The sequence below is a fragment of the Somniosus microcephalus genome, unplaced genomic scaffold, assembly GCF_052327205.1.
Source record: "Somniosus microcephalus isolate GS21.2 unplaced genomic scaffold, FLI_Smic_1.0 unresolved_chr9, whole genome shotgun sequence".
Classification (NCBI taxonomy): Eukaryota; Metazoa; Chordata; class Chondrichthyes; order Squaliformes; family Somniosidae; genus Somniosus; species Somniosus microcephalus.
In genome coordinates, this window is record NW_028225187.1 from 42,730,083 (window position 1) to 42,873,318 (window position 143,236).

The 143,236-nt window shown below is 47.6% G+C and overlaps 1 protein-coding gene, 1 long non-coding RNA gene and 18 other non-coding genes across 23 annotated transcripts; 19 read left to right on the plus strand and 1 right to left on the minus strand.

The window, feature by feature from the left end:
- Window positions 1-2,529: 2,529 nt before the first annotated feature.
- trnal-aag (transfer RNA leucine (anticodon AAG)) lies at window positions 2,530-2,611 on the plus strand. Its single transcript has one exon. It is a non-coding gene; the product is annotated as a tRNA-Leu (tRNA).
- Window positions 2,612-8,582: 5,971 nt separating this feature from the next.
- trnal-aag (transfer RNA leucine (anticodon AAG)) lies at window positions 8,583-8,664 on the plus strand. Its single transcript has one exon. It is a non-coding gene; the product is annotated as a tRNA-Leu (tRNA).
- Window positions 8,665-18,588: 9,924 nt separating this feature from the next.
- On the plus strand, window positions 18,589-18,670 carry trnal-aag (transfer RNA leucine (anticodon AAG)). The gene has a single exon. It is a non-coding gene; the product is annotated as a tRNA-Leu (tRNA).
- A 3,957-nt stretch (window positions 18,671-22,627) lies between these two features.
- trnal-aag (transfer RNA leucine (anticodon AAG)) lies at window positions 22,628-22,709 on the plus strand. Its single transcript has one exon. It is a non-coding gene; the product is annotated as a tRNA-Leu (tRNA).
- Window positions 22,710-24,638: 1,929 nt separating this feature from the next.
- Window positions 24,639-24,720, plus strand: trnal-aag (transfer RNA leucine (anticodon AAG)). Its single transcript has one exon. It is a non-coding gene; the product is annotated as a tRNA-Leu (tRNA).
- Window positions 24,721-26,639: 1,919 nt separating this feature from the next.
- On the plus strand, window positions 26,640-26,721 carry trnal-aag (transfer RNA leucine (anticodon AAG)). Its single transcript has one exon. It is a non-coding gene; the product is annotated as a tRNA-Leu (tRNA).
- A 9,925-nt stretch (window positions 26,722-36,646) lies between these two features.
- On the plus strand, window positions 36,647-36,728 carry trnal-aag (transfer RNA leucine (anticodon AAG)). Its single transcript has one exon. It is a non-coding gene; the product is annotated as a tRNA-Leu (tRNA).
- Window positions 36,729-40,685: 3,957 nt separating this feature from the next.
- Window positions 40,686-40,767, plus strand: trnal-aag (transfer RNA leucine (anticodon AAG)). Its single transcript has one exon. It is a non-coding gene; the product is annotated as a tRNA-Leu (tRNA).
- A 1,929-nt stretch (window positions 40,768-42,696) lies between these two features.
- Window positions 42,697-42,778, plus strand: trnal-aag (transfer RNA leucine (anticodon AAG)). Its single transcript has one exon. It is a non-coding gene; the product is annotated as a tRNA-Leu (tRNA).
- A 1,919-nt stretch (window positions 42,779-44,697) lies between these two features.
- trnal-aag (transfer RNA leucine (anticodon AAG)) lies at window positions 44,698-44,779 on the plus strand. Its single transcript has one exon. It is a non-coding gene; the product is annotated as a tRNA-Leu (tRNA).
- Window positions 44,780-46,696: 1,917 nt separating this feature from the next.
- Window positions 46,697-46,778, plus strand: trnal-aag (transfer RNA leucine (anticodon AAG)). Its single transcript has one exon. It is a non-coding gene; the product is annotated as a tRNA-Leu (tRNA).
- Window positions 46,779-48,722: 1,944 nt separating this feature from the next.
- Window positions 48,723-48,804, plus strand: trnal-aag (transfer RNA leucine (anticodon AAG)). Its single transcript has one exon. It is a non-coding gene; the product is annotated as a tRNA-Leu (tRNA).
- Window positions 48,805-50,752: 1,948 nt separating this feature from the next.
- Window positions 50,753-50,834, plus strand: trnal-aag (transfer RNA leucine (anticodon AAG)). Its single transcript has one exon. It is a non-coding gene; the product is annotated as a tRNA-Leu (tRNA).
- A 3,963-nt stretch (window positions 50,835-54,797) lies between these two features.
- Window positions 54,798-54,879, plus strand: trnal-aag (transfer RNA leucine (anticodon AAG)). The gene has a single exon. It is a non-coding gene; the product is annotated as a tRNA-Leu (tRNA).
- Window positions 54,880-56,823: 1,944 nt separating this feature from the next.
- Window positions 56,824-56,905, plus strand: trnal-aag (transfer RNA leucine (anticodon AAG)). Its single transcript has one exon. It is a non-coding gene; the product is annotated as a tRNA-Leu (tRNA).
- Window positions 56,906-58,852: 1,947 nt separating this feature from the next.
- trnal-aag (transfer RNA leucine (anticodon AAG)) lies at window positions 58,853-58,934 on the plus strand. Its single transcript has one exon. It is a non-coding gene; the product is annotated as a tRNA-Leu (tRNA).
- Window positions 58,935-60,878: 1,944 nt separating this feature from the next.
- On the plus strand, window positions 60,879-60,960 carry trnal-aag (transfer RNA leucine (anticodon AAG)). Its single transcript has one exon. It is a non-coding gene; the product is annotated as a tRNA-Leu (tRNA).
- A 1,954-nt stretch (window positions 60,961-62,914) lies between these two features.
- Window positions 62,915-62,996, plus strand: trnal-aag (transfer RNA leucine (anticodon AAG)). The gene has a single exon. It is a non-coding gene; the product is annotated as a tRNA-Leu (tRNA).
- An 18,426-nt stretch (window positions 62,997-81,422) lies between these two features.
- On the plus strand, window positions 81,423-105,059 carry LOC147085186 (uncharacterized). Of its 4 annotated transcripts, XM_085979762.1 has the most exons (4): window positions 81,423-81,782; window positions 81,860-82,024; window positions 101,227-101,345; window positions 103,617-105,059. In XM_085979762.1, the coding sequence occupies exon 4, from the start codon at window positions 103,724-103,726 to the stop codon at window positions 104,924-104,926; it is 1,203 nt and encodes a 400-aa protein (XP_085835888.1). In that variant the 5' UTR covers window positions 81,423-81,782; window positions 81,860-82,024; window positions 101,227-101,345; window positions 103,617-103,723; the 3' UTR covers window positions 104,927-105,059. The 4 variants fall into 4 exon arrangements, with proteins under 4 accessions (XP_085835888.1, XP_085835886.1, XP_085835890.1 ...); XM_085979760.1 differs by lacking the exon at window positions 101,227-101,345; XM_085979764.1 differs by lacking the exons at window positions 81,423-81,782; window positions 81,860-82,024; window positions 101,227-101,345 and adding an exon at window positions 100,497-100,654.
- A 17,230-nt stretch (window positions 105,060-122,289) lies between these two features.
- On the minus strand, window positions 122,290-133,239 carry LOC147085187 (uncharacterized). Its single transcript, XR_015075906.1, has 2 exons — window positions 131,370-133,239; window positions 122,290-123,208 (listed from the first exon to the last, which is right to left on the minus strand). It is a non-coding gene; the product is annotated as an uncharacterized LOC147085187 (long non-coding RNA).
- Between the last annotated feature and the right edge of the window lie 9,997 nt (window positions 133,240-143,236).

The following is a 143,236-nucleotide window of genomic DNA, read 5'->3' on the forward strand; positions in this document are numbered from 1 at the left end:
GTTTTCAACACAGGCTGGATGCTGAAATTTGTCTCGCTAACACACAGCACTGTGGGGCATCGGAACCTAAGCACCAGCCGGGATTGTTTGTTAACGGACAGCAGAGTGTAGCAGCGGAAGCGTGCTGGTCCCATAACCCAGAGGTCGATTGATCGTAAGCCTTCTTCTGCTAGTTGCATTCTTATATACACCAACAATAAAATGCTCTATTGCTACCCCAATCAAACGCACTTAATTTTATCACACTTTACTTACACCAACTTCCTGCTTGCAACACACAACAGGGATAAATTTTGAATGAAATTTACAATGGGTGTGTTGCAGCAAACTTTTATTTATTAGTGTTGCCTTGTGAACACGTAGCTGCTTCTGATATAGTGGGTTGCATCAGAAGTGAGTTTGCCGTCCACGAATTTAATTTCCTTTTGTTTCCCCTGCTATTTACAAGACCAGGCACATTTCAATCACCAGTCACTAGTTTCAGATTCCTTAGCGCACTGACGTGGTAGCGTGGCCGAGCGGTCTAAGGCGCTGGACTAAGGCTCCAGTCTCTTCGGGGGCGTGGGTTCGAATCGCACCGCTGCCAGATATTGCGACATTTATAAATTTCGTCGCTTCACCACCAGCAGTAAACCAGGCAGGCATGCCGGTTTTGGGTCACCTTTTCCTTCAGTTGCTATTGACAGGCTGATCCGAATCGCAGAATTTCCGCTGCTCCATAATTGGCCCGAACCCCGCACCGAACACTACAAACACCGTCACCCAACCAACTGAATTCAGACCGTTCACTCACTCGTCCCCACAGCTGCTGCCTCTCACTTATTCAGATGTGCACCACGTTTACTCTTTCTTCCATTTCTTGCAATCTATCGACCGCGCCCCCCATCGCTGTCACTCTCGCACCCACCATCTCTCCGTCCTTTCCCCGTTCGCCCTTCCAATCTTGCCGGTTCAACAGCACCTCCCATTTGTTCCTGTGCTGCAATCCAATTAATTTAACACCAGTATCTTTTTGTCAATCGAACCTATCCAGACAGCGAAAGTTACATTAAGACATGGTTAAGAGAAGATCCATTCTGCAAAAGAAAAGGGTGGGGAGGGGATCTGGACTCTGACTTCAGGATGAGAGTCAGATGTGTTTTTCATACCATTAGTCTGGGGAAGTTGTGATTAGGAGGGCAAATTTTTCCTATTGTTCTCTTCTCTTAAATTATGATAAATTTCAGGCTCAGTGCGTCAGGTTTTGTTATCGCAATTTATGCTTTACTTACAGCAACTTCCTTCTTGCAAAAAACACAAGAACCTGCAACACAACTTTCAAAACACTTTATTCGCACCAACATAAGCTGCAAATGCTGCAAACTTGGAGCAGCCTTGGCCTTACCCTTTCTCTCAACGCATTCCTGCAGCGCCGGGTCGCCAGCACCAGATGGTGCTCTTGGCCTTTACACAACAGGCAATACCTTCACACAAAACGGAACCCCGTTACACAACACGGAGAACCTTTACACAACAGGAAACACATTACTCAATAGCGGACATCTTTACAAAACAGACAAAATCTCTAAACAACAGGGAAAATCTATAATCAGCAGCGATCATCTTTACACAGGAGAGAACAATTTTATATAACAGGGAACATCTTTACACTACAGGGAATTTCTTTGCACAGCAGAACGCACCATCATGCAAGTCTCTCGCTTCATCTCAGTCTCCGTTTCCCGGGCTGTCTACCTCCCTCTCTGTTTCTCTCGCAGTCTCGGTTTTCCCTCAGTCTCTGTCTCTGCCTCGTGTTAATCGCTCTGTCTGTCTCTCTCTCTCTTTGGTTTCTTCAGTGTCTTTCTCTGTCCCTCCATTTGTGTGGCCAGAAACACCCTTTCCGGATTCCTGTGTGTCATTTTGTGTGTGTCCCATTGTCGGTGTCGTAATACAGAGTGTCCTTGTGACATCGTGCAGCCATGTCAGCCTGCAAACACGGGTGCTGCGGGGTCCGGGTCTCTGGGCGGTTTCAGGGCCATGCTATAGTTTTCAACACAGGCTGGATGCTGAAATTTGTCTCGCTAACACACAGCACTGTGGGGCATCGGAACCTAAGCACCAGCCGGGATTGTTTGTTAACCGACAGCAGAGTGTAGCAGCGGAAGCGTGCTGGTCCCATAACCCAGAGGTCGATTGATCGTAAGCCTTCTTCTGCTAGTTGCATTCTTATATACACCAACAATAAAATGCTCTATTGCTACCCCAATCAAACGCACTTAATTTTATCACACTTTACTTACACCAACTTCCTGCTTGCAACACACAACAGGGATAAATTTTGAATGAAATTTACAATAGGTGTGTTGCAGCAAACTTTTATTTATTAGCGTTGCCTTGTGAACACGTAGCTGCTTCTGATATAGTGGGTTGCATCAGAAGTGAGTTTGCCGTCCACGAATTTAATTTCCTTTTGTTTCCCCTGCTATTTACAAGACCAGGCCACATTTCAATCACCAGTCACTAGTTTCAGATTCCTTAGCGCACTGACGTGGTAGCGTGGCCGAGCGGTCTAAGGCGCTGGATTAAGGCTCCAGTCTCTTCGGGGGCGTGGGTTCGAATCCCACCGCTGCCAGATATTGCGACATTTATAAATTTCGTCGCTTCACCACCAGCAGTAAACCAGGCAGGCATGCTGGTTTTGGGTCACCTTTTCCTTCAGTTGCTATTGACAGGCTGATCCGAATCGCAGAATTTCCTCTGCTCCATAATTGGCCTGAACCCCGCACCGAACACTACAAACACCATCACCAAACCAACTGAATTCAGACCGTTCACTCACTCGTCCCCACACCTGCTGCCTCTCACTTATTCAGATGTACACCACGTTTACTCTTTCTTCCATTTCTTGCAATCTATCGACCGCGCCCCCCATTGCTGTCACTCTCGCACCCACCATCTCTCCGTCGTTTCCCCGTTCGCCCTTCCAATCTTGCCGGTTGAACAGCACCTCCCATTTGTTCCTGTGCTGCAATCCAATTAATTTAACACCAGTATCTTTTTGTCAATCGAACCTATCCAGACAGCGAAAGTTACATTAAGACATGGTTAAGAGAAGATCCATTCTGCAAAAGGAAAGGGTGGGGAGGGGATCTGGACTCTGACTTCAGGATGAGAGTCAGATGTGTTTTTCATACCATTAGTCTGGGGAAGTTGTGATTAGGAGGGCAAATTTTTCCTATTGTTCTCTTCTCTTAAATTATGATAAATTTCAGGCTCAGTGCGTCAGGTTTTGTTATCACAATTTCTGCTTTACTTACAGCAACTTCCTTCTTGCAAAAAACACAAGAACCTGCAACACAACTTTCAAAACACTTTATTCGCACCAACATAAGCTGCAAATGCTGCAAACTTGGAGCAGCCTTGGCCTTACCCTTTCTCTCAACGCATTCCTGCAGCGCCGTGTCGCCAGCACCAGATGGTGCTCTTGGCCTTTACACAACAGGCAATACCTTCACACAAAACGGAACCCCGTTACACAACACGGAGATCCTTTACACAACAGCAAACACATTACTCAATAGCGGACATCTTTACAAAGCAGACAAAATCTCTAAACAACAGGGAAAATCTATAATCAGCAGCGATCATCTTTACACAGGAGGGAACAATTTTATATAACAGGGAACATCTTTACACTACAGGGAATTTCTTTGCACAGCAGAACGCACCTTCATGCAAGTCTCTCTCTTCATCTCAGTCTCCGTTTCCCTGGCTGTCTACCTCCCTCTCTGTTTCTCTCGCAGTCTCGGTTTTCCCTCAGTCTCTGTCTCTGCCTCGTGTTAATCGCTCTGTCTGTCTCTCTCTCTCTTTGGTTTCCTCAGTGTCTTTCTCTGTCCCTCCATTTGTGTGGCCAGAAACACCCTTTCCGGATTCCTGTGTGTCATTTTGTGTGTGTCCCATTGTCGGTGTCGTAATACAGAGTGTCCTTGTGACATCGTGCAGCCATGTCAGCCTGCAAACACGGGTGCTGCGGGGTCCGGGTCTCTGGGCGGTTTCAGGGCCATGCTATAGTTTTCAACACAGGCTGGATGCTGAAATTTGTCTCGCTAACACACAGCACTGTGGGGCATCGGAACCTAAGCACCAGCCGGGATTGTTTGTTAACCGACAGCAGAGTGTAGCAGCGGAAGCGTGCTGGTCCCATAACCCAGAGGTCGATTGATCGTAAGCCTTCTTCTGCTAGTTGCATTCTTATATACACCAACAATAAAATGCTCTATTGCTACCCCAATCAAACGCACTTAATTTTATCACACTTTACTTACACCAACTTCCTGCTTGCAACACACAACAGGGATAAATTTTGAATGAAATTTACAATGGGTGTGTTGCAGCAAACTTTTATTTATTAGCGTTGCCTTGTGAACACGTAGCTGCTTCTGATAGAGTGGGTTGCATCAGAAGTGAGTTTGCCGTCCACGAATTTAATTTCCTTTTGTTTCCCCTGCTATTTACAAGACCAGGCCACATTTCAATCACCAGTCACTAGTTTCAGATTCCTTAGCGCACTGATGTGGTAGCGTGGCCGAGCGGTCTAAGGCGCTGGATTAAGGCTCCAGTCTCTTCCGGGGGCGTGGGTTCGAATCGCACCGCTGCCAGATATTGCGACATTTATAAATTTCGTCGCTTCACCACCAGCAGTAAACCAGGCAGGCATGCCGGTTTTGGGTCACCTTTTCCTTCAGTTGCTATTGACAGGCTGATCCGAATCGCAGAATTTCCTCTGCTCCATAATTGGCCCGAACCCCGCACCGAACACTACAAACACCGTCACCCAACCAACTGGATTCAGACCGTTCACTCACTCGTCCCCACACCTGCTGCCTCTCACTTATTCAGATGTACACCACGTTTACTCTTTCTTCCATTTCTTGCAATCTATCGACCGCGCCCCCCATTGCTGTCACTCTCGCACCCACCATCTCTCCGTCGTTTCCCCGTTCGCCCTTCCAATCTTGCCGGTTCAACAGCACCTCCCATTTGTTCCTGTGCTGCAATCCAATTAATTTAACAGCAGTATCTTTTTGTCAATCGAACCTATCCAGACAGCGAAAGTTACATTAAGACATGGTTAAGAGAAGATCCATTCTGCAAAAGAAAAGGGTGGGGAGGGGATCTGGACTCTGACTTCAGGATGAGAGTCAGATGTGTTTTTCATACCATTAGTCTGGGGAAGTTGTGATTAGGAGGGCAAATGTTTCCTATTGTTCTCTTCTCTTAAATTATGATAAATTTCAGGCTCAGTGCGTCAGGTTTTGTTATCACAATTTATGCTTTACTTACAGCAACTTCCTTCTTGCAAAAAACACAAGAACCTGCAACACAACTTTCAAAACACTTTATTCGCACCAACATAAGCTGCAAATGCTGCAAACTTGGAGCAGCCTTGGCCTTACCCTTTCTCTCAACGCATTCCTGCAGCGCCGTGTCGTCAGCACCAGATGGTGCTCTTGGCCTTTACACAACAGGCAATACCTTCACACAAAACGGAACCCCGTTACACAACACGGAGAAGCTTTACACAACAGGAAACACATTACTCAATAGCGGACATCTTTACAAAACAGACAAAATCTCTAAACAACAGGGAAAATCTATAATCAGCAGCGATCATCTTTACACAGGAGGGAACAATTTTATATAACAGGGAACATCTTTACACTACAGGGAATTTCTTTGCACAGCAGAACGCACCTTCATGCAAGTCTCTCGCTTCATCTCAGTCTCCGTTTCCCTGGCTGTCTACCTCCCTCTCTGTTTCTCTCGCAGTCTCGGTTTTCCCTCAGTCTCTGTCTCTGCCTCGTGTTAATCGCTCTGTCTGTCTCTCTCTCTCTTTGGTTTCCTCAGTGTCTTTCTCTGTCCCTCCATTTGTGTGGCCAGAAACACCCTTTCCGGATTCCTGTGTGTCATTTTGTGTGTGTCCCATTGTCGGTGTCGTAATACAGAGTGTCCTTGTGACATCGTGCAGCCATGTCAGCCTGCAAACACGGGTGCTGCGGGGTCCGGGTCTCTGGGCGGTTTCAGGGCCATGCTATAGTTTTCAACTCAGGCTGGATGCTGAAATTTGTCTCGCTAACACACAGCACTGTGGGGCATCGGAACCTAAGCACCAGCCGGGATTGTTTGCTAACCGACAGCAGAGTGTAGCAGCGGAAGCGTGCTGGTCCCATAACCCAGAGGTCGATTGATCGTAAGCCTTCTTCTGCTAGTTGCATTCTTATACACACCAACAATAAAATGCTCTATTGCTACCCCAATCAAACGCACGTAATTTTATCACACTTTACTTACACCAACTTCCTGCTTGCAACACACAACAGGGATAAATTTTGAATGAAATTTACAATGGGTGTGTTGCAGCAAACTTTTATTTATTAGTGTTGCCTTGTGAACACGTAGCTGCTTCTGATATAGTGGGTTGCATCAGAAGTGAGTTTGCCGTCCACGAATTTAATTTCCTTTTGTTTCCCCTGCTATTTACAAGACCAGGCCACATTTCAATCACCAGTCACTAGTTTCAGATTCCTTAGCGCACTGACGTGGTAGCGTGGCCGAGCGGTCTAAGGCGCTGGATTAAGGCTCCAGTCTCTTCCGGGGCGTGGGTTCGAATCGCACCGCTGCCAGATATTGCGACATTTATAAATTTCGTCGCTTCACCACCAGCAGTAAACCAGGCAGGCATGCCGGTTTTGGGTCACCTTTTCCTTCAGTTGCTATTGACAGGCTGATCCGAATCGCAGAATTTCCTCTGCTCCATAATTGGCCCGAACCCCGCACCGAACACTACAAACACCGTCACCCAACCAACTGAATTCAGACCGTTCACTCACTCGTCCCCACACCTGCTGCCTCTCACTTATTCAGATGTACACCACGTTTACTCTTTCTTCCATTTCTTGCAATCTATCGACCGCGCCCCCCATTGCTGTCACTCTCGCACCCACCATCTCTCCGTCCTTTCCCCGTTCGCCCTTCCAATCTTGCCGGTTGAACAGCACCTCCCATTTGTTCCTGTGCTGCAATCCAATTAATTTAACACCAGTATCTTTTTGTCAATCGAACCTATCCAGACAGCGAAAGTTACATTAAGACATGGTTAAGAGAAGATCCATTCTGCAAAAGAAAAGGGTGGGGAGGGGATCTGGACTCTGACTTCAGGATGAGAGTCAGATGTGTTTTTCATACCATTAGTCTGGGGAAGTTGTGATTAGGAGGGCAAATTTTTCCTATTGTTCTCTTCTCTTAAATTATGATAAATTTCAGGCTCAGTGCGTCAGGTTTGTTATCACAATTTATGCTTTACACAAGAACCTGCAACACAACTTTCAAAACACTTTATTCGCACCAACATAAGCTGCAAATGCTGCAAACTTGGAGCAGCCTTGGCCTTACCCTTTCTCTCAACGCATTCCTGCAGCGCCGTGTCGCCAGCACCAGATGGTGCTCTTCGCCTTTACACAACAGGCAATACCTTCACACAAAACGGAAGCCCGTTACACAACACGGAGAACCTTTACACAACAGGAAACACATTACTCAATAGCGGACATCTTTACAAAGCAGACAAAATCTCTAAACAACAGGGAAAATCTATAATCAGCAGCGATCATCTTTACACAGGAGGGACCAATTTTATATAACAGGGAACATCTTTACACTACAGGGAATTTCTTTGCACAGCAGAACGCACCTTCATGCAAGTCTCTCTCTTCATCTCAGTCTCCGTTTCCCTGGCTGTCTACCTCCCTCTCTGTTTCTCTCGCAGTCTCGGTTTTCCCTCAGTCTCTGTCACTGCCTCGTGTTAATCGCTCTGTCTGTCTGTCTCTCTCTCTCTCTTTGGTTTCTTCAGTGTCTTTCTCTGTCCCTCCATTTGTGTGGCCAGAAACACCCTTTCCGGATTCCTGTGTGTCATTTTGTGTGTGTCCCATTGTCGGTGTCGTAATACAGAGTGTCCTTGTGACATCGTGCAGCCATGTCAGCCTGCAAACACGGGTGCTGCGGTGTCCGGGTCTCTGGGCGGTTTCAGGGCCATGCTATAGTTTTCAACACAGGCTGGATGCTGAAATTTGTCTCGCTAACACACAGCACTGTGGGGCATCGGAACCTAAGCACCAGCCGGGATTGTTTGTTAACCGACAGCAGAGTGTAGCAGCGGAAGCGTGCTGGTCCCATAACCCAGAGGTCGATTGATCGTAAGCCTTCTTCTGCTAGTTGCATTCTTATATACACCAACAATAAAATGCTCTATTGCTACCCCAATCAAACGCACTTAATTTTATCACACTTTACTTACACCAACTTCCTGCTTGCAACACACAACAGGGATAAATTTTGAATGAAATTTACAATGGGTGTGTTGCAGCAAACTTTTATTTATTAGTGTTGCCTTGTGAACACGTAGCTGCTTCTGATATAGTGGGTTGCATCAGAAGTGAGTTTGCCGTCCACGAATTTAATTTCCTTTTGTTTCCCCTGCTATTTACAAGACCAGGCCACATTTCAATCACCAGTCACTAGTTTCAGATTCCTTAATGCACTGACGTGGTAGCGTGGCCGAGCGGTCTAAGGCGCTGGATTAAGGCTCCAGTCTCTTCGGGGGCGTGGGTTCGAATCCCACCGCTGCCAGATATTGCGACATTTATAAATTTCGTCGCTTCACCACCAGCAGTAAACCAGGCAGGCATGCCGGTTTTGGGTCACCTTTTCCTTCAGTTGCTATTGACAGGCTGATCCGAATCGCAGAATTTCCTCTGCTCCATAATTGGCCCGAACCCCGCACCGAACACTGCAAACACCGTCACCCAACCAACTGAATTCAGACCGTTCACTCACTCGTCCCCACACCTGCTGCCTCTCACTTATTCAGATGTGCACCACGTTTACTCTTTCTTCCATTTCTTGCAATCTATCGACCGCGCCCCCCATTGCTGTCATCTCTCCGTCGTTTCCCCGTTCGCCCTTCCAATCTTGCCGGTTCAACAGCACCTCCCATTTGTTCCTGTGCTGCAATCCAATTAATTTAACACCAGTATCTTTTTGTCAACCGAACCTATCCAGACAGCGAAAGTTACATTAAGACATGGTTAAGAGAAGATCCATTCTGCAAAAGAAAAGGGTGGGGAGGGGATCTGGACTCTGACTTCAGGATGAGAGTCAGATGTGTTTTTCATACCATTAGTCTGGGGAAGTTGTGATTAGGAGGGCAAATTTTTCCTATTGTTCTCTTCTCTTAAATTATGATAAATTTCAGGCTCAGTGCGTCAGGTTTTGTTATCACAATTTATGCTTTACTTACAGCAACTTCCTTCTTGCAAAAAACACAAGAACCTGCAACACAACTTTCAAAACACTTTATTCGCACCAACATAAGCTGCAAATGCTGCAAACTTGGAGCAGCCTTGGCCTTACCCTTTCTCTCAACGCATTCCTGCAGCGCCGTGTCGCCAGCACCAGATGGGGCTCTTGGCCTTTACACAACAGGCAATACCTTCACACAAAACGGAAGCCCGTTACACAACACGGAGAACCTTTACACAACAGGAAACACATTACTCAATAGCGGGCATCTTTACAAAGCAGACAAAATCTCTAAACAACAGGGAAAATCTATAATCAGCAGCGATCATCTTTACACAGGAGGGAACAATTTTAGAAACAGGGAACTACAGGGAATTTCTTTGCACAGCAGAACGCACCTTCATGCAAGTCTCTCTCTTCATCTCAGTCTCCGTTTCCCTGGCTGTCTACCTCCCTCTCTGTTTCTCTCGCAGTCTCGGTTTTCCCTCAGTCTCTGTCTCTGCCTCGTGTTAATCGCTCTGTCTGTCTCTCTCTCTCTTTGGTTTCTTCAGTGTCTTTCTCTGTCCCTCCATTTGTGTGGCCAGAAACACCCTTTCCGGATTCCTGTGTGTCATTTTGTGTGTGTCCCATTGTCGGTGTGGTAATACAGAGTGTCCTTGTGACATCGTGCAGCCATGTCAGCCTGCAAACACGGGTGCTGCGGGGTCCGGGTCTCTGGGCGGTTTCAGGGCCATGCTATAGCTTTCAACACAGGCTGGATGCTGAAATTTGTCTCGCTAACACACAGCACTGTGGGGCATCGGAACCTAAGCACCAGCCGGGATTGTTTGCTAACCGACAGCAGAGTGTAGCAGCGGAAGCGTGCTGGTCCCATAACCCAGAGGTCGATTGATCGTGAAGCCTTCTTCTGCTAGTTGCATTCTTATATACACCAACAATAAAATGCTCTATTGCTACCCCAATCCAACGCACTTAATTTTATCACACTTTACTTACACCAACTTCCTGCTTGCAACACACAACAGGGATAAATTTTGAATGAAATTTACAATGGGTGTGTTGCAGCAAACTTTTATTTATTAGTGTTGCCTTGTGAACACGTAGCTGCTTCTGATATAGTGGGTTGCATCAGAAGTGAGTTTGCCGTCCACGAATTTAATTTCCGTTTGTTTCCCCTGCTATTTACAAGACCAGGCCACATTTCAATCACCAGTCACTAGTTTCAGATTCCTTAGCGCACTGACGTGATAGCGTGGCCGAGCGGTCTAAGGCGCTGGACTAAGGCTCCAGTCTCTTCGGGGGCGTGGGTTCGAATCCCACCGCTGCCAGATATTGCGACATTTATAAATTTCGTCGCTTCACCACCAGCAGTAAACCAGGCAGGCATGCCGGTTTTGGGTCACCTTTTCCTTCAGTTGCTATTGACAGGCTGATCCGAATCGCAGAATTTCCTGTGCTCCATAAATTGGCCTGAACCCCGCACCGAACACTACAAACACCTTCACCAAACCAACTGAATTCAGACCGTTCACTCACTCGTCCCCACACCTGCTGCCTCTCACTTATTCAGATGTGCACCACGTTTACTCTTTCTTCCATTTCTTGCAATCTATCGACCGCGCCCCCCCATTGCTGTCATCTCTCCGTCGTTTCCCCGTTCGCCCTTCCAATCTTGCCGGTTCAACAGCACCTCCCATTTGTTCCTGTGCTGCAATCCAATTAATTTAACACCAGTATCTTTTTGTCAACCGAACCTATCCAGACAGCGAAAGTTACATTAAGACATGGTTAAGAGAAGATCCATTCTGCAAAAGAAAAGGGTGGGGAGGGGATCTGGACTCTGACTTCAGGATGAGAGTCAGATGTGTTTTTCATACCATTAGTCTGGGGAAGTTGTGATTAGGAGGGCAAATTTTTCCTATTGTTCTCTTCTCTTAAATTATGATAAATTTCAGGCTCAGTGCGTCAGGTTTTGTTATCACAATTTATGCTTTACTTACAGCAACTTCCTTCTTGCAAAAAACACAAGAACCTGCAACACAACTTTCAAAACACTTTATTCGCACCAACATAAGCTGCAAATGCTGCAAACTTGGAGCAGCCTTGGCCTTACCCTTTCTCTCAACGCATTCCTGCAGCGCCGTGTCGTCAGCACCAGATGGTGCTCTTGGCCTTTACACAACAGGCAATACCTTCACACAAAACGGAACCCCGTTACACAACACGGAGAACCTTTACACAACAGCAAACACATTACTCAATAGCGGACATCTTTACAAAGCAGACAAAATCTCTAAACAACAGGGAAAATCTATAATCAGCAGCGATCATCTTTACACAGGAGGGAACAATTTTAGAAACAGGGAACTACAGGGAATTTCTTTGCACAGCAGAACGCACCTTCATGCAAGTCTCTCTCTTCATCTCAGTCTCCGTTTCCCTGGCTGTCTACCTCCCTCTCTGTTTCCCTCGCAGTCTCGGTTTTCCCTCAGTCTCTGTCTCTGCCTCGTGTTAATCGCTCTGTCTGTCTCTCTCTCTCTTTGGTTTCTTCAGTGTCTTTCTCTGTCCCTCCATTTGTGTGGCCAGAAACACCCTTTCCGGATTCCTGTGTGTCATTTTGTGTGTGTCCCATTGTCGGTGTGGTAATACAGAGTGTCCTTGTGACATCGTGCAGCCATGTCAGCCTGCAAACACGGGTGCTGCGGGGTCCGGGTCTCTGGGCGGTTTCAGGGCCATGCTATAGTTTTCAACACAGGCTGGATGCTGAAATTTGTCTCGCTAACACACAGCACTGTGGGGCATCGGAACCTAAGCACCAGCCGGGATTGTTTGCTAACCGACAGCAGAGTGTAGCAGCGGAAGCGTGCTTGTCCCATAACCCAGAGGTCGATTGATCGTGAAGCCTTCTTCTGCTAGTTGCATTCTTATATACACCAACAATAAAATGCTCTATTGCTACCCCAATCCAACGCACTTAATTTTATCACACTTTACTTACACCAACTTCCTGCTTGCAACACACAACAGGGATAAATTTTGAATGAAATTTACAATGGGTGTGTTGCAGCAAACTTTTATTTATTAGTGTTGCCTTGTGAACACGTAGCTGCTTCTGATATAGTGGGTTGCATCAGAAGTGAGTTTGCCGTCCACGAATTTAATTTCCTTTCGTTTCCCCTGCTATTTACAAGAGCAGGCCACATTTCAATCACCAGTCACTAGTTTCAGATTCCTTAGCGCACTGACGTGGTAGCGTGGCCGAGCGGTCTAAGGCGCTGGATTAAGGCTCCAGTCTCTTCGGGGGTGTGGGTTCGAATCCCACCGCTGCCAGATATTGCGACATTTATAAATTTCGTCGCTTCACCACCAGCAGTAAACCAGGCAGGCATGCCGGTTTTGGGTCACCTTTTCCTTCAGTTGCTATTGACAGGCTGATCCGAATCGCAGAATTTCCTCTGCTCCATAAATTGGCCTGAACCCCGCACCGAACACTACAAACACCTTCACCAAACCAACTGAATTCAGACCGTTCACTCACTCGTCCCCACACCTGCTGCCTCTCACTTATTCAGATGTGCACCACGTTTACTCTTTCTTCCATTTCTTGCAATCTATCGACCGCGCCCCCCATTGCTGTCATCTCTCCGTCGTTTCCCCGTTCGCCCTTCCAATCTTGCCGGTTCAACAGCACCTCCCATTTGTTCCTGTGCTGCAATCCAATTAATTTAACACCAGTATCTTTTTGTCAACCGAACCTATCCAGACAGCGAAAGTTACATTAAGACATGGTTAAGAGAAGATCCATTCTGCAAAAGAAAAGGGTGGGGAGGGGATCTGGACTCTGACTTCAGGATGAGAGTCAGATGTGTTTTTCATACCATTAGTCTGGGGAAGTTGTGATTAGGAGGGCAAATTTTTCCTATTGTTCTCTTCTCTTAAATTATGATAAATTTCAGGCTCAGTGCGTCAGGTTTTGTTATCACAATTTATGCTTTACTTACAGCAACTTCCTTCTTGCAAAAAACACAAGAACCTGCAACACAACTTTCAAAACACTTTATTCGCACCAACATAAGCTGCAAATGCTGCAAACTTGGAGCAGCCTTGGCCTTACCCTTTCTCTCAACGCATTCCTGCAGCGCCGTGTCGCCAGCACCAGATGGGGCTCTTGGCCTTTACACAACAGGCAATACCTTCACACAAAACGGAAGCCCGTTACACAACACGGAGAACCTTTACACAACAGGAAACACATTACTCAATAGCGGGCATCTTTACAAAGCAGACAAAATCTCTAAACAACAGGGAAAATCTATAATCAGCAGCGATCATCTTTACACAGGAGGGAACAATTTTAGAAACAGGGAACTACAGGGAATTTCTTTGCACAGCAGAACGCACCTTCATGCAAGTCTCTCTCTTCATCTCAGTCTCCGTTTCCCTGGCTGTCTACCTCCCTCTCTGTTTCTCTCGCAGTCTCGGTTTTCCCTCAGTCTCTGTCTCTGCCTCGTGTTAATCGCTCTGTCTGTCTCTCTCTCTCTTTGGTTTCTTCAGTGTCTTTCTCTGTCCCTCCATTTGTGTGGCCAGAAACACCCTTTCCGGATTCCTGTGTGTCATTTTGTGTGTGTCCCATTGTCGGTGTGGTAATACAGAGTGTCCTTGTGACATCGTGCAGCCATGTCAGCCTGCAAACACGGGTGCTGCGGGGTCCGGGTCTCTGGGCGGTTTCAGGGCCATGCTATAGCTTTCAACACAGGCTGGATGCTGAAATTTGTCTCGCTAACACACAGCACTGTGGGGCATCGGAACCTAAGCACCAGCCGGGATTGTTTGCTAACCGACAGCAGAGTGTAGCAGCGGAAGCGTGCTGGTCCCATAACCCAGAGGTCGATTGATCGTGAAGCCTTCTTCTGCTAGTTGCATTCTTATATACACCAACAATAAAATGCTCTATTGCTACCCCAATCCAACGCACTTAATTTTATCACACTTTACTTACACCAACTTCCTGCTTGCAACACACAACAGGGATAAATTTTGAATGAAATTTACAATGGGTGTGTTGCAGCAAACTTTTATTTATTAGTGTTGCCTTGTGAACACGTAGCTGCTTCTGATATAGTGGGTTGCATCAGAAGTGAGTTTGCCGTCCACGAATTTAATTTCCGTTTGTTTCCCCTGCTATTTACAAGACCAGGCCACATTTCAATCACCAGTCACTAGTTTCAGATTCCTTAGCGCACTGACGTGATAGCGTGGCCGAGCGGTCTAAGGCGCTGGACTAAGGCTCCAGTCTCTTCGGGGGCGTGGGTTCGAATCCCACCGCTGCCAGATATTGCGACATTTATAAATTTCGTCGCTTCACCACCAGCAGTAAACCAGGCAGGCATGCCGGTTTTGGGTCACCTTTTCCTTCAGTTGCTATTGACAGGCTGATCCGAATCGCAGAATTTCCTGTGCTCCATAAATTGGCCTGAACCCCGCACCGAACACTACAAACACCTTCACCAAACCAACTGAATTCAGACCGTTCACTCACTCGTCCCCACACCTGCTGCCTCTCACTTATTCAGATGTGCACCACGTTTACTCTTTCTTCCATTTCTTGCAATCTATCGACCGCGCCCCCCCATTGCTGTCATCTCTCCGTCGTTTCCCCGTTCGCCCTTCCAATCTTGCCGGTTCAACAGCACCTCCCATTTGTTCCTGTGCTGCAATCCAATTAATTTAACACCAGTATCTTTTTGTCAACCGAACCTATCCAGACAGCGAAAGTTACATTAAGACATGGTTAAGAGAAGATCCATTCTGCAAAAGAAAAGGGTGGGGAGGGGATCTGGACTCTGACTTCAGGATGAGAGTCAGATGTGTTTTTCATACCATTAGTCTGGGGAAGTTGTGATTAGGAGGGCAAATTTTTCCTATTGTTCTCTTCTCTTAAATTATGATAAATTTCAGGCTCAGTGCGTCAGGTTTTGTTATCACAATTTATGCTTTACTTACAGCAACTTCCTTCTTGCAAAAAACACAAGAACCTGCAACACAACTTTCAAAACACTTTATTCGCACCAACATAAGCTGCAAATGCTGCAAACTTGGAGCAGCCTTGGCCTTACCCTTTCTCTCAACGCATTCCTGCAGCGCCGTGTCGTCAGCACCAGATGGTGCTCTTGGCCTTTACACAACAGGCAATACCTTCACACAAAACGGAACCCCGTTACACAACACGGAGAACCTTTACACAACAGCAAACACATTACTCAATAGCGGACATCTTTACAAAGCAGACAAAATCTCTAAACAACAGGGAAAATCTATAATCAGCAGCGATCATCTTTACACAGGAGGGAACAATTTTAGAAACAGGGAACTACAGGGAATTTCTTTGCACAGCAGAACGCACCTTCATGCAAGTCTCTCTCTTCATCTCAGTCTCCGTTTCCCTGGCTGTCTACCTCCCTCTCTGTTTCCCTCGCAGTCTCGGTTTTCCCTCAGTCTCTGTCTCTGCCTCGTGTTAATCGCTCTGTCTGTCTCTCTCTCTCTTTGGTTTCTTCAGTGTCTTTCTCTGTCCCTCCATTTGTGTGGCCAGAAACACCCTTTCCGGATTCCTGTGTGTCATTTTGTGTGTGTCCCATTGTCGGTGTGGTAATACAGAGTGTCCTTGTGACATCGTGCAGCCATGTCAGCCTGCAAACACGGGTGCTGCGGGGTCCGGGTCTCTGGGCGGTTTCAGGGCCATGCTATAGTTTTCAACACAGGCTGGATGCTGAAATTTGTCTCGCTAACACACAGCACTGTGGGGCATCGGAACCTAAGCACCAGCCGGGATTGTTTGCTAACCGACAGCAGAGTGTAGCAGCGGAAGCGTGCTTGTCCCATAACCCAGAGGTCGATTGATCGTGAAGCCTTCTTCTGCTAGTTGCATTCTTATATACACCAACAATAAAATGCTCTATTGCTACCCCAATCCAACGCACTTAATTTTATCACACTTTACTTACACCAACTTCCTGCTTGCAACACACAACAGGGATAAATTTTGAATGAAATTTACAATGGGTGTGTTGCAGCAAACTTTTATTTATTAGTGTTGCCTTGTGAACACGTAGCTGCTTCTGATATAGTGGGTTGCATCAGAAGTGAGTTTGCCGTCCACGAATTTAATTTCCTTTCGTTTCCCCTGCTATTTACAAGAGCAGGCCACATTTCAATCACCAGTCACTAGTTTCAGATTCCTTAGCGCACTGACGTGGTAGCGTGGCCGAGCGGTCTAAGGCGCTGGATTAAGGCTCCAGTCTCTTCGGGGGTGTGGGTTCGAATCCCACCGCTGCCAGATATTGCGACATTTATAAATTTCGTCGCTTCACCACCAGCAGTAAACCAGGCAGGCATGCCGGTTTTGGGTCACCTTTTCCTTCAGTTGCTATTGACAGGCTGATCCGAATCGCAGAATTTCCTCTGCTCCATAAATTGGCCTGAACCCCGCACCGAACACTACAAACACCTTCACCAAACCAACTGAATTCAGACCGTTCACTCACTCGTCCCCACACCTGCTGCCTCTCACTTATTCAGATGTGCACCACGTTTACTCTTTCTTCCATTTCTTGCAATCTATCGACCGCGCCCCCCATTGCTGTCATCTCTCCGTCGTTTCCCCGTTCGCCCTTCCAATCTTGCCGGTTCAACAGCACCTCCCATTTGTTCCTGTGCTGCAATCCAATTAATTTAACAGCAGTATCTTTTTGTCAATCGAACCTATCCAGACAGCGAAAGTTACATTAAGACATGGTTAAGAGAAGATCCATTCTGCAAAAGAAAAGGGTGGGGAGGGGATCTGGACTCTGACTTCAGGATGAGAGTCAGATGTGTTTTTCATACCATTAGTCTGGGGAAGTTGTGATTAGGAGGGCAAATTTTTCCTATTGTTCTCTTCTCTTAAATTATGATAAATTTCAGGCTCAGTGCGTCAGGTTTTGTTATCACAATTTATGCTTTACTTACAGCAACTTCCTTCTTGCAAAAAACACAAGAACCTGCAACACAACTTTCAAAACATTTTATTCGCACCAACATAAGCTGCAAATGCTGCAAACTTGGAGCAGCCTTGGCCTTACCCTTTCTCTCAACGCATTCCTGCAGCGCCGTGTCGTCAGCACCAGATGGTGCTCTTGGCCTTTACACAACAGGCAATACCTTCACACAAAACGGAACCCCGTTACACAACACGGAGAACCTTTACACAACAGCAAACACATTACTCAATAGCGGACATCTTTACAAAGCAGACAAAATCTCTAAACAACAGGGAAAATCTATAATCAGCAGCGATCATCTTTACACAGGAGGGAACAATTTTAGAAACAGGGAACTACAGGGAATTTCTTTGCACAGCAGAACGCACCTTCATGCAAGTCTCTCTCTTCATCTCAGTCTCCGTTTCCCTGGCTGTCTACCTCCCTCTCTGTTTCCCTCGCAGTCTCGGTTTTCCCTCAGTCTCTGTCTCTGCCTCGTGTTAATCGCTCTGTCTGTCTCTCTCTCTCTTTGGTTTCTTCAGTGTCTTTCTCTGTCCCTCCATTTGTGTGGCCAGAAACACCCTTTCCGGATTCCTGTGTGTCATTTTGTGTGTGTCCCATTGTCGGTGTGGTAATACAGAGTGTCCTTGTGACATCGTGCAGCCATGTCAGCCTGCAAACACGGGTGCTGCGGGGTCCGGGTCTCTGGGCGGTTTCAGGGCCATGCTATAGTTTTCAACACAGGCTGGATGCTGAAATTTGTCTCGCTAACACACAGCACTGTGGGGCATCGGAACCTAAGCACCAGCCGGGATTGTTTGCTAACCGACAGCAGAGTGTAGCAGCGGAAGCGTGCTTGTCCCATAACCCAGAGGTCGATTGATCGTGAAGCCTTCTTCTGCTAGTTGCATTCTTATATACACCAACAATAAAATGCTCTATTGCTACCCCAATCCAACGCACTTAATTTTATCACACTTTACTTACACCAACTTCCTGCTTGCAACACACAACAGGGATAAATTTTGAATGAAATTTACAATGGGTGTGTTGCAGCAAACTTTTATTTATTAGTGTTGCCTTGTGAACACGTAGCTGCTTCTGATATAGTGGGTTGCATCAGAAGTGAGTTTGCCGTCCACGAATTTAATTTCCTTTCGTTTCCCCTGCTATTTACAAGACCAGGCCACATTTCAATCACCAGTCACTAGTTTCAGATTCCTTAGCGCACTGACGTGGTAGCGTGGCCGAGCGGTCTAAGGCGCTGGATTAAGGCTCCAGTCTCTTCGGGGGCGTGGGTTCGAATCCCACCGCTGCCAGATATTGCGACATTTATAAATTTCGTCGCTTCACCACCAGCAGTAAACCAGGCAGGCATGCCGGTTTTGGGTCACCTTTTCCTTCAGTTGCTATTGACAGGCTGATCCGAATCGCAGAATTTCCTCTGCTCCATAATTGGCCTGAACCCCGCACCGAACACTACAAACACCGTCACCCAACCAACTGAATTCAGACCGTTCACTCACTCGTCCCCACACCTGCTGCCTCTCACTTATTCAGATGTACACCACGTTTACTCTTTCTTCCATTTCTTGCAATCTATCGACCGCGCCCCCCATTGCTGTCATCTCTCCGTCGTTTCCCCGTTCGCCCTTCCAATCTTGCCGGTTCAACAGCACCTCCCATTTGTTCCTGTGCTGCAATCCAATTAATTTAACACCAGTATCTTTTTGTCAATCGAACCTATCCAGACAGCGAAAGTTACATTAAGACATGGTTAAGAGAAGATCCATTCTGCAAAAGAAAAGGGTGGGGAGGGGATCTGGACTCTGACTTCAGGATGAGAGTCAGATGTGTTTTTCATACCATTAGTCTGGGGAAGTTGTGATTAGGAGGGCAAATGTTTCCTATTGTTCTCTTCTCTTAAATTATGATAAATTTCAGGCTCAGTGCGTCAGGTTTTGTTATCACAATTTATGCTTTACTTACAGCAACTTCCTTCTTGCAAAAAACACAAGAACCTGCAACACAACTTTCAAAACACTTTATTCGCACCAACATAAGCTGCAAATGCTGCAAACTTGGAGCAGCCTTGGCCTTACCCTTTCTCTCAACGCATTCCTGCAGCGCCGTGTCGTCAGCACCAGATGGTGCTCTTGGCCTTTACACAACAGGCAATACCTTCACACAAAACGGAACCCCGTTACACAACACGGAGAACCTTTACACAACAGCAAACACATTACTCAATAGCGGACATCTTTACAAAGCAGACAAAATCTCTAAACAACAGGGAAAATCTATAATCAGCAGCGATCATCTTTACACAGGAGGGAACAATTTATATAACAGGGAACATCTTTACACTACAGGGAATTTCTTTGCACAGCAGAACGCACCTTCATGCAAGTCTCTCTCTTCATCTCAGTCTCCGTTTCCCTGGCTGTCTACCTCCCTCTCTGTTTCTCTCGCAGTCTCGGTTTTCCCTCAGTCTCTGTCTCTGCCTCGTGTTAATCGCTCTGTCTGTCTCTCTCTCTCTTTGGTTTCTTCAGTGTCTTTCTCTGTCCCTCCATTTGTGTGGCCAGAAACACCCTTTCCGGACTCCTGTGTGTCATTTTGTGTGTGTCCCATTGTCGGTGTCGTAATACAGAGTGTCCTTGTGACATCGTGCAGCCATGTCAGCCTGCAAACACGGGTGCTGCGGGGTCCGGGTCTCTGGGCGGTTTCAGGGCCATGCTATAGTTTTCAACACAGGCTGGATGCTGAAATTTGTCTCGCTAACACACAGCACTGTGGGGCATCGGAACCTAAGCACCAGCCGGGATTGTTTGTTAACCGACAGCAGAGTGTAGCAGCGGAAGCGTGCTGGTCCCATAACCCAGAGGTCGATTGATCGTAAGCCTTCTTCTGCTAGTTGCATTCTTATATACACCAACAATAAAATGCTCTATTGCTACCCCAATCAAACGCACTTAATTTTATCACACTTTACTTACACCAACTTCCTGCTTGCAACACACAACAGGGATAAATTTTGAATGAAATTTACAATGGGTGTGTTGCAGCAAACTTTTATTTATTAGCGTTGCCTTGTGAACACGTAGCTGCTTCTGATATAGTGGGTTGCATCAGAAGTGAGTTTGCCGTCCACGAATTTAATTTCCTTTTGTTTCCCCTGCTATTTACAAGACCAGGCCACATTTCAATCACCAGTCACTAGTTTCAGATTCCTTAGCGCACTGATGTGGTAGCGTGGCCGAGCGGTCTAAGGCGCTGGATTAAGGCTCCAGTCTCTTCCGGGGGCGTGGGTTCGAATCGCACCGCTGCCAGATATTGCGACATTTATAAATTTCGTCGCTTCACCACCAGCAGTAAACCAGGCAGGCATGCCGGTTTTGGGTCACCTTTTCCTTCAGTTGCTATTGACAGGCTGATCCGAATCGCAGAATTTCCTCTGCTCCATAATTGGCCCGAACCCCGCACCGAACACTACAAACACCGTCACCCAACCAACTGGATTCAGACCGTTCACTCACTCGTCCCCACACCTGCTGCCTCTCACTTATTCAGATGTACACCACGTTTACTCTTTCTTCCATTTCTTGCAATCTATCGACCGCGCCCCCCATTGCTGTCACTCTCGCACCCACCATCTCTCCGTCGTTTCCCCGTTCGCCCTTCCAATCTTGCCGGTTCAACAGCACCTCCCATTTGTTCCTGTGCTGCAATCCAATTAATTTAACAGCAGTATCTTTTTGTCAATCGAACCTATCCAGACAGCGAAAGTTACATTAAGACATGGTTAAGAGAAGATCCATTCTGCAAAAGAAAAGGGTGGGGAGGGGATCTGGACTCTGACTTCAGGATGAGAGTCAGATGTGTTTTTCATACCATTAGTCTGGGGAAGTTGTGATTAGGAGGGCAAATGTTTCCTATTGTTCTCTTCTCTTAAATTATGATAAATTTCAGGCTCAGTGCGTCAGGTTTTGTTATCACAATTTATGCTTTACTTACAGCAACTTCCTTCTTGCAAAAAACACAAGAACCTGCAACACAACTTTCAAAACACTTTATTCGCACCAACATAAGCTGCAAATGCTGCAAACTTGGAGCAGCCTTGGCCTTACCCTTTCTCTCAACGCATTCCTGCAGCGCCGTGTCGTCAGCACCAGATGGTGCTCTTGGCCTTTACACAACAGGCAATACCTTCACACAAAACGGAACCCCGTTACACAACACGGAGAAGCTTTACACAACAGGAAACACATTACTCAATAGCGGACATCTTTACAAAACAGACAAAATCTCTAAACAACAGGGAAAATCTATAATCAGCAGCGATCATCTTTACACAGGAGGGAACAATTTTATATAACAGGGAACATCTTTACACTACAGGGAATTTCTTTGCACAGCAGAACGCACCTTCATGCAAGTCTCTCGCTTCATCTCAGTCTCCGTTTCCCTGGCTGTCTACCTCCCTCTCTGTTTCTCTCGCAGTCTCGGTTTTCCCTCAGTCTCTGTCTCTGCCTCGTGTTAATCGCTCTGTCTGTCTGTCTCTCTCTCTCTTTGGTTTCTTCAGTGTCTTTCTCTGTCCCTCCATTTGTGTGGCCAGAAACACCCTTTCCGGGTTCCTGTGTGTCATTTTGTGTGTGTCCCATTGTCGGTGTGGTAATACAGAGTGTCCTTGTGACATCGTGCAGCCATGTCAGCCTGCAAACACGGGTGCTGCGGGGTCCGGGTCTCTGGGCGGTTTCAGGGCCATGCTATAGTTTTCAACACAGGCTGGATGCTGAAATTTGTCTCGCTAACACACAGCACTGTGGGGCATCGGAACCTAAGCACCAGCCGGGATTGTTTGCTAACCGACAGCAGAGTGTAGCAGCGGAAGCGTGCTGGTCCCATAACCCAGAGGTCGATTGATCGTAAGCCTTCTTCTGCTAGTTGCATTCTTATATACACCAACAATAAAATGCTCTATTGCTACCCCAATCAAACGCACTTAATTTTATCACACTTTACTTACACCAACTTCCTGCTTCCAACACACAACAGGGATAAATTTTGAATGAAATTTACAATGGGTGTGTTGCAGCAAACTTTTATTTATTAGCGTTGCCTTGTGAACACGTAGCTGCTTCTGATATAGTGGGTTGCATCAGAAGTGAGTTTGCCGTCCACGAATTTAATTTCCGTTTGTTTCCCCTGCTATTTACAAGACCAGGCCACATTTCAATCACCAGTCACTAGTTTCAGATTCCTTAGCGCACTGACGTGGTAGCGTGGCCGAGCGGTCTAAGGCGCTGGATTAAGGCTCCAGTCTCTTCGGGGGCGTGGGTTCGAATCCCACCGCTGCCAGATATTGCGACATTTATAAATTTCGTCGCTTCACCACCAGCAGTAAACCAGGCAGGCATGCCGGTTTTGGGTCACCTTTTCCTTCAGTTGCTATTGACAGGCTGATCCGAATCGCAGAATTTCCTCTGCTCCATAAATTGGCCTGAACCCCGCACCGAACACTACAAACACCTTCACCAAACCAACTGAATTCAGACCGTTCACTCACTCGTCCCCACACCTGCTGCCTCTCACTTATTCAGATGTGCACCACGTTTACTCTTTCTTCCATTTCTTGCAATCTATCGACCGCGCCCCCCATTGCTGTCATCTCTCCGTCGTTTCCCCGTTCGCCCTTCCAATCTTGCCGGTTCAACAGCACCTCCCATTTGTTCCTGTGCTGCAATCCAATTAATTTAACACCAGTATCTTTTTGTCAACCGAACCTATCCAGACAGCGAAAGTTACATTAAGACATGGTTAAGAGAAGATCCATTCTGCAAAAGAAAAGGGTGGGGAGGGGATCTGGACTCTGACTTCAGGATGAGAGTCAGATGTGTTTTTCATACCATTAGTCTGGGGAAGTTGTGATTAGGAGGGCAAATTTTTCCTATTGTTCTCTTCTCTTAAATTATGATAAATTTCAGGCTCAGTGCGTCAGGTTTTGTTATCACAATTTATGCTTTACTTACAGCAACTTCCTTCTTGCAAAAAACACAAGAACCTGCAACACAACTTTCAAAACACTTTATTCGCACCAACATAAGCTGCAAATGCTGCAAACTTGGAGCAGCCTTGGCCTTCCCCTTTCTCTCAACGCATTCCTGCAGCGCCGGGTCGCCAGCACCAGATGCTGCTCTTGGCCTTTACACAACAGGCAATACCTTCACACAAAACGGAAGCCCGTTACACAACACGGAGAACCTTTACACAACAGCAAACACATTACTCAATAGCGGACATCTTTACAAAGCAGACAAAATCTCTAAACAACAGGGAAAATCTGTAATCAGCAGCGATCATCTTTACACAGGAGGGAACAATTTTCTATAACAGGGAACATCTTTACACTACAGGGAATTTCTTTGCACAGCAGAACGCACCTTCATGCAAGTCTCTCTCTTCATCTCAGTCTCCGTTTCCCTGGCTGTCTACCTCCCTCTCTGTTTCTCTCGCAGTCTCGGTTTTCCCTCAGTCTCTGTCTCTGCCTCGTGTTAATCGCTCTGTCTGTCTCTCTCTCTCTTTGGTTTCTTCAGTGTCTTTCTCTGTCCCTCCATTTGTGTGGCCAGAAACACCCTTTCCGGGTTCCTGTGTGTCATTTTGTGTGTGTCCCATTGTCGGTGTGGTAATACAGAGTGTCCTTGTGACATCGTGCAGCCATGTCAGCCTGCAAACACGGGTGCTGCGGGGTCCGGGTCTCTGGGCGGTTTCAGGGCCATGCTATAGTTTTCAACACAGGCTGGATGCTGAAATTTGTCTCGCTAACACACAGCACTGTGGGGCATCGGAACCTAAGCACCAGCCGGGATTGTTTGCTAACCGACAGCAGAGTGTAGCAGCGGAAGCGTGCTGGTCCCATAACCCAGAGGTCGATTGATCGTAAGCCTTCTTCTGCTAGTTGCATTCTTATATACACCAACAATAAAATGCTCTATTGCTACCCCAATCAAACGCACTTAATTTTATCACACTTTACTTACACCAACTTCCTGCTTCCAACACACAACAGGGATAAATTTTGAATGAAATTTACAATGGGTGTGTTGCAGCAAACTTTTATTTATTAGCGTTGCCTTGTGAACACGTAGCTGCTTCTGATATAGTGGGTTGCATCAGAAGTGAGTTTGCCGTCCACGAATTTAATTTCCGTTTGTTTCCCCTGCTATTTACAAGACCAGGCCACATTTCAATCACCAGTCACTAGTTTCAGATTCCTTAGCGCACTGACGTGGTAGCGTGGCCGAGCGGTCTAAGGCGCTGGATTAAGGCTCCAGTCTCTTCGGGGGCGTGGGTTCGAATCCCACCGCTGCCAGATATTGCGACATTTATAAATTTCGTCGCTTCACCACCAGCAGTAAACCAGGCAGGCATGCCGGTTTTGGGTCACCTTTTCCTTCAGTTGCTATTGACAGGCTGATCCGAATCGCAGAATTTCCTCTGCTCCATAAATTGGCCTGAACCCCGCACCGAACACTACAAACACCTTCACCAAACCAACTGAATTCAGACCGTTCACTCACTCGTCCCCACACCTGCTGCCTCTCACTTATTCAGATGTGCACCACGTTTACTCTTTCTTCCATTTCTTGCAATCTATCGACCGCGCCCCCCATTGCTGTCATCTCTCCGTCGTTTCCCCGTTCGCCCTTCCAATCTTGCCGGTTCAACAGCACCTCCCATTTGTTCCTGTGCTGCAATCCAATTAATTTAACACCAGTATCTTTTTGTCAACCGAACCTATCCAGACAGCGAAAGTTACATTAAGACATGGTTAAGAGAAGATCCATTCTGCAAAAGAAAAGGGTGGGGAGGGGATCTGGACTCTGACTTCAGGATGAGAGTCAGATGTGTTTTTCATACCATTAGTCTGGGGAAGTTGTGATTAGGAGGGCAAATTTTTCCTATTGTTCTCTTCTCTTAAATTATGATAAATTTCAGGCTCAGTGCGTCAGGTTTTGTTATCACAATTTATGCTTTACTTACAGCAACTTCCTTCTTGCAAAAAACACAAGAACCTGCAACACAACTTTCAAAACACTTTATTCGCACCAACATAAGCTGCAAATGCTGCAAACTTGGAGCAGCCTTGGCCTTACCCTTTCTCTCAACGCATTCCTGCAGCGCCGTGTCGTCAGCACCAGATGGTGCTCTTGGCCTTTACACAACAGGCAATACCTTCACACAAAACGGAACCCCGTTACACAACACGGAGAACCTTTACACAACAGCAAACACATTACTCAATAGCGGACATCTTTACAAAGCAGACAAAATCTCTAAACAACAGGGAAAATCTATAATCAGCAGCGATCATCTTTACACAGGAGGGAACAATTTTAGAAACAGGGAACTACAGGGAATTTCTTTGCACAGCAGAACGCACCTTCATGCAAGTCTCTCTCTTCATCTCAGTCTCCGTTTCCCTGGCTGTCTACCTCCCTCTCTGTTTCCCTCGCAGTCTCGGTTTTCCCTCAGTCTCTGTCTCTGCCTCGTGTTAATCGCTCTGTCTGTCTCTCTCTCTCTTTGGTTTCTTCAGTGTCTTTCTCTGTCCCTCCATTTGTGTGGCCAGAAACACCCTTTCCGGATTCCTGTGTGTCATTTTGTGTGTGTCCCATTGTCGGTGTCGTAATACAGAGTGTCCTTGTGACATCGTGCAGCCATGTCAGCCTGCAAACACGGGTGCTGCGGGGTCCGGGTCTCTGGGCGGTTTCAGGGCCATGCTATAGTTTTCAACACAGGCTGGATGCTGAAATTTGTCTCGCTAACACACAGCACTGTGGGGCATCGGAACCTAAGCACCAGCCGGGATTGTTTGCTAACCGACAGCAGAGTGTAGCAGCGGAAGCGTGCTTGTCCCATAACCCAGAGGTCGATTGATCGTGAAGCCTTCTTCTGCTAGTTGCATTCTTATATACACCAACAATAAAATGCTCTATTGCTACCCCAATCCAACGCACTTAATTTTATCACACTTTACTTACACCAACTTCCTGCTTGCAACACACAACAGGGATAAATTTTGAATGAAATTTACAATGGGTGTGTTGCAGCAAACTTTTATTTATTAGTGTTGCCTTGTGAACACGTAGCTGCTTCTGATATAGTGGGTTGCATCAGAAGTGAGTTTGCCGTCCACGAATTTAATTTCCGTTTGTTTCCCCTGCTATTTACAAGACCAGGCCACATTTCAATCACCAGTCACTAGTTTCAGATTGCTTAGCGCACTGACGTGGTAGCGTGGCCGAGCGGTCTAAGGCGCTGGATTAAGGCTCCAGTCTCTTCGGGGGCGTGGGTTCGAATCCCACCGCTGCCAGATATTGCGACATTTATAAATTTCGTCGCTTCACCACCAGCAGTAAACCAGGCAGGCATGCCGGTTTTGGGTCACCTTTTCCTTCAGTTGCTATTGACAGGCGAGATCCGAATCGCAGAATTTCCTCTGCTCCATAATTGGCCCGAACCCCGCACCGAACACTGCAAACACCGTCACCCAACCAACTGGATTCAGACCGTTCACTCACTCGTCCCCACACCTGCTGCCTCTCACTTATTCAGATGTACACCACGTTTACTCTTTCTTCCATTTCTTGCAATCTATCGACCGCGCCCCCCATTGCTGTCATCTCTCCGTCGTTTCCCCGTTCGCCCTTCCAATCTTGCCGGTTCAACAGCACCTCCCATTTGTTCCTGTGCTGCAATCCAATTAATTTAACACCAGTATCTTTTTGTCAACCGAACCTATCCAGACAGCGAAAGTTACATTAAGACATGGTTAAGAGAAGATCCATTCTGCAAAAGAAAAGGGTGGGGAGGGGATCTGGACTCTGACTTCAGGATGAGAGTCAGATGTGTTTTTCATACCATTAGTCTGGGGAAGTTGTGATTAGGAGGGCAAATTTTTCCTATTGTTCTCTTCTCTTAAATTATGATAAATTTCAGGCTCAGTGCGTCAGGTTTTGTTATCACAATTTATGCTTTACTTACAGCAACTTCCTTCTTGCAAAAAACACAAGAACCTGCAACACAACTTTCAAAACACTTTATTCGCACCAACATAAGCTGCAAATGCTGCAAACTTGGAGCAGCCTTGGCCTTACCCTTTCTCTCAACGCATTCCTGCAGCGCCGTGTCGTCAGCACCAGATGGTGCTCTTGGCCTTTACACAACAGGCAATACCTTCACACAAAACGGAACCCCGATACACAACACGGAGAACCTTTACACAACAGCAAACACATTACTCAATAGCGGGCATCTTTACAAAGCAGACAAAATCTCTAAACAACAGGGAAAATCTATAATCAGCAGCGATCATCTTTACACAGGAGGGAACAATTTTAGAAACAGGGAACTACAGGGAATTTCTTTGCACAGCAGAACGCACCTTCATGCAAGTCTCTCTCTTCATCTCAGTCTCCGTTTCCCTGGCTGTCTACCTCCCTCTCTGTTTCTCTCGCAGTCTCGGTTTTCCCTCAGTCTCTGTCTCTGCCTCGTGTTAATCGCTCTGTCTGTCTCTCTCTCTCTTTGGTTTCTTCAGTGTCTTTCTCTGTCCCTCCATTTGTGTGGCCAGAAACACCCTTTCCGGATTCCTGTGTGTCATTTTGTGTGTGTCCCATTGTCGGTGTGGTAATACAGAGTGTCCTTGTGACATCGTGCAGCCATGTCAGCCTGCAAACACGGGTGCTGCGGGGTCCGGGTCTCTGGGCGGTTTCAGGGCCATGCTATAGCTTTCAACACAGGCTGGATGCTGAAATTTGTCTCGCTAACACACAGCACTGTGGGGCATCGGAACCTAAGCACCAGCCGGGATTGTTTGCTAACCGACAGCAGAGTGTAGCAGCGGAAGCGTGCTGGTCCCATAACCCAGAGGTCGATTGATCGTGAAGCCTTCTTCTGCTAGTTGCATTCTTATATACACCAACAATAAAATGCTCTATTGCTACCCCAATCCAACGCACTTAATTTTATCACACTTTACTTACACCAACTTCCTGCTTGCAACACACAACAGGGATAAATTTTGAATGAAATTTACAATGGGTGTGTTGCAGCAAACTTTTATTTATTAGTGTTGCCTTGTGAACACGTAGCTGCTTCTGATATAGTGGGTTGCATCAGAAGTGAGTTTGCCGTCCACGAATTTAATTTCCGTTTGTTTCCCCTGCTATTTACAAGACCAGGCCACATTTCAATCACCAGTCACTAGTTTCAGATTCCTTAGCGCACTGACGTGATAGCGTGGCCGAGCGGTCTAAGGCGCTGGACTAAGGCTCCAGTCTCTTCGGGGGCGTGGGTTCGAATCCCACCGCTGCCAGATATTGCGACATTTATAAATTTCGTCGCTTCACCACCAGCAGTAAACCAGGCAGGCATGCCGGTTTTGGGTCACCTTTTCCTTCAGTTGCTATTGACAGGCTGATCCGAATCGCAGAATTTCCTGTGCTCCATAAATTGGCCTGAACCCCGCACCGAACACTACAAACACCTTCACCAAACCAACTGAATTCAGACCGTTCACTCACTCGTCCCCACACCTGCTGCCTCTCACTTATTCAGATGTGCACCACGTTTACTCTTTCTTCCATTTCTTGCAATCTATCGACCGCGCCCCCCCATTGCTGTCATCTCTCCGTCGTTTCCCCGTTCGCCCTTCCAATCTTGCCGGTTCAACAGCACCTCCCATTTGTTCCTGTGCTGCAATCCAATTAATTTAACACCAGTATCTTTTTGTCAACCGAACCTATCCAGACAGCGAAAGTTACATTAAGACATGGTTAAGAGAAGATCCATTCTGCAAAAGAAAAGGGTGGGGAGGGGATCTGGACTCTGACTTCAGGATGAGAGTCAGATGTGTTTTTCATACCATTAGTCTGGGGAAGTTGTGATTAGGAGGGCAAATTTTTCCTATTGTTCTCTTCTCTTAAATTATGATAAATTTCAGGCTCAGTGCGTCAGGTTTTGTTATCACAATTTATGCTTTACTTACAGCAACTTCCTTCTTGCAAAAAACACAAGAACCTGCAACACAACTTTCAAAACACTTTATTCGCACCAACATAAGCTGCAAATGCTGCAAACTTGGAGCAGCCTTGGCCTTACCCTTTCTCTCAACGCATTCCTGCAGCGCCGTGTCGTCAGCACCAGATGGTGCTCTTGGCCTTTACACAACAGGCAATACCTTCACACAAAACGGAACCCCGTTACACAACACGGAGAACCTTTACACAACAGCAAACACATTACTCAATAGCGGACATCTTTACAAAGCAGACAAAATCTCTAAACAACAGGGAAAATCTATAATCAGCAGCGATCATCTTTACACAGGAGGGAACAATTTTAGAAACAGGGAACTACAGGGAATTTCTTTGCACAGCAGAACGCACCTTCATGCAAGTCTCTCTCTTCATCTCAGTCTCCGTTTCCCTGGCTGTCTACCTCCCTCTCTGTTTCCCTCGCAGTCTCGGTTTTCCCTCAGTCTCTGTCTCTGCCTCGTGTTAATCGCTCTGTCTGTCTCTCTCTCTCTTTGGTTTCTTCAGTGTCTTTCTCTGTCCCTCCATTTGTGTGGCCAGAAACACCCTTTCCGGATTCCTGTGTGTCATTTTGTGTGTGTCCCATTGTCGGTGTGGTAATACAGAGTGTCCTTGTGACATCGTGCAGCCATGTCAGCCTGCAAACACGGGTGCTGCGGGGTCCGGGTCTCTGGGCGGTTTCAGGGCCATGCTATAGTTTTCAACACAGGCTGGATGCTGAAATTTGTCTCGCTAACACACAGCACTGTGGGGCATCGGAACCTAAGCACCAGCCGGGATTGTTTGCTAACCGACAGCAGAGTGTAGCAGCGGAAGCGTGCTTGTCCCATAACCCAGAGGTCGATTGATCGTGAAGCCTTCTTCTGCTAGTTGCATTCTTATATACACCAACAATAAAATGCTCTATTGCTACCCCAATCCAACGCACTTAATTTTATCACACTTTACTTACACCAACTTCCTGCTTGCAACACACAACAGGGATAAATTTTGAATGAAATTTACAATGGGTGTGTTGCAGCAAACTTTTATTTATTAGTGTTGCCTTGTGAACACGTAGCTGCTTCTGATATAGTGGGTTGCATCAGAAGTGAGTTTGCCGTCCACGAATTTAATTTCCTTTCGTTTCCCCTGCTATTTACAAGAGCAGGCCACATTTCAATCACCAGTCACTAGTTTCAGATTCCTTAGCGCACTGACGTGGTAGCGTGGCCGAGCGGTCTAAGGCGCTGGATTAAGGCTCCAGTCTCTTCGGGGGTGTGGGTTCGAATCCCACCGCTGCCAGATATTGCGACATTTATAAATTTCGTCGCTTCACCACCAGCAGTAAACCAGGCAGGCATGCCGGTTTTGGGTCACCTTTTCCTTCAGTTGCTATTGACAGGCTGATCCGAATCGCAGAATTTCCTCTGCTCCATAAATTGGCCTGAACCCCGCACCGAACACTACAAACACCTTCACCAAACCAACTGAATTCAGACCGTTCACTCACTCGTCCCCACACCTGCTGCCTCTCACTTATTCAGATGTGCACCACGTTTACTCTTTCTTCCATTTCTTGCAATCTATCGACCGCGCCCCCCATTGCTGTCATCTCTCCGTCGTTTCCCCGTTCGCCCTTCCAATCTTGCCGGTTCAACAGCACCTCCCATTTGTTCCTGTGCTGCAATCCAATTAATTTAACACCAGTATCTTTTTGTCAACCGAACCTATCCAGACAGCGAAAGTTACATTAAGACATGGTTAAGAGAAGATCCATTCTGCAAAAGAAAAGGGTGGGGAGGGGATCTGGACTCTGACTTCAGGATGAGAGTCAGATGTGTTTTTCATACCATTAGTCTGGGGAAGTTGTGATTAGGAGGGCAAATTTTTCCTATTGTTCTCTTCTCTTAAATTATGATAAATTTCAGGCTCAGTGCGTCAGGTTTTGTTATCACAATTTATGCTTTACTTACAGCAACTTCCTTCTTGCAAAAAACACAAGAACCTGCAACACAACTTTCAAAACACTTTATTCGCACCAACATAAGCTGCAAATGCTGCAAACTTGGAGCAGCCTTGGCCTTACCCTTTCTCTCAACGCATTCCTGCAGCGCCGTGTCGCCAGCACCAGATGGGGCTCTTGGCCTTTACACAACAGGCAATACCTTCACACAAAACGGAAGCCCGTTACACAACACGGAGAACCTTTACACAACAGGAAACACATTACTCAATAGCGGGCATCTTTACAAAGCAGACAAAATCTCTAAACAACAGGGAAAATCTATAATCAGCAGCGATCATCTTTACACAGGAGGGAACAATTTTAGAAACAGGGAACTACAGGGAATTTCTTTGCACAGCAGAACGCACCTTCATGCAAGTCTCTCTCTTCATCTCAGTCTCCGTTTCCCTGGCTGTCTACCTCCCTCTCTGTTTCTCTCGCAGTCTCGGTTTTCCCTCAGTCTCTGTCTCTGCCTCGTGTTAATCGCTCTGTCTGTCTCTCTCTCTCTTTGGTTTCTTCAGTGTCTTTCTCTGTCCCTCCATTTGTGTGGCCAGAAACACCCTTTCCGGATTCCTGTGTGTCATTTTGTGTGTGTCCCATTGTCGGTGTGGTAATACAGAGTGTCCTTGTGACATCGTGCAGCCATGTCAGCCTGCAAACACGGGTGCTGCGGGGTCCGGGTCTCTGGGCGGTTTCAGGGCCATGCTATAGCTTTCAACACAGGCTGGATGCTGAAATTTGTCTCGCTAACACACAGCACTGTGGGGCATCGGAACCTAAGCACCAGCCGGGATTGTTTGCTAACCGACAGCAGAGTGTAGCAGCGGAAGCGTGCTGGTCCCATAACCCAGAGGTCGATTGATCGTGAAGCCTTCTTCTGCTAGTTGCATTCTTATATACACCAACAATAAAATGCTCTATTGCTACCCCAATCCAACGCACTTAATTTTATCACACTTTACTTACACCAACTTCCTGCTTGCAACACACAACAGGGATAAATTTTGAATGAAATTTACAATGGGTGTGTTGCAGCAAACTTTTATTTATTAGTGTTGCCTTGTGAACACGTAGCTGCTTCTGATATAGTGGGTTGCATCAGAAGTGAGTTTGCCGTCCACGAATTTAATTTCCGTTTGTTTCCCCTGCTATTTACAAGACCAGGCCACATTTCAATCACCAGTCACTAGTTTCAGATTCCTTAGCGCACTGACGTGATAGCGTGGCCGAGCGGTCTAAGGCGCTGGACTAAGGCTCCAGTCTCTTCGGGGGCGTGGGTTCGAATCCCACCGCTGCCAGATATTGCGACATTTATAAATTTCGTCGCTTCACCACCAGCAGTAAACCAGGCAGGCATGCCGGTTTTGGGTCACCTTTTCCTTCAGTTGCTATTGACAGGCTGATCCGAATCGCAGAATTTCCTGTGCTCCATAAATTGGCCTGAACCCCGCACCGAACACTACAAACACCTTCACCAAACCAACTGAATTCAGACCGTTCACTCACTCGTCCCCACACCTGCTGCCTCTCACTTATTCAGATGTGCACCACGTTTACTCTTTCTTCCATTTCTTGCAATCTATCGACCGCGCCCCCCCATTGCTGTCATCTCTCCGTCGTTTCCCCGTTCGCCCTTCCAATCTTGCCGGTTCAACAGCACCTCCCATTTGTTCCTGTGCTGCAATCCAATTAATTTAACACCAGTATCTTTTTGTCAACCGAACCTATCCAGACAGCGAAAGTTACATTAAGACATGGTTAAGAGAAGATCCATTCTGCAAAAGAAAAGGGTGGGGAGGGGATCTGGACTCTGACTTCAGGATGAGAGTCAGATGTGTTTTTCATACCATTAGTCTGGGGAAGTTGTGATTAGGAGGGCAAATTTTTCCTATTGTTCTCTTCTCTTAAATTATGATAAATTTCAGGCTCAGTGCGTCAGGTTTTGTTATCACAATTTATGCTTTACTTACAGCAACTTCCTTCTTGCAAAAAACACAAGAACCTGCAACACAACTTTCAAAACACTTTATTCGCACCAACATAAGCTGCAAATGCTGCAAACTTGGAGCAGCCTTGGCCTTACCCTTTCTCTCAACGCATTCCTGCAGCGCCGTGTCGTCAGCACCAGATGGTGCTCTTGGCCTTTACACAACAGGCAATACCTTCACACAAAACGGAACCCCGTTACACAACACGGAGAACCTTTACACAACAGCAAACACATTACTCAATAGCGGACATCTTTACAAAGCAGACAAAATCTCTAAACAACAGGGAAAATCTATAATCAGCAGCGATCATCTTTACACAGGAGGGAACAATTTTAGAAACAGGGAACTACAGGGAATTTCTTTGCACAGCAGAACGCACCTTCATGCAAGTCTCTCTCTTCATCTCAGTCTCCGTTTCCCTGGCTGTCTACCTCCCTCTCTGTTTCCCTCGCAGTCTCGGTTTTCCCTCAGTCTCTGTCTCTGCCTCGTGTTAATCGCTCTGTCTGTCTCTCTCTCTCTTTGGTTTCTTCAGTGTCTTTCTCTGTCCCTCCATTTGTGTGGCCAGAAACACCCTTTCCGGATTCCTGTGTGTCATTTTGTGTGTGTCCCATTGTCGGTGTGGTAATACAGAGTGTCCTTGTGACATCGTGCAGCCATGTCAGCCTGCAAACACGGGTGCTGCGGGGTCCGGGTCTCTGGGCGGTTTCAGGGCCATGCTATAGTTTTCAACACAGGCTGGATGCTGAAATTTGTCTCGCTAACACACAGCACTGTGGGGCATCGGAACCTAAGCACCAGCCGGGATTGTTTGCTAACCGACAGCAGAGTGTAGCAGCGGAAGCGTGCTTGTCCCATAACCCAGAGGTCGATTGATCGTGAAGCCTTCTTCTGCTAGTTGCATTCTTATATACACCAACAATAAAATGCTCTATTGCTACCCCAATCCAACGCACTTAATTTTATCACACTTTACTTACACCAACTTCCTGCTTGCAACACACAACAGGGATAAATTTTGAATGAAATTTACAATGGGTGTGTTGCAGCAAACTTTTATTTATTAGTGTTGCCTTGTGAACACGTAGCTGCTTCTGATATAGTGGGTTGCATCAGAAGTGAGTTTGCCGTCCACGAATTTAATTTCCTTTCGTTTCCCCTGCTATTTACAAGAGCAGGCCACATTTCAATCACCAGTCACTAGTTTCAGATTCCTTAGCGCACTGACGTGGTAGCGTGGCCGAGCGGTCTAAGGCGCTGGATTAAGGCTCCAGTCTCTTCGGGGGTGTGGGTTCGAATCCCACCGCTGCCAGATATTGCGACATTTATAAATTTCGTCGCTTCACCACCAGCAGTAAACCAGGCAGGCATGCCGGTTTTGGGTCACCTTTTCCTTCAGTTGCTATTGACAGGCTGATCCGAATCGCAGAATTTCCTCTGCTCCATAAATTGGCCTGAACCCCGCACCGAACACTACAAACACCTTCACCAAACCAACTGAATTCAGACCGTTCACTCACTCGTCCCCACACCTGCTGCCTCTCACTTATTCAGATGTGCACCACGTTTACTCTTTCTTCCATTTCTTGCAATCTATCGACCGCGCCCCCCATTGCTGTCATCTCTCCGTCGTTTCCCCGTTCGCCCTTCCAATCTTGCCGGTTCAACAGCACCTCCCATTTGTTCCTGTGCTGCAATCCAATTAATTTAACAGCAGTATCTTTTTGTCAATCGAACCTATCCAGACAGCGAAAGTTACATTAAGACATGGTTAAGAGAAGATCCATTCTGCAAAAGAAAAGGGTGGGGAGGGGATCTGGACTCTGACTTCAGGATGAGAGTCAGATGTGTTTTTCATACCATTAGTCTGGGGAAGTTGTGATTAGGAGGGCAAATTTTTCCTATTGTTCTCTTCTCTTAAATTATGATAAATTTCAGGCTCAGTGCGTCAGGTTTTGTTATCACAATTTATGCTTTACTTACAGCAACTTCCTTCTTGCAAAAAACACAAGAACCTGCAACACAACTTTCAAAACATTTTATTCGCACCAACATAAGCTGCAAATGCTGCAAACTTGGAGCAGCCTTGGCCTTACCCTTTCTCTCAACGCATTCCTGCAGCGCCGTGTCGTCAGCACCAGATGGTGCTCTTGGCCTTTACACAACAGGCAATACCTTCACACAAAACGGAACCCCGTTACACAACACGGAGAACCTTTACACAACAGCAAACACATTACTCAATAGCGGACATCTTTACAAAGCAGACAAAATCTCTAAACAACAGGGAAAATCTATAATCAGCAGCGATCATCTTTACACAGGAGGGAACAATTTTAGAAACAGGGAACTACAGGGAATTTCTTTGCACAGCAGAACGCACCTTCATGCAAGTCTCTCTCTTCATCTCAGTCTCCGTTTCCCTGGCTGTCTACCTCCCTCTCTGTTTCCCTCGCAGTCTCGGTTTTCCCTCAGTCTCTGTCTCTGCCTCGTGTTAATCGCTCTGTCTGTCTCTCTCTCTCTTTGGTTTCTTCAGTGTCTTTCTCTGTCCCTCCATTTGTGTGGCCAGAAACACCCTTTCCGGATTCCTGTGTGTCATTTTGTGTGTGTCCCATTGTCGGTGTGGTAATACAGAGTGTCCTTGTGACATCGTGCAGCCATGTCAGCCTGCAAACACGGGTGCTGCGGGGTCCGGGTCTCTGGGCGGTTTCAGGGCCATGCTATAGTTTTCAACACAGGCTGGATGCTGAAATTTGTCTCGCTAACACACAGCACTGTGGGGCATCGGAACCTAAGCACCAGCCGGGATTGTTTGCTAACCGACAGCAGAGTGTAGCAGCGGAAGCGTGCTTGTCCCATAACCCAGAGGTCGATTGATCGTGAAGCCTTCTTCTGCTAGTTGCATTCTTATATACACCAACAATAAAATGCTCTATTGCTACCCCAATCCAACGCACTTAATTTTATCACACTTTACTTACACCAACTTCCTGCTTGCAACACACAACAGGGATAAATTTTGAATGAAATTTACAATGGGTGTGTTGCAGCAAACTTTTATTTATTAGTGTTGCCTTGTGAACACGTAGCTGCTTCTGATATAGTGGGTTGCATCAGAAGTGAGTTTGCCGTCCACGAATTTAATTTCCTTTCGTTTCCCCTGCTATTTACAAGACCAGGCCACATTTCAATCACCAGTCACTAGTTTCAGATTCCTTAGCGCACTGACGTGGTAGCGTGGCCGAGCGGTCTAAGGCGCTGGATTAAGGCTCCAGTCTCTTCGGGGGCGTGGGTTCGAATCCCACCGCTGCCAGATATTGCGACATTTATAAATTTCGTCGCTTCACCACCAGCAGTAAACCAGGCAGGCATGCCGGTTTTGGGTCACCTTTTCCTTCAGTTGCTATTGACAGGCTGATCCGAATCGCAGAATTTCCTCTGCTCCATAATTGGCCTGAACCCCGCACCGAACACTACAAACACCGTCACCCAACCAACTGAATTCAGACCGTTCACTCACTCGTCCCCACACCTGCTGCCTCTCACTTATTCAGATGTACACCACGTTTACTCTTTCTTCCATTTCTTGCAATCTATCGACCGCGCCCCCCATTGCTGTCATCTCTCCGTCGTTTCCCCGTTCGCCCTTCCAATCTTGCCGGTTCAACAGCACCTCCCATTTGTTCCTGTGCTGCAATCCAATTAATTTAACACCAGTATCTTTTTGTCAATCGAACCTATCCAGACAGCGAAAGTTACATTAAGACATGGTTAAGAGAAGATCCATTCTGCAAAAGAAAAGGGTGGGGAGGGGATCTGGACTCTGACTTCAGGATGAGAGTCAGATGTGTTTTTCATACCATTAGTCTGGGGAAGTTGTGATTAGGAGGGCAAATGTTTCCTATTGTTCTCTTCTCTTAAATTATGATAAATTTCAGGCTCAGTGCGTCAGGTTTTGTTATCACAATTTATGCTTTACTTACAGCAACTTCCTTCTTGCAAAAAACACAAGAACCTGCAACACAACTTTCAAAACACTTTATTCGCACCAACATAAGCTGCAAATGCTGCAAACTTGGAGCAGCCTTGGCCTTACCCTTTCTCTCAACGCATTCCTGCAGCGCCGTGTCGTCAGCACCAGATGGTGCTCTTGGCCTTTACACAACAGGCAATACCTTCACACAAAACGGAACCCCGTTACACAACACGGAGAACCTTTACACAACAGCAAACACATTACTCAATAGCGGACATCTTTACAAAGCAGACAAAATCTCTAAACAACAGGGAAAATCTATAATCAGCAGCGATCATCTTTACACAGGAGGGAACAATTTATATAACAGGGAACATCTTTACACTACAGGGAATTTCTTTGCACAGCAGAACGCACCTTCATGCAAGTCTCTCTCTTCATCTCAGTCTCCGTTTCCCTGGCTGTCTACCTCCCTCTCTGTTTCTCTCGCAGTCTCGGTTTTCCCTCAGTCTCTGTCTCTGCCTCGTGTTAATCGCTCTGTCTGTCTCTCTCTCTCTTTGGTTTCTTCAGTGTCTTTCTCTGTCCCTCCATTTGTGTGGCCAGAAACACCCTTTCCGGACTCCTGTGTGTCATTTTGTGTGTGTCCCATTGTCGGTGTCGTAATACAGAGTGTCCTTGTGACATCGTGCAGCCATGTCAGCCTGCAAACACGGGTGCTGCGGGGTCCGGGTCTCTGGGCGGTTTCAGGGCCATGCTATAGTTTTCAACACAGGCTGGATGCTGAAATTTGTCTCGCTAACACACAGCACTGTGGGGCATCGGAACCTAAGCACCAGCCGGGATTGTTTGTTAACCGACAGCAGAGTGTAGCAGCGGAAGCGTGCTGGTCCCATAACCCAGAGGTCGATTGATCGTAAGCCTTCTTCTGCTAGTTGCATTCTTATATACACCAACAATAAAATGCTCTATTGCTACCCCAATCAAACGCACTTAATTTTATCACACTTTACTTACACCAACTTCCTGCTTGCAACACACAACAGGGATAAATTTTGAATGAAATTTACAATGGGTGTGTTGCAGCAAACTTTTATTTATTAGCGTTGCCTTGTGAACACGTAGCTGCTTCTGATATAGTGGGTTGCATCAGAAGTGAGTTTGCCGTCCACGAATTTAATTTCCTTTTGTTTCCCCTGCTATTTACAAGACCAGGCCACATTTCAATCACCAGTCACTAGTTTCAGATTCCTTAGCGCACTGATGTGGTAGCGTGGCCGAGCGGTCTAAGGCGCTGGATTAAGGCTCCAGTCTCTTCCGGGGGCGTGGGTTCGAATCGCACCGCTGCCAGATATTGCGACATTTATAAATTTCGTCGCTTCACCACCAGCAGTAAACCAGGCAGGCATGCCGGTTTTGGGTCACCTTTTCCTTCAGTTGCTATTGACAGGCTGATCCGAATCGCAGAATTTCCTCTGCTCCATAATTGGCCCGAACCCCGCACCGAACACTACAAACACCGTCACCCAACCAACTGGATTCAGACCGTTCACTCACTCGTCCCCACACCTGCTGCCTCTCACTTATTCAGATGTACACCACGTTTACTCTTTCTTCCATTTCTTGCAATCTATCGACCGCGCCCCCCATTGCTGTCACTCTCGCACCCACCATCTCTCCGTCGTTTCCCCGTTCGCCCTTCCAATCTTGCCGGTTCAACAGCACCTCCCATTTGTTCCTGTGCTGCAATCCAATTAATTTAACAGCAGTATCTTTTTGTCAATCGAACCTATCCAGACAGCGAAAGTTACATTAAGACATGGTTAAGAGAAGATCCATTCTGCAAAAGAAAAGGGTGGGGAGGGGATCTGGACTCTGACTTCAGGATGAGAGTCAGATGTGTTTTTCATACCATTAGTCTGGGGAAGTTGTGATTAGGAGGGCAAATGTTTCCTATTGTTCTCTTCTCTTAAATTATGATAAATTTCAGGCTCAGTGCGTCAGGTTTTGTTATCACAATTTATGCTTTACTTACAGCAACTTCCTTCTTGCAAAAAACACAAGAACCTGCAACACAACTTTCAAAACACTTTATTCGCACCAACATAAGCTGCAAATGCTGCAAACTTGGAGCAGCCTTGGCCTTACCCTTTCTCTCAACGCATTCCTGCAGCGCCGTGTCGTCAGCACCAGATGGTGCTCTTGGCCTTTACACAACAGGCAATACCTTCACACAAAACGGAACCCCGTTACACAACACGGAGAAGCTTTACACAACAGGAAACACATTACTCAATAGCGGACATCTTTACAAAACAGACAAAATCTCTAAACAACAGGGAAAATCTATAATCAGCAGCGATCATCTTTACACAGGAGGGAACAATTTTATATAACAGGGAACATCTTTACACTACAGGGAATTTCTTTGCACAGCAGAACGCACCTTCATGCAAGTCTCTCGCTTCATCTCAGTCTCCGTTTCCCTGGCTGTCTACCTCCCTCTCTGTTTCTCTCGCAGTCTCGGTTTTCCCTCAGTCTCTGTCTCTGCCTCGTGTTAATCGCTCTGTCTGTCTGTCTCTCTCTCTCTTTGGTTTCTTCAGTGTCTTTCTCTGTCCCTCCATTTGTGTGGCCAGAAACACCCTTTCCGGGTTCCTGTGTGTCATTTTGTGTGTGTCCCATTGTCGGTGTGGTAATACAGAGTGTCCTTGTGACATCGTGCAGCCATGTCAGCCTGCAAACACGGGTGCTGCGGGGTCCGGGTCTCTGGGCGGTTTCAGGGCCATGCTATAGTTTTCAACACAGGCTGGATGCTGAAATTTGTCTCGCTAACACACAGCACTGTGGGGCATCGGAACCTAAGCACCAGCCGGGATTGTTTGCTAACCGACAGCAGAGTGTAGCAGCGGAAGCGTGCTGGTCCCATAACCCAGAGGTCGATTGATCGTAAGCCTTCTTCTGCTAGTTGCATTCTTATATACACCAACAATAAAATGCTCTATTGCTACCCCAATCAAACGCACTTAATTTTATCACACTTTACTTACACCAACTTCCTGCTTCCAACACACAACAGGGATAAATTTTGAATGAAATTTACAATGGGTGTGTTGCAGCAAACTTTTATTTATTAGCGTTGCCTTGTGAACACGTAGCTGCTTCTGATATAGTGGGTTGCATCAGAAGTGAGTTTGCCGTCCACGAATTTAATTTCCGTTTGTTTCCCCTGCTATTTACAAGACCAGGCCACATTTCAATCACCAGTCACTAGTTTCAGATTCCTTAGCGCACTGACGTGGTAGCGTGGCCGAGCGGTCTAAGGCGCTGGATTAAGGCTCCAGTCTCTTCGGGGGCGTGGGTTCGAATCCCACCGCTGCCAGATATTGCGACATTTATAAATTTCGTCGCTTCACCACCAGCAGTAAACCAGGCAGGCATGCCGGTTTTGGGTCACCTTTTCCTTCAGTTGCTATTGACAGGCTGATCCGAATCGCAGAATTTCCTCTGCTCCATAAATTGGCCTGAACCCCGCACCGAACACTACAAACACCTTCACCAAACCAACTGAATTCAGACCGTTCACTCACTCGTCCCCACACCTGCTGCCTCTCACTTATTCAGATGTGCACCACGTTTACTCTTTCTTCCATTTCTTGCAATCTATCGACCGCGCCCCCCATTGCTGTCATCTCTCCGTCGTTTCCCCGTTCGCCCTTCCAATCTTGCCGGTTCAACAGCACCTCCCATTTGTTCCTGTGCTGCAATCCAATTAATTTAACACCAGTATCTTTTTGTCAACCGAACCTATCCAGACAGCGAAAGTTACATTAAGACATGGTTAAGAGAAGATCCATTCTGCAAAAGAAAAGGGTGGGGAGGGGATCTGGACTCTGACTTCAGGATGAGAGTCAGATGTGTTTTTCATACCATTAGTCTGGGGAAGTTGTGATTAGGAGGGCAAATTTTTCCTATTGTTCTCTTCTCTTAAATTATGATAAATTTCAGGCTCAGTGCGTCAGGTTTTGTTATCACAATTTATGCTTTACTTACAGCAACTTCCTTCTTGCAAAAAACACAAGAACCTGCAACACAACTTTCAAAACACTTTATTCGCACCAACATAAGCTGCAAATGCTGCAAACTTGGAGCAGCCTTGGCCTTCCCCTTTCTCTCAACGCATTCCTGCAGCGCCGGGTCGCCAGCACCAGATGCTGCTCTTGGCCTTTACACAACAGGCAATACCTTCACACAAAACGGAAGCCCGTTACACAACACGGAGAACCTTTACACAACAGCAAACACATTACTCAATAGCGGACATCTTTACAAAGCAGACAAAATCTCTAAACAACAGGGAAAATCTGTAATCAGCAGCGATCATCTTTACACAGGAGGGAACAATTTTCTATAACAGGGAACATCTTTACACTACAGGGAATTTCTTTGCACAGCAGAACGCACCTTCATGCAAGTCTCTCTCTTCATCTCAGTCTCCGTTTCCCTGGCTGTCTACCTCCCTCTCTGTTTCTCTCGCAGTCTCGGTTTTCCCTCAGTCTCTGTCTCTGCCTCGTGTTAATCGCTCTGTCTGTCTCTCTCTCTCTTTGGTTTCTTCAGTGTCTTTCTCTGTCCCTCCATTTGTGTGGCCAGAAACACCCTTTCCGGGTTCCTGTGTGTCATTTTGTGTGTGTCCCATTGTCGGTGTGGTAATACAGAGTGTCCTTGTGACATCGTGCAGCCATGTCAGCCTGCAAACACGGGTGCTGCGGGGTCCGGGTCTCTGGGCGGTTTCAGGGCCATGCTATAGTTTTCAACACAGGCTGGATGCTGAAATTTGTCTCGCTAACACACAGCACTGTGGGGCATCGGAACCTAAGCACCAGCCGGGATTGTTTGCTAACCGACAGCAGAGTGTAGCAGCGGAAGCGTGCTGGTCCCATAACCCAGAGGTCGATTGATCGTAAGCCTTCTTCTGCTAGTTGCATTCTTATATACACCAACAATAAAATGCTCTATTGCTACCCCAATCAAACGCACTTAATTTTATCACACTTTACTTACACCAACTTCCTGCTTCCAACACACAACAGGGATAAATTTTGAATGAAATTTACAATGGGTGTGTTGCAGCAAACTTTTATTTATTAGCGTTGCCTTGTGAACACGTAGCTGCTTCTGATATAGTGGGTTGCATCAGAAGTGAGTTTGCCGTCCACGAATTTAATTTCCGTTTGTTTCCCCTGCTATTTACAAGACCAGGCCACATTTCAATCACCAGTCACTAGTTTCAGATTCCTTAGCGCACTGACGTGGTAGCGTGGCCGAGCGGTCTAAGGCGCTGGATTAAGGCTCCAGTCTCTTCGGGGGCGTGGGTTCGAATCCCACCGCTGCCAGATATTGCGACATTTATAAATTTCGTCGCTTCACCACCAGCAGTAAACCAGGCAGGCATGCCGGTTTTGGGTCACCTTTTCCTTCAGTTGCTATTGACAGGCTGATCCGAATCGCAGAATTTCCTCTGCTCCATAAATTGGCCTGAACCCCGCACCGAACACTACAAACACCTTCACCAAACCAACTGAATTCAGACCGTTCACTCACTCGTCCCCACACCTGCTGCCTCTCACTTATTCAGATGTGCACCACGTTTACTCTTTCTTCCATTTCTTGCAATCTATCGACCGCGCCCCCCATTGCTGTCATCTCTCCGTCGTTTCCCCGTTCGCCCTTCCAATCTTGCCGGTTCAACAGCACCTCCCATTTGTTCCTGTGCTGCAATCCAATTAATTTAACACCAGTATCTTTTTGTCAACCGAACCTATCCAGACAGCGAAAGTTACATTAAGACATGGTTAAGAGAAGATCCATTCTGCAAAAGAAAAGGGTGGGGAGGGGATCTGGACTCTGACTTCAGGATGAGAGTCAGATGTGTTTTTCATACCATTAGTCTGGGGAAGTTGTGATTAGGAGGGCAAATTTTTCCTATTGTTCTCTTCTCTTAAATTATGATAAATTTCAGGCTCAGTGCGTCAGGTTTTGTTATCACAATTTATGCTTTACTTACAGCAACTTCCTTCTTGCAAAAAACACAAGAACCTGCAACACAACTTTCAAAACACTTTATTCGCACCAACATAAGCTGCAAATGCTGCAAACTTGGAGCAGCCTTGGCCTTACCCTTTCTCTCAACGCATTCCTGCAGCGCCGTGTCGTCAGCACCAGATGGTGCTCTTGGCCTTTACACAACAGGCAATACCTTCACACAAAACGGAACCCCGTTACACAACACGGAGAACCTTTACACAACAGCAAACACATTACTCAATAGCGGACATCTTTACAAAGCAGACAAAATCTCTAAACAACAGGGAAAATCTATAATCAGCAGCGATCATCTTTACACAGGAGGGAACAATTTTAGAAACAGGGAACTACAGGGAATTTCTTTGCACAGCAGAACGCACCTTCATGCAAGTCTCTCTCTTCATCTCAGTCTCCGTTTCCCTGGCTGTCTACCTCCCTCTCTGTTTCCCTCGCAGTCTCGGTTTTCCCTCAGTCTCTGTCTCTGCCTCGTGTTAATCGCTCTGTCTGTCTCTCTCTCTCTTTGGTTTCTTCAGTGTCTTTCTCTGTCCCTCCATTTGTGTGGCCAGAAACACCCTTTCCGGATTCCTGTGTGTCATTTTGTGTGTGTCCCATTGTCGGTGTCGTAATACAGAGTGTCCTTGTGACATCGTGCAGCCATGTCAGCCTGCAAACACGGGTGCTGCGGGGTCCGGGTCTCTGGGCGGTTTCAGGGCCATGCTATAGTTTTCAACACAGGCTGGATGCTGAAATTTGTCTCGCTAACACACAGCACTGTGGGGCATCGGAACCTAAGCACCAGCCGGGATTGTTTGCTAACCGACAGCAGAGTGTAGCAGCGGAAGCGTGCTTGTCCCATAACCCAGAGGTCGATTGATCGTGAAGCCTTCTTCTGCTAGTTGCATTCTTATATACACCAACAATAAAATGCTCTATTGCTACCCCAATCCAACGCACTTAATTTTATCACACTTTACTTACACCAACTTCCTGCTTGCAACACACAACAGGGATAAATTTTGAATGAAATTTACAATGGGTGTGTTGCAGCAAACTTTTATTTATTAGTGTTGCCTTGTGAACACGTAGCTGCTTCTGATATAGTGGGTTGCATCAGAAGTGAGTTTGCCGTCCACGAATTTAATTTCCGTTTGTTTCCCCTGCTATTTACAAGACCAGGCCACATTTCAATCACCAGTCACTAGTTTCAGATTGCTTAGCGCACTGACGTGGTAGCGTGGCCGAGCGGTCTAAGGCGCTGGATTAAGGCTCCAGTCTCTTCGGGGGCGTGGGTTCGAATCCCACCGCTGCCAGATATTGCGACATTTATAAATTTCGTCGCTTCACCACCAGCAGTAAACCAGGCAGGCATGCCGGTTTTGGGTCACCTTTTCCTTCAGTTGCTATTGACAGGCGAGATCCGAATCGCAGAATTTCCTCTGCTCCATAATTGGCCCGAACCCCGCACCGAACACTGCAAACACCGTCACCCAACCAACTGGATTCAGACCGTTCACTCACTCGTCCCCACACCTGCTGCCTCTCACTTATTCAGATGTACACCACGTTTACTCTTTCTTCCATTTCTTGCAATCTATCGACCGCGCCCCCCATTGCTGTCATCTCTCCGTCGTTTCCCCGTTCGCCCTTCCAATCTTGCCGGTTCAACAGCACCTCCCATTTGTTCCTGTGCTGCAATCCAATTAATTTAACACCAGTATCTTTTTGTCAACCGAACCTATCCAGACAGCGAAAGTTACATTAAGACATGGTTAAGAGAAGATCCATTCTGCAAAAGAAAAGGGTGGGGAGGGGATCTGGACTCTGACTTCAGGATGAGAGTCAGATGTGTTTTTCATACCATTAGTCTGGGGAAGTTGTGATTAGGAGGGCAAATTTTTCCTATTGTTCTCTTCTCTTAAATTATGATAAATTTCAGGCTCAGTGCGTCAGGTTTTGTTATCACAATTTATGCTTTACTTACAGCAACTTCCTTCTTGCAAAAAACACAAGAACCTGCAACACAACTTTCAAAACACTTTATTCGCACCAACATAAGCTGCAAATGCTGCAAACTTGGAGCAGCCTTGGCCTTACCCTTTCTCTCAACGCATTCCTGCAGCGCCGTGTCGTCAGCACCAGATGGTGCTCTTGGCCTTTACACAACAGGCAATACCTTCACACAAAACGGAACCCCGATACACAACACGGAGAACCTTTACACAACAGCAAACACATTACTCAATAGCGGACATCTTTACAAAGCAGACAAAATCTCTAAACAACAGGGAAAATCTATAATCAGCAGCGATCATCTTTACACAGGAGGGAACAATTTTAGAAACAGGGAACTACAGGGAATTTCTTTGCACAGCAGAACGCACCTTCATGCAAGTCTCTCGCTTCATCTCAGTCTCCGTTTCCCGGGCTGTCTACCTCCCTCTCTGTTTCTCTCGCAGTCTCGGTTTTCCCTCAGTCTCTGTCTCTGCCTCGTGTTAATCGCTCTGTCTGTCTCTCTCTCTCTTTGGTTTCTTCAGTGTCTTTCTCTGTCCCTCCATTTGTGTGGCCAGAAACACCCTTTCCGGATTCCTGTGTGTCATTTTGTGTGTGTCCCATTGTCGGTGTCGTAATACAGAGTGTCCTTGTGACATCGTGCAGCCATGTCAGCCTGCAAACACGGGTGCTGCGGGGTCCGGGTCTCTGGGCGGTTTCAGGGCCATGCTATAGTTTTCAACACAGGCTGGATGCTGAAATTTGTCTCGCTAACACACAGCACTGTGGGGCATCGGAACCTAAGCACCAGCCGGGATTGTTTGCTAACCGACAGCAGAGTGTAGCAGCGGAAGCGTGCTGGTCCCATAACCCAGAGGTCGATTGATCGTAAGCCTTCTTCTGCTAGTTGCATTCTTATATACACCAACAATAAAATGCTCTATTGCTACCCCAATCCAACGCACTTAATTTTATCACACTTTACTTACACCAACTTCCTGCTTGCAACACACAACAGGGATAAATTTTGAATGAAATTTACAACGGGTGTGTTGCAGCAAACTTTTATTTATTAGCGTTGCCTTGTGAACACGTAGCTGCTTCTGATATAGTGGGTTGCATCAGAAGTGAGTTTGCCGTCCACGAATTTAATTTCCTTTCGTTTCCCCTGCTATTTACAAGACCAGGCCACATTTCAATCACAGTCACTAGTTTCAGATTCCTTAGCGCACTGACGTGGTAGCGTGGCCGAGCGGTCTAAGGCGCTGGATTAAGGCTCCAGTCTCTTCGGGGGCGTGGGTTCGAATCCCACCGCTGCCAGATATTGCGGCATTTATAAATTTCGTCGCTTCACCACCAGCAGTAAACCAGGCAGGCATGCCGGTTTTGGGTCACCTTTTCCTTCACTTGCTATTGACAGGCTGATCCGAATCGCAGAATTTCCTCTGCTCCATAATTGGCCCGAACCCCGCACCGAACACTGCAAACACCATCACCCAACCAACTGAATTCAGACCGTTCACTCACTCGTCCCCACACCTGCTGCCTCTCACTTATTCAGATGTGCACCACGTTTACTCTTTCTTCCATTTCTTGCAATCTATCGACCGCGCCCCCCCATTGCTGTCACTCTCGCACCCACCATCTCTCCGTCGTTTCCCCGTTCGCCCTTCCAAACTTGCCGGTTCAACAGCACCTCCCATTTGTTCCTGTGCTGCAATCCAATTAATTTAACACCAGTATCTTTTTGTCAACCGAACCTATCCAGACAGCGAAAGTTACATTAAGACATGGTTAAGAGAAGATCCATTCTGCAAACGAAAAGGGTGGGGAGGGGATCTGGACTCTGACTTCAGGATGAGAGTCAGATGTGTTTTTCATACCATTAGTCTGGGGAAGTTGTGATTAGGAGGGCAAATTTTTCCTATTGTTCTCTTCTCTTAAATTATGATAAATTTCAGGCTCAGTGCGTCAGGTTTTGTTATCACAATTTATGCTTTACTTACAGCAACTTTCTTCTTGCAAAAAACACAAGAACCTGCAACACAACTTTCAAAACACTTTATTCGCACCAACATAAGCTGCAAATGCTGCAAACTTGGAGCAGCCTTGGCCTTACCCTTTCTCTCAACGCATTCCTGCAGCGCCGGGTCGCCAGCACCAGATGGTGCTCTTGGCCTTTACACAACAGGCAATACCTTCACACAAAACGGAACCCCGTTACACAACACGGAGAACCTTTACACAACAGGAAACACATTACTCAATAGCGGACATCTTTACAAAACAGACAAAATCTCTAAACAACAGGGAAAATCTATAATCAGCAGCGATCATCTTTACACAGGAGGGAACAATTTTATATAACAGGGAACATCTTTACACTACAGGGAATTTCTTTGCACAGCAGAACGCACCTTCATGCAAGTCTCTCGCTTCATCTCAGTCTCCGTTTCCCGGGCTGTCTACCTCCCTCTCTGTTTCTCTCGCAGTCTCGGTTTTCCCTCAGTCTCTGTCTCTGCCTCGTGTTAATCGCTCTGTCTGTCTCTCTCTCTCTTTGGTTTCTTCAGTGTCTTTCTCTGTCCCTCCATTTGTGTGGCCAGAAACACCCTTTCCGGATTCCTGTGTGTCATTTTGTGTGTGTCCCATTGTCGGTGTGGTAATACAGAGTGTCCTTGTGACATCGTGCAGCCATGTCAGCCTGCAAACACGGGTGCTGCGGGGTCCGGGTCTCTGGGCGGTTTCAGGGCCATGCTATAGTTTTCAACACAGGCTGGATGCTGAAATTTGTCTCGCTAACACACAGCACTGTGGGGCATCGGAACCTAAGCACCAGCCGGGATTGTTTGCTAACCGACAGCAGAGTGTAGCAGCGGAAGCGTGCTGGTCCCATAACCCAGAGGTCGATTGATCGTAAGCCTTCTTCTGCTAGTTGCATTCTTATATACACCAACAATAAAATGCTCTATTGCTACCCCAATCCAACGCACTTAATTTTATCACACTTTACTTACACCAACTTCCTGCTTGCAACACACAACAGGGATAAATTTTGAATGAAATTTACAACGGGTGTGTTGCAGCAAACTTTTATTTATTAGCGTTGCCTTGTGAACACGTAGCTGCTTCTGATATAGTGGGTTGCATCAGAAGTGAGTTTGCCGTCCACGAATTTAATTTCCTTTCGTTTCCCCTGCTATTTACAAGACCAGGCCACATTTCAATCACCAGTCACTAGTTTCAGATTCCTTAGCGCACTGACGTGGTAGCGTGGCCGAGCGGTCTAAGGCGCTGGATTAAGGCTCCAGTCTCTTCGGGGGCGTGGGTTCGAATCCCACCGCTGCCAGATATTGCGACATTTATAAATTTCGTCGCTTCACCACCAGCAGTAAACCAGGCAGGCATGCCGGTTTTGGGTCACCTTTTCCTTCACTTGCTATTGACAGGCTGATCCGAATCGCAGAATTTCCTCTGCTCCATAATTGGCCCGAACCCCGCACCGAACACTACAAACACCGTCACCCAACCAACTGAATTCAGCCCGTTCACTCACTCGTCCCCACACCTGCTGCCTCTCACTTATTCAGATGTACACCACGTTTACTCTTTCTTCCATTTCTTGCAATCTATCGACCGCCCCCCCCCCCCCATTGCTGTCACTCTCGCACCCACCATCTCTCCGTCGTTTCCCCGTTCGCCCTTCCAAACTTGCCGGTTGAACAGCACCTCCCATTTGTTCCTGTGCTGCAATCCAATTAATTTAACACCAGTATCTTTTTGTCAATCGAACCTATCCAGACAGCGAAAGTTACATTAAGACATGGTTAAGAGAAGGTCCATTCTGCAAACGAAAAGGGTGGGGAGGGGATCTGGACTCTGACTTCAGGATGAGAGTCAGATGTGTTTTTCATACCATTAGTCTGGGGAAGTTGTGATTAGGAGGGCAAATTTTTCCTATTGTTCTCTTCTCTTAAATTATGATAAATTTCAGGCTCAGTGCGTCAGGTTTTGTTATCACAATTTATGCTTTACTTACAGCAACTTTCTTCTTGCAAAAAACACAAGAACCTGCAACACAACTTTCAAAACACTTTATTCGCACCAACATAAGCTGCAAATGCTGCAAACTTGGAGCAGCCTTGGCCTTACCCTTTCTCTCAACGCATTCCTGCAGCGCCGGGTCGCCAGCACCAGATGGTGCTCTTGGCCTTTACACAACAGGCAATACCTTCACACAAAACGGAACCCCGTTACACAACACGGAGAACCTTTACACAACAGGAAACACATTACTCAATAGCGGACATCTTTACAAAACAGACAAAATCTCTAAACAACAGGGAAAATCTATAATCAGCAGCGATCATCTTTACACAGGAGGGAACAATTTTATATAACAGGGAACATCTTTACACTACAGGGAATTTCTTTGCACAGCAGAACGCACCTTCATGCAAGTCTCTCGCTTCATCTCAGTCTCCGTTTCCCGGGCTGTCTACCTCCCTCTCTGTTTCTCTCGCAGTCTCGGTTTTCCCTCAGTCTCTGTCTCTGCCTCGTGTTAATCGCTCTGTCTGTCTCTCTCTCTCTTTGGTTTCTTCAGTGTCTTTCTCTGTCCCTCCATTTGTGTGGCCAGAAACACCCTTTCCGGATTCCTGTGTGTCATTTTGTGTGTGTCCCATTGTCGGTGTGGTAATACAGAGTGTCCTTGTGACATCGTGCAGCCATGTCAGCCTGCAAACACGGGTGCTGCGGGGTCCGGGTCTCTGGGCGGTTTCAGGGCCATGCTATAGTTTTCAACACAGGCTGGATGCTGAAATTTGTCTCGCTAACACACAGCACTGTGGGGCATCGGAACCTAAGCACCAGCCGGGATTGTTTGCTAACCGACAGCAGAGTGTAGCAGCGGAAGCGTGCTGGTCCCATAACCCAGAGGTCGATTGATCGTAAGCCTTCTTCTGCTAGTTGCATTCTTATATACACCAACAATAAAATGCTCTATTGCTACCCCAATCCAACGCACTTAATTTTATCACACTTTACTTACACCAACTTCCTGCTTGCAACACACAACAGGGATAAATTTTGAATGAAATTTACAACGGGTGTGTTGCAGCAAACTTTTATTTATTAGCGTTGCCTTGTGAACACGTAGCTGCTTCTGATATAGTGGGTTGCATCAGAAGTGAGTTTGCCGTCCACGAATTTAATTTCCTTTCGTTTCCCCTGCTATTTACAAGACCAGGCCACATTTCAATCACCAGTCACTAGTTTCAGATTCCTTAGCGCACTGACGTGGTAGCGTGGCCGAGCGGTCTAAGGCGCTGGATTAAGGCTCCAGTCTCTTCGGGGGCGTGGGTTCGAATCCCACCGCTGCCAGATATTGCGGCATTTATAAATTTCGTCGCTTCACCACCAGCAGTAAACCAGGCAGGCATGCCGGTTTTGGGTCACCTTTTCCTTCACTTGCTATTGACAGGCTGATCCGAATCGCAGAATTTCCTCTGCTCCATAATTGGCCCGAACCCCGCACCGAACACTACAAACACCGTCACCCAACCAACTGAATTCAGCCCGTTCACTCACTCGTCCCCACACCTGCTGCCTCTCACTTATTCAGATGTACACCACGTTTACTCTTTCTTCCATTTCTTGCAATCTATCGACCGCCCCCCCCCCCCATTGCTGTCACTCTCGCACCCACCATCTCTCCGTCGTTTCCCCGTTCGCCCTTCCAAACTTGCCGGTTGAACAGCACCTCCCATTTGTTCCTGTGCTGCAATCCAATTAATTTAACACCAGTATCTTTTTGTCAATCGAACCTATCCAGACAGCGAAAGTTACATTAAGACATGGTTAAGAGAAGGTCCATTCTGCAAACGAAAAGGGTGGGGAGGGGATCTGGACTCTGACTTCAGGATGAGAGTCAGATGTGTTTTTCATACCATTAGTCTGGGGAAGTTGTGATTAGGAGGGCAAATTTTTCCTATTGTTCTCTTCTCTTAAATTATGATAAATTTCAGGCTCAGTGCGTCAGGTTTTGTTATCACAATTTATGCTTTACTTACAGCAACTTTCTTCTTGCAAAAAACACAAGAACCTGCAACACAACTTTCAAAACACTTTATTCGCACCAACATAAGCTGCAAATGCTGCAAACTTGGAGCAGCCTTGGCCTTACCCTTTCTCTCAACGCATTCCTGCAGCGCCGGGTCGCCAGCACCAGATGGTGCTCTTGGCCTTTACACAACAGGCAATACCTTCACACAAAACGGAACCCCGTTACACAACACGGAGAACCTTTACACAACAGGAAACACATTACTCAATAGCGGACATCTTTACAAAACAGACAAAATCTCTAAACAACAGGGAAAATCTATAATCAGCAGCGATCATCTTTACACAGGAGGGAACAATTTTATATAACAGGGAACATCTTTACACTACAGGGAATTTCTTTGCACAGCAGAACGCACCTTCATGCAAGTCTCTCGCTTCATCTCAGTCTCCGTTTCCCGGGCTGTCTACCTCCCTCTCTGTTTCTCTCGCAGTCTCGGTTTTCCCTCAGTCTCTGTCTCTGCCTCGTGTTAATCGCTCTGTCTGTCTCTCTCTCTCTTTGGTTTCTTCAGTGTCTTTCTCTGTCCCTCCATTTGTGTGGCCAGAAACACCCTTTCCGGATTCCTGTGTGTCATTTTGTGTGTGTCCCATTGTCGGTGTCGTAATACAGAGTGTCCTTGTGACATCGTGCAGCCATGTCAGCCTGCAAACACGGGTGCTGCGGGGTCCGGGTCTCTGGGCGGTTTCAGGGCCATGCTATAGTTTTCAACACAGGCTGGATGCTGAAATTTGTCTCGCTAACACACAGCACTGTGGGGCATCGGAACCTAAGCACCAGCCGGGATTGTTTGCTAACCGACAGCAGAGTGTAGCAGCGGAAGCGTGCTGGTCCCATAACCCAGAGGTCGATTGATCGTAAGCCTTCTTCTGCTAGTTGCATTCTTATATACACCAACAATAAAATGCTCTATTGCTACCCCAATCCAACGCACTTAATTTTATCACACTTTACTTACACCAACTTCCTGCTTGCAACACACAACAGGGATAAATTTTGAATGAAATTTACAACGGGTGTGTTGCAGCAAACTTTTATTTATTAGCGTTGCCTTGTGAACACGTAGCTGCTTCTGATATAGTGGGTTGCATCAGAAGTGAGTTTGCCGTCCACGAATTTAATTTCCTTTCGTTTCCCCTGCTATTTACAAGACCAGGCCACATTTCAATCACCAGTCACTAGTTTCAGATTCCTTAGCGCACTGACGTGGTAGCGTGGCCGAGCGGTCTAAGGCGCTGGATTAAGGCTCCAGTCTCTTCGGGGGCGTGGGCTCGAATCCCACCGCTGCCAGATATTGCGACATTTATAAATTTCGTCGCTTCACCACCAGCAGTAAACCAGGCAGGCATGCCGGTTTTGGGTCACCTTTTCCTTCAGTTGCTATTGACAGGCTGATCCGAATCGCAGAATTTCCTCTGCTCCATAATTGGCCCGAACCCCGCACCGAACACTACAAACACCGTCACCCAACCAACTGAATTCAGACCGTTCACTCACTCGTCCCCACACCTGCTGCCTCTCACTTATTCAGATGTACACCACGTTTACTCTTTCTTCCATTTCTTGCAATCTATCGACCGCGCCCCCCATTGCTGTCACTCTCGCACCCACCATCTCTCCGTCCTTTCCCCGTTCGCCCTTCCAATCTTGCCGGTTGAACAGCACCTTCCTGTGCTGCAATCCAATTAATTTAACACCAGTATCTTTTTGTCAATCGAACCTATCCAGACAGCGAAAGTTACATTAAGACATGGTTAAGAGAAGATCCATTCTGCAAAAGAAAAGGGTGGGGAGGGGATCTGGACTCTGACTTCAGGATGAGAGTCAGATGTGTTTTTCATACCATTAGTCTGGGGAAGTTGTGATTAGGAGGGCAAATTTTTCCTATTGTTCTCTTCTCTTAAATTATGATAAATTTCAGGCTCAGTGCGTCAGGTTTTGTTATCACAATTTATGCTTTACTTACAGCAACTTCCTTCTTGCAAAAAACACAAGAACCTGCAACACAACTTTCAAAACACTTTATTCGCACCAACATAAGCTGCAAATGCTGCAAACTTGGAGCAGCCTTGGCCTTACCCTTTCTCTCAACGCATTCCTGCAGCGCCGTGTCGCCAGCACCAGATGGTGCTCTTGGCCTTTACACAACAGGCAATACCTTCACACAAAACGGAAGCCCGTTACACAACACGGAGAACCTTTACACAACAGCAAACACATTACTCAATAGCGGACATCTTTACAAAGCAGACAAAATCTCTAAACAACAGGGAAAATCTATAATCAGCAGCGATCATCTTTACACAGGAGGGAACAATTTTATATAACAGGGAACATCTTTACACTACAGGGAATTTCTTTGCACAGCAGAACGCACCTTCATGCAAGTCTCTCTCTTCATCTCAGTCTCCGTTTCCCTGGCTGTCTACCTCCCTCTCTGTTTCTCTCGCAGTCTCGGTTTTCCCTCAGTCTCTGTCTCTGCCTCGTGTTAATCGCTCTGTCTGTCTCTCTCTCTCTTTGGTTTCTTCAGTGTCTTTCTCTGTCCCTCCATTTGTGTGGCCAGAAACACCCTTTCCGGATTCCTGTGTGTCATTTTGTGTGTGTCCCATTGTCGGTGTCGTAATACAGAGTGTCCTTGTGACATCGTGCAGCCATGTCAGCCTGCAAACACGGGTGCTGCGGGGTCCGGGTCTCTGGGCGGTTTCAGGGCCATGCTATAGTTTTCAACACAGGCTGGATGCTGAAATTTGTCTCGCTAACACACAGCACTGTGGGGCATCGGAACCTAAGCACCAGCCGGGATTGTTTGCTAACCGACAGCAGAGTGTAGCAGCGGAAGCGTGCTGGTCCCATAACCCAGAGGTCGATTGATCGTAAGCCTTCTTCTGCTAGTTGCATTCTTATATACACCAACAATAAAATGCTCTATTGCTACCCCAATCCAACGCACTTAATTTTATCACACTTTACTTACACCAACTTCCTGCTTGCAACACACAAGAGGGATAAATTTTGAATGAAATTTACAATGGGTGTGCTGCAGCAAACTTTTATTTATTAGTGTTGCCTTGTGAACACGTAGCTGCTTCTGATATAGTGGGTTGCATCAGAAGTGAGTTTGCCGTCCACGAATTTAATTTCCTTTCGTTTCCCCTGCTATTTACAAGACCAGGCCACATTTCAATCACCAGTCACTAGTTTCAGATTCCTTAGCGCACTGACGTGGTAGCGTGGCCGAGCGGTCTAAGGCGCTGGATTAAGGCTCCAGTCTCTTCGGGGGCGTGGGTTCGAATCCCACCGCTGCCAGATATTGCGGCATTTATAAATTTCGTCGCTTCACCACCAGCAGTAAACCAGGCAGGCATGCCGGTTTTGGGTCACCTTTTCCTTCACTTGCTATTGACAGGCTGATCCGAATCGCAGAATTTCCTCTGCTCCATAATTGGCCCGAACCCCGCACCGAACACTGCAAACACCATCACCCAACCAACTGAATTCAGACCGTTCACTCACTCGTCCCCACACCTGCTGCCTCTCACTTATTCAGATGTGCACCACGTTTACTCTTTCTTCCATTTCTTGCAATCTATCGACCGCGCCCCCCCATTGCTGTCACTCTCGCACCCACCATCTCTCCGTCGTTTCCCCGTTCGCCCTTCCAAACTTGCCGGTTCAACAGCACCTCCCATTTGTTCCTGTGCTGCAATCCAATTAATTTAACACCAGTATCTTTTTGTCAACCGAACCTATCCAGACAGCGAAAGTTACATTAAGACATGGTTAAGAGAAGATCCATTCTGCAAACGAAAAGGGTGGGGAGGGGATCTGGACTCTGACTTCAGGATGAGAGTCAGATGTGTTTTTCATACCATTAGTCTGGGGAAGTTGTGATTAGGAGGGCAAATTTTTCCTATTGTTCTCTTCTCTTAAATTATGATAAATTTCAGGCTCAGTGCGTCAGGTTTTGTTATCACAATTTATGCTTTACTTACAGCAACTTTCTTCTTGCAAAAAACACAAGAACCTGCAACACAACTTTCAAAACACTTTATTCGCACCAACATAAGCTGCAAATGCTGCAAACTTGGAGCAGCCTTGGCCTTACCCTTTCTCTCAACGCATTCCTGCAGCGCCGGGTCGCCAGCACCAGATGGTGCTCTTGGCCTTTACACAACAGGCAATACCTTCACACAAAACGGAACCCCGTTACACAACACGGAGAACCTTTACACAACAGGAAACACATTACTCAATAGCGGACATCTTTACAAAACAGACAAAATCTCTAAACAACAGGGAAAATCTATAATCAGCAGCGATCATCTTTACACAGGAGGGAACAATTTTATATAACAGGGAACATCTTTACACTACAGGGAATTTCTTTGCACAGCAGAACGCACCTTCATGCAAGTCTCTCGCTTCATCTCAGTCTCCGTTTCCCGGGCTGTCTACCTCCCTCTCTGTTTCTCTCGCAGTCTCGGTTTTCCCTCAGTCTCTGTCTCTGCCTCGTGTTAATCGCTCTGTCTGTCTCTCTCTCTCTTTGGTTTCTTCAGTGTCTTTCTCTGTCCCTCCATTTGTGTGGCCAGAAACACCCTTTCCGGATTCCTGTGTGTCATTTTGTGTGTGTCCCATTGTCGGTGTCGTAATACAGAGTGTCCTTGTGACATCGTGCAGCCATGTCAGCCTGCAAACACGGGTGCTGCGGGGTCCGGGTCTCTGGGCGGTTTCAGGGCCATGCTATAGTTTTCAACACAGGCTGGATGCTGAAATTTGTCTCGCTAACACACAGCACTGTGGGGCATCGGAACCTAAGCACCAGCCGGGATTGTTTGCTAACCGACAGCAGAGTGTAGCAGCGGAAGCGTGCTGGTCCCATAACCCAGAGGTCGATTGATCGTAAGCCTTCTTCTGCTAGTTGCATTCTTATATACACCAACAATAAAATGCTCTATTGCTACCCCAATCCAACGCACTTAATTTTATCACACTTTACTTACACCAACTTCCTGCTTGCAACACACAACAGGGATAAATTTTGAATGAAATTTACAACGGGTGTGTTGCAGCAAACTTTTATTTATTAGCGTTGCCTTGTGAACACGTAGCTGCTTCTGATATAGTGGGTTGCATCAGAAGTGAGTTTGCCGTCCACGAATTTAATTTCCTTTCGTTTCCCCTGCTATTTACAAGACCAGGCCACATTTCAATCACCAGTCACTAGTTTCAGATTCCTTAGCGCACTGACGTGGTAGCGTGGCCGAGCGGTCTAAGGCGCTGGATTAAGGCTCCAGTCTCTTCGGGGGCGTGGGTTCGAATCCCACCGCTGCCAGATATTGCGGCATTTATAAATTTCGTCGCTTCACCACCAGCAGTAAACCAGGCAGGCATGCCGGTTTTGGGTCACCTTTTCCTTCACTTGCTATTGACAGGCTGATCCGAATCGCAGAATTTCCTCTGCTCCATAATTGGCCCGAACCCCGCACCGAACACTACAAACACCGTCACCCAACCAACTGAATTCAGCCCGTTCACTCACTCGTCCCCACACCTGCTGCCTCTCACTTATTCAGATGTACACCACGTTTACTCTTTCTTCCATTTCTTGCAATCTATCGACCGCCCCCCCCCCCCCATTGCTGTCACTCTCGCACCCACCATCTCTCCGTCGTTTCCCCGTTCGCCCTTCCAAACTTGCCGGTTGAACAGCACCTCCCATTTGTTCCTGTGCTGCAATCCAATTAATTTAACACCAGTATCTTTTTGTCAATCGAACCTATCCAGACAGCGAAAGTTACATTAAGACATGGTTAAGAGAAGGTCCATTCTGCAAACGAAAAGGGTGGGGAGGGGATCTGGACTCTGACTTCAGGATGAGAGTCAGATGTGTTTTTCATACCATTAGTCTGGGGAAGTTGTGATTAGGAGGGCAAATTTTTCCTATTGTTCTCTTCTCTTAAATTATGATAAATTTCAGGCTCAGTGCGTCAGGTTTTGTTATCACAATTTATGCTTTACTTACAGCAACTTTCTTCTTGCAAAAAACACAAGAACCTGCAACACAACTTTCAAAACACTTTATTCGCACCAACATAAGCTGCAAATGCTGCAAACTTGGAGCAGCCTTGGCCTTACCCTTTCTCTCAACGCATTCCTGCAGCGCCGGGTCGCCAGCACCAGATGGTGCTCTTGGCCTTTACACAACAGGCAATACCTTCACACAAAACGGAACCCCGTTACACAACACGGAGAACCTTTACACAACAGGAAACACATTACTCAATAGCGGACATCTTTACAAAACAGACAAAATCTCTAAACAACAGGGAAAATCTATAATCAGCAGCGATCATCTTTACACAGGAGGGAACAATTTTATATAACAGGGAACATCTTTACACTACAGGGAATTTCTTTGCACAGCAGAACGCACCTTCATGCAAGTCTCTCGCTTCATCTCAGTCTCCGTTTCCCGGGCTGTCTACCTCCCTCTCTGTTTCTCTCGCAGTCTCGGTTTTCCCTCAGTCTCTGTCTCTGCCTCGTGTTAATCGCTCTGTCTGTCTCTCTCTCTCTTTGGTTTCTTCAGTGTCTTTCTCTGTCCCTCCATTTGTGTGGCCAGAAACACCCTTTCCGGATTCCTGTGTGTCATTTTGTGTGTGTCCCATTGTCGGTGTCGTAATACAGAGTGTCCTTGTGACATCGTGCAGCCATGTCAGCCTGCAAACACGGGTGCTGCGGGGTCCGGGTCTCTGGGCGGTTTCAGGGCCATGCTATAGTTTTCAACACAGGCTGGATGCTGAAATTTGTCTCGCTAACACACAGCACTGTGGGGCATCGGAACCTAAGCACCAGCCGGGATTGTTTGCTAACCGACAGCAGAGTGTAGCAGCGGAAGCGTGCTGGTCCCATAACCCAGAGGTCGATTGATCGTAAGCCTTCTTCTGCTAGTTGCATTCTTATATACACCAACAATAAAATGCTCTATTGCTACCCCAATCCAACGCACTTAATTTTATCACACTTTACTTACACCAACTTCCTGCTTGCAACACACAACAGGGATAAATTTTGAATGAAATTTACAACGGGTGTGTTGCAGCAAACTTTTATTTATTAGCGTTGCCTTGTGAACACGTAGCTGCTTCTGATATAGTGGGTTGCATCAGAAGTGAGTTTGCCGTCCACGAATTTAATTTCCTTTCGTTTCCCCTGCTATTTACAAGACCAGGCCACATTTCAATCACAGTCACTAGTTTCAGATTCCTTAGCGCACTGACGTGGTAGCGTGGCCGAGCGGTCTAAGGCGCTGGATTAAGGCTCCAGTCTCTTCGGGGGCGTGGGTTCGAATCCCACCGCTGCCAGATATTGCGGCATTTATAAATTTCGTCGCTTCACCACCAGCAGTAAACCAGGCAGGCATGCCGGTTTTGGGTCACCTTTTCCTTCACTTGCTATTGACAGGCTGATCCGAATCGCAGAATTTCCTCTGCTCCATAATTGGCCCGAACCCCGCACCGAACACTGCAAACACCATCACCCAACCAACTGAATTCAGACCGTTCACTCACTCGTCCCCACACCTGCTGCCTCTCACTTATTCAGATGTGCACCACGTTTACTCTTTCTTCCATTTCTTGCAATCTATCGACCGCGCCCCCCCATTGCTGTCACTCTCGCACCCACCATCTCTCCGTCGTTTCCCCGTTCGCCCTTCCAAACTTGCCGGTTCAACAGCACCTCCCATTTGTTCCTGTGCTGCAATCCAATTAATTTAACACCAGTATCTTTTTGTCAACCGAACCTATCCAGACAGCGAAAGTTACATTAAGACATGGTTAAGAGAAGATCCATTCTGCAAACGAAAAGGGTGGGGAGGGGATCTGGACTCTGACTTCAGGATGAGAGTCAGATGTGTTTTTCATACCATTAGTCTGGGGAAGTTGTGATTAGGAGGGCAAATTTTTCCTATTGTTCTCTTCTCTTAAATTATGATAAATTTCAGGCTCAGTGCGTCAGGTTTTGTTATCACAATTTATGCTTTACTTACAGCAACTTTCTTCTTGCAAAAAACACAAGAACCTGCAACACAACTTTCAAAACACTTTATTCGCACCAACATAAGCTGCAAATGCTGCAAACTTGGAGCAGCCTTGGCCTTACCCTTTCTCTCAACGCATTCCTGCAGCGCCGGGTCGCCAGCACCAGATGGTGCTCTTGGCCTTTACACAACAGGCAATACCTTCACACAAAACGGAACCCCGTTACACAACACGGAGAACCTTTACACAACAGGAAACACATTACTCAATAGCGGACATCTTTACAAAACAGACAAAATCTCTAAACAACAGGGAAAATCTATAATCAGCAGCGATCATCTTTACACAGGAGGGAACAATTTTATATAACAGGGAACATCTTTACACTACAGGGAATTTCTTTGCACAGCAGAACGCACCTTCATGCAAGTCTCTCGCTTCATCTCAGTCTCCGTTTCCCGGGCTGTCTACCTCCCTCTCTGTTTCTCTCGCAGTCTCGGTTTTCCCTCAGTCTCTGTCTCTGCCTCGTGTTAATCGCTCTGTCTGTCTCTCTCTCTCTTTGGTTTCTTCAGTGTCTTTCTCTGTCCCTCCATTTGTGTGGCCAGAAACACCCTTTCCGGATTCCTGTGTGTCATTTTGTGTGTGTCCCATTGTCGGTGTCGTAATACAGAGTGTCCTTGTGACATCGTGCAGCCATGTCAGCCTGCAAACACGGGTGCTGCGGGGTCCGGGTCTCTGGGCGGTTTCAGGGCCATGCTATAGTTTTCAACACAGGCTGGATGCTGAAATTTGTCTCGCTAACACACAGCACTGTGGGGCATCGGAACCTAAGCACCAGCCGGGATTGTTTGCTAACCGACAGCAGAGTGTAGCAGCGGAAGCGTGCTGGTCCCATAACCCAGAGGTCGATTGATCGTAAGCCTTCTTCTGCTAGTTGCATTCTTATATACACCAACAATAAAATGCTCTATTGCTACCCCAATCCAACGCACTTAATTTTATCACACTTTACTTACACCAACTTCCTGCTTGCAACACACAACAGGGATAAATTTTGAATGAAATTTACAACGGGTGTGTTGCAGCAAACTTTTATTTATTAGCGTTGCCTTGTGAACACGTAGCTGCTTCTGATATAGTGGGTTGCATCAGAAGTGAGTTTGCCGTCCACGAATTTAATTTCCTTTCGTTTCCCCTGCTATTTACAAGACCAGGCCACATTTCAATCACCAGTCACTAGTTTCAGATTCCTTAGCGCACTGACGTGGTAGCGTGGCCGAGCGGTCTAAGGCGCTGGATTAAGGCTCCAGTCTCTTCGGGGGCGTGGGTTCGAATCCCACCGCTGCCAGATATTGCGGCATTTATAAATTTCGTCGCTTCACCACCAGCAGTAAACCAGGCAGGCATGCCGGTTTTGGGTCACCTTTTCCTTCACTTGCTATTGACAGGCTGATCCGAATCGCAGAATTTCCTCTGCTCCATAATTGGCCCGAACCCCGCACCGAACACTACAAACACCGTCACCCAACCAACTGAATTCAGCCCGTTCACTCACTCGTCCCCACACCTGCTGCCTCTCACTTATTCAGATGTACACCACGTTTACTCTTTCTTCCATTTCTTGCAATCTATCGACCGCCCCCCCCCCCCCCCCCCCATTGCTGTCACTCTCGCACCCACCATCTCTCCGTCGTTTCCCCGTTCGCCCTTCCAAACTTGCCGGTTGAACAGCACCTCCCATTTGTTCCTGTGCTGCAATCCAATTAATTTAACACCAGTATCTTTTTGTCAATCGAACCTATCCAGACAGCGAAAGTTACATTAAGACATGGTTAAGAGAAGGTCCATTCTGCAAACGAAAAGGGTGGGGAGGGGATCTGGACTCTGACTTCAGGATGAGAGTCAGATGTGTTTTTCATACCATTAGTCTGGGGAAGTTGTGATTAGGAGGGCAAATTTTTCCTATTGTTCTCTTCTCTTAAATTATGATAAATTTCAGGCTCAGTGCGTCAGGTTTTGTTATCACAATTTATGCTTTACTTACAGCAACTTTCTTCTTGCAAAAAACACAAGAACCTGCAACACAACTTTCAAAACACTTTATTCGCACCAACATAAGCTGCAAATGCTGCAAACTTGGAGCAGCCTTGGCCTTACCCTTTCTCTCAACGCATTCCTGCAGCGCCGGGTCGCCAGCACCAGATGGTGCTCTTGGCCTTTACACAACAGGCAATACCTTCACACAAAACGGAACCCCGTTACACAACACGGAGAACCTTTACACAACAGGAAACACATTACTCAATAGCGGACATCTTTACAAAACAGACAAAATCTCTAAACAACAGGGAAAATCTATAATCAGCAGCGATCATCTTTACACAGGAGGGAACAATTTTATATAACAGGGAACATCTTTACACTACAGGGAATTTCTTTGCACAGCAGAACGCACCTTCATGCAAGTCTCTCGCTTCATCTCAGTCTCCGTTTCCCGGGCTGTCTACCTCCCTCTCTGTTTCTCTCGCAGTCTCGGTTTTCCCTCAGTCTCTGTCTCTGCCTCGTGTTAATCGCTCTGTCTGTCTCTCTCTCTCTTTGGTTTCTTCAGTGTCTTTCTCTGTCCCTCCATTTGTGTGGCCAGAAACACCCTTTCCGGATTCCTGTGTGTCATTTTGTGTGTGTCCCATTGTCGGTGTCGTAATACAGAGTGTCCTTGTGACATCGTGCAGCCATGTCAGCCTGCAAACACGGGTGCTGCGGGGTCCGGGTCTCTGGGCGGTTTCAGGGCCATGCTATAGTTTTCAACACAGGCTGGATGCTGAAATTTGTCTCGCTAACACACAGCACTGTGGGGCATCGGAACCTAAGCACCAGCCGGGATTGTTTGCTAACCGACAGCAGAGTGTAGCAGCGGAAGCGTGCTGGTCCCATAACCCAGAGGTCGATTGATCGTAAGCCTTCTTCTGCTAGTTGCATTCTTATATACACCAACAATAAAATGCTCTATTGCTACCCCAATCCAACGCACTTAATTTTATCACACTTTACTTACACCAACTTCCTGCTTGCAACACACAACAGGGATAAATTTTGAATGAAATTTACAACGGGTGTGTTGCAGCAAACTTTTATTTATTAGCGTTGCCTTGTGAACACGTAGCTGCTTCTGATATAGTGGGTTGCATCAGAAGTGAGTTTGCCGTCCACGAATTTAATTTCCTTTCGTTTCCCCTGCTATTTACAAGACCAGGCCACATTTCAATCACCAGTCACTAGTTTCAGATTCCTTAGCGCACTGACGTGGTAGCGTGGCCGAGCGGTCTAAGGCGCTGGATTAAGGCTCCAGTCTCTTCGGGGGCGTGGGTTCGAATCCCACCGCTGCCAGATATTGCGACATTTATAAATTTCGTCGCTTCACCACCAGCAGTAAACCAGGCAGGCATGCCGGTTTTGGGTCACCTTTTCCTTCAGTTGCTATTGACAGGCTGATCCGAATCGCAGAATTTCCTCTGCTCCATAATTGGCCCGAACCCCGCACCGAACACTACAAACACCGTCACCCAACCAACTGAATTCAGACCGTTCACTCACTCGTCCCCACACCTGCTGCCTCTCACTTATTCAGATGTGCACCACGTTTACTCTTTCTTCCATTTCTTGCAATCTATCGACCGCGCCCCCCGTTGCTGTCACTCTCGCACCCACCATCTCTCCGTCGTTTCCCCGTTCGCCCTTCCAAACTTGCCGGTTCAACAGCACCTCCCATTTGTTCCTGTGCTGCAATCCAATTAATTTAACACCAGTATCTTTTTGTCAATCGAACCTATCCAGACAGCGAAAGTTACATTAAGACATGGTTAAGAGAAGATCCATTCTGCAAACGAAAAGGGTGAGGAGGGGATCTGGACTCTGACTTCAGGATGAGAGTCAGATGTGTTTTTCATACCATTAGTCTGGGGAAGTTGTGATTAGGAGGGCAAATTTTTCCTATTGTTCTCTTCTCTTAAATTATGATAAATTTCAGGCTCAGTGCGTCAGGTTTTGTTATCACAATTTATGCTTTACTTACAGCAACTTCCTTCTTGCAAAAAACACAAGAACCTGCAACACAACTTTCAAAACACTTTATTCGCACCAACATAAGCTGCAAATGCTGCAAACTTGGCCTTACCCTTTCTCTCAACGCATTCCTGCAGCGCCGGGTCGCCAGCACCAGATGGTGCTCTTGGCCTTTACACAACAGGCAATACCTTCACACAAAACGGAACCCCGTTACACAACACGGAGAACCTTTACACAACAGGAAACACATTACTCAATAGCGGGCATCTTTACAAAGCAGACAAAATCTCTAAACAACAGGGAAAATCTGTAATCAGCAGCGATCATCTTTACACAGGAGGGAACAATTTTATATAACAGGGAACATCTTTACACTACAGGGAATTTCTTTGCACAGCAGAACGCACCTTCATGCAAGTCTCTCTCTTCATCTCAGTCTCCGTTTCCCTGGCTGTCTACCTCCCTCTCTGTTTCTCTCGCAGTCTCGGTTTTCCCTCAGTCTCTGTCTCTGCCTCGTGTTAATCGCTCTGTCTGTCTCTCTCTCTCTCTCTTTGGTTTCTTCAGTGTCTTTCTCTGTCCCTCCATTTGTGTGGCCAGAAACACCCTTTCCGGATTCCTGTGTGTCATTTTGTGTGTGTCCCATTGTCGGTGTCGTAATACAGAGTGTCCTTGTGACATCGTGCAGCCATGTCAGCCTGCAAACACGCCTTGGGAGTTTTTGATTGGACAGTGTAGATGTAGCTTTACTCTGTATCTAACCAGCGTATGCACCTGCCCTGGGAGTGTTTGTGGGGTCAGTGTAGAGGGAGCTTTACTCTGTATCGAACCCGTGCTGTACCTGCCCTGGGAGTGTTTGATGGGTCAGTGTAGAGGGAGCTTAACTCTGTATCTAACCCGTGCTGTACCTGCCCTGGGAGTGTTTGATGGGACAGTGTAGAGGGAGCTTTGCTATGTACCTAACCAGTGCTGTAACTGCACTGGGAGTATGAGATGGGACAATGTAGATGGAGATTTACTCTTTAACTACCATTTGCTGTACCTGCCCCGGGAGTGTTTGATGGGACAGCGTAGAGGGAGCGTTACTCTGTATCTAACTCGTGCTGCACCTGCCCGAGGACAGTTTGACGCGATTGTGTGGCGGTAGCTTTACTCTGTATCAAACCCGTGCTGTTCCTGCCCTGGGAGTGTTTCATGGTACAGTGTAGAGTGAGCTTTACTCTGTATCTAACCCGTGCTGTACCTGCCCTGGGAGTGTTTGATTTGACAATGTAGCGGGTGTTTTATTCTGTATCTATCCCGTGCTGTACCTGCCCTGGGAGTGTTTAATGGGAGAGTGTAGAGGGAGGTTTACTTTGCATCTAACCCGTGCTTTACCTGCCCTGGAAGTGTTTGATGGGAGAGTGTAGAGGGAGCTTTACTCTGTATCTAACCCGTGCTGTACCTGCCCTAGGAGTGTTTGATGGGACAGTGTAGAGGGAGGTTTACTTTGCATCTAACCCGTGCTTTACCTGCCCTGGAAGTGTTTGATGGGAGAGTGTAGAGGGAGCTTTACTCTGTATCTAACCCGTGCTGTACCTGCCCTAGGAGAGTCTAACGCGATTGTGTAGATCGTGATTTACTCTGTATCAAACATGTGATGTTCCTGCCCTGGGAGTGTTTGATGGGACAGTGTAGATGGAGCTTTACTCAGTATCTAACCCGTGCTGTACCTGCCCTGGGAGTGTTTAATGGGACAGTGTAGAGGGGGGTTTACTTTGTATCTAACACCGTTTTGGACCTGCAATGGAAATGCTTGATGAGATAGTGTCGAGGGAGTTTTACTCTGTATCTACCACATGCCATACGTGCCCTGGGAGTGTTTGATGGCACAGTGTAGAGGGAGATTTACTCTGTATCTAACCCGTGCTGTACCTCTCCTGTGAGTGTTTGATGGGGCAGTCTAGATGGAGCTTTGCACTGCATCTAAACCGTGCTGTACCTGCCTTGGGACTGTTTGATGGGACAGTGTGGAGGGAGCTTTACTCTGTATCTATGCCGTGCTGTACCTGCCCTGGGATTGTTTCATGGATCAGTGCAGAGGGAGCTTTACACTGTGTCTAACCCGTGCTGTACCTGGACTTGGAATTTTTTATGGGACAGTGTTGAGGGAGCTGTACTCTGTATCTAACGCATGCTGTACCTGCCCTGGGAGTGCTTGAATAGACAGTGTAAATGGAGCTTTACTCCGTATCTATCCCGTGCTGTTCCTGCTCTGTGAGTGTTTGATGGGGCCGTGTAGATGGAGATTTACTCTGTATCGAACCCGGGCAGCACCTGCCCTGGTAGTGTTTGATGGGAATGTGTCGAGGGAGCTTTACTCTGTATCTAACCCATGCTGTACCTGCCCTAGCAGTGTTTGATGGGACAGTGTAGAGCGAGCTTTACTCTTTATCTAACCAGTGCTGGACAAGCCCTGGGAGTGTAGATGGAACAGTGCAGAGGGAACTTTACTCTGTATCTAACCCATGCTCTACCTGCCCTGGTAGTGTTTGGCGGGACAGTGTAGAGGGAGCTTTTCTCTCAATCTAACTGTTGAATCTGTGTGTTAATGGAGACACGGAATGCAGGAGTTGATTTAACAAGTGTTTACTGAACAAAGTCTGGAGGTGATCTAACTATACAAGACGCTATACAGGCTTATATACCCGAGTGGTCACTACCGGTACTACAGTACACAGGGGCTTCAAAAAAACATAGTTCCTCTTAAAGGTACATACACTACACTAACCTGTGCTGTACCTGCCCTGGGAGTATTTGATGGGACAGTGTTGAGGGAGCTTTACTCTGTAGCTGACCTGTGCTGTACCTGCTCTGGGAGTGTTTGATGGTACAGTGTAGAAGGAGCTTTACTCTGTATCTCATCTGTGCTGTACCTGCACTGGGAGTTTTTGATGGGTCAGTGTAGAGGGAGCTTAACTCTGTATCTAACCCGTGCTGTATCTGCCCTGGGTGTGTTTGGTGGGGCAATATAGATGGAGCTTTACTGAAAGGGTTAAAAGGGAGAAAGGGGCTCATTAGCTAAAAATAAGGGAATTAAGTAACTGAGAATGCATCCAACCATACAAAGAGTGTTTTGTACATGTCCCAGACGGAAGTATGTTGAAATGTGGTCAAATGGTCAAACTCTCAGTTACGAATTGTGTAAGGTAAACAAACCATTAGTTACTAATTAAGGAATGAGGTGAAGATAACGTATGGGGTCCTAAGACTAATGGAAACAGTTAGAATGTGCACACGGGTCGCAAGAATTTGCACCAAAGCCAACTTTCTGATGTAAGCCACGACTTAGAGCAAAAACTGTATAAAAGGCAAAGTCCACGGATAGGTGTTCCCCTGTTAACTTGTAATAAAATTGTGTTGAAGGTGCTTTCCAGATTCTGAGTGGGCTTTTGTGTTGCGTGACATACGGGCACCCACGGCTCCCCGTAACAACTTGGCGTAGTTGGCAGGACCTGCCAGTGGCTCCGGGAACATCGGGGGAAACCCAAGCAGTCCATTAATGGAACACCGCCACTTGAGATCAAAAGAATCTGAAAATAAGGGAGGAGTCCAGAATGTGCTTTACAGCATAAAGACAACTGGTGGGAAAAGGGAAGCAGAAAAACTGACTTACGGGGAAGTGCATGCATGAGTGTCAGGTACTCTTAGAGGGAGTGACTGATGGGTGAAAAGGACCGTTGTAAAAGTTACGAGGAACTGTAACTAAAATAGGGACACCAGATAGGCGGAAGCCATAAGCAGGAAAGAAAGTTGGGCAGAAGCTGGTTGATCGAAAAGATCGGGTGACAGGGCATATCTCAGACACCCAGCCTGAGCCGAAATTAAGATGACAGTAGCCCCACGTGATGGCCAGGGGTTAAAAGGGCATAGTGAACGTAAGCCGTGATCATGGGATTGTGAAGCCAGTCGAAACCCAAGAAAGAGGGATGGCGACCGCAAAGGTAACAGTGCCAGAGGCACGTAAGCAACTGAAGCCACTGAAAGAAGGAGTAAGATGTAAAACCCCCGATGAGGTACTTGTGGAAAAACATGGGAATGTTAAAGAAAATGGAAAAACATGGGTTTGATGAAAACGCTAAAGAGCTATATCAAGAACAATGGTGGCAGGCAGAAAAAGGAAATAAAGAAGAAAAAGTGATAGTAGTATGTTTAGCCATAGGGAAAAGAAGGGGAGAAAAGAAACAAAAATGGAAAGAGAGGTGTAAGGACCTACATAAAACAATGAAGGATAAGGAAGACCTAGAAAAACAACTGAAAGAACAAATACAGCAGTTAACACGGCAGGTAGAATTATTAAAGAAGCAGGTAGAGGCAGCCCAAGTAAAAAGTATGGCACAGCATTTATTGGAGGCCATTAATACAGGAGACCCTGAGGATAAATGGTCCTGGGTGGTTGAACGCAACCCGGAATTACCTCTAGGTCAGCCCCCTGCCTATCCCTCATTAGAAGAATTCAAATATAGTCAGGAAGAAAAGGAGGCAATAGAAGAAGCTAGGGTTGCCCCAGTCCGTCGTCGGCATGTGACAGTAAAAACTCCACCACCAGCCGAGGCAGGCGCAGACACAAAACCTACTGAAACCACCAGAATGGTGGAAGATCATAGGCCTTTTAACCCCATGGAGTTACAAATGGTTCTGGATCAATTGCCAGAACTGAAACCCACACGTGCTAATACGGAATTTTGGAAAAAACTGGAACAGATGATAATGGTCCATAACCTCCATGAGAAAGATGTCCACGTTATGGTAAGAGCAAAATTACCAGGGACATATTTGGAGCAACTGCCCGGAGACTATAGGGATGGGATATGGACGAAAAGTGATCAGGGAGAAAGGTCAAACCGCATTAGGCACTTTATGGCTCAGGTAAAAGAGAAACTGGGTGAAGGAGATAATAACTGGGGAATAATTTTAAGCTGAAGACAGGAGAAAGGGGAGTCAGTTGTGAAATATGTGAATGACAAGTACAGAATATTCAGGACTGGGACCATACCGAAGTCGGGATGATGAAGTATTCCTCCGAATTCTAAAAGAAGGATTAGGACCAGAACATCAGGAGGTTCTGAAATTAGGACTCCCAGTGGGAAAGGATTATGCCAAAGTAATTAAGTGGGCAGGAGAAATAGAAAATAAAAATAAGGATAGAGGGGCAAAAAAAGAGGGGAGAGTGGCGGCCGCATCAGGTACAGGAAGACAATGCTACGGATGCGGAAAAGAAGGCCACCAGGTTAAGGATTGCCCTAAGAAAAAGGAAACAGAAAGTGGAAGGAGGTCAGAAGAATGCAGGAATTGTGGAAGAAAGGGCCACACAAGGGAAATGTGTTGGGCTAAGGGGGGAGGTGCGGAAGGAAAAGCCCCTTGGCAGAAAACTGGAGCCCTAGGGAATAGCCCCTCACAAGGATGGAGCGAGGGCGAGGTAGTCCAGTTGGTGAGGAGAGCGATGCATTCAAAGTGAGGCTGGGCAACCCCCGGAGTTGGGACAGAGGCGTCATGAATGTATATTAATGGGCGGTTAGGGGGCCGGCAGCGCCAAATGTTAATAGATACAGGAGCCAAAGTATTGATAACCGACATTAAATTACCCACAAATAAGAATACAATAATAATTGGTGGAGTGGGGGATAGAAAATTGATAGGAAAACAAAGCGAGGTAGAAATGCTGGGAAGATTGGTGCCAGTGCAATTTTGGGTATGCCCCAACCCGGAAGGAACAATCCTAGGAATGGATATCCGAAGGGTGTTAGAAATAGTTTTAAGGCCTCGAGAACATTCAATCAGGTGGGAAAATGAGATGGGAAGGCCATGGCTGGGTCTTAAAGCACATGCCCGGGTGGCGGCAGCCACCCAAATGATGCAACAATGGGACAAAACCAATGCTGGGGAACTAATTTGTAGCCTATTCCCGGGAGTCTGGGCTAAGACTAAGCAAGATTGTGGTAGATTAAAAATGGATCCCATTGCTATACCAGGAGAAGAATAAAGGGCACATAAACAGTACCCTATAAAAAGGAAGCTGAGGAAGCAATCCAAGAAATAGTAAAGACGCTGGAAGAAACAGGTATAATAAAGCAAATTGAGTCAACCACTAATAGTCCGGTATGGCCAGTTAAAAAGCCAGATGCATCACACTGAATGACGATAGATTATACCGCTTTAAACAAGGTGATGCGCCATCAATTACTCAAAAGACTGAAGTTGAGCGAGTAACAATCAGGCTTTTATTAACTAAAGAATGAAGGTCTTGTCTCGAGTGGTCGACCCGTCCAGAATACTAAGGGACTGGGAGGTAGTCACTTATATACCTGGAATAGTGGGAGGAGTCAGCCGAGGCATGTCCAGACCTGTACCTAGTGGAATACACATACAGACACAGACAGGTATGACAGTGGTTTACCACACAAGGTAACACCCAAAATCGATCCCATAGTAAGCAACCCAAACACGATAATGTACGAGATACCTCCGGAAGCCAAAGTCTTTACAGTATTGGATATAGTGAATGGTTTTTGGAGTATACCAATTGATCAGACGGCCCAGAATAAATTAGCCTTTACAGTGGGCGGGAAACAATATACATGGACCCAATTGCCACAGGGATTCCACAATAGCCCTGCAATATTCCACAAGGCAATGGCACAAATTGTGGAAGGAATAGACTTGACTGCCGAAAGATTTACTATCCTCCAGTATGTAGATGATATACTATTAGCCTTGGAGAATATAACAGATCACCTGGTAACATTAGCCAAAACCTTGGGAGCCCTGCAGAAAACAGGATTGAAGGCATTGCCGGGGAAGGCCCAGGTGGCAAGGAAAGAGGTTCAATATCTTGGACATAGGGTTAGCCAAGGAAAAATAGTTAACATTTATACTGATAGTCGGTATGCCTTTGGGATAGTGCATGATTATATGACAGCATGGGCCAATCGTGGATACATAGGGACCACCGGTGAACCAGTGAAGAATTTAGAATGGGTAAAAGCTCTACAGGAAGCAGTGGAATTACCCGAAGAAGTAACCATAATTAAAGTAAAAGCACATCAGTTCCTTAGAGGGGTATGGGATAAGGACATTGAAGGTAATCACCAGGCAGACGAGGCAGCAAATTTGGCTGCACATGAAATCACAGAAACCACACAGTGCAGATAGAGGCCATTTCGGCCCATCGAGCCTGCACCGACACATATCCCACCCGATCCCCGTAACCCCTACACCAATACATATCCCACCCTATCCCCGTAGCCCCACGTATTTAATCCCCCTAACACTAAGGGTCAATTTATCATAGCCAATCAACCTAACCCGCACATCTTTGGACTGTGGGAGGAAACCGGAGCACCCGGAGTAAACCCACGCAAACACGGGGAGAATGTGCAAACTCCACACAGACAGTCGCCTGAGGCTGGATTCGAACCCGGGTCCCTGGCGCTGTGAGGCAACAGTGCTAACCACTATGCCACCGTGCTGCCCACTATGCCACCGTGCTACCAACCAGAACAGCAAATGGCTAGCCTGCAGACAGTGAAAGGTACAATAGATATAGCCCAGGTCCAAAAAGAAGAAAGTAAGGGTGAAAAGGAAATCTGGCATAAAAAGGGGTTAGGTGCACGGTGGGGAGGTCCATATGAGATTGCATACAAAACATTAACCAGTGTATGTATCAAAGAAAAAGGAGGGACCAGTTGGAAACACTGGACCCAGGTGAAACCAGTAACCTTAAATCCGCAGGAACCGGAGGACCCAGAGACATAAGGGTCAAATAATGTTTTTAACACTAAAAAGCCCCATTCCACCCTCTCCTCTAGGGGAAAGAGCTCAGAAGATGACCCGACCTCGGTTTAAATTACAGATAAACATGGATCCAGTGAGATGGATTATTATAACGACTCTGATGCTAACACTTGTAAGTCCAAATAACGGGCTGGAAGAAATGGACTGCAAGTTAAGATCCCCTAGTGGAGACTCCACGAGGAACTGTTACAGCACCACAACCAACAACAACAGGGATCACACCACAAGAAGTAACCCTAAAACCAACAATACCCCCAATCACAATGACACCTGAAGAACAAAGGTGTCCGAAATTGACGCCTGGGCCCAAAAATGGACTGGTGTTATTTACCAAGGGAGAGCAATTGTATGATAATGTGAGACATGAAATTGTACCGGTACTAATGAACTTAACCATGCTACAATGGCCAGGATATTGTGAAAGATTTACTAAAGTTAGAAAGTTATATGCATATATGGTAAGGGATGTAATTAACCAAGCTGCTGATGCAACAGGGGCTACTAGTTTCAGGGGACATGCTGCATCCACCAAAGAATTAAGAGGGGCTTAGGAAATGATGTACTCATGGGAATAAATACGGGACGTCATTCATTAATGCCCTAGATATATAAGGAGTCCAGAGTAGTGTGGAACAATTAAAAAGGGTAATACAACAGATTTTAGAGAAAGAAACCGGTTTGGTCCAACAAGAATCAGAGTTGGGAGGACATACGATAAGGAAATTACTCAAAGGAATCAAAGTTGAAGAAGACCATGCCAGCACTATCAACAAATTAAGCCATAGAGATGAGTAACAGGCAAAAATGATGTAGGGAGAGGCTCATGCCATGCCTCTGGCCAATGGACCACCGGACGGTTAAGACATAATCTGGCACAGATACAGCGGGGTGAGGTACCAGACTGGATTAACAGCACACAGCTCTATGGCCTGAGCCAGAATCCAGGCCCTCTCAGTGCTTGTACCCTCAAGGGGATGACTAGAGTATATCCAGTGTGCAAAAATGCGAAGCAGAAGTGACAGCAATGATTGGCATGGTACTCATGATACCAATGGTGAGACTAGACATGGCTCCACATCCACGATACCAGGTAACAAACATAGGCCTAGTGAAGGGTGAGACATACCTCCGATACTATCCAATTGATACCTATGCCATCAGGAAGAATGGTACTGTAAGAGGAGTCTCCCTAAACGGATGCCATGGGAGAGGTATGCTTACGATACACCCACATCCGGTAGGAGAAGGCCATAAGGATGAGTGCAGCAACAATAAGACAGAGAGGTGCATGTTGGAAGTTTCACATGTCAGTCACCATTACACCCGCTTGGGATATAGAGGCAGAGGGGAGTATTGTATAGCCACCACAGAGGCTGAGTACCAAGATAGTAACCTTGTATGTGTGATCACAATGCCTAACTTCTGCTTCACACCAAAGATCCAGATTGGTGTATGTGCACTCAAGGGAAGAAATGAAACTAAATGTGCCAGATAGTTTAATGGACGAATTGGTCAATTATGAAGACCCGGTGGGGGCTCCGATAACTCGCCTGCAAGAGGATATGCAAGAGATAAAAGAGGGCTTAAGTAAAATGGTGAAACAATACGTAAGGTTGCAAAAGGATCTTGGGGAACTAGAAAGGAACATAGAAGTAGAACTACAGGAAGTCCCATGGTATAAGAAGCTGTGGGATTGGGGGATGAATGTCAACATCCACCCATGGATCTGCATTACTTCTCACATATTAGTGATAGTACAATTGGCTTTGGCAATAGGACTAGGAATAGCAGCATGCACCGCCTGTAAAAAACGTAGAAAGGAGATGGAAGAAATGTACACAGCCTTGATAAAATAGCAATGTGTGCTGTTCGGTGGAAATTGTTGCAGAAACCTCCTGGGCAGATTCCCATCGAGCAGACGGACTATTACTATGAACGAGCGAAGGCTTGGGAGAAAGAACTGCTTAACGGATGTATAGTACTAATAAACTTAATGATTAAAACCTATGTAAGTGGATGGATAATATGCATATGGTAAAGATGTAGGAGGCATAGAAATCAGGATAACATGATTATATAAACAAGGTGACCCAATGGGTTGGATTTGATCACCACCCCGGCAGGACACCATAATAGGAGAAATAATTGGGTTGGTCAATGATTAAAAGGAATTAATCAGGACCAAAAGGGGGGACTGAAAGGGTTAAAAGGGAGAAAGGGGCTCATTAGTTAAAAATAAGGGAATCAAGGAACCGAGCATACATCCAACCATATAAAGACTTGTTTTGTACATGTCCCAGAGGGAAGTGTGGTGTAATGTGGTCAAATGGTCATACTCTGAGTTACGAATTGAGTAAGGTACCCAAACCATTAGTTACTAATTAAGGAATGAGGTGAAGATAATGTATGGGGTCACAAGACTAATGTAAAGGTCAGAATGTGCACAAGCGTCGCAAGAGTTTGCACCCGAAGCCAACTGTCTGATGTAAGCCACGACTTAGAGCAAAAACTGTATCAAAGGCAATGGATTGTAACAATCGGGGAACATCTGTCTATGGATAGGAGTTCCCCTGTTAACTTGTAATAAAATTGTGTTGAAGGTACTTTCCGGACTCTGAGTGGGCTTTTGTGCCGCGTGACACACGGGCACCCACAGCGCCCCGTAACACTGTGTTTTATTGCAGACACTGGGGGAGGGGTGGGTCCAGCGAATGTCAGCGAGTCAGCAGTGTAGGGGGGCATCCTTTCCCTGGTTTATGGTAATTTACCTTCCTTTACCTGGTTTACGGTAATTTACCTGGTCAGGCAGCCTTTGCCTTCACCTGTGACCAATTCCAGTCAGCGGTTTCGAATCGCTAAACCACCCCTTCCAGTTCTGACTGGAGGAACTTATAATTAATGATATATTAAAACGGACAAATGGTCTGGATGAGAGAAAGTCAAATTTTATTAAACTAAAGAAACTACACCACACGATTAAAGTAATCACATTAAAATGGCTTAAATAGGGGAGGGGGGAAAAACGGACACAACGAGGGAAAACGACTAAAATAACAATTCTTAACGAAATCACCACTTGACCCCCACCCCTAAGCCTACCCTAAGTTGCCTTGTGGAAGGCCAGAAAAATGTATGCTCACCACTATAATGCCAGCTCCGTGCCCCACGAGATCTTCACTGGCCTGAAGTAAAGAAACACCCCAGTGTTTTAAAAGTATACCGCTGGTGTTCTTACTTCTTCGGACAGACTCCCACGCTGTAGAAGGCACACGGAGGCAGGCGAGAGAGAGAGAGAGATGCCTCCGAGAACCTATCTCTATATACCCCAATTTTGGGGCCGAAATGTTCCCGCCCACATCCGGAGCCTTCTGGGCTAAAACAAAGGGATCCAAACCATCCACTTGTCTGGGATGGGTTTGAATAAAGTTGCCATTATCTGTGATGGCTGTCGATAAAACTGCAGGGGTTTTGAACGTGTCTTCATTCACCCTGATGGGTTTGAATGGGGTTGTATCACTATGTAAACAGAAACCCATTGTGGTCACTGAAACTGCAGTCTCAAGTGGTTACTTCCTTGTGTAAACATTCTTGCAGCAGTTTCTGTAAACAAACAGCTTGTAGGTTACCTGACCCGCCCAATACCACAGGGTGATTGACAGCTCGGGACCCATTCAAATGCTAATGGCCTGTCTGTCCTTTTTCCTGCTCAAAATTCTGTTCCTGTTCAGCCATTTTTATGCCCTGGGCAATTTACACAGTTCAAAACTCAAGACTACATTTTTAAAATAAAATGTGCTGTCTTAAAGAGTGTGCGAATTTTTCCCACAAAGTTCCTCGATTCTGGTGTTCACCATGCGCCTCCCAGCTCAACGCAGCCCCCCTGCGATTCTGGGTATGTTTTAAAACATTGTCCAACCCAGAGGCAATTTAAATCACGCAAAGTCTTCGTCCACGATGTGGATTAATATTTCCTGATCTTCGGGGCTGAGGGATTTTGCGAAACCCCTACACCAGGGAGCCGGGGTTCATTTGAAATTATTTCAATCGGGAATCTGAGCCCGGCCCCAGGACATGGATCACCTGATTCCGTGATCAGCTCTTTTTGGAAAGACATGGGTGGCTCTGAAAAGAGCCTTTGTGTTCAGATGTTTACAAGTTGTCCTTTTAATTTTCTTTTGGTCGCTGCTTTCTGAAACTTTGCTGATTTGGGATTGGCCTTGGGTTTTTCCACCTTCTTGGCTGCCTTCACCATTCCGCCTGTGGCCTTCTTGGGGCTCTTAGTCTTCTTCACCGCCGTCTTCTTCCCAGCCGCCGCTTTCGCTGTCTTTTGTGACGTTGATGCCTTCTTGGCGCTCCTTTTCTTGGCTGCTGGTTTATTGGCTGGAGATTTCTTGGCTGCTGGTTTCTTGGATGAATGAATGAATGAATATTTTACATCAGTCTTTACAGTAGAAGACACTAAGGATATCCCAACACTGGACAAACAGGGGCTAAAGGGGGGGAGGAGCTAAACATGATCAAAATCACTAAGGAAGTGGTACTCGGTAAAATAATGGGACTCAAGGCGGATAAATCACCTGGACCTGATGGCTTACATCCTAGGGTCTTGAGGGAAGTGGCGGTAGGGATTGTGGATGCATTAGTAATAATTTTCCAAACTCCCTGGACTCGGCAAAGGTCCCGGCAGACTGGAACACTGCTGATGTAACACCCTTATTTAAAAAGGGCAGTAGACAGAAGGCTGGAAACTATAGACCGGTTAGCCTAACATGTATGGTAGGTAAAATTTTGGAGTCCATTATTAAGGAGACAGTAACAGGACATTTGGATAATTATAATTTAATAGGACAAAGTCAGCTTGGTTTTATGAAGGGGAAGTCATGTTTGACAAAATTGCTGGAGTTCTTTGAGGAAGTAACATATAGGATGGATAAAGGGGAACCAGTGGACGTAGTGTATTTAGACTTCCAAAAGGCATTTGCCAAGGTGCCACACAAAAGATTATTGCTTAAGATAAAAAATCACGGGATTGGGGGTAATATTCTGGCATGGATACAGGATTGGCTATCTAACAGAAGGCAGAGAGTTGGGATAAATGGTTCATTCTCAGACTGGCTATCAGTAACTAGTGGTGTTCCGCAGGGGTCAGTGCTGGGTCCCCAACTCTTTACAATCTATATTAACGATTTGGAGGAGGGGACCGAGTGTAACATATCAAAGTTTGCAGATGATACTAAGATGGGAGGGAAAGTAGTGAGTGAGGAGGACATAAAAAACCTGCAAGGGGACATCGACAGGCTAAGTAAGTGGGCAGAGATTTGGCAGATGGAATACAATACTGGGAAGTGTGAGGTTATGCACTTTGGCAGGAAAAATCGTAGAGCGTACAGTTTTGGTGTCCATACTTAAGAAAGGACATACTTGCTCTCAAGTCAGTACAAAAAGACTCACTCGGTTAATCCCAGGGATGAGGGGATGGACATATGAGGAGAGGTTGAGTAGATTGGGACTCTACTCATTGGAGTTCAGAAGAATGAGAGGCGATCTTATTGAAACATATAAGATTGTGAAGGGGTTGGATCGGGTGGATGCGGGGAAGGTGTTCCTGATGATGGGTGAAACTAGAACTTGGGGGCATAGTCTTAGAATAAGGGGCTGCTCTTTCAAAACTGAGGTGAGGAGGAACTACTTCACTCAGAGGGTGGTAGGTCCATGGAATATGCTGCCCCAAAAAGCTGTAGAAGCTACATCATAGAAACATAGAAGATAGGAGCAAGAGTAGGCCATTCGCCCCTTCGAACCTGCTCTGCCATTCAACGAGATCATGGCTGATCATCCAAACCCTAGCACCCGGTCCCTACACCGACAGCCATCCCACCCAGGCCCTATCCCCGTAACCCCGTAGCCCCAAGTATTTAATCCCCCCTAAAACCGAGGGTCAATTTTTATCATGGCCAATCAACCTAACCCGCACATCTTTGGACTGTGGGAGGAAACCGGAGCACCCGGAGAAAACCCACGCAAACATGGGGAGAATGTGCAAACTCCACACAGACAGTCGCCCGAGGCCGAGGAATTTGGACATGAGTCTAGGTTCGGATCGGTCATGGCCCTGTGGGTAGCGGAGTGGGCCCAGGGGCCGTGTAGCCTGATCCTGCTCCTATTTCATGTGTCTAATTCTGTTAGATTCAGGAGATGGTTCTGTGATAGTGGATTGGCGGTTAGGATCAGATCAGCCATGATCTTATTGAATGGCAGAGCAGGCTCAAGGGGCCGATTGGCCTACTCCTGCTCCTATTTCTTATGTTCTTATGTTCTTAAATAACCTCTTATGTTTAATTCCCAGGCATTGTCACCCTCACAGAAATCACAGAAACCCCACAGTGCAGATGGAGGCCATTTCGGCCCATCGAGCCTGCACCGACACATATCCCACCCGATCCCCGTAACCCCTACACCAACACATATCACACCCTATCCCCGTAACCCCATGTACTTAATCCCCCTAACACTAAGGGTCAATTTATCATAGCCAATCAACCTAACCCGCACATCTTTGGACTGTGGGAGGAAACCGGAGCACCCGGAGGAAACCCACGCAAACACGGGGAGAATGTGCAAACTCCACACAGACAGTCACCCGAGGCCAGATTCGAACCCGGGTCCCTGGCGCTGTGAGGCAACAGTGCTAACCACTATGCCACCGTGCTGCCATGTTTCTGTAATGGCCACAAGATCATACCCATATGTAGTTATTTGTGCCATTAACTCGTCTATTTTGTTACGAATGCTACGTGCATTCAGATAGAGAACTTTCAAATATGTTTTGTGACACTTAGTTCCTGCTTTTGCCCTTTTTATTACTTTACCTTTTACTCCATACCTTCTCCCCCTTCCTGACATGCTCTGGTTTTTAATTTCCCCACTGCTACCTAGTCTATTACCTTCTCTGTTGTCATTTTTATTATTTGCTCTCTTGGAACCTCCCCCCCACTAGTTAGTTTAAAGCCCTCTCTACAGCCCTAGTTATATGATCCGCCAGGACTCTAGTCCCAGCACTGGCCAAGTGAAGCCCATCCCAACGGAACAGCTCCCTCCTGCCCCAGTACTGGTGCCAGTGTCCCAGGAAGCAAAACCCATTTCTCCCACACCAGTCTTTGAGCCACGCATTTAACTCTCTAATTTTATTTGTCCTAGCCCCTCGAGCTTCTCTCTCTCTCTCTCTCTCTCTCTCTCTCTGAAACTGAGGAACAGAACAGAGCAACTGGGGTCCAATGCATTCCATTCTCAACACCCAGAGACAGCAACCAGAGAGAGAGAGACAGAGAGACTGTATCAGACTGAATGTTCGTATTCTGAGCCAGGCTGTCCACGCACTCTCTGTTACCGAGATTTAGGAGCAGGAACGTGTCACAGTTTGTCTGTGTGGATCCTAGCCTGCTTTTAGAGGATAGTATTATTCACAGAAATACTGAGACATTCTGTTCACCACACATGCCCTGAACTCGGTTTCAATAGACCGAAAACTGAGAGGTCCGGCATCGATCCAGATATAACAGGCAGGGCTGGGGGATAGAGGGACTGGGGATTGATCCTGTACACAAGGCACAGAGACAGACACAGGGGCTGACAGTCACACAGGCCAGGGAACTTGTCTGGTATCTGTCGGCGACTCACCCAGCGGAGACAGGCAGAGACTGATTAAACTCCCCACTTAGCAGCAGTTCAGTGTCAGAGATTGACAGAGCTTGTTCCCCTCCATCCTTCCATACAGTATTGGGGAAACAAATCGCTCTAAGGGACAGGATTCGAGCCACTCTCACACTCACTGGCAGCAACTGACGTGTGTCCAGAGTCACTTTCCCCTCTCCTAATATCTCCTTATCTGTCTCAGTGACAATGTTTCTTTGATAACGCTCCTGTCAAGCTCATTGGGACGATTTATTAATTTAAACGTGCTATATAAGTTCAAAGTTGTTTTTTTTTGCTGTTGCTTCTTTTAATTTGCATCAGGAGAGAGGTCTGAGCATGCGTGATAAAAACTTGCCTGCTCCTCCCCCTCTCCCCACACAGTGTTTAAAGTGACAGGAAGGGCCCCTGCGAGCTCCCCTCCCCCAGCTCTGCCAGCGGGGGCCGTTTCTTCTGTGCTTGGCTGATGATCGCTGAACACATCAGGGAGTGGATATATCACGACACGAGTAAGGAAGCAAACAGCAGCCTCCTCACAGCAGCTCATCGCACTGGGACTGTGTCCGCAGATGGGCTTTGTGTCGGGGTAAGTTCAGCGGCAGTCGGGGCTGTTTGTACGAGACAGATTGAAGCAGGAAATATTTCCGGAACATGGAGTGAGTGGGGGAAGGGAGAGGCCATTCTCGGGCTGTGTGTGTACAGTGTAAGGTAACATAGAAAGTAAATCACCTCGCTGCAGTCATCAGCGAACATCCCCATTTCTGACCTCATGTTGGAGGGAAGGTCGTTGATGAAGCAGCTGAAGATGGTTGGGTCTAGGTCACGGCCCTGAGGAACTCCTGCAGCAATGTCCTGGGGCTGAGATGATTGACCTTCAATCACCACAGCCATCTTCCTTTGTGCTAGGTAAGACTCCAGCCAGTGGAGGTTCCCCCCCCCGATTCCCATTGACTTCAGTTTTACTAGGGCTCCTTGATGCCACAGTTGGTCAAATGCAGCCTTGATGCCGAGGGCAGTCACTCTCACCTCCCCTCACCTCTGGTATTCAGCTCCTTTGTCCATATTTGGACCAAGACTGTAATGAGGTTGGGAGCCAAATGGTCTTGGCGGAACCCAAACTGGGCATCATTGAGCAGGTTATTGGTGAGTCAGTGCTGCTTGATAGCACTGTCGATGAGACCTTCCATCACTTTGCTGATAATTGCGGGTCGACTGATGGGGCGGTAATTGGCCAGGTTGGATTTGTCCTGCTTTTTGTGGACAGGACATACCTGGGCAGTTTTCCACATTGTCGGGTCGATGTCAGTGTTGTAGCTGTACTGGAATAGCTTGGCTAGAGGCGCGGCTAGTCCGGGGTGTTGTCGGGTGCTTGTTGTATCCAGTATGCTCAGCCCTTTCTTGAAATCAGCTGGAGTGAATGGAATTGGCTGGTGGAACAGGCTGGAGGGGCTGAATCGCCGCCTCCTGACAATATGTTGCGATGTAGTCCTCCCACCACTGGGAGCGACAGTGATGCGTTCGTGCGACATCAACCTGCCGCGCAGGCGCAGTGCTGCTCCCCTACTCTCTCCAGCGCAGGCGCAGTGCCGCTCCCTTACTCTCTCCAGCGCAGGCGCAGTGCCGCACCCTTACTCTCTCCCGCGCAGGCGCAGTGCCGCTCCCTTACACTCTCCCGCGCAGGCGCAGTGACGCTCCTTTGCCCTCTCCCGCGCAGGCGCAGTGCCGCTCCTTTTCTCTCTCTCTCCGGCGCAGGCGCACTGCCGCTCCCGTGCACTCCGGCGTAGGCGCAGTGCCGCTCCCTTACTCGCTAGCGCGCAGGCGCAGTGTCGCTCCCTTTCTCGCTCCCGCGCAGGCGCAGTGGTGCTCCCTTGCTCTACCTCCCGCGCAGGCGCAGTGCCGCTCCCTCGCCCTTCCGCGCAGGCGCAGTGCCGCTCCCTTGCCCTTCCGCGCAGGCGCAGTGCCGCTCCCTTGCCCTCCCTCCGGCGCAGGCGCACTGCAGATCCCCTGCCCTCCGGCGCAGGCGCAGTGCCGCTCCCCTGCCCTCCGGCGCAGGCGCAGTGCCGCTCCCCTGCCCTCCCGCGCAGGCGCAGTGCCCCTCCCCTGCCCTCCGGCGCAGGCGCAGTGCCGCTCGCCTGCCATCCCGCGCAGGCGCAGTGCCGCTCCCCTGCCTTCCGGCGCAGGCGCAGTGCCGCTCCCCTGCCCTCCCGCGCAGGCGCAGTGCCGCTCCCCTGCCCTCCGGCGCAGGCGCAGTGCCGCTCCCCTGCTGAACCTGGGTTTGCTGTGTGCTGGGCCGAGCGGCGCTAGCCGCTGAGAAACAGGCTGGTTGCCTGGGTTACAGGGCCCGCTCTGTGACTGAGGGATCTCGGCCCGACAGCGGCTGCTCAGCCCCGAGTTTAGGTCACCGCTCCGGTCAGTAACTCGCACAGAAAATGGCGCATTTCCGCCCAGAGCAGTGAGAATGGGGGAGTCTCAGGAGGCCGAAAATTTACTGTCAGGAGAATCTCCAAACTAAACACACAGCCTCGCAACTGGGGATCTGAGGAAAGGCACAAAATCAAACAAATACTCGGCCTTCAAATTGAATTATTAGTAAGCAGATTAAAAGACTACATTACATTATTTCACGCTTTCAATATTGTTCTTATTTGCTGCTCTGCCACAATTAGATCTCCCGGTGAATGATGGTGTGATTGAGGAAGGTGCTCAGCTGAGAGTAAACAGGGATTGTAGACTGAGGAACGACAGCAGCTGAACCAACACAGGATTGTGAGCACCAACCAGAGAGAACCCTTCCGATTCAAAGAGCTTCCAGAGATCGACTGTGGAGCAAGGTAAGAGAAAGTCCCATTGACTCAGATACACACTGGTCCCGGATATAGACTGGGGAGAAAGGTCAGAGAGAGTCCCATTGACTCAGATACACACTGGACCTGGAGATGGACCGGGGAGAAAGGTAAGAGAGAGTCCCATTGACTCAGATACACACTGGTCCTGGAGATGGACTGGGGAGAAAGGTCAGAGAGAGTCCCATTGACTGAGATACACACTGGTCCTGGAGATGGACTGGGGAGAAAGGTCAGAGAGAGTCCCATTAACTCATACACACTGGTCCTGGAGATGGACTGCGGAGAAAGTCGCATTGACTCAGATACACACTGGTCCTGGAGATAGACTGGGGAGAGAGGTCAGAGAGAGTCCCATTGACTCAGATACACACTGGTCCTGGACATAGACTGGGGAGAATGGTCAGAGGGAGTCCCATTGACTCCGATACACACTGGTCCTGCAGATGGACTGGGGAGAAAGGTCAGAGAGAGTCCCATTGACTCAGATACACACTGGTCCTGGAGATAGACTGGGGAGAGAGGTCAGAGAGAGTCCCATTGACTCAGATACACACTGGTCCTGGACATAGACTGGGGAGAATGGTCAGAGGGAGTCCCATTGACTCAGATACACACTGGTCCTGGAGATGGACTGGGGAGAAAGGTCAGACAGAGTCTCGTTGACTCAAGTACACACTGGTCCTGGAGATGGACTGGGGAGAAAGGTCAGAGAGGATCCCATTCACTCAGATACACACTGGTCCTGGAGATGGACTGGGGAGAAAGGTCAGAGAGAGTCCCATTCACTCAGATACACACTGGTCCTGGAGATGGACTGGGGAGAAAGGTCAGAGAGAGTCCCATTGACTCAGATGCACACTGGTCCTGGAGATGGACTGGGGAGAAAGGTCAGAGAGAGTCCCATTGACTCAGATACACACTGGTCCTGGAGATGGACTGGGGAGAAAGGTCAGAGAGAGTACCATTGACTCAGATACACACTGGTCCTGGAGATGGACTGGGGAGAAAGGTCAGGGAGAGTCCCATTGACTCAGATTCACACTGGTCCTGGAGATGGACTGGGGAGAAAGGTCAGAGAGAGTACCATTGACTCAGATTCACACTGGTCCTGGAGATGGACTGGGGAGAAAGGTCAGAGAGAGTCCCATTGACTCAGATACACACTGGTCCTGGAGATGGACTGGGGAGAAAGGTCAGAGAGAGGCCCATTGACTCAGATACGCACTGGTCCTGGAGATGGACTGGGGAGAAAGGTCAGAGAGAGGCCCATTGACTCAGATACGCACTGGTCCTGGAGATGGACTGGGGAGAAAGGTCAGAGAGAATCCCATTGACTCAGATACACACTGGTCCTGGAGATGGACTGGGGAGAAAGGTCAGAGAGAATCCCATTGACTCAGATACACACTGGTCCTGGAGATGGACTGGGGAGAAATGTCAGAGAGAGTCCCATTGTCTCAGATACACACTGGTCCTGTAGATGGACTGGGGAGAAAGGTCAGAGAGAGTCCCATTGACTCAGATACACATTGGTCCTGGAGATGGACTGGAGGGAAAGGTCAGAGAGAGTCCCATTGACTCAGATACACACTGGTCCTGGAGATGGACTGGAGAGAAAGGTCAGGGAGAGTCCCATTGACTCAGATACACACTGGTCCAGGAGATGGACTGGGGATAAAGGTCAGAGAGGGTCCCATTGACTCAGATACACACTGGCCCTGGAGATGGACTGGGGAGAAAGGTCAGAGAGAGTCCCATTGACTCAGATACACACTGGTCCTGGAGTTCGACTGGGGAGAAAGGTCAGAGAGAGTCCCATTGACTCAGATACACACTGGTCCTGGAGATGGACTGGGGAGAAATGTCAGAGAGAGTCCCATTGACTCTGATACACACCGGTCCTGGAGTTGGACTGAGGAGAAAGGTCAGAGAGAGTCCCATTGACTCAGATACACACTGGTCCTGGAGATGGACTGGGGAGAAAGGTCAGAGAGAGTCCCATTGACTCAGATACACACTGGTCCTGGAGATGGACTGGGGAGAAAGGTCAGAGAGAGTCCCATTGACTCAGATACACACTGGTCCTGGAGATAGACTGGGGAGAAAGGTCAGAGAGTCCCATTGACTCAGATACACACTGGTCCTGGAGATAGACTGGGGAGAAAGGTCAGAGAGAGTCCCATTGACTCAGATACACACTGGTCCTGGAGATAGACTGGGGAGAAAGGTCAGAGAGTCTCATTGACTCAGATACACACTGGTCCTGGAGATGGACTGGGGAGAAAGGTCAGAGAGAGTCCCATTGACTCAGATACACACTGGTCCTGGAGATGGACTGGGGAGAAAGGTCAGAGAGAGTCCCATTGACTCAGATACACACTGGTCCTGGAGATGGACTGGGGAGAAAGGTCAGAGAGAGTCCCATTGACTCAGATACACACTGGTCCTGGAGATGGACTGGTGAGAAAGGTCAGAGAGTCCCATTGACTCCGATACACACTGGTCCTGGAGATGGACTGGGGAGAAAGGTCAGAGAGAGTCCCATTGACTCAGATACACACTGGTCCTGGAGATGGACCGGGGAGAAAGGTCAGAGAGAGTCCCATTGACTCAGATACACACTGGTCCTGGAGATGGACTGGTGAGAAAGGTCAGAGAGAGTCTCATTGACTCCGATACACACTGGTCCTGGAGATGGACTGGGGAGAAAGGTCAGAGAGAGTCCCATTGACTCAGATACACACTGGTCCTGGAGATAGACTGGGGAGAAAGGTCAGAGAGAGTCCCATTGACTCAGATACACACTGGTCCTGCAGGTGGACTGGGGAGAAAGGTCAGAGAGAATCCCATTGACTCAGATACACACTGGTCCTGGAGATGGACCGCGGAGATAGGTCAGAGAGAGTCCCATTGACTCAGATACACACTGGTCCTGGAGATGGACTGGGGAGAAAGGTCAGAGAGAGTCCCATTGCCTCAGATACACACTGGTCCTGGAGATGGACTGGCGAGAAAGGTGAGAGAGAGTCCCATTGACTCAGATACACACTGGTCCTGGAGATGGACTGGGGAGAAAGGTCAGAGAGAGTCCCATTGACTCAGATACACACTGGTCCTGGAGATGGACTGGGGAGAAAGGTCAGAGAGAGTCCCATTGACTCAGATACACACTGGTCCTGGAGATGGACTGGAGAGAAAGGTCAGAGAGAGTCCCATTGACTCAGATACACACTGGTCCTGGAGATAGACTGGCGAGAAAGGTGAGAGAGTCCTATTGACTCAGATACACACTGGTCCTGGAGATGGACTGGGGAGAAAGGTCAGAGAGGGTCCCATTGACTCAGATACACACTGGTCCTGGAGATGGACTGGGGAGAAAGGTCAGAGAGAGTCCCATTGACTCAGATACACACTGGTCCTGGAGATGGACTGAGGAGAAAGGTCAGAGAGAGTCCCATTGACTCAGATACACACTGGTCCTGGAGATGGACTGGGGAGAAAGTTCAGAGAGAGTCCCATTGACTCAGATACACACTGGTCCTGGAGATGGACTGGGGAGAAAGGTCAGAGAGAGTCCCATTGACTCAGATACACACTGGTCCTGGAGATAGACTGGGGAGAGAGGTCAGAGAGAGTCCCATTGACTCAGATACACACTGGTCCTAGAGATGGACCTGGGAGAAAGGTCAGAGAGAGTTCCATTGACTCAGATACACACTGGTCCTGGAGATGGACTGGGGAGAAAGGTGAGAGAGAGTCCCATTGACTCAGATATACACTGGTCCTGGAGATGGACTGGGGAGATAGGTCAGAGAGAGTCCCATTGACTCAGATACACACTGGTCCTGGAGATGGACTGGGGAGAAAGTTCAGAGAGAGTCCCATTGACACAGATAGAGACTGGTCCTGGAGATAGACTGGGGAGAAAGTTCAGAGAGAGTTCCATTGACTCAGATACACACTGGTCCTGGAGATCGACTGGGGAGAGAGGTGAGAGAGTGTTCCATTGACTCAGATACACACTGGTCCTGGAGATCGACTGGGGAGAGAGGTCAGAGTCCCATTGACTCAGATACACACTGGTCCTGGAGATGGACTGGGGAGAAAGCTGAGAGAGTGTCCCATTGTCTCAGATACGCACTGGTCCTGGAAATGGACTGGGGAGAAAGGTCAGAGAGAGTCCCATTGACTCAGATACACACTGGTCCTGGAGATGGACTGGGGAGAAAGGTCAGAGAGAGTCCCATTGACCCAGATACACACTGGTCCTGGAGATGGACTGGGGAGATAGGTCAGAGGGAGTCCCATTGACTCAGATATGCACTGGTCCTGTAGATGGACTGGGGAGGATGGTCAGAAAGTCTCATTGAGTCAGATACACACTGGTTCTGGAGTTGGACTGGGGAGAAAGGTCAGAGAGAGTCCCATTGACCCAGATACACACTGGTCCTGGAGATGGACTGGGGAGAACGGTCAGAGAGATTCCCATTTACTCAGATACACACTGGTCCTGTAGATGGACTGGGGAGGATGGTCAGAGAATCTCATTGAGTCAGATACACACTGGTCCTGGAGATGGACTGTGGAGAAAGGTCAGAGAGAGTCCCATTGACTCAGATACACACTGGTCCTGGAGATGGACCAGGGAGAATGGTCAGAGAGAGTCCCATTGACACAGATACACACTGGTCCTGGAGATGGACTGGGGAGAATGGTCAGAGAGGGTCCCATTGACTCAGATACACACTGATCCTGGAGATGGACTGGGGAGAAAGGTCACAGTGAGTCCCATTGACTCAGATACACACTGGCCCTGGAGATGGATGCTCCCGCACTCGCCCCCTGACCCTCCCGCACTTGCCCCCTGACCTTCCCGCACTCGCCCCCTGACCCTCCCGCTCTCGCCCCCTGACCCTTCCGCACTCGCCCCCTGACCCTCCCGCACTCACCCCCTGACCCTCCCGCACTCACCCCCTGACCCTACCGCACTCGCCCTGATGGGGCTCTTCTCAAGTACACCAAGCGGTGCAACAGAACACCCCCAGAATCAAGGCCCTGCTCCTGAGGAAGGTGATCAGACCCCAGGAACCAGTACAAGTGAACAAAGTCAGCGTCAAGGCCTTGCTCCTGGGGAAGGTGATCAGGCCCCAGGCACCAGTACAAGTGAAGCGACTCCTTCTCCCGCAGATTTATTAAACGTGAATACTCCAAGAGTTGACCAAAAATCAGGTTAGTAATATCAATCAAGGAGTCAATTTCTGCTGTAAGGAGGGATGATACCTTAGCAGGTTCCTCTAATGAGGCCATATGGGTAGAACTTAAAAAGAAAAAGGGGGCAAGCACTTTGCTGGGAGTGTACTTTTGGCCTCCAAACAGTCAGGGGGAGATTGAGGAACAGATATGTAGGCAAATCTCCGAGAAGTGTCGAAATAATAGGGTAATAATTGTTGGGGATTTCAACCTCCCCAATATCAACTGGGATAGTCAGAGTGTGAAAGGCTTAGAGGGTGTGGAATTCTTAAAGTGCATCCAGGAGAGCTTTTTCAGCCAACATGTAGAAAGTCCTACAAGAGAGGGGGCAGTACTTGTTAGATCCGTGTATCTTAATGTTGTGTCCTTCAATAATCAGACAAAAGACGGCAGAGAACGATTCAACAGGTGTTTACTGAATGAGGGTTGCTCTAAAACTAACTGTACAGATCACCAGTCAGGGTTTATATACAGGTGTGGTCACTGCCGGTACTACAGTATACAGGAGCTGTAAAAAGTAGTTCTCCCCTTAAAGGTACATACATTACAATTCCTCCACTTTTAGATTAACAGTACCATAACACTCATTTAACAATTAAATATCAAACTAATTACAATTAGCACTTTTAACATGCAACATTAGCTGAAAATAGTCTATTTATAAATGCAGTCTTTGGGGAGGCTTCCTGATCCTTTCTGGATAGCGCCTTTCCCAAGTGTCTTGCTCTTGGTGCGGAGGCGATTCTGGCCCCCTGTCGTCTGTTGGTTCATCAGCTTCCGATGCTACTGTTTCTGGGGTAGATGCTACCTGTACGTCGGGTTCATCACCAGGTACGTATGGGCGAGGCATGGGGTTGACTTGTTCTTGTGACTCTAGGATCTGGTCAGCATGGCGTCTCACGATGCTCTCCCCAACGTCCACTGTGTACATTAGTGGGCCCTGCCCTGTGCATATCGTTCCTGGCTGCCATTTTTCTGTTCGGTAGTCGCGGGCCAAGACTGGTTGCCCTACATTGAAGCTCCTTGTTGGCTTCTCATGGATGTGCTGGAATTGCTTACTCTCAACATCTCTTCGTACGTTTCGTCTGAGCAAGTCCAGGCGAGATCTTAACCTTCGCTTAAAGAACATCATGGCTGGGGCCTGGTTGGTGACTGCATGTGTCGCATTCCGGTAGGCAAACAGGAAATTGTCCACCTTGTGCTGCAGCAGAATGTTGTCATTGTACATAGCCTTTATTGCCTTCTTAAAGGTTTGTCCGAACCGCTCAGCCAATCCATTTGTGGCTGGATGATACGGGGCGGATGTGTAATGCCTTACCCCATTCTTTTTCAAGAACCTCCAGAACGCTTCGGACACAAACTGTGTTCCATTGTCGGAGCAAATCTGTTCTGGCAAGCCATTCCTGGCAAAAATGGTCCGTAGGACTGCAATAGTTTTCTCCGTGGTGGTGGAGGACATTTTGATGACCTCAGGCCATTTCGAGTGCGCATCCACGGCTATTAAAAACATTGAGTCCATGAATGGACCAGCAAAATCAATATGCACCCATTGCCATGGAGATGAGGGCCACTCCCATGGGTGTAGAGGGGCCTGTGGTGGTGCATTTTGGACTTTCTGGCATCCTGAGCAGCTCTTCGTCAGGTCCTCGATTTGTTTATCGATTCCCGGCCACCAGACATAAGCCCTGGCTAGGCTTTTCACTTTTACCCCTCCCAGATGACCTTTGTGAAGCTCATTGAGCACGCTCTCCCTTAACTTGGGTGGAATTACCACTCGGGATCCACACATCAAGGTCGCCTGGCATACTGACAGCTGTTCTCTTCTGGATGAGAATGCTGGCAACAGTGAGTCGCCATGTGCTGGCCATCCCTTCACCGTCAAATCATATACCCGAGACAGTGTCAGGTCATTTCGGGTCTCCTTCTTTATACTAGAGTTAGTTACTGGCAAGCATTCAATTATAGTCGAATGAAATATTTTGACAGGATCCACTGCTGGTGCTTCCTCCGCAGTAGGCAGTGGCAGGTGTGATAGCCCATCAGCGTTTCCATGCTGTTTCGTGCCCTTATACTCGATTTCATATTGGTGCGCCCCTAGAAAAAGGGACCATCTTTGTAGCCGTTGTGCAGTCATCACCGGAACGCCCTTCTTTGGATTAAAGATGGAGATAAGTGGTTGGTGGTCAGTCAGCAAGGTGAACTTCTGCCCATGCAGATAGTGATTGAACTTTTTCACTCCCCACACTAGGCTGAGGGCTTCCCTGTCAATCTGGGCATAGTTACGCTCGGCTGAGGTTAGTGATCGTGACGCAAAGGCTATTGGCCTCTCTGAGCCGTCTGAGAATTTGTGCGACAACACCACTCCAATGCCGTAGGGTGACGCATCACATGCCAACCGAATTGGTAATGCCGGGTTGTAATGGGCCAATACCTCTTTCGATGTGATTAGTGTTTTGCTCTTCTGGAAAGCTCGTCTACATTCGTCACTCCACTTCCATGGCACCCCAGTTTGCAGTAGGGTGTTCAGTGGGTGTAGTATTGTAGACAAATTTGGCAAGAACTTATGGTAGTAGTTTACCAGCCCGAGGAACGACCTCAGTTGTGACACATTTTCCAGTGCTGGAGCCTTGACTACTGCCTCAATCTTCTCTGGGGACTGATCCTGCTCCTATTTCGTGTGTCTAATTCTGTTAGATTCAGGAGATGGTTCTGTGATAGTAGATTGGCGGTTAGGATCAGATCAGCCATGATCTTATTGAATGGCGGAGCAGGCTCGAGGGGCCGATTGGCCTACTCCCGCTCCTATTTCTTATGTTCTTATGTAACCCCTCTTTATTGATAACGTGGCCACAATACGAGATCTGTTTTCTAAAAAACTCGCATTTGGGGCGGTTAGCTCACAGCCCATATTCCTGCAATCTAGTGAGCACCTGCTCCAGGTTGGCAAGGTGATCACTGTCATTTTCGCCCATGACCAGGATGTCGTCCAAATAACACTGGGTCCCTGGGATCCCTTGCAGGACTTGTTCCATTGCCCTCTGCCAAATAGCCGGAGCTGATGCTACCCCGAATACCAGCCAGTTGTATTGGTAGAGACCTTTATGGGTGTTGATTCCCTGTGAGGGCGGGAGCGGGGACTGCAGGGAGGATGAGCAACCTGGCCACAGCACCGTGGTACAGGGGGCCATTCAAGTGGAGGGAGTAAAAAGAAATGTTGTAGTGGTTGGGGATAGTATCATTAGGGGGATAGATAGGGTTCTCTGCAGTCAAGAGCGGGAGTCCCGAAGGCTGTGTTGCCTGCCTGGTGCCAGGGTTAAGGACATCTCTTCTGGGCTGGAAAGAAACTTGGAGTGGGAGGGGGAGGATCCAGTTGTCGTGGTCCATGTTGGTACAAACGACGTAGATAGGACAACGAAGACGGTTCTGTTAAAGGAGTATGAGCAGCTAGGGGTCAAATTAAAAAACAGAACCTCAAGGGTAATAGTCTCTGGGTTATTACCTGAGCCACGAGCGAATTTGGCTAGGATAAATAAAATTAAAGAGTTAAGTGCGTGGCTCAAAGACTGGTGCGGCATAGTGGTTAGCACTGTTGCCTCACAGCGCCAGGAACCTGGGTTCGAATCCGGCCTCGGGTGACTGTCTGTGTGGAGTTTGCACATTCTCCCCATGTTTGCGTGCGGGTGCTCCGGTTTCCTCCCACAGTCCAAAGATGTGCGGGTTAGGTTGATTGGCTATGATAAAATTGACCCTTAGTGTTAGGGGGATTAAATACGTGGGGTTACGGGGATAGGGTGGGATATGTGTTGGTGTAGGGGTTACGGGGATCGGGTGGGATATGTGTCGGTGCAGGCTCGATGGGCCGAAATGGCCTCTATCTGCACTGTGAGGTTGCTGTGATTGCTGCTGTGAAATGGGTTTGCTTCTTGGGACACTGGCACCAGTACTGGGACAGGAGGGAGCTGTTCCGTTGGGATGGACTCCACTTGGCCAGTGCTGGGACTAGAGTCCTGGCGAATCATATAACTAGGGCTGTAGAGAGGGCTTTAAACTAATTAGTTGGGGGGAGGTTTCTAGAGAGCAAATAATAGAAATGACAACAAAGAAGGTCATAGACTTAGGTAGCAGTGGGGGAATTAAAAAACAGAACGTGTCAGGAAGGGACAGAAGGTATGGAGTAAAAAGTAAAGTACTAAAAGGGGAAAAAACAGGAACTAAGTGTTACAAAACATATTTGAAAGTTCTTTATCTGAATGCACGTACCATTCGTAACAAAATGAATGAGTTAATGGCACAAATAATGACATATGGGTATGATCTTGTGGCCATTACAGAAACATGGCTGCAGGGTGACCATGACTGGGAATTAAACATACCAGGTTATTTAACAATCAGGAAGGACAGGCAGGAAGGGAGGGGAGGTGGGGTGGCTATGTTAATAAAGGAAGGAATCACTGTAATACAGAGAAATGATATTGGGTCAAAGGAGCAGGATAGTGAAACAGTTTGGGTGGAAATAAGGAATAATAAGGGGAAAAAAACACTAGTGGATGTATGCTATAGGCCTTCGAACAGTTGCAACTCTGTTGGACGGAGTATTAATCAGGAAATAGTTGAGGCTTGCAATAAGGGAACATCTATAATTATGGGGGATTTTAATTATCATATTAACTGGACAAATCAAATTGGGCAAAACAGCCTTGAGGATGAGTTCATTGAGTGTATTAGGGATGGGTTTCTTGAGCAGTATGTAACTGAACCAACCAGGGGGCAAGCAACCTTAGATTTGGTCCTGTGTAATGAGACAGGATTAATTAAAAATGTCCTAGGAAAGGATCCCCTTGGAATGAGTGACTATAACATGGTTGAATTCCATATTCAATTAGAGGGTGAGAAGGTTGGATCTCAAATAAGCGTGCTGAGCTTGAATAAAGGAGACTATGAAGGTATGAGAGCGGAATTGATTAGAGTGGACTGGGAAAATAGATTAAAGGGTAAGACGGTACATGATCAGTCGTGTACATTTAAGGAGTTATTTTACAACTTCCAAAAAATATATATTCCACTGAGGAAAAAAGGGTGTAAAAGAAAAGATAGCCATCCGTGGCAAAGTAAAGTAATTAAGGATAGTATCCGACTAAAAACAAGGGCATATAAGGTAGCCAAATCTAGTGGGAGGATAGAAGATTGGGAAGTCTTTAAAAGACAGCAAAACATAACTAAAAGATTGATTAAGAAAGGGAAGATAGATTATGAAAGTCAATTAGCAAAAAATATAAAAACAGACAGCAAAAGTTTCTATAGTTATATAAAAAGAAAAAGGGTGACTAAAGTAAATGTTGGTCCCTTAGAGGATGAGACCGGGAAATTAATGGTGGGAAACATGGAGATGGCAAAAACGCTGAACAATTATTTTGTATCAGACTTTATGGTAGAGGACACTAAGAATATCCCAACACTGGACAAACAGGGGGCCCTAGCGGGGGAGGAGCTAAATACGATTAAAACCACTAAGGAAGTGGTACTTGGTAAAATAATGGTACTCAAGGCGGATAAATCCCCTGGACCTGATGGCTTGCATCCTAGGGTCTTGAGGGAAGTGGCGGTAGGGATTGTGGATGCATTGGTAATAATTTTCCAAAACTCCCTGGACTCAGCAAAGGTCCCGGCAGATTGGAAAACTGCTAATGTAACACCCTTATTTAAAAAGGGTAGTAGGCAGAAGGCTGGAAACTATAGACCTGTTAGCCTAACATCTGTGGTTGGTAAAATGTTAGAGTCCATTATTAAGGAGACAGTAACGGGACATTTGGATAAACATAATTTAATAGGACAAACTCAGCATTGTTTCATGAAGGGGAAGTCATGTTTGACAAATTTGCTTGAGTTTTTTGAGGAAGTAACATACAGGGTGGATAAAGGGGAACCAGTGGACGTAGTGTATTTAGACTTCCAAAAGGCATTTGACAAGGTGCCACACACAAGATTATTGCTCAAGATAAAAAATCACGGGATTGGGGGTAATATTCTGGCGTGCGTAGCGGATTGGCTCGCTAACAGAAAGCAGAGAATTGGGATAAATGGTTCGTTCTCAGACTGACAACCAGTAACTAGTGGTGTTCCGCAGGGGTCAGTGCTGGGTCCCCAACTCTTTACAATCTATATTAACGATTTGGAGGAGGGGACCGAGTGTAACATATCAAAGTTTGCAGATGATACAAAGATGGGACGGAAAGTAGTGAGTGAGGAGGACATAAAAAACCTGCAAAGGGACATAGACAGGCTAAGTAAGTGGGCAGAGATTTGGCAGATGGAATACAATACTGGAAAGTGTGAGGTTATGCACTTTGGCAGGAAAAATCATAGAGCAAGTTATTATCTTAATGGCAAGAAACTGGAAAGTACTGTAGTACAAAGGGATCTGGGGGTCCTGGTGCACGAAACTCAAAAAGTTAGTATGCAGGTGCAGCAAGTGATCAAGAAGGCCAATGGAATGTTGGCTTTTATTGCTAGGGGGATAGAATATAAAAACAGGGAGGTATTGCTGCAGTTGTACAAGGTATTGGTGAGACCGCACCTGGAATACTGCATACAGTTTTGGTGTCCATACTTAAGAAAAGACATACTTGCTCTCAAGTCAGTACAAAGAAGGTTCACTCGGTTAATCCCGGGGATGAGGGGATGGTCATATGAGGAGAGGTTGAGTAGATTGGAACTCTACTCATTGGAGTTCAGAAGAATGAGAGGCGATCTTATTGAAACATATAAGATTGTGAAGGGGCTTGATCGGGTGGATGCGGTGAGGATGTTCCCAATGATGGGTGAAACTAGAACTAGGGGGCATAATCTTAGAATAAGGGGCTGCTCTTTCAAAACTGAGATGAGGAGAAACTTCTTCACTCAGAGGGTGGTAGGTTTGTGGAATTTGCTGCCCCAGAAAGCTGTGGAAGCTACATTATTAAATAAATTTAAAACAGAAATAGATAGTTTCCTAGAAGTAAAGGGAATTAAGGGTTACGGGGAGCAGGCAGGAAATTGGACATGAGTCTAGGTTTGGAATGGTCATGGCCCTGTGGGTAGTGGAGTGGGCCCAGGGGCCATGTAGCCTGGTTCTGCTCCTACTGTGTTCTAATTCTGTGTTAGATTTCAGGAGATGGTTTTATTCCTGTTCCTGGCTGGGGTGGAGATCGCCTTTACAGAAGGTAAGTACTGGAGAATATATAGGGACAGAGTGATCTCCTGGACGAGTTTCGATCGCCTAGATGGGTCGGAGAGGAATTTCCCAGATTTTTTTCTCCCAAATTGGCCATTGGGTCTTTTATCTGGTTTTTCGCCTCTCCCGGGAGATCACATGGGCTCGGGTGGATGGAGAGTGATAGAAGATTTGAGGTTAGGATCAGATCAGCCATGATCTTATTGAATGGTGGAGCAGGCTCGAGGGGCCGATTGGCCTACTCCTGCTCCTATTTCTTCTGTTCTTATGTTCTTATGTTCTTGATTGTGAGGTATTTTTTTGATGCTTCTTCTACCTCCATTTGCAGATACGCCTGGGCCAGATCAATCTTAGTGAAGTGTTTCCCTCCAGATAGCGAGGCGAAAATATCTTCAATCCGCGGAAGTGGATATTGTACGGTGTGAAGGACCGGGTTCACTGTTACCTTAAAGTCCCCACGGATGCGAACCTTTCTTGGTTCCCCAGGCGTGCTGCTCAATGACTTTTTCATCACAGGGACAATGGGTGTAGCCCACTCGCTCCAGCCTACCTTGGACAGTACACCTGAACGTTCCAGACTCTCCAGCTCTGCTTCGACGGCTGGGCGGATCGCATAAGGTACCGGTCTGGCCTTAAAAAATTTTGGGCTTGCGTTTTCTTCAATTTTAATCATCGCTGTCATGCCTTTTAGTGTTCCGAGTCCTTGCTGGAACACTTCTTTCACGTCAGTTAGGATCTTTGACAGTCGCCCAGGTGTGACGTCATCATCCTTTTTGTCAGCCACAGTCAGTGCCTGTATGGAATGCCAATCTAGCTGTACCTTCCGGATCCATTCACATCCTAGTAGTAGTGATCCTCCATCTGGCAATACATATAGGTCCATTTTTGGTGTTTCCTTGCCGTTATATATAACTTTCACCCTTATTTTTCCTTTGGGGTAGACTTTTTGCCCCGTGTACGTCTTCAAGACAATCTTTGTATCCCTCAAGGGTATATGTGAGAATAGCCGCTTGTAGTCCCTTCGGTTTATGACTGTTATGGCTGATCCTGTGTCCAATTCCATTTTCACTTGGACTCCTGCTATCTTGAGCGTGACCCAGATAGTTTGGTGATCCTCCGTTTTGATCACATTATGTAGTTTCAGACAACCCAGCTCCTTGCTTCCGGAGTCTGTATCACTCTTCTGTTTGTCTGAACTACTCTCCATCACCTTATGTACCTTCTTGTACTTCTCCTGTGGAGATTTCTTGCTGCTGGTTTTCTTTCCCGACCTGCAGACTCTTGCTATGTGTCCTACTTTTCCACACTGTCTGCACACTTTGTCCTTGAACCAGCAATCATTATGGTCGTGTGTTGTTCTGCCGCAGCGATAGCACTTCACTGTTCCGTATGACATTTCATTTGTGCCATATTCTTGCGGTCTCCATTGTATCTCTGCAGCGCCCCGTGCTGCTGCTTCGTGTGATACTGCAATGCTGAAAGCCTTGTCCAGCGTAAGATCCTTTTCTGATAGAAGCCATTTCTGGGTTCCTTCACTTTGAAGCCCACACACAAATTTGTCCCTTAAAGTATCTGCTAGTCCCGTTCCAAACTGGCAGTGTTTCGATAGCTTGCGGAGTTCCGTTAAATACTCAGCATTACTTTCATCTTTATGCTGGTTCCTTTTGTGAAACTTAAATCTTTCTGCTATTAGCAGCGGTGTGGGGTTTAAGTGGTCCTGTAGGATTGACACTATGTTTTCAAAATCCTTTTCTACTGGCTTCTCTGGGGTTACTAGGTTTCGTAGTAAGCCGTACGTTTTTGCACCCATTGAATTCAACAATACCAGCGCTTTCTTGTCACCTGGCACTTCCTTCATTCGCCTTGCAGTATATTTCTATGCGTTCGACATATGTCGTCCAATCTTCGACTTCATTGTCGTACGCTGTGATACTGCCACTCTTCGGCATTTTTGGGTGTGGGTAGACTAGCTTAAAATGGTGTCTCCCGCGCTTTCCCTTCTTCCCCGCTGCGGCTTAAAATTGCGTCTCCCGCGCTGCTGCCAATGCCGCTCTCGCCGGTCCTCGTGGCAAATGGTGACGCCCTGTGGGTTTCGTGCGCTGCTCCTGCGCTGCTGCCAACGCCGCTCTCTGTGGTCCTCGTGGCAATGGCAGCGCTTCGCGTTTTCCTACGCGCGCCTCTCCCCCATTGACGCTGCTCGTCCCTTGAACACCGGCTGCGCTCTGCGCGTTTTCCTGCACGCCTCTCTCCCCCGTTGACGCTGCTCGGCCCTTGAACACCGGCTGCGCTCTGCTCTCTCTCACCTCTCTCCCCCGTTGACGCCGCTCGGTCCTGAACACCGGCTGCGCCCTGTGCGCTCTGCCCTCTCTCTCTCCCCCGTCAACGCTGCTCGGCCTTTTTCTGTGCCGCTCGGTCGGGCTCTAGCCCGTCGCTGTCCGGAAAGTGTCTGCGCAGTACCTGTTGCCAGCCCGTTTTGCTGGACCACCGTGACTGGAAAGCCAAGCCTGGCTCTCGACAGCCTCCCCTGCGATGCTCAAATCTCCGCTGGATGACTGGGCGGTTGCCCGTGGTCGAAGCCCGTGCTTCTGGACTCGATCTTCTTCCACTGTTCTCCAGGAGCGAATCCCTAGGAGGTGATCCGGAGTTGCAGGTAGGTTCGAACTTGCTCGTCGCCACTGTTAGATCCGTGTATCTTAATGTTGTGTCCTTCAATAATCAGACAAAAGACTGCAGAGAACGATTCAACAGGTGTTTACTGAATGAGGGTTACTCTAAAACTAACTGTACAGATCACTACTCAGGGTTTATATACAGGTGTGGTCACTGCCGGTACTTACAGTATACAGGAGCTGTAAAAAGTAGTTCTCCCCTTAAAGGTACATACATTACAGTACTGGACCTAATTCGACAGAATGTAGCAGGGCAAGTGGTAGAAGGGTTAGTAGGAGAGCATTTTGGTGACAGTGACCATAATTTGGTGAGATTTAAAGTAGTTATGGAAAAGGACAAAGATGGACCGGAAATAAAGGTTCTAAATTGGGGGAAGGCCGATTTTAATATGATAAGGCAGGATCTGGCCAAAGTGGACTGGGATCAGCTACTTGTAGGAAAATCCACATCAGAGCAGTGGGAGACTTTCAGAAAGGAAATAGGGAGAGTACAACGCCAACATGTTCCCGTAAAGGTCAAGGGTGGGACCAACAAGCCCAGGGAACCCTGGATGTCGAGGGACATACAAGAATGGTTTCGGAAAAAAAGGAAGGCTTTTGGCAGATACAAAGGACTAAAAACAGTGGAAGTCCTAGAGGAGCATAGAAAGTGCAGGGGGGTACTTAAAAAAGAAATTAGGAGAACGAAGAGGGGTCATGAAAAAACACTGGCAGGCAAAATAAAGGAAAATCGCAAGGTGTTTTATCAGTATATTAAGGGCAAGAGGATAACCGGGGAAAGAGTAGAGCCCATTAGGGACCAAAGTGGCAATCTGTGTGTAGAGCCAGAAGATGTAGGTGAGGTTTTAAATTAATATTTTGCATCTGTGTTCACTATGGAGAAGGACGATGCAGGCATAGAAATCAGGCAGGGGGATTGTGATATACTTGAACAAATTAGTATTGAGAGGGAGGAGGTACTAGTGGTTTTAGCAGGCTTAAAAGTGGATAAACCCCCAGGCCCAGATGAGATATATCCCAGCCTGCTGTGTGAGGCAAGGGAGGAGATTGCAGGGGCTCTGACACAAATTTTCAGAACCTCTCTGACCACAGGGGAGGTGCCAGAGGACTGGAGAACAGCTAACGTAGTACCATTATTCAAGAAGGGTAGTAGTAGGGATAAACCAGGGAATTACAGGCCAGTGAGCCTAACATCAGTGGTAGGGAAATTATTGGAAAAACTTCTGAGGGACAGAATTAGTCTCCACTTGGAGAGGCAAGGATTAATCAAGGATAGTCAGCATGGCTTTGTCAGGGGGAGATCATGTCTAACCAATTTGACTGAATTTTTCGATGGGGGCGACTAGGTGTGTGGATGAGGGCAGTCCAGTTGATGTGGTCTACATGGACTTTAGTAAGGCTTTTGACAAAGTCCCACAAGGGAGACTGGTCAAGAAGGTAAAAGCCCATGGGATCCAGGGCAATTTGGCACATTGGATCCAAAATTGGCTTCGTGGCAGGAGGCAGAGGGTGATGGTTGAAGGTTGTTTTCGTGACTGGAAGCCTGTGTCCACTGGTGTACCACAGGGTCTGGGTCCTTTGCTGTTTGTAGTGTACATTAATGATTAAGATATGAATGTAGGAGGTATGATCAGTAAGTTCGCAAATGACACAAAAATTGGTGGAATGGTAAATAGCGAGGAGGGAAGCCTCAGGCTACAGGAGAATATAGACGGGTTGGTTAGATGGGCAGCAGTGTGGCAAATGGAGTTTAACCCTGAAAAGTGTGAGGAGATGCATTTTGGGAGGACTAACAAGGGAATATACAATGAATGGTAGGACCCTAGGAAGGACAGAGGATCAGAGGGACCTTGGTGTGCATGTACATAGATCCCTGAGGGCAGCAGGACAGCTAGATAGGGTGGTTAAGAAGGCATATGGGATACTTATATTCTATGCCTCGGCTAATGAAGGCAAGAGCAGGGAGGTTATGATGGAGCTGTACAAAACGCTAGTTAGGCCACAGCTGGAATACTGTGTGCAGTTCTGGTTGCCACACTATAGGAAGGATGTGATTGCATTGGAGAGGGCGCAGAGGAGATTCACCAGGGTGTTACCTGGGCTGGAGCACTTCAGCTATGAAGAGAGACTGGACAGGCTGGGGTTGTTTTCCTTAGAGCAGAGAAGGCTGAGGGGGGACCTGATTGAGGTGTACAAAATTATGAGGGGCATAGATAGGGTAGATAGAAAGGAACTTTTCCCCTTAGTAGAGGGGTCAATAACCAGGGGGCATAGTTTCAAGGTAAGGGGCAGGAGGTTTAGAGGGGATCGGAGGAAAAACTTTTTCACCCAGAGGGTGGTTGGAATCTGGAACTCACTGCCTGAAAGGGTGGTAGAGGCAGGAACCCTCACAACATTCAAGAAGCATTTAGATGAGCACTTGATACGCCATAGCATACAAGGCTACGGACCAAGTGCTGGAAAATGGGATTAGAATAGACAGGGCTTGATGGCCGGCGCGGACACGATGGGCTGAAGGGCCCCTTTCTGTGCTGTATAAATCTATGACTCTATGGTAGCACTCTTACCTCTGAGGCATAAGGTTGTGGGTTCAAGTCCCACTCCAGAGACTTGAGCACAAAAATTCAGGCTAACACTCCAGTGTAGTACTGAGGCACTGTCAGAGGTGGCGTCTTTCAGATGAGACATTAAAGTGAGGCCCTGTCTGCTCTCTCAGGTGGATGTAAAAGATCCCATGACACTATTTTGAGAAAGAAAGACTTGCATTTATATAGTGCTTTCATGACCAGCAGATGTCTTGAAGTGCTTTACAGCCAATGGAGTACTTTTGAGGTGTAGTCACTGTTGTAATGTGGGAAAGAGCAGGGGAAATATCCCCGGTGTCCTAGCCAATGTTTATCCCTCAATCAATGTAACAAAAGGATAATAGCAAAATACTGCGGATGCTGAAAATCTGAAATAACAACAGGAAATGCTGGAAACACTCAGCAGGCCAGGCAACATCCGTAGAGAGAGAAACAGAGTTAACAATAAGATAGATTTTCTGGTCATCATCACATTGCTGTTTGTGGGAGCTTGCTGTGCGCTATTTGACTGCCGCATTTCCTACATTACAACAGTGACTGCACTTCAAAAGTACTTCATTGGCTGTAAAGCACTTTGGGGCGTTCAGTGGTGGTGAAAGGCGCCATAGAAATGCAAGTGTTTCTTTCTTCACTGGTCTCACCAGCGACCTCTTCTGGCTGATGGTTGATTGACAGACGATAGTCTGCGCATGCGCACACGGAGCGGCGGTTTGGGCCGAGTCCGGCACAGCGACCCCTCCCGGTCACCAAGGGTAATAACCGCGCATACCCAGAGGAGACCAACCCCCCTCCCCCACTCAGAGCTGCGCCTGCGCACTTGGATCCTGCCGGACGGAGTCGGCGCGGGCCATTCCGGGAAAGGCCTTGGTGTCGGTTCCAGAGTCGCGATCAGTGACGCAAAGTGAGTTTTCTCCGCTCCGATTGGGTGGAGAATCACGCGGGGTGGGGGGGGAAGTGGTGGATCGGGAGAGAATAAAGAGAAATAGAAAAACCTGAGAGGCCGAGTGGCGGCAGTTGGACGGAGCACGTGATCTCCTCGGGGACACGTGACCCGGGCCCAGGGCCTGATTGACGGGAGCTTCCGACCAATAGGGAGCGAGCGGGACGGGGCTGGAGAAGCGAGCCGGCGGCGGGTCCTCCAACCAATCGGAGAGCCCGAGGGGCGGGACGAGCGGCACACAGTGGGCGGGGCTGGAGAAGCGAGCCGGCGGCGGGTCCTCCAACCAATCGGGGAGTCCGAGGGGCGGGACTAGCACCGGCTGATTGTCTGATCCGCAGGGCAGCAAGTTTCTCCAGTCTCTTGTTCAGGGCCCGGGGCCAGGGGAAGCTGTGGGCCTTTATTCCCCGCATTGGACACAAGGCTCCTTGGCTCACAACACACTGGCTCAGGTTTTAATAGAGACTTTTTAAATTCATCAATAAAAGCAGATAAACCCCGTGCTTCTGTAGAACAAACTTTCTAATATTTTATAGAATCAGAATGGTTACAGCACAGAAAGAGGCCATTCAGCCCATCGAGCCCGTGCCGGCTCTCTGCAAGACCACTTCAGCTCGTCCCACTCCCCGTAACTCGGCAAATTCCTTTACTTCAGGTACTTATCCAATTCCCTTTTGAAAGCCGTGATTGAATCTGCCTCCACTACCCTTTCAGGCAGTGCATTCCAGATCCTAACCACTCGCTGAGTAAAAAAGTTTTTCCTCATGTCGCCTTTGGTTCTTCTGCCAATCACCTTAAATCTGTGTCCTCTGGTTGTCGACCCTTCCGCCAATGGGAACAGTTTCTATCTACTCTGTCCAGAACCCTTGTGATTTTGAACACCTCTATCAAATCTCATCTCAACCTTCTCTGCTCTAAGGAGAACAACCTCAGCTTCTCCAGTCTATCCACCGAACTGAAGTCCCTCATCCCTGGAACCATTCTTGTAAATCTTTTCTGCACCCTCTCTGAGGCCTTCACATCCTTCCTAAAATGCGGTGCCCAGAATTGGACACAATACTCCAGTTGAGGCCAAACCAGTGTTTTATAAAGGTTCATCATAACCTCCTTGCTTTTGGACTCCATGCCTCTATTTATAAAGCCCAGGATCCCGCACGCTTTTTGAACTGCTTTCTCAACCTGCCCTGCCACCTTCAATGGTTTGTGCACACATACCCCCAGGTCTCTCTGTTCATGCACACATTTTAGACTTATACCCTTTAGTTTATATTGCCTCTCCTCATTCTTCCTACCAAAATATATCAGTTCGCACTTTTCTGCGTTAAACTTCATCGCCAATGTGTCCGCCCATTCCACCAGCATGTCTATGTCCTCTTGAAGTCTATCACAATCCTCCTCACTGTTCACTATACTTCCAAGTTTTGTGTCATCTGCATATTTTGAAACTGTGCCCTGTACACCCAAGTCTAAGTCACATATATATCAATCAAGAAAAGCAGTGGTCCTAGTACCGACCCCTGGGGAACACCACAGTGTACCTTCCTCCAGTCTGAAAAACAACCGTTCACCACTACACTGTTTCCTGTCACTTTGCCAATTCCGTATCCATGCTGCCACTGTCCCTTTTATTCCATGGGCTTCAACTTTGCTGGCAAGCCTATTATGTGGCACTTGTCGAACGCCTTTTGGAAATCCATGTACAACATGTTAACCGCATTGCCCTCATTAACCCTCTCTGTTTCCTCATCAAAAAACTCAATCAGAATCAGAGCGGCCGGGCCCGGTGGACGTGCGGCCAGGGCCCTGGCACCAGGAAACCCAGGGTGCAGCGCCTCCCCCATCCGAGCTGCCGCTTCCCGGTTTTTTCAGCCGGTTCCACCAAGTCCGACTTGGGGCAAAGGACAGGAGCCAGGATCCCAGAATGGCCCGCGGCCCCGGGGAGCATGCATACTCTCAGCGGGTAAATCAGTGGATAGAGCGGTTTCTGGGGCGCGGTGAATTGTGGGTGCTGCGGCCGCCATTAGGCAGCAGCTGTCGGAAAGAGTTTTATTGCGGGTTGACGGAAGGTAGGTCCCTGGCCGCCTGTGTAGCTCTTCTTGTTGCTTCAGTTTGAGCTGGAGTGGAGATGGAGGAGAAGCTGCTGGGTTTAACCCCCAGTACTTCTGAGCCCAGGAGGACCCACCAATTTCCAATGTGTGACAGTCAAGGGAGGTGGATTCTGGGGGAGATTAGGTTGTTAGACACTGTCCCTACAATGTAAAAGAATATTGTTTTAGGAACAAGTATTTCTGTAGAGGCTTTTAATCCATTTTACATATACAGATTTGTTTTAATTCATTCTTGGGATGTGGGCGTCGCTCGCAAGACCAGAATATGTTGCCAATCCCCATCTTCCCTTTGAGAAGGTGATGGTGGGCCGCCTTCTTGAACCGCTGCAGTCCGTGTGGTGAAGGTACTCCCACAATGCTGTTGTGTAAGGAGTTCCAGGATTTTCACCCAGTGATGATGTGCAACGGCGATATATGTCCAAGTCAGGATGGTGTGTGACTGGGAGAACTTGGAGATGATGGTGCTCCCATGCACCTTCTGCCTTTGTCCTTCTAGGTGCTGGAGGTTGCAGGTTTTGGAGGTTCTGTCAAAGTTCTGGTCGAGTTGCAGATGTATAAAGTCCATCTCCTTTGCCCCCTCCCACTCCCACCTCTCTCTCTCTCTTCCCATAGAGGTCAGAGTCCCAGACCAGGTGGCAGATTCCCTTCACTGAGGGACATTAGTGAACCTGTGGGATTTTATGACAATCCTGCAGCTTTCATGGTCACTTTTTTCTAGTGCCGGCCCCACAAATAACCAGCTTCGTTGAGCTCAATTTCACAACCTGCCTCTTTAGTGGGTTCTCTCTCACGCTTCCTGTTTTAAATTTATTTTACAGGGTGTTAGAAGGGAAGGATTTGCAGATGGGAAACTCAAACCAAACATCACGTCAAGATCTGACAGTCACTCGATTCATCAGGAACTGAATATCATCGGCCTTTGAATATGGAAGCAAAAAGCACCGTTCACACCGGGGAGAGGCCGTTCACCTGCTCTGAGTGTGGGAAGGGATTCACTAATTCATCCAACCTGCTGATACACCAGCGGGTTCACACTGGGGAGAGACCGTTCACCTGCCCCGTGTGTGAGAAGGGATTCACTCAGTCATCCAACCTGCTGATACACCAGCGTGTTCACACTGGGGAGAGACCGTTCACCTGCCCCATGTGTGAGAAGGGATTCACTCAGTCATCTGACCTATCGGGACACCAGCGCACTCACACTGGGGAGAGGCCGTTCACCTGCTCCGTGTGTGGGAAGGGATTCACCAATTCATCCAACCTACTGAGACACCAGCGTGTTCACACCGGGCAGAGGCCGTTCACCTGCTCTGAGTGTGGGAAGGGATTCACTCAGTCATCCCACCTGCTGACACACCACCGAGTTCACACTGGGGAGAGGCCGTTCACGTGCTCTGAGTGTGGGAAGGGATTCACTCAGTCATCTGAGCTTCAGACACACCAGCGAGTTCACACCGGGGAGAGGCCGTTCACCTGCTCTGAGTGTGGGAAGGGATTCACTCAGTCATCCACCCTGCTGACACACCAGCGAGTTCACACTGGGGAGAGGCCGTTCACCTGCGTGTGTGGGAAGGGATTCACTCGCTCATCCAACCTGCTGAGACACCAGCAAGTTCACACTGATGAGAGACCTTTTAAATGCTCGGACTGTGGGAAGTGCTATAAAGGTTCCTGGGAACTGATACGCCATCAATGTGTTCACACTGGGGAGAGACCGTTCAGGTGCTCTCAATGCGGGACTGGGTTCAGGCGGTCATCTGAGCTCACTATACACCTGCGCACTCACACTGGGGAGAGGCCGTTCACCTGCTCTGAGTGTGGGAAGGGATTCACTGAGTCATCCAACCTGCTGACACACCAACAAGTTCACACTGTGGAGAGGCCATTCACCTGCTCTGAGTGCAGGAAGGGATTCACTCGCTCATCCCATCTGCTGACACACCAGCGAGTTCACACTGGGGAGAGGCCGTTCACCTGCCCTGAGTGTGGGAAGGGATTCACTAACTCATCCCACCGGCTGAGACACCAGCGAGTTCACACTGGGGAGAGGCCGTTCAGCTGCTCTCTGTGTGGGAAGGGATTCACTCGCTCATCCCACCTGCTGAGACACCAGCGGGTTCACAAGTGACTGCAGGAGTTGGATTCTGTTGTTGCTGCTGTTAATCACATCCCGGACTGAACCATGTTCATTCTGACAGGTGGGGATTGTTTCTGCTGATGTTAATAACTCCGGGAACTGGGCTGGAGTTTAATATTCTGGATAGATGTCAAATAAATCAACTTTGTTTTAAGCACATTGTTGTAGATTTTTGTCTTTCCCACCTGAGTGTTTAGCATCACCTGGCTGGAGCTCAGAAAGGGCAATCTGGGGGCGGATCGTACGGTGGGAACAGAACTCCAGCCTGGACACAGTCCTTCAGGGCCACACTGAGAGGAGCAAACGGCACATTGGTCTTTCTTGTCTCTCTTCACTGACAGCAAAGTTGCCGTGCGGGTTAATCTCGAGGCGTGTGAGAAAAGTGTCCCAGCCGCTCTCTGCCATGGTTCAGAGCTCCTAGGCACGGAACAGGAGGCTCGTTTACGAATGTAGCCCAGTGCTTTTTTTTAACGGCCTTATTAACCTGTGTTGCTACTTTTAGTGATTTGTGTATCTGTATCCCTGGATCCCTCTGCTCCTCCAGCCCATTTAGACTCTTAGGGAGAAATTTGGTGGCGCCGGGGCTAATTTTAGCACCCCGAAAAAGTTAGCGCCCCTGCGCATTAAGTTCAGTGGTAGCGCCCCAGGCAGGAGGCAGGGTGCTACTGGAAGCGCTCTCCTCCCTCTTGAGGCGCTACCAGTGAATTTGATGGCGCTTCGTGTAACAGCACCATGCCCGTCGGCACATAGCACCATGTCATAGCAGACCTCCCTCCCTAATTAAAGGGGAGGGGCCTAGCACTGCGCACACCGGGGCCATGCTGGACCACCGGGGAGTGGGGTGTCAGATCAAGAGGAGCGCCGGGCTATGCGATCGCGGCCGACACCCCGAAGAAGAAAGGGGAAGGGGGCAGGTGCTGGCTGTCGGCCAAAACAAAAAGTTGCTGCCCGACACCTGCCCTTTAAGTGGCATCGCCACGGCTGCAGAAACGACCCCTGACCCTGTCGGACATAGCGTCCGGCGATAGGTCAGGGGTCGCAACCCAAGGTTGCAGCCGGGGTGCTGCGCGTGGCGATTACGTCATTGCCGGCGGTGCAGTGCCGCAGGGAGCTACCGACTACCTCCGCCGCTAACCTCCTGCTGAATATTGCGGGAGGCACAAAGCAACCCAATTTCACCCCCTTGTCCAAGTAGTGAGTGGCCTCCTTATTCCCACCAAAACACACCACCTCACACTGATCTATAGTGAAATTCATTAACACACCACCTCACACTGATCTATAGTGAAATTCATTAACACACACCCTTGCACTGATCTACAGTGAAATTCATTAACACACCACCTCACACTGACCTATGGTGAAATTCATTAACACACCCCCTCACACTGATCTATAGTGAAATTCATTAACACACTGCCTCACACTGATCTATAGTGAAATTCATTAACACACCACCTCACGCTGATCTATAGTGAAATTCATTAACACACCACCTCACACTGATCTACAGTGAAATTCATTAACACACCGCCTCACACTGATCTATAGTGAAATTCATTAACACACCCCCTCACACTGATCTATAGTAAAATTCATTAACACACCACCTCACACTGATCTATAGTGAAATTCATTAGCACACCACCACACACTGATCTATAGTGATATTCATTAACACACCACCTCACACTGATCTATAGTGAAATTCATTAACACACCACCTGACACTGATCCATAGTGAAATTCATCAACACACCACCTCACACTGACCTACAGTGAAATTCATTTGCCAATTACACGCCCATTCTGAAATTTATTAATGTCTTCTTGCATTTTGTCTTCCTCAGTATTAACTCTACCTCCCAATTTGGTGTTATCGACAAACTTTGAAATTGTTCTTCTGATTCACGTGTCCAAATCGTTTATGTAAATGGTGAACATTAGTGATCCCAGCGCCGATCCCTGTGGAACACCACTTCCCACCTTTTGCCAGTCTGAGTAGCTACTCCCAACCCCTACTCTCTGTTTTCTGTTTTGTGACCAGCTTGCTGTCCATAACAGTATGTAAGATCGACAAGATGACCCAGGTCAGGCCATGTGGAGTGAAGGGCCAGGCAGCAGAATGGATGGAAAGCTGGCTACAAAACAGAAATCAGAGGGTTGGAGTTAAGGGAAGTTTGTAGCGATCTTTCCATCCATTCTGTTGCCTGGCCCTTGACTCCACACGGCCTGACCGTGGTCATCTTGTAGACCGTACATACTGCAGACACAGTGCACCAGTGGTGGAGGGGGTGAATATTGAGTCCTGTCGCAGGGGCGCTGATGAAGTGGATTTCTCTGTCCATGAGTTTTGAGGTATCGCTAGTTGCGTTTTTCACCTCTTTCCACCTTTATAAAAAACCTTGCTGCCATTTTATTAAAGCCATTAACAGCCGCTCGGGTGGGACACAGCAATAAATGAGGCCTTGTTTCCCTCAGAATGACAGGCCTGAAACCTGAGTTAGAATACATTTAGTAATTAAACCAGACTGGGCGGGGCCTGAGGTGCGAGTTAGTAATGGAAAATTGGTGGCCAGCGTACTTCACACCAGGGCTGAGGACCCGGGGACTCGGGTTTCTGTGTCATTTTTTGATTAATTTTGTTTATTGCCCAATCTCAATCAAACTGGCGAGTCATCTTGCTGTCTGACAGAGGCGAGGGTCCCCAGTGGAGGGCTCTCTATGCGGGAGTCCTTCCCAGCACCATTGGGGATCTGGGGTGGAGACTGTTGCAGGGAGCTGTCGTGTGCAACAGTTTAAGCTCCTTTCTGGACTCCAAGATCAGATGTGTTTTCTGCGGCATGGAGGAGTCCACGTGCCGTGTATATATTCAGTGTGAGAGGTTGCAGCCCCTGTATAGTTACCTGAAGGGGCTGCTCCTCAACTCTTGGTTACACTTTAGCCCCACGCTCCTAATCTTTGGCCGCCTGGTGCGGAGTGGGGGGTGGGTAAGTGGGAGGATCTTCTCCTGGACCTGCTCTTGGGCCTGGTGAAAACAGCAATTTGTAGGCCCAGGATGGACGGGGCCCATGGGGGGGTCACTCTGGCTGCCTGCCTCTCTCCCATGGTCTTGTCCCTGCCCGGGTGGCCCTGGAGAGGGAGCAGGTGGTGTCCACCGGTTCACTTGATACCTTCCTCGACTGGTGGACATAGAAGGTATCAAGATGCGATAATCGATCCTCACAGTCACATTGTGATTTAATTATTAATTGTGTGTGTGTCACAAATACATTTCTTCTATTTTGATACAAAAGTTCTACTAGACATGTTAAACTACTAGTTATTTAATCAGGGCTGCAGCTGCTGAAAGGTTGACTGTACTGAGGTTTGTGGCCAGAGCTGGCAGACGTGTTGTTCTGAAGTCTGATGTCTCACACCTGAAGAGTCTGTTTATGTCGTGTTGTAATGACCTTTTTCTGTTGCCTGGTGTCAGAAATAGAAATCAAAGGAAGATGATGCCCCACTCTGTTAATCAACTCTTTGACACATTTCCATTTCTTAATTTACAAAGATCACAACTCCATTAGTGGACAATGGATTGCCAGTCTGCCACTTTTTACTGAGGCTTGAAAGGATTCGCTGTGAAGCTACACCTGCCCATCTGTCTGTGTGTCACTGTGTTTGGATTGTGTAAGACAACAGTCCAATATCTCGCCTACATCCATTACAATTTTTGAAATGTTAGATTGTACTTGGAAGAAGTTGAGTTTGAAACTAACAATTCTGAAATTGGGAGCTTTTAATGATTTCTGTTTTTCACGTAACTATATAGTGATGTGATCAAAGCAAATTAACAGATGGTGCTATTTACTGAACACAACTGAATAATTCTACAAGGATGCTATCGCAGTCTTCCTCAGTATTAACTACACCCCCCAATTTAGTGTCATCAGCAAATTTTGAAATTGTACTTCTGATTCCCAAGTCCAAATCATTCATGTAAATGGTGAACAACAGTGGTCCCAGCACCAATCCCCGTGGAACACCACTTCCCACCTTCCGCCCGTCTGAGTAAATACCTTTAACTCATCCCGCCACTATAACTGGACTTGTCTCCATTCCCGTGCCGAGGGGATTGCTGTACCAGACGGGAGGGGCAACATTTGGGGACTCTCGATTCTCCACCAATTCCCATTCCCCTTCTTTCTGGTGGATAACGGAGGTGCCACTGTGTGTAATGTGCAAGTCAGTAAGAGCTGTCAGCGAGGATTAATCAGCACTTTCTAATTGGAGATGATAATCAATGGAATCTTTCAGACAATGAATTGTAGATTTTATAGCAAAGATTAATATACAATTGAAGTAAAAGTTCATAATTTTATTGTAAAATATTTCAGGAACACTCATCAGAAATTAAGGGGAAAGATCAGACAGCAGTACTTAAAGGGACTCTGCAGCCCCAACAACTCAATCAGCTATATATCCAGAATATTAAAATCCAGCCCAGTTATAGGGGTTATTAACATCAGCAGAAACAAACCCCAACTGTCAGAATGAACATGGTTCAGTCCTGGATGTGATTAACAGCAGCAATAACAGCAGAATCGAACCGCTGCAGTCACTTGTAAACTTGCTGGTGTCTCAGCAGGTTGGATGACTGATTGAATCCCTTCTCACACACTGAGCAGGTGAACGCCCTCTCCCCAGTGTGAACTCGCTGGTGTGTCAGCAGGTTGGATGTCTGAGTGAATCTCTTCCCACACACGGAGCAGGTGAATGGCCTCTCCCCAGTGTGAATGCGCTGGTGTCTCAGAAGGCCAGAGGAATTAGTGAATCCCTTCTCACACACGGGGCAGGTGAACGGCCTCTCCGCAGTGTGAATGTGCTGGTGTATCAGCAGGGTGGATGAATTAGTGAATCCCTTTTCACACACGGGGCAGGTGAACAGTCTCTCCCCAGTGTGAATGTGCTGGTGTATCAGCAGGGTGGATGAATTAGTGAATCCCTTCTCACACACGGGGCAGGTGAACAGCCTCTCCGCAGTGTGAATGTGCTGGTGTATCAGCAGGGTGGATGAATTAGTGAATCCCTTCTCACACACGGGGCAGGTGAACAGCCTCTCCGCAGTGTGAATGTGCTGGTGTATCAGCAGGGTGGATGAATTAGTGAATCCCTTTTCACACACGGGGCAGGTGAATGGTCTCTCCCCAGTGTGAATGTGCTGGTGTATCAGCAGGGTGGATGAATTAGTGAATCCCTTCTCACACACGGGGCAGGTGAACGGCCTCTCCCCAGTGTGAATGTGCTGGTGTATCAGCAGGGTGGATGAATTAGTGAATCCCTTCTCACACATGGGGCAGGTGAACAGCCTCTCCGCAGTGTGAATGTGCTGGTGTATCAGCAGGGTGGATGAATTAGTGAATCCCTTCTCACACACGGGGCAGGTGAACGGTCTCTCCCCAGTGTGAATGTGCTGGTGTATCAGCAGGGTGGATGAATTAGTGAATCCCTTCTCACACACGGGGCAGGTGAACAGCCTCTCCGCAGTGTGAATGTGCTGGTGTATCAGCAGGGTGGATGAATTAGTGAATCCCTTCTCACACACGGGGCAGGTGAACAGCCTCTCCGCAGTGTGAATGTGCTGGTGTATCAGCAGGGTGGATGAATTAGTGAATCCCTTCTCACACACAGGGCAGGTGAACGGTCTCTCCCCAGTGTGAATACACTGGTGCTCAATGAGGTGAGATGACTGCCTGAACCTCTTCCCATAGTGAGAGCAACTGAATACTCTCTCCTGTCGAAATCTTGACTCCGAGTAAGACTCTGAAACACGTAAGCACCGTCAGATAAGCAAAGCTTTATTTTACTTGCATAAGGGGAGCGAGAGCCCAGTCAATGGCTAGGCTCACAACTCCAGAGAACATCTGTGAATGCAGCATATTTATACATTCAAACAAGCAAGTGTTCTATAAATCACGTGTGATGGTATTGTATCATTTTAAAACAAATTAAGAGTTAAACAAATTAAGAATTTGGCAGAAGGACAATCAAAAGGTCAGCAGAACAGAAATATCTCCAGACAAGGTTAGTTAATCATATATTCTGTCAGGAGGTTCAGTCTGAATCTTGTTACCAAATGATCAGCTTAATTATGTCTGAATCTTGTTACCAAATGATCAGCTTAATTATGTCTGAATCTTGTTACCAAATGATCAGCTTAATTATGTCTGAATCTTGTCACCAAATGATCAGCTTAATTATGTCTGAATCTTGTTACCAAATGATCAGCTTACTTTTACTTGGCCATTTTATTCTACCCAGCATGCTAAGTATGATGTCAGTTTCCACATTCCCCCCTTTTGTCCTAACTAGGACAATAATCTAATCAGATCTGGATTCTTCGGAGCCTTTCTAACCCCATGGCTTCTGCCTTTTCTGAATGTTGTTGAAACAGCCAATATGCCATTTTATTGGAATTAAAGGGGATAGGTCTTAATGGAATTCCTCCCTTTGTATGGATGGGCACCCGTGTGCATACCCAACACCCGGAGGCATTAGTTCCCCTAGCATAAGTGTGAGACATATACAGAAAGGTGTTTACATGCAATTCGGGCATTACAGGTATTATAAGTGTCACAAGGAAACATAGTCCTAATGTCCATTTCCATTTACTGATGGTGTTGGTGATTCCTTTTCTTCGGGTTCTGGGGCTCTTTTTGCAGTGTGAGGCGTGGATCCATGTTGGTCTCTCTTTCACCTTTACAGTAGTATTAGTTGCTAGGAGTACTTGGTACGGACCTTCGAATCTGGGTTGGAGACCGTTCTTTCTCTTGAATACTTTCATGTATACGTTGTCTCCTGGTTCGAGGTTATGGCACCTTCCTTCAGCTGGTTCAACCTGGGCTTGCTTGACCTGTTGGTGGAAACTGCAAATACACTTAGTTAAGGCAATGCAATAATTCAACATATTTTCATCCATCTTGTGAATGTCCATCTGCTTGGCAGTGAAGGGTGCAGAAAATGGCAGCCTCTGAGGTCGTCCCATGACGACTTCATGTGGTGACAGTCCCGTCGTTCTGTTTGTTGCTGATCGCCTTACCATCAATGCCAAGGGTAACAGTTCGACCCATTTAAGTCCCGTCTTGCTGCAGAGTTTGGAAAGTTTGTTTTTCAGCATACCATTATATCTTTCTACCAGTCCTGCTGACTGTGGATGGTAGCTGCAGTGGAAGTGTTGGTTGATCTGTAAAGCCTTACACATTTCTCGCACAACTGTCCCAGTAAAAATGTGATCCATTGTCACTTGAAAGTTGTGCAGGTATACCAAATCGTGGTAAGGCCCCGCATAAGAGGTTAGCGTGCAAAATTAAGGCACATGGGATTGGGGGCAAGGTATTGACTTGGATAGAGAACTGGTTGGCGGACAGAAAGCAAAGAGTTGGAATAAACGGGTCATTTTCCGAGTGGCAGGCAGTGACTAGTGGGGTACCGCAAGGATCAGCCCGAGGACCCCAGCAGTTCACAATATATATTAATGATCTGGATGAGGGAATTGGATGTAATATCTCCAAATTTGCAGATGACACAAAGCTGGGTGGGAGGGTATGCTGTGAGGAGGATGTCATGAAACTCCAGTACGATTTGGACAGGTTGGGTGATTGGGCAGAAACATGGCAAATGCACTATAATGTGGATAAATGTGAGGTTATCTACTTTGGTGGCAAAAACAGGAAGGCAGATTATTATTTGAATGGCAATAGGTTGGGAGAAGGGGAAGTGCAAAGAGACCTGGGTGTTCTTGTGCACCAGTCACTGAAGGTAAGCATGCAGGTGCAGCAGGCGGTTAAGAAGGCAAATGGTATGTTGGCCTTCATAGCAAGAGGGTTCGAGTACAAGAACAAGGATGTCTTGCTGCAGTTGTACAGGGCCTTGGTGAGACCGCACCTTGAGTATTGTGTGCAGTTTTGGTCACCTTACCTGAGGAAGGACGTTCTTGCCATGGAGGGAGTGCAGCGAAGATTCACCAGGCTGATACCTGGGATGGCAGGAATGACGTACGAGGAGAGATTGTGTCAATTGGGCTTATACTCACTGGAGTTTAGAAGATTGAGAGGGGATCTCATCGAAACCTATAAAATTCTGTCAGGTCTGGACAGACTAGATGCAGGAAGGATGTTCCCGATGGCCAGGGAGTCCAGAACCAGGGGTCATAGTCTAAGGATAAGGGGTAAGCCATTTAGGACTGAGATGAGGAGGAATTTCTTCACCCAGAGAGTGGTGAACCTGTGGAATTCTCTGCCACAGAGGGCGGTGGAGGCCAGTTCATTAAATATATTCAAGAAAGAGTTGGATATATTTCTTGAGGCTAAAGGGATCAAGGGATATGGGGAGAAGGCAGGGACAGGGTACTGAATTTGGATGATCAGCCATGATCTCATTGAATGGCGGAGCAGGCTCGAAGGGCCGAATGGCCTACTCCTGCTCCTATCTTCTATGTTTCTATGTTTCTATGGTACAATTTCTTTTAACAAACATTTTACAACAGTAACTGCATCATTCTTTTTTACTTGGAAAGGCTTCAATCCATCGTGAAAACACATCTACAATAACTAATACATACTTAAATCCTAAACATACCGGTAATTCAATAAAATCCATCTGTAAATGTACAAAGGGTCCTGTTGGATTTGGGTGGGAGGCAGCCTGTACCTTTTCCGTTTTACCTGGGTTCATTGTTTGGCAGGTAATGCATTGTTCACTAATTTGTTTTGTAATTGCCGATATGCCTGGTGAATACCAAGTTTGTATGATATAGTCTGCCATCCCCCCTTTGCCCGCATGTGTGAACACGTGGACACATCGGGCAATCCATGGGAGTATTGACTTGGGAGCCACCATGCGGCCGTCATGGTAGACCCATACTCCTTCAGGTGTTTTAAAACAAGAATCATTCACCCAAGCTAACACTTCGTCCGGACTGGCCTGTAATTGATAGGCCAAAACATCATCAATTGTGGGTGGGAGATTGTCTGGATCTTGATTTCTAGGAACATATGCAGACACTTGTGGCCCTGTATCAGATAGAGCAGCAGCCTTAGCTGCTCGATCCACCCTATCATTGCCCAAAGAAGCTTGGTCTTGATTGCCTGTCTGTGGTTTGCATTTAATAACAGCAATTTTTGTAGGACACTGGAGAGCCTTTAAAAGGTTATCAATTTGTTCAGCATTTTTAACTGTAGATCCTGATAAAGTCAGGAATCCTCTAAGTTTCCAAATTTGACCATAATCATGAGTGACTCCAAATGCATACCGAGAGTCAGTATAAATATTCACTGATTTTCCTGTCGCTAAAATACATGCTCTTGTAACGGCAAACAGTTCTGCTTGTTGTGCTGAAAAGAAAGATGGTAGTGAGCATGCTTCGATAATGGAATGATCATCGGGAATGGCATATGCACTTTTTGGTGAGCCCTTTTCGTCTCTGAGGGCTGATCCATCCACATAAAATATAAAATCGCTATTGTCCAGAGGAGTTTCTACAATGTCTATACGAGGCTTATTGATAAGCTGAGTCACTGATTCACAACAATGTGGTGTTCCTTCCTCAATGGTGGGAAGCAAGGTGGCTGGGTTAAGAACGGAGCATCTCTGTATTGTTAGGTGAGGATTTGATAAGAGTTCTACTTCATACTTAGTACTTTGAGCAGGGGTCAAATGTTGTGTTGCACATTTGGTTAGTAAGACTTCCACTGAATGAGGGACAAACAGAATTGTACAATGGTTAAGCGTAACAGTTTGAGCTTGTTGAGCAGCATAATAGGCGGCTGGTAGGGCTGGCAGACAGCCAGGCAGTCCTCTGGCCACTGGGTCTAACTGGATACTGAAATATGCAAGTGGGCGTTGCCTATCTCCATGGGTCTGGGTGAGCACAGCCTGTGCAAACCCTGACTTGTGATGAACGAACAGATGGAAGGGCTGATTATAGTCTGGGAGTCCAAGCGCTGGTGCTGATAAAAGGGCTTGTTTTATAGCCGCAAAGGCGCTTTTGGATTTTTCTGACCAGACTAGGGGGTCTTCCTCTGATGGCATGGAGATGTCTAAAAGTGGACGCACTAGTTCAGCATATCCCATTATCCACTGTCTGCAGTATCCTGACATACCAAGGAAGTGCTTCAATTGCTGTTTGGTAGAAGGTAATGGTGCATCACAAATAGCTGCTACTCTGTCTGTAGATAATTGGTGAGCGTCACGATACAATTCATGCCCTAAATATTTAACTCATTCTGAAACAAACTGTAGTTTTGCACATGAGACTTTATGTCCTTTTTTTTGCCAATGCCTGGAGCATTATCAAAGAGTCAATCTTGCATGCCTCTTGGGTAGGTGATGCAATTAGCAGGTCGTCTACGTACTGTATGAGGGTTGACCCACCAGTTAAGACAATGTCCTGTAAATCATGTTTGAGGCACTGCGAAAAGATAGTTGGGCTTTCTGTATAGCCTTGTGGCAGCCTGGTCCATGTGTATTGGGTTCCTTTGAACGTGAAGGCAAACAGGAACTGGGAATCTTGGTGAATAGGAATGCTGAAGAAGGCTGAGCAGAGATCAATGACCGTATAATACCTTGAATTAGAAGGTATGCTGGTCAGGAACAGACTCGTTAACTGCTCTTAGGTCTTGAACTGATCTCCATTTTCCACTTTCTTTCTTTTGATTAACATACTGTAAGGTGCCACTGCGAGTGTACAGTGTGGCTTAGAGTCTTTTACCCTGAATAATTCCCATGCTGTTTGGGTCAACAAGATTGGTGACGCTATTCCTTCTTGCCCAATTAAAATTCTTCGGATTTTAAATGAATATTTCTGATGCAGAAAGGGCTTGTAATTAATTGCCACTTCTAGATCTTCTCCCGTTTTGTCATAATAGGCTGTACAGTGCAATTTATCATGCCAGTGTCACAAATTTAACTGCTTCTGGTATTCTGATACTGATCTTGTGACATACTGCAATGCTTCCACAGCCATCAGTAATTGTTTACTGAGGTTGTCATCATGATTAGTCCAACAATACAAAATAGGAGAATTGTGGACCTGCAATGGGTACATCCCACATCTGTCAGTTGGAACATGTACCTTCAGTCCTTTTTCCATACATGATATCACTGCTCTCATTTTACATGACAAATCTCTTCCTAATAAGTTGATGGGAACGTCTTCAGATAATAAGAATGCATGCTGTCCATGAAAGTCTTTTATCTGTACATCCAATGGAATGGACCATACCATAGCCTGGGTTGTTCCTGAAAGTCCTACACACTTGACACTCTGATTGGTACAAGGTGCTCCTACTGCATATTGTTTAGTCAAGACCGAATTAGTTGCTCCAGTGTCTACCAAAAAATGGAACTTGTGTTCTATTCATATTTAAATGTATAAATGGCTCTTCTTTAGAATTTAATGATACTGCAGGCAATTGTACCACAGCCTGTTGTTCCTGGGCAATGTCTGGGGTGGGCTCTAAGTAACGTCATGCTGAACAATTTAGATTTTGTCCAAACTGTTCGTTTGGGCCACTTTGATTTCCCCAGGGATTGCTAGTTGTCCAATTAGTCTGTGGACGAGTGTGAACCTGGGCTTGGGTATCCGTTTCCAGATAAATTTTGTTGGCGGGGTGATGCGCTATCGATTCTAATAAAAGGCCGAGTAGAGTTCAGAACAACAGGCTTTTAGTAACTACTGAATGCAACTACAAACAGATCAGGACTATGCCTCTAGTGGACGACCGAATGGCAGAGAGCTGCCGTGCAGCCGTCCTTATACCAGGTAGCCAAGGGCGGAGTCAGCTGAGGCATAGTCAGGTATAACAGTGAAACAAGAGTGAATGACAACAACAACAACAATAGTGAACACAGTGAACGACAGTGGTTTACCACATTCACCCCTCGTTTAAAATTAAGTCCGGCGGGGTGAAGTGTATCAAAAGTTCGAGTAGGTGAGTCTGTCGGGCGGCCTCGTTTGCCGTCGAGATCTTCGTGGCGACGGTTGAGATGGTACAGCTTCCAACGACGCGTCTTGAACGGGATCGAGCACCGGTGTATCGTCCCCTTTGGTGTCGGGTGGGCAAGTGGACTCCGGCGGGTCCTGGGGTCGCGGCATGCCGTCTACTGGGGTGGAATGGACAGGGGTGAGAATTGGGTCTACTGAATTTTGGGCTGTGTCGAAGGGGGCCATGGTGGAGGGCAATGGTGACGGGTCAGTGGACCCCGAGGGTGCCAGATCTCTAATGGAGACTGTATCCTCCCGCCCGTTCGAGTATGCCACGTAGGCGTACTGGGGGTTGGCATGGAGGGGGTGAACCTTCTCTACCAGGGGAGCCGTTTTGTGGGACCTTACATGCTTCCTCAGCAGGACGGGCCCTGGGGACGTCAGCCAGTGTGGTAGTGAGGTACCGGATGTGGACCTCCGGGGAAAAACGAACATTCGCTCATGGGGGGTGGCGTTGGTGGCAGTACACAGCAGTGGAGTGGAGCGCATCAGGTAGGACATCCTGCCAATGGGAGGTCGGAAGGCCCCTAGATTTTAAGGCTAGTAGGGCCGCCTTCCAGACCGTCGCGTTCTCTCTTTCAACCTGTCCGTTCCCCCGGGGGTTGTAGCTGGTGGTCCAGCTTGAGGCAATACCTCTCATGAGCAGGTACTGACGGAGTTCGTCGCTCATGAAGGACGAGCCCCGGTCGCTATGAATATAGCTGGGAAAACCGAACAAAGCAAAGAGGTTGTGCAGGCATTTAATGACCGTAGCGGTGGTCATGTCCGGGCAGGGGATGGCGAAAGGGAAACGGGAGTACTCATCAACTATGTTGAGGAAGTACACATTACGGTCAGAGGAGGGGAGGGGCCTTTTAAAGTCGACACTCAGGCGCTCAAAGGGGCGGGTGGCCTTGATCAGGTTTGCTCTGTCAGGCATATAGAAGTGCGGCTTGCACTCTGCACAGACTGGGCAGCTCCTGGTCATGGTCCTGACCTCCTCGATGGAGTAAGGCAGGTTGCAGGCCTTGATGAAGTGGAAGAACCTGGTGACCCCCGGGTGGCAGAGGTCGTTGTGGAGGCCCCGTAGTCTATCGATCTGCGCGTTGGCGCATGTGCCTCGCGATAGAGCATCTGAGGGTTCGTTGAGTTTCCCGGGCCGGTACAAGATGTCGTAATTGTAGGTGGAAAGTTCAATTCTCCACCTCAAAATCTTGTCATTTTTGATTTTGCCCCTCTGCTTATTATTGAACATGAAAGCGACTGAACGCTGGTCAGTAAGCAGGGTAAATCGTTTTCCAGCCAGGTAGTGCCGCCAGTGGTGCACCGCCTCCACAATGGCTTGGACCTCCTTTTCCACAGAGGAGTGTCTGAGTTCGGAGCCCTGGAGGGTTCGTGAAAAGAAGGCCATGGGTCTTCCCGCCTGGTTAAGGGTAGCGGCCAGGGCAAAGTCGGATGCATCGCTCTCCACCTGCAATGGGATGGACTCATCCACCGAGTGCATGGTGGCCTTGGCAATGTCATCTTTTATACGGTGAAAGGCTGAGCGGGCCTCCGCCATCAGGGGAAAGGAAGTGGACTTGATAAGTGGACGGGCTTTGTCCGCATAATGAGGGACCCACTGGGCGTAGTAGGAAAAGAAGCCCAGGCACCTTTTGAGGGCCTTGAGACAGTGGGGCAGGGGAAGTTCCATCAGGGGGCGCATCCGGTCAGGGTCAGGACCGATGACTCCGTGTTCCACCACGCAGCCAAGGATAGTGAGGCGCGTTGTGTGGAATATGCACTTTTCCTTGTACATGAGGTTTAGGAGTTGGGCCGTGCGAAGGAACTTATCAAGGTTGGCGTCATGGTCCTGCAGGTCATGGCCGCAGATGGTCACGTTGTCCAGGTCGGGAAACGTGGCCTGTAACGCATTCTCGTCGACCATCCGGTCCATCTCCCTCTGGAAGACGGAGACACCATTGGTGACGCCGAAAGGAACCCTGAGGAAGTGAAAAAGACGGCCGTTTGCCTCGAAAGCTGTGTACTGGCAGTCCTCAGGGCGGATAGGGATTTGGTGGTATGCTGCCTTGAGGTCAATGGTCGAGAAAACGTGATATTGCGCTATCTTATTAGCCACGTCGGCTATGCGGGGGAGAGGGTATGCGTCCAACTGGGTGTACTTGTTGATTGTCTGGCTGTAGTCGATGACCAGGCGCTGCTTGTTGCCGGTCTTAACGACTACCACCTGAGCTCGCCAGGGGCTGGTACTACCCTCAATAATCCCCTCCTTCAGGAGCCGCGTCACCTCAGATCTTATATAGGATCTGTCCCCGGTGCTGTATCGCCTGCTCTTTGTGGCGATAGGCTTGCAGTCGTGGGTGAGGTTAGCGAACGGGGGAGGGGTGATTTTGAGGGTGGAGAGACTACAGGTGGGGTGCGGTGGGCAATTTAAAAACTGCTGGTTGCAGACAGTGAGTGGGGGAAAAGGTCCACCGTATGTCAAGGTGACACTCTTAAAGTGACAATGAAAGTCCAACCCCAGCAGAACGGCAGCGCAGAGATGTGGCAGGACGAAGAGCTTTACATTTTTATAAACGGAGCCCCTCACCGAAAGCGTCACTACGCAGTAGCCGCCGACGTCTGCTGAGTGAGATTTTGAGGCCATGGAGATCCGATAGCGCGCTGGCAGGACCGAGAGGGAATAATGCTGCACCGTATCAGGGTGTATGAAGCTCTCCGTGCTCCCGGAATCAAAAAGGCAAGTTGTGGCGCAGCCATTTACCTGGATGTCCATCGTGGACCTGGCTAGCTGATGGGGTCTGGATTGATCCAGCGTAATGGAGGCCGCTGTGGAGTCAGGAGCGTCGCTGTAAAACCCTGGTGAGGCGGTGGGTGAGTCGGGGGCCCGTTGGCAAAATGGCGGACAAAATGGCGGCGTCGGAGAAGAAGGACAAAATGGCGGCGCCCATGACGATCCCGATCCCCACGAGGCTGGAGGAAGGCAAGATGGCCGCTCCCACAAATCGCAAGCGGCGCTGCTGAAGGTAGGGGTCTTCTGACTTCTGCAGACGCCAGCGTAGTGTCCCTTCTTACCGCAGGCAGAGCAGACAGCGTTTTTCGCTGGGCAGCGCGCCCTGGGGTGTTTGGTCTGGCCACAGAAATAACATTTCTGGCTCGGGCGGGACATCGCTGCAGCAGTTGGGGCCGGGGCCCGGGGCGCCGCCACGTCCCAAGATGGCGGCGGCCGTGACATCCACGAGGCGGCCACGCGGTCCGGGGAGTAGGCCTCCATGTTCCGATGGGCTACGTCCAACGAAAGGGTGAGTGAAATCGCCTTCTTCAGGTCGAGCTCGCTACTTTCCAGCAGTCGCTGCCATGTGTGAGTGGACCTGAGGCCCGCAACGAGGGCGTCCCGGATGAGCTCCTCCGTATGTTCCGTGGCTGATACTTGCTTGCATTCGCAGGCTCGGCCGAGTTCCTTCAGCGCCCGTATGTATGCTTCTGGGGGTTCCCCGGGCTGTTGTTTGCGGGACCCCAGGAGATGTCTTGCGTAAACATAGTTGACCGGGCGTGCATATTGTTCCTTTAAAATGTCGATAGCCCCCTGGTAGCTCGTAGCGTCCCGGATAAGGGCAAAAGCTCGGTGGCTTACTTTCGAATTCAGCACCCTGAGCTTGTCGGCGTCGGTGGCGACGGTCTCGCCGGATGCAGCCAGAAAAGACTCAAAACAGTTCAACCAGTGTGAGAACTTAGCAGGCGAGTCCGGTTCTTGCGGGTCGGGTTCCAGGCACTTGATCTTAAGTATCTGCAGCATCGTTATTTATTTATTTTTCTTTGTCAGTAGTTAATAAAATTGATGCGCTATCGATTCTAATAAAAGGCCGAGTAGAGTTCAGAACAACAGGCTTTTATTAACTACTGAATGCAACTACAAACAGATCAGGACTATGCCTCTAGTGGACGACCGAATGGCAGAGAGCTGCCGTGCAGCCGTCCTTATACCAGGCAGCCAAGGGCGGAGTCAGCTGAGGCATAGTCAGGTATAACAGTGAAACAAGAGTGAACGACAACAACAACAACAACAATAGTGAACACAGTGAACGACAGTGGTTTACGACAAGGGGTAATTGTGGGCAATTGGATTTCCAATGGCCTACTTGTCCACAATGAAAACACGTTGAATTTCCTCCTCCATTCCATTTGTTTAACTTTTTGTTGTTTATTCTGTTCCTGATTAATCTCATCCCTCTTTATTATGTTTACTAACTTCTATACTTCGTTCACGTCACCTCTCTGCTTCCTTTTTCCAATCTGAGAAGGCTGACCAATTTACTTCTTTTTAGTTGGGTCCCTTTTTATGAGGCATTCCTCTAGACAGGTAATTCTGCCTTTGTTAAAGGTGCCACCTGGTGAAAATGGGTATTTCCCATTTCAGGTCCATCTGGACCACCTTGGCAGGTCATTGATTGAAACTTGACTGTAGTTTTGAAAAATATAACAAGCAGGGGTGCCTTTCTCTCTGATTTTACTAGATTTGGCACCCATTTTTTTTTTTACTTAATTGGGACTTTCCTGTTGGTTAGTCTCAATTAGGCGTAATTTCTCTGGATCACAATAACCCGTTTCCCCTTTGCGATTTTGCAACCAAGTTGCTGTAAGAGATGAAAAGAAACACGTACTAACAATAACAAGACTAATAATAACTAACGTGACAGACCACACAGGTAAACAAATTAAGTAACTCATTAAAATCTTATACTGTATACTGAACAATAGACAATTCTCAGTCTGTGTTATTCGCCACTGCAGAACTAAGTCCTTATACTTTAATGAAATCTCTGAAGGTCTCCTGCCTTCTGCCGCAAGACTCTCTCTCTGGCTTCTTAATCTCCGGGGGACCCACCCCCTACTGTAGTCTCAACTTAATCTCCGGGGGACCCACCCCCACTGCAGTATCAAACTTCTAGCGCTTTTCCTTTTATCCTTGGTACCTTCCTTAGTCCGGGATCACCCGACTTTACTGTGTCTTATCTGGACGGTCTATTTCAGGGCTCAGTTTCTGAAATCATCTCCTTTTCTGATAAACTGAAAGAGGAAATAATTACAAAAATGACAACTCAACCCTGGAAAATTAGTCTCAACTGATCGCAGTGCTGTAGCCGATAGCAAACAGAACACACTAGTTTTCAGACTGAGAGGGAATCCCTTTGGTGGCTAATGCCACTTATAACTGGCCAGTTAGGATTCGTTCCCAGAAAGATACCGTGTCTTCGTCCGTTTACTCACCGGTACAACAAGCGATCTCGGTGGAACCTCCAAGAAGTACTGTCTAAATCTCAACTCCAAGTAAGACTCTGAAACACGTAAGCACCGTCAGATAAGCAAAGCTTTATTTTACATGCACAAGGGGAGTGAGAGCCCAGTCAATGGCTAGGCTCACAACTCCAGAGAACATCTGTTGATGCAGCATATTTATACATTCAAACAAGCAAGTGTTCCATAAATCACATGTAATGGTATTGTATCGTTTTAAAACAAATTAAGAGTTAAACAAATTAAGAGTTTGGCACAAGGACAATCAAAAGGTCAGCAGGACAGAAATATCTCCAGACAAGGTTAGTTAATCATATATTCTGTCAGGAGGTTCAGTCTGAATCTTGTTACCAAATGATCAGCTCAATTATGTCTGAATCTTGTTACTAAATGATCAGCTTAATTATGTCTGAATCTTGTTACCAAATGATCAGCTTACTTTTACCGTGTGAATGCACTGGTGCTCAATGAGATGAGATGACTGCCTGAACCTCTTCCCACAGTGAGAGCAACTGAATGGTCTCTCCTCAGTGTGAAGTCGCTGGTGTGTCAGAAGGTGGGATGACTGACTAAATCCCTTCCCACACTCGGAGCAGGTGAACGGCCTCTCCCCGGTGTGACTGCATCGATGAGTTTCCAGCCGGGACAGGGAGCTAAATCCCTTCCCACAGTCCCCACATTCCCACAGTTTCTCCGTGGTGTGGGTGTCCTTGTGCCTCTCCAGGTTGGACAATCAGTTGAAGCCTCATCCACACACACAACACGTGTACGGTTTCTCCCCGCTGTGAACGGTGCGATGTTTTTTCAGACTGTGTAACTGGTTAAAGCTCTTTCCACAGTCAGTGCACTGGAACACTCTCACTCAGGTGTGTGTGTCTCGGTGCTTTTCCAGTCACACCGATCTTTGAAATCTTTTCCCACAGACAGAACAGGCAAACATTTCTCCTTCCACATTCAAAGGCTGATGATATTCCCTGTAAAAGCAGTTTACAAAAGACATCACTGTAAGTTCAGGATTAAAATTCAGAACAGATAATTCTAGTTTCTATGGAACATTCTCTCCTCTCTTATTACATAGAATTACACAGATTGTACAGCACAGAAACAGGCCATTCGGCCCAACTGGTCCATGTGGTGTTTATACTCCACACGAGCCTCCTCCCATCTCTCTTCATCTCACCCTATCAGCATCTCCTTCTATTCCTTTCTCCCATGTGTTTATCCAGCTTCCCTTTAAATACATCCATGCTCTTCACCTCAACTACTCCCTGTGGCAGCAAGTTCCACATTCTCAGCACCCTCTGGGTGAAGGAGTTTAATCTAAATAGGACTTTCCTGGGCAGCCAATGAGCACTGCTGCCTCTTTTGTGCATTTCCTGGCGAGGCGAAACAGTTGATATTTTCTGATCAAAAAGAGCTGAGCTCGGCAGCATTAGTCCTGTTTTGCCTCCTTTGGAGACCAGGTGTATGAGCAGAGTGAGCACAGTCCTCACAGCAACCGCAATAAAATTGTTGCAGTTGTGAAGGAACTTTGTGTCTGTGCACTGGATCACAAACAAAATGTGTGTGTTGATTGTTGTCTTATTACCCTACTGTAAAGTGCCTTGAGATGTTTTTAAAGCTCTATATAAGGAGACCTACATCAGAATGCTGTTCATAGACTACAGCTCAGCATTCAACACTATCGTCCCCAACAAGCTGGCCACCAAACTCCAAACTCTTGGCCTGAACACTTCCCTCTGCAACTGGACCCTGGACTTCCTAACAAACAGACCCCAGTCTGTCAAATTAGGTAACCACACCTCCCCCCCCCCTGACCATGAATACGGGGGCCCCACAAGGATGTGTGCTGAGCCCCCTCCTATACTCCCTCTTCACCCACGACTGTGTGGCTGTTCATGGTTCCAACACCATCATCAAGTTTGCGGATGATACCACGGTAGTAGGCCAGATCACCAACAACGATGAGTCAGCCTACAGGGAGGAGGTCCAGCATCTCGGGAAGTGGTGCGCCAATAACAACTTGGCCCTTAACATCAAGAAAACCGAAGAAATCATCGTGGACTTCAGGAAGTCTAAAGGCGGAAGTCACACCCCCATCCACATCAATGGGGCTGTGGTGGAAAGGGTGGACAGCTTTAAGTTCCTCAGAGTCCACATCATGGAAGACCTCTCCTGATCCCTCAATACCTTCTCTCTGGTGAAGAAGGCCCAGCAGCGCCTATATTTCCTAAGGAGGCTGAAGGGATGTAACCTGTCACCCCTGACCCTCTCTAACTTTTACCGCTGCACAATAGAGAGCATCCTGACGAACTGTATCACAGTATGGTATGGCAGCTGTAGCTACTATGACTGGAAAGCTCTGCAGCGGGTAGTCAAAACTGCCCAACGCATTACCGCCACCCGGCTACCGACCATAGAGCAGATATACCAGAAACGCTGTCTACGGAGGTCACGGTCCATCATCAAAGACCCTACCCACCCCAGCCACAGTCTGTTTGCCCTCCTGCCATCTGGGAGACGCTACAGATGCATTCGCACCCGTACGACCAGATTTAGGAACAGCTTCTTTCCCAGGGCTGTCATCCTACTGAACTCCACAAATAAACTCTAAAGCCTGCACATCCGCCAATGCACTTTATTATGGTTATGTTTATGTTAATGTATTACAAGCCAAATGTATGTTGAATGTTTAAATGTCTTAATCTAAATGTACACTCTCGGGAGCCGCAAGCCTACATTTCGTTGTACTGCACATGTGCACTAACAATGACAATAAAAGTTGATTTGATTTGATTTGATTTGTAAGTTGTTGTTGGTGTATAGAGAACTCTGTTGAAATTTAGTGAAATGATCAATAACCAAGGAAGATCATTTCTTTGTTTGGTTCTGTTAGTTTTCATAGAATCATGGAAAAGTACAGCACGAAGGAGGCCATTCGGCCCATCGTGCCTGTGCTGGCTCTTAGAAAGAGCACTCGTGCTCAGTCCCACATCCCTGCTTGTTGTCCGTAACCCTGTAAGATCCTCATCCTCAAGTACCCGTCCAACTCCCTTTTAAACTCATTGATGGAATCAGCTCATGACCTTTTCAGGTCGAGCGTTTCAGATCCCCACAACTCTCTGAGTTTTATTCAATTGTTACCACAGTTGCTTCTGTGAAGGTTTAATAATAAATGCATTTTGCTATGAAAGCAATTAAAACATTCCTAGTAAATAAATAGACAGATGCATCAAAATATTAAAATTGTGGGAGGGAGGGCAGTGCTCGCCCAGGGCCCAATAAACAATGGAATTCTTGTTCCCCAACCCAATGCTCAGAAGATGAAGTCCCAGAGCTGCCTCTGGCTCGGTTCCACCTGCCCTATTCTGATTATGAAAGAAAGGGCAGATAGATTATGAAAGTAAATTAGCAAAAAATATAAAAACAGATAGTAAGAGTTTTTATAGTTATATAAAAAGAAAAAGGGTGGCTAAAGTAAATGTTGGCCCCTTAGAGGATGAGACCGGGAAATTAATGGCGGGAAATATGGAGATGGCAAAATCACTGAATGAATAATTTGTATCAGTCTTTACAGTAGAAGACACTAAGAATATCCCAACACTGGACAAACAGGGGGCTATGGGGGGGGAGGAGCTCAACATGATCAAAATCACTAAGGAAGTGGTACTCGGTAAAATAATGGGACTCAAGGCGGATAAATCACCTGGACCTGATGGCTTACATCCTAGGGTCTTGAGGGAAGTGGCGGTAGGGATTGTGGATGCATTAGTAATAATTTTCCAAAACTCCCTGGACTCAGCAAAGGTCCCGGCAGACTGGAAAACTGCTAATGTAACACCCTTATTTAAAAAGAGCAGTAGACAGAAGGCTGGAAACTATAGACCGGTTAGCCTAACATCTGTGGTAGGTAAAATTTTGGAGTCCATTATTAAGGAGACAGTAACAGGACATTTGGATAATCATCATTTAATAGGACAAAGTCAGCATGGTTTTATGAAGGGGAAGTCATGTTTGACAAATTTGCTGGAGTTCTTTGAGGAAGTAACATATAGGGTGGATAAAGGGGAACCAGTGTATTTAGACTTCCAAAAGGCATTTGACAAGGTGCCACACAAAAGATTATTGCTTAAGATAAAAAATCATGGGATTGGGGTAATATTCTGGCATGGATAGAGGATTGGCTATCTAACAGAAGGCAGAGAATTGGGATAAATGGTTCATTCTCAGACTGGCAATCAGTAACTAGTGGTGTTCTGCAGGGGTCAGTGCTGTGTCCCCAACTCTTTACAATCTATATTAATGATTTGGAGGAGGGGACCGAGTGTAACATATCAAAGTTTGCAGATGATACTAAGATGGGAGGGAAAGTAGTGAATGAGGAGGACATAAAAAACCTGCAAGGGGACATCGACAGGCTAAGTAAGTGGGCAGAGATTTGGCAGATGGAATACAATACTGAAAAGTGTGAGGTTATGCACTTTGGCAGGAAAAATCGTAGAGCAAGTTATTATCTTAATGGCAAGAAACTGGAAAGTACTGAAGTACAAAGGGATCTGGGGGTCCTGGTGCACAAAACTCAAAAGGTTAGTATGCAGGTGCAGCAAGTGATTAAGAAGGCCAATGGAATGTTGGCTTTCATTGCTAGGGGGATAGAATATAAAAATAGGGAGGTATTGCTTCAGTTGTACAAGGTATTGGTGAGACTGCACCTGGAATACTGCATACAGTTTTGGTGTCCATACTTAAGAAAATACATACTTGCTCTCGAGTCAGTACAAAGAAGGTTCACTCGGTTAATCCCGGGGATGAGGGGATGGACATATGAGGAGAGGTTGAGTAGATTGGGAATCTACTCATTGGAGTTCAGAAGAATGAGAGGCAATCTTATTGAAACATATAAGATTGTGAAGGGGTCGGATCGGGTGGATGCGGGGAGGATGTTCCCGATGATGGGTGAAACTAGAACTAGGGGGCATAGTCTTAGAATAAGGGGCTGCTCTTTCAAAACTGAGATGAGGAGGAACTACTTCACTCAGAGGGTGGTAGGTCCATGGAATATGCTGCTCCAAAAAGCTGTAGAAGCTACATCATTACATCAATTTAAAACAGAAATAGACAGTTTCCTAGAAGTAAAGGGAATTAAGGGTTACGGGGAGCGGGCAGGAATTTGGACATGAGTCTAGGTTCGGATCGGTCATGACCCTGTGGGTAGCGGAGCAGGCCCAGGGGCCGTGTAGCCTGATCCTGCTCCTATTTCGTGTGTCTAATTCTGTTAGATTCAGGAGATGGTTCTGTGATAGTAGATTGGTGGTTAGGATCAGATCAGCCATGATCTTATTGAATGGCGGAGCAGGCTCGAGTGGCCGATTGGCCTACTCCAGCTCCTATTTCTTATGTTCTAAGCTGAGGTGTTGGTCAGTGCACTGTGATTGCCCTGTGGGCAGAAAATAGCAAATCTAGAAATATGACCAAAATAACACATTTTAACCCCAAAGATGTAAATCTCTGTCCCACACCCTCTCCCTCCTCCCTGTGCTGAAATCCAAACCCATCGCACCATCTCCAACATTTCTTTCCTCCACTCCCAGTTTTCTCCCTCCCTCTGCTCTGGCTGTGTGCAGAGTGAGAATAAAATCAATGAGTCAATGATTGTCTTTCCTTGTCACTGGGACCCTGAAACCTTCAGTTCTCCACCCGCTGTGTGCAGAGTGAGAATAAAATCTCCTGGTCACTGGGACCCTGAAACCTTCAGTTCTCTACCCACTGTGTGCAGAGTGAGAATAAAATCAAAGAGTCAATGATTGTCTCTCCTGGTCACTGGGACCCTGAAACCTTCAGTTCTCCACCCGCTGTGTGCAGAGTGAGAATAAAGTCAATGATAGTCTCTCCTGGTCACTGGGACCCTGAAACCTTCAGTTCGCCACCCGCTGTGTGCAAAGTGAGAATAAAATCAATGTGTCAATGATTGTCTCTCATGGTCATTGGGACCCTGAAGCCCCACCCACTCTCTGTTCCTGTACCAAGATGGCCGCACATGTGCCGTGCTGCAGGTGGAACCGGTCTGTCTTTCCTCCACCAAGATGGCGGCGCCTAACCTGGGCCTGTCACCAAGAAAGAGCCTCACCACTGCCATCCGGCAGAACACATTCGGCCACTGGATCTCATTCGGGCCCGAGACCATTCTCCAACTTTATAAACTCTGTGGTGTGGCCTACCCACAGTTTATTAATCTCCCGACCCCGCTCCCGCTGACCTGCAGCTCCGCCCGGCGACCGCGCGGGGCTTTCTCTGTAAAGTTGGTGAGGGACACGTGACCCGAGCCCAGGGCCTGATTGACGGGAGCTTCCGACCAATAGGGAGCGAGCGGGGCGGGGCTGGAGGAGCGAGCCGGCAGCGGGTCCTCTAACCAATTGGGGAGCCCGAGGGGCGGGACTAGCGGCACCCAGTGGGCGGGGCTGGAGGAGCGAGCCGGTGGCGGGTCCTCCAACCAATCGGGGAGCCCGAGGGGTGGGAGTAGTGGCACCCAGTGGGCGGGGCTGGAGGAGCGAGCCAGCGGCGGGTCCTCCAACCAATTGGGGAGCCCGAGGGGCGGGACTAGCTCTGGCTGATTGTCTGATCCGCAGGACAGCGAGTTTCTCCAGTCCCTTGTTCAGGGCCCGGGGCCCGGGGAGGCTGTGGGCCTTTATTCCCCTCATTGGACACAAGGCTCTTTGGCTCACAACACACTGGCTCAGATTTTAATAGAGACTTTTTAAATTCTTCAATCAAAGCAGATAAACCCTGTGCTTCTGTAGAACAAACTTTTTAATATTTGGGAGTAAAAGTACAAGTTTTTTTCCCTCTGCGGAATTTATTATTAGTTTCAGGAAACAACAATGCCTTTAATGTCGTAAAACATCCCAAGGCTCTTCACAGGAGCGTTAGAAAACAAAATTTGACACCGAGCCACATAAGGAGATATTCGGGCAGATGACCAAAAGCTTGGTCAAAGAAATAGGTTTTAAGGAGCATCTTAAAGAAGGAGAGAGAGAGATAGAGTGATGGAGAGGTTTAGGGAAGGAATTCCAGAGCTCAGTGCCCAGGCAACTGAAGGCACGGCCGCCAATGGTGGAGCAATTAAAATCGGGGATGCTCAAGAGGCCGGATTTAGAGAAGCGCAAATATCTCTGGGGGGTTGTAGAGGCTGGAAGAGATTACAGAGATAGGGAGGGGCGTGGCCACGGAGGGAATTGAAAACAAGGCTGAGAATTTTAAGGATCAGACACTTGAGGAAAAGCAGGGAGTGGGGGAGGGTCAAACCCTTATGGGACAGGGTCGCTGATTCTGTTCTGCGACAGTTACTGGGACAGACTGTATCTCCCTTCTCCTCCACACAGGGATTTGTGGCAGTTAAAGGGACAGCGATTCATCTTGTTCTGCGAGATTGTAATTAAAGGGACACTACTCTGAGATGGCTATGAATCTTTAGTGTCGCCAGCCTTTCCAAAACATTTTCCTTTTTTTGAAGATCTGTGTGAACTCGCTGGTGACTCAGCAGGTTGGATGAACTCTGAAACCTCTTTGCACAGTCAGAACATTTAAAGGGTCTCTCATCGGTTCTGGGACAGGAGGGATCTGGTTAACAGTGATCACAATATCATTAGGTTTAAAGTAGTTATGGAAAGGGACAAAGAAGAATCAATGGTGAAAATACCCAACTGGAAGAGAGCCAATTGCAGTGATTTGAGAAGGGATCGAGCACAGGTGGACTGGAAACAAAGGTTGTCCAGGAAAACAGTGAATGACCAATGGCAGGTCTTCAAGGCTGAGATAGTTCGGGTACAAACCAAGCATATTCCCATAAGGAGGAAAGATGGGCCATCCAAAGCTAGGGCTCCCGATGACAAAGGACATCGAGGTTAGAATAAAACAGAAAAAGGAGGTTTACGACAAATGTCAGGTACAGAATACAGTCAAAAACCAGGAGAATACAGAGAGTGTGGGGGAAATTGAAACAGGATATAAGGGCAAAGAGAGAATATGAGAAAAGATTAGCGGGTAACATAAAAGAGAACCCCAAAATCTTCTATAAACGTATGAAAAGTAAAAGGATAGTTAAAGGAATGGTCGGGCCGATTAGGGACCAAATAGGAGCTCATCATACAGAGGCAGAGGGCATGGCTGAGGTACTGAATGAGTACTTAGCATCTGTCTCCACAAAAGAAGAGGATGAAGTTCATGTTGCAGTAGAGGAGGGGAGAGTAGAGAAATTGGATAAAAATGGATAGAAAGGAGGTGCTAAATATGTTGTCATCACTCATAGTTAACAAGTCACCCAGTCCAGATGTAATGCATCCTAGATTGCAGAGGGAAGCTAGGGTGGAGATAGCAGAAGCTCCGACCACAATCTTTCAATCTCCCTCAGATATATGGGAGTGGTGACAGAGGACTGGAGGATTGCAAATGTTACACCCCTGTCTAAAAAAGGGGAGAGGGATAAACCTGGTAACTACAGGCCAATCAGCCTAATGTCAGTGTGGGTGAACGACTAGAGACCATTGGCAAGGACAAAATTAATTCTCACTTGGAGAAGCATGGGTTAATAAGGGACAGCCAGTATGGATTTGTTAAAGGTAAATCGTGTCTGACTAACCTGATTGAGTTATTTGATGAAGTAACAGAGGGTTGATGAAGGTAGTGCAGTAGATGTTATATATATGGACTTTCAAAAGGCATTTGATAAAATACCACGTAAGAGACTTACTCGGAAAATAGGAGCAGAGGGAAGAAAAGGGCTGATGGTAATTTGGGTATATAATTGGCTAAGGGAGAGGAGGCAGTGAGCAGTGCTGAGGGACAGTTAAACGGCCTCTCATCAGTGTGACCTCACTGGTGCCCCTTCAGTTCCCCGGGGCTTTTAAAGCTCTTCCCACAGTTAGGACACTGAAACGGTCTCTCTCCAGTGTGAACTCCCTGGTGTGTTTGCAGGTGGGATGAACAAACAAATCCCTTTCCACACACGGAGCAGGTGAACGGACCGTCCCTGGTGTGACTGCGCCGTTGAACTTCCAATGCAAACGGGGAACTGAAGCCCTTCCCGCCATCCCCACCTTTACCCGGTTTCTCCCCGGTGTGACGGTGCACGTGTCTCACCAGGTCAGACGATCGGCTGAATCCGCGTCCACACACCGAATACGTGTGCAGTTTGTCTGCGTTGCGATCCCTGCTCTGTCCTTCCATGTGCAAAGGCCGATGATATTCAGGTCCTGATGAATCCAGCGACTCTGTCAGATCTTGATGTGATGTTTGGTCTGAGCTTCTCGTCTGTAACTGCTCCACTTCTATAACCCTGTAAATTGAGATCAGAAAAGGATCAGAGGCAAACTGTTGTTTAATTTTCCCCTTTCCGAACCTAGGGGCAGTGAAGCTGATTTTCAGGCTCCAGCTGCTGCACAGGTTGGTTGAAAGGATCAGCAGTAATGGTGGCTGTAATACCCACAAGCCCCGGTGCTGCAGAAAGCGCTCTGTTGACTGAGTCCCGCGCATGTGCTCATGGCACCCACGCTCTCCCTCCTGCTCTACAATCGCCCATCCTGATCGGTCCGCAACGCTCATGCTCAGCACACAAAACCCCGCGTGTTGTATCCGTGTGTTAATGGAGACACGGAATGCAGGAGTTGGTTTAACAAGTGTTTACTGAACAAAGTCTGGAGGTGAACTAAAAGATACAAGACACTATACAGGCTTATATAGCCCGAGTGGCCACTACCAGTATTACAGTACACAGGGGCTCTTAATGGCACATACACCACAATTCCTCCCCTTTTAGACAACCAGTACATAACATTTTAAGTAATCACTAATTAACATGTTTACAAGAACAATAATCTACACATTTGCTGCAGTTAATCAATTATAAGTCAGTCTCTCTGGAGGCTTCCTGACTCGGTCCGGATAATGCCTCGGTGGTGTAGTAGTTTTCGGTGGTGTAGTAGGTTCTTTTGGCAAGGTCGATTCGGCTTGAATGCCAGTGTCGGGTTCATCTGGTTCCAGTATCACCGGATCGGAGGTAGATACTATGGGTATCTGTGCTTCATCATTAGGCGTATGGAGTTGTGGTGTAGGTTGTCCCTTTTCGGATGGCTCTATGATCTGGTCAGCATGGCGCCTTATTATGCTTTCTCCAATGTCCACGGTATACATCAGCGGTCCTAGTCGTGTGCAAATAGTTCCAGGCTGCCATTTCTCGGTACGGTAGTCCCGGGCCAAAACTTGTTGACCTATCTGGAAGGTTCTAGTTGGCCTTTCATTCATGCCTTGAAATTGCCGGTTCTCTACGTCCCTTCTGATGTTTGGCTTGCTCAAATCCAGCCGGCATCTTAGTCTTCTATTGAAAAACATCATGGCGGGAGTTTGGTTTGTAACCACATGTGTTGCATTCCTGTATGCAAACAAGAAGTTATCTACATTATGCTGTAGATTTATGTCTTCATTACTGATGGCCTTTATGGCCTTCTTGAAGGTCTGGACAACCCTTTCAGCCAATCCATTGGTGGCAGGATGGTATGGGGCGGACGTGTAGTGCTTAACCCTATTGTTTTTTAAGAACTTCCTGAATTCTTCGGGCACAAATTGCGGTCCATTATCAGAACAGATCTGTTCAGGCAGCCCATTCCTGGCAAATATGGTCCTTAATACTGTGATGGTTTTTTCCGTGGTGGTGGAGGACATCTTTATTACCTCCGGCCACTTGGAGTGTGCATCAACCGCGATTAAGAACATTGAGTCCATAAATGGACCAGCAAAGTCGATGTGTACCCTTTGCCATGGAGATGAGGGCCACTCCCATAGATGTAGAGGGGCTTGTGGTGGGGCGTTTTGGACCTTCTGGCATCCTAGACAGCCTTGGTCATTTCTTCGATGTCTCCATCGATACCTGGCCACCACACAAAAGCTCTGGCTAGGTTCTTCATTTTCACTCCACCCAGATGCCCCTCGTGAAGCTCCTTTAACACTTTATCCTGGAGTTTGGGTGGAAGCACCACTCTCGATCCACACATCAAGGTTCCTTGGCACACTGACAGCTGGTCTCTTCTTTGCGAGAATGCTGGCAACAGTCATTCGCCATGTGCTGGCCATCCCTTCACCATTAAATCGTAGACTCGTGAGAGAGTCGGGTCATTTCTCGTTTCCTTTTCAATGGTAGAATTTGTTACTGGTAGACATTCCAACATGGTTGAGTGCAACATCTCCACTGGGTCCACTGTAGGTGCCTCTTCTACTGTTGGCAATGGTAAACACGATAAACCGTCAGCATTTCCATGCTGTTTTGATCCTTTGTATTCTATGTCATATTGGTGTGCCCCTAGGAAAAGGGACCACCTCAGTAGCCTTTGCGCTGTCATAATGGGAACGCCCTTTTTAGGGTTGAATATGGAGACGAGGGGTTGATGGTCAGTCAAGAAGGTAAATTTTTGTCCGTGTAGGTAATGGTTGAATTTCTTCACTCCCCATACCAGGCTGAGTGCTTCCCTGTCGATCTGGGCATAGTTACGCTCAGCTGAGTTCAATGAGCGTGACGCAACAGCTATCGGCCGCTCCGAGCCATCAGGGAATCTATGCGATAATACCGCTCCTGCACCATAAGGGGATGCATCGCACGCCAGTCTGATTGGCAGTGATGGGTTATAATGAGCCAAAACTTCCTTGGACGTGATCAAGCCTTTGCATTTATGGAAGGCACGTTTACAGTCTTCGCTCCATTTCCAAATTACTCCCGTTTGTAGCAGTTCGTTAAGAGGGTGCAGAACAGTTGACAAGTTCGGTAAAAATTCATGATAGTAATTTATCAATCCCAGGAACTACCTTAATTGTGAGACATTTTCAGATGCTGGGGCTTATATGACTGCTTCAATTTTTTCAGGTGACTTATGCAACCCTTCTTCGGTAATTATGTGGCCACAATATGATATTTGTTTCTGGAAAAATTTGCACTTGTGGCGATTTGCTCGTAGGCCCCGTTCTCTCAGCCTAGTGAGCACCTGCTCCAAATTGGCAAGGTGCTCGTTGTCATTTTCTCCTGTTACAAGGATGTCATCTAGGTAGCATTGAGTCCCCGGAATCCCTTGCAGGACTTGCTCCATAGCTCTTTGCCAGATAGCTGTAGCTGATGCTACTCCAAAAACCAGTCGATTGTACTGGTACAGGCCTTTGTGTGTGTTTATCGTGAGATACTTTTTAGAGGCCTCCTCAACCTCCATCTGTAGATATGCCTGTGCCAAGTCAATTTTGGTGAAACGTTTCCGTCCGGATAGTGAGGCGAAAATATCTTCTATCCTCGGAAGAGGATACTGTACCATGTGAAGGACCGGGTTTACAGTCACCTTGAAGTCTCCATAGATGCGAATTTTTCTCTGTTCTTCAGATTTATCATTATTCAACGTTTTCTTCATGACCGGGACGATGGGTGTTGCCCACTCGCTCCAATCTATCTTGGATAACACGCCTGCCTTTTCCAAATTCTCCAGCTCTGCCTCGACTGCTGGACGAATTGCGTATGGCACCGGCCTTGCCTTAAAAAACTTGGGAATTGCCGCATCTTCCACTTTTATTGAGGCGGTGACGCCTTTCAAGGTTCCTAGTTCCTGTTGAAACACTTCTTTGGCGTTGGCCAAGATGTCTTTTAATCATTCAGGTATGACGTCATCATCATTTTTTTTCTTACTGGTCACCGTCAGTACCTGAATGGAGTGCCAGTCTAAACGTATCTTCCTGATCCATTCACGTCCCAACAGCGGTGGACCACCATCTTGCAGAATGTATAAATACAACTTCTGTATTTCCTTGCCGTTGTATACAACAGGCACCCTTATTTTCCCTCTGGGGTATACTTTCTGCCCCGTATATGTTTTCAAGATAATGGATGTGTCTTTCAAAGGTATATGTGGAAATAGCCGCTCGTAATCCCGTCGACTTATGACGGTCAGAGCTGATCCTGTATCTAGCTCCATTTTAACTGGGGACCCCGCTATCGTGAGGGTAACCCAAATGGTCTGGTAATCTTCTTTGGCAATTACATTATGTAATTTGAGACAGCTTAGTCTCTTGTTTCCGGAGTCGCTATCGCTCTTCTGGTCTTCGGAGCTACTGTCCGTCATCATTTGTACCTTTCTGTACTTTTCCTTATTGATTTTTTTTCTGTCAGTGGATTTTTTGTTTCCAGATCGGCATACACGTGCAATGTGTCCCATCTTTCCGCATTGCCTGCATGCCTTGTCCTTGAACCAGCAGTCCCTCTGGTCATGGGTGGATCTGCCGCAGCGATAACATCTCTCGAAACCCTGTGTCATTTCATGGGTGCCGAAGTCCTGTGGCTTTTGTTGTATCTCTGCAGCTCCTCTTGCTGCTGCTTCGTATGATACAGACACACTGAAAGCCTTGTCCAGTGTTAAATCTTTCTCAGAAAGTAGCCTTTTCTGTGTTCCTTCACTTAGGAGACCGCAGACAAATTTGTCTCGAAGAGAATCTGCCAGTCCTGCCCCAGATTGGCAGTGCTTTGACAGCTTCCTTAATTCGGTGAGGTAATCAGCATTACTTTCATTCTTGTGCTGATTCCTCCTGAAGAATTTGAATCGTTCCGCTATCAGCAGCGGTGTTGGGTTTAAGTGCTCCTGTAGGGTATCAACAATCTCCTTAAAATTCTTGTCCATCGGTTTGGCTGGAGTGATTAAGTTTCATAACAGCCCGTATGTCCTTGCACCCATTAGATTTAGAAGTACAGATGCCTTTTTATCATCCTCTATTTCATTCGCTGTGCAATATACCTCCACTCTTTCAACATATGTGGTCCAATCCTCTACATCACTATCGAAAGCAGTAATATTGCCAGTCTTAGGCATCCTGAAAAAAAATGGCGCCTCCCGCGCTTTCCTTTCTTCCCTGCCGAGAAAAAATGGCGCCTCCCGCGCTTTCCTTTCTTCCCTGCCGAGAAAAAATGGCGCCTCCCGTGCTTTCCCGCCGCTGCCGCTGCTGACAATGCTGTTCTCCGCGGTTTTTATTCATACAGATATTTTTAATAGTTGGAGACTCATTCCCGCCGGACTCTCTGGGACTTTTCCCTCCCTCTGCTTGGTCCGAACGCCGACCTGCTTTGCAGCGCTGGCCGTCTCCCTAGTGCTCCATCCTCCGTCTCTGTTTGCCTCCGCCTTCACTGCTCGGCCCCGCTGCAGAGCCAGCCGATCGAGCCCCAGCCCGCCGCCCAGGAAGGATTATTGCAGTACCTGCCACCAGCCCGGCTAGCTGGTGAAACCACAGTTTTTTCTTTTTTTTTTCTTCTTCGACCTTCATCTGAGGAATCGATCTCCTTGAGGTGCTGCCGAATTGCAGGTAAGTCCGTTTCCAATTCGTCGCCACTGTTGTATCCGTGTGTTAATGGAGACACGGAATGCAGGAGTTGGTTTAACAGGTGTTTACTGAACAAAGTCTGGAGGTGGACTAAAAGATACAAGACACTATACAGGCTTATATAGCCCGAGTGGCCACTACCGGTATTACAGTAGACAGGGGCTCTTAAAGGCACATACACCACACCGCGGTTGGAACATCGGGCGTGCATGCAGAGCCGCAACATCTGGTATGCGTGACCGGCTCAGGTGGGGGCGAGTCGGTGTTTCACCTCAGCCGCCAGGGAGGTGCGCATGCGCAGGACAACCCAACATTCTTCCCGTCAGCAATCACTCCCTCGTTTCTTTAATAAAAACAGAAAATGCTGGAAATACTCAGCGGGTCAGGCAGCATCTGTGGAGCGAAGGAGAGAGGTAAAGTGTGACGTCACCAGAAATCAGGTAAGTGATTGGTTGGTAAGTATTTACTCTTTCTCCTTCTTTACAGAACTTAAATTCTGTGGTTTATAGTTTCTAGGGTCTCTGTGGTGTAGCGGGGACGGCTGGCAGGCAAGCGCCCTTGAGTATATCATTAAATTGGTGGTATTGTTTTAATTTAAATGAATTAAAGGGTAAGGCATGTCAGGACAGCCCAGCCCCGTGTTATGCTCCTCTTGCTTTATGTGGGAAATCAGGGACGCTGCCTGTGTCCCTGACGACCATGTGTGCCAGAAATGTATCCAGCTGCAGCTACTAGTAGACCGCATTGCGGCGCTGGAGCTGCGGATGGATGAGTTTTGGAGCATTTGCGATGCTGAGAGGGTCGTGGATAACACATTTAGTGAGTTGGTCACACCGCAGGTAAGGGCTGCACAGGCAGAAGGGAAATGGGTTACCATCAGGCAGAGCAGTAGAGGCAGGCAGGTAGTGCAGGGGACCCCTGTGGCCATCCCCCTTTCAAACAGGTATACCGATTTGGATACTGTTGAGGGGGATGACTTACCAGAGGAAGACAGCAGCAGCCAACTTCCTGGCACCAAGGGTGCTTCTGCTGCTCAGGAAGGGAGGAAAAAGACTGGGAGAGCAATAGCGGTAGGGGATTCTATCGTAAGGGGAACAGAAAGACGTTTCTGTGGCCATAGACGTGACTCCAGGATGGTTTGTTGCCTCCCTGGTGCCAGGGTCAAGGATGTAACTGAACGGCTGCAGGGCATTCTGAAGGGGGAGGGTGAACAGTCAGAGGTCGTGGTTCATATTGGGACCAATGACATGGGTAGGAAGAGGGATGAGGTCCTGCAGCAAGAATTTAAGGAGCTAGGTAGCAGATTAAAGAGCAGGACCTCAAAGGTTGTAATCTCTGGATTACTCCCAGTGCCACGTGCTAGTGAGTATAGGAATAGGAGGATGGAGCAGATGAATGCGTGGCTAAAGAGTTGGTGCAGGAAGGAGGGCTTTAGTTTCCTGGATCACTGGGCCTGCTTCTGGGGAAGGTGGGACTTTTACAAGTCGGACGGGTTGCACCTGAACCAGAACAGGACAAATATCCTTGCGGGGAGGTTTGCTAGCACTGTTCGGGGGGGGGTTTAAACTAACTTGGCAGGGGGATGGGATACAGAGTGGAGCTATAATACGGGGTGATGTACAGCCAAATATAGAGGAAAAAACAAGACAGACTGGAAGGCAGAGCAAATATGTAACGGCACAAGGGAGTGGGGCAAGGCTGAATGGCATTTATTTTAATGCAAGGAGTCTTACGAATAAGGTGGATGAACTGAAGTTGTTGATGAACACATGGGAGTATGATATTGTTGCTATCACGAAGACATGTTTGAGGGTGGGGCAAGACTGGCAGCTCAATATTCCGGGGTATAGAATCTTCAGGCGAGACAGAGGAGGGGGTAAAAGAGGAGGGGTTGTCGCAAAATATTAATTAAGGAGTAAATTACTGCTGTAAGGAGGGATGATATATTAACAGGTTCCTCTAATGAGGTCATATGGGTTGAACTTAAAAACAAAAAGGGGGCAAGCGCTTTGCTGAGAGTGTACTATAGGCCCCCAAACAGTCAGGGGGAGATAGAGGAATAGATATGTAGGCAAGTCTCAGAGAAATGTGCAAATAATAGGGTAATAATAGTGGGGGATTTCAACTTCCCCAATGTTAACTGGGATAGTCAGAGTGTGAAAGGCTTAGAGGGTGCAGAATTCTTAAAGTGCATCCAGGAGAGCTTTTTGAGCCAGCATATAGAAAGTCCTACAAGAGAGGGGGCGGTACTGGACCTAATTCTAGGGAATGAGGCCGGGCAAGTGGTAGAAGTGTTAGTAGGTGAGCACTTTGGTGACAGTGACCATAATTCGGTGAGATTTAAGGTAGTCATGGAAAAGCACAAGGATGGACCAGAAATAAAGGTTCCAAATTGGGGGAAGGCCGATTTTAATATGATAAGGCAGGATCTGGCCAATGTGGACTGGGATCAGCTACTTGAAGGAAAATCCACATCGGAGCAATGGGAGTCTTTCAGAAAGGAAATTGAGAGAGTACAATGGCAACATGTTCCCATAAAGGTCAAGGGTGGGACCAACAAGCCCAGGGAACCTTGGATGTCAAGGGATATACGAGAATGGATTAGGAAAATATGGGGGGCTTTTGGCAGATACAAAGGGCTAAAGACAGAGGAAGCCCTAGAGGAGTATAAAAAGTGCAGGGGGATAATAAAAACGAAATTAGGAGAGCGAGGAGGGGCCATGAAATAACACTGGCGAGCAAAATAAAGGAAAATCCTAAGGTGTTTTATAAGTATATTAAGGGCAAGAGGATAACTAGGGAAAGAGTAGGGCCCATTAGGGACCAAAGTGGCAAGCTGTGTGTAGAGCCAGAAGATGTAGGTGGGGTTTTAAATGATTTTTTTGCATCTGTGTTCACTATGGAGAAGGACGATGTGGACATAGAAATCGGGCAGGGGGACTGTGATATACTTGAACATATTAGCATCGAGAGGGAGGAGGTACTAGCGGTTTTAGCAGGCTTAAAAGTGGATAAATCCCCAGGCCCGGATGAGATGTATCCCAGGCTGCTATGTGAGGCAAAGGAGGAGATTGCAGGGGCTCTGACACAAATTTTCAGAACCTCTCTGGCCACAGGGGATGTGCCAGAGGACTGGAGAACAGCTAACGTAGTACCATTATTCAAGAAGGGTAGTAGGGATAAACCAGGGAATTACAGGCCAGTGAGCCTAACATCAGTGGTAGGGAAATTATTGGAAAAAAATTCTGAGGGACAGAATTAGTCTCCATTTGGAGAGGCAAGGATTAATTAGGGATAGCCAGCATGGCTTTGTCAAGGGAAGATCATGTCTGACCAATTTGATTGAATATTTCGAGGGGGTGACTAGGTGTGTGGATGAGGGTAGTGCAGTGGATGCGGTTTACATGGATTTCAGTAAGGCTTTTGATAAAGTCCTGCATAGGAGACTGGTCAGGAAGGTAAGAGCCCATGGGATCCAGGGTGCCTTGGCACATTGGATCCAAAACTGGCTTAGTGGCAGAAGGCAGAGGGTGATGGTGGAAGGTTGTTTTTGTGACTGGAAGCCTGTGTCCAGTGGGTTACCAAAGGGATCAGTGCTGGGTCCCTTGCTGTTTTTGGTCTACATTAATGATTTGGATGAGAATGTAAAAGGTATGATCAGTAAGTTCACAGATGACACGAAAATTGGTGGGGTGGTAAATAGCGAGGAGGGACGCCTCAGGCTACAGGATGATATAGATGGGTTGGTCAGATGGGCGGAACAGTGGCAAATGGAATTTAACCCTGAAAAGTGTGAGGTGATGCATTTTGGACGGACTAACAAGGCAAGGGAATACACAATGAATGGTAAGACCCTAGGAAAGACAAAGGATCAGAGGGACCTTGGTGTGCATGTACATAGATCCCTGAAGGCAGCAGAACAGGTGGATAAGGTCGTTAAAAAGGCATATGGGATACTTGCCTTCATTAGCCAAGGCATAGAATATAAGAGCAGGGAGGTTATGATGGAGCTGTACAAAACGCTGGTAAGGCCACAGCTGGAGTACTGTGTGCAGTTCTGGTCGCCACACTATAGGAAGGATGTGATTGCTTTGGAGAGGGTGCAGAGGAGATTTACCAGGATGTTACCTGGGCTGGAGCGCTTCAGCTATGAAGAAAGACTGGACAGGCTGGGGTTGTTTTCCTTGGAGCAGAGAAGGCTGAGGGGGTACCTGATTGAGGTGTACAAAATTATGAGGGGCATAGATAGGGTAGATAGAAAGGAACTTTTCCCCTTAGTAGAGGGGTCAATAACAAGGGGGCATAGATTCAAGGTAAGGGGCAGGAGGTTTAGAGGGGATTGGAGGAAAAACTTTTTCACTCAGAGGGTGGTTGGAATCTGGAACTCACTGCCTGAAAGGGTGGTAGAGGCAGGAACCCTCACAACATCCAAGAAGCATTTGGATGAGCACTTGAAATGCCATAGCGTACAAGGCTATGGACCAAATGCTGGAAAATGGGATTAGATTAGACAGGGCTTGATGGCCGGCACGGACGCGATGGGCCGAAGGGCCTCTTTCTGTGCTGTTTAACTCTATGACTCTATGACCCAAGGCGGGAGGCCCAGCACGGAGGACCCCAGGTAGGGGGCCCAGCACGGAGGGCCCCAGGTGGGGGCTGTGGTAAACCACTGTATTGTATATTGCCACCTCTGGGTGGCGCTGTGTATGGAGGCATGCCTCAGCTGACTCCACCCACCACTGTGTGGGTTTCGTTCAGACTTGTTCAGTCACTCACGAAGAAGCATGGTCTCTTCTTAGCTAATAAAAGCCTTATTCATCTCTTCTTTCGACTCATCATCTCTTCTTCGACTCATCACCTTTTATGAAGTAATTGATAAGCGTATCAATTTTATTAGCTAAAAGTTAAATGGCGACACCTGAGGAGCAACAACAGCAACGGATACAGCAGACATTGCTGAGAGCCCTCAGACCACCACGCCTGGACCTCGACCCTCAAGATGTGGGTGCATCAGCCAAGTTTGAACACTGGCTGAGCTGCTTTGAATCCTTCCTCGCAATCTCACAGGTTACAGAGGAGGATCACAAACTGAAAATTTTGACCGCCCAGGTGAGCCATCAAGTATATATGCTAATCCGGGACTCTAATACGTACGTGGCGGCCCTCGAGCTACTAAAAGGGCAATATACGCGCCCAGTGAACACAATTTACGCCCGACACCTCTTGGGATCCCGCAGGCAGCAACCGGGAGAATCGGTAGGGGCATTTGCACGGGCGCTACTGGCACTCTGCAGAGACTGCGATTGTAAAGCGGTAACGGCTGTGGAGCACGCGCAGGGACTCGCCTGTGATGCCTTCGTCAGGGGCCTCCAGTCAGACCACACCCGGCAGAGACTGCTAGAAAGCAAGGAACCCGACCTGAAGACGGCCATTGCCCTTGCGCTCTCGTTAGAGGAGGCCCACCGAAACCTCGAGGCATACCCCCGTAACGGCGCCAAGACATGGCAATCGAAACCGTGGGACACGGGACCGCCGCCCCCGGCACCAACCGCTGCAGCGACCCAACCGAGACAGCAGCCTCCGGTAAGAACTGCTTCGATGCCCAGTAACCAGGCCCAAAAATGCTATTTCTGTGGCCAGTTAAAACATCCCAGAGCGCACTGCCCAGCTAAGACAGCTACCTGCTCGGGCTGCGGGAAGAAAGGCCATTACGCTAACGCCTGCAAGGGGAAGCCAGCCAGCAGCGCAGCGTGCGGGCCGTGGGAGCAGCCATCTTATCCGCCATTTTGTGTACCCCCGGCCGCATGGCATCCGCCGCCATCGTATCCAACGCACTCAACCGCCATTTCGTCACCGGAACCGACCACCGTCTCGGCGGATGACCATAGTGACTCACTAAGCCACATACTGGCCTCCGTGACGCTGGATCAAGCCCTCCCTCACCATCTATCCAGCTCCATGATGGATATCGCGGTAAACGGCCGCGCCACCAGTTGCCTGATCGACAGTGGGAGCACAGAGAGTTTCGTCCACCCCGACACGGTACGTAGCCACTCCCTCACGATTCTGCCAACGCACCATCGCATTTCTATGGCGTCCAAGTCCCAGTCAATGGACATCAGCGGCTACTGTGTGGTGACCCTGTCAGTAGGGGGCACTGAATATAAAAAATTTAAACTGCTAGTCCTGCCCCGTCTTTGTACTGCCACTAATGCGACCCCTCATGAGAAAATGTTCGTTTTCCCCCGGAAGTCTACATCGGGAACCTCGCTACCGGCATGGTTGACTTCTCCTGGGCCCGTCCTACTGCGGAGGCACGTGAGGACGCATAAAACGGACCCCCTGGTCGAGCGGGTGCACCTCCTACACGCCAACCCCCAGTATGCCTGGGTGACATACCCAGACGGGCGGGAGGACACGGTCTCCATACGAGATCTCGCACCCTCGGGTACCCCTGAATTACCACCGTTATCCCCCTTACCACCGTTATCCCCCTTACCACTGTTATCCCCCACCACCCCTCCCAACCCAACCCTTGCAGACGGCATGCCAAAGCCCCAGGAATCTTCGCCAACCACCCAGACACCAGACCCGACGTCGGATGCTGTAACACCACC

Excerpts from the sequence above, each read along its gene's own strand:
- LOC147085186 (XM_085979762.1), top strand. The coding sequence starts at position 103,724 with ATGGAAGCAAAAAGCACCGTTCACACCGGGGAGAGGCCGTTCACCTGC.